General features: G+C 33.0%; 1 protein-coding gene and 1 long non-coding RNA gene across 5 annotated transcripts; one reads left to right on the forward strand and one right to left on the reverse strand.

Annotated features, from left to right (window-relative positions):
- Positions 1-2,382: 2,382 nt before the first annotated feature.
- Positions 2,383-37,136, reverse strand: LOC143067706 (uncharacterized). Its single transcript, XR_012976012.1, has 2 exons — positions 37,007-37,136; positions 2,383-35,891 (listed from the first exon to the last, which is right to left on the reverse strand). It is a non-coding gene; the product is annotated as an uncharacterized LOC143067706 (long non-coding RNA).
- A 21,994-nt stretch (positions 37,137-59,130) lies between these two features.
- Positions 59,131-103,101, forward strand: LOC143067707 (GTPase-activating protein skywalker-like). 4 transcript variants are annotated; one of them, XM_076241175.1, is made up of 11 exons: positions 59,131-59,213; positions 77,458-78,051; positions 82,667-82,974; positions 83,459-83,566; positions 87,770-87,860; positions 88,149-88,258; positions 90,801-91,004; positions 92,885-92,965; positions 96,442-96,600; positions 98,784-98,992; positions 99,446-103,101. In XM_076241175.1, exons 2-11 carry the CDS (start codon positions 77,583-77,585, stop codon positions 99,579-99,581), a joined length of 1,875 nt encoding a protein of 624 aa, XP_076097290.1. In that variant the 5' UTR covers positions 59,131-59,213; positions 77,458-77,582; the 3' UTR covers positions 99,582-103,101. The 4 variants fall into 4 exon arrangements, with proteins under 4 accessions (XP_076097290.1, XP_076097294.1, XP_076097292.1 ...); XM_076241177.1 differs by having other exon boundaries at positions 59,207-59,223; XM_076241176.1 differs by lacking the exon at positions 59,131-59,213 and adding an exon at positions 70,035-70,110.
- The last annotated feature ends 5,664 nt before the right edge of the window (positions 103,102-108,765 follow it).

Genomic DNA, 108,765 nt, shown 5'->3' on the forward strand with positions numbered 1-108,765 from the left:
AACATATATACATCAAACAAATAAACGACAGCTACTGAATATCAGATTTCTGACTTAGGACAGGTGCAAAAAAAAAAAAAAAAAAAATGCAACAGGTTTAAACATTTTAATACCAACCTTCATCCTTATCTGAAACAATAGTGTTACATCACAACATAGAAAGACACACTATAAAATATCAATTGAGATTGCTTACCTCAATCAAGACTTATCGTCCTTCCCTCCGCCTATATCACCCTGCTCTGTTGCTCCGTAATTCTCGTATCAAGACTTCAAAACGAGACCAGGCATTATCAGCGACGTCACAATGTGAGAGGAGAAGTTATCAGCGACGTCACAATGCGAGAGGAGACGTTATCAAGCTTGCTTTTGTCAAGCGTAAAACTGTCTTAGGGAGAAAGAAACGACCAGTAACAGAACGATAAAAAGATAATCGGGTTTTCTTCGTATAGATATCGTAAAATATCAGCCGCTCGACACAATGTGAAACTTTTTAGCTCGTTCGCTACGCTCACTCGCCAAAAAGGTTCACATTGTGGCTCGCGGCTGATATTTTACGATATCAATGTGTAGAAAACCCGATAATCTATACATATTAACACAAATGAACATGCACTGAACGAATAAATTTGATCTATGATATAATGTAAATACAAAATCAATAAAATAAGGGGTGCAAAAATAAAGTTTACAATCTTTTAAGAACAATAACTCCTACAAGAGGTTCTTTAAGTGTTGATTTTTTTTTTGTAGATTTTAATTTGCGGAACTCTTGTTTTTTTACGTTATCTCTCAAACTATTATAGTTTAGTACACTTATTCTTTCAAAGCAATAACAAATAAATGGGCAATCGACACTTCATCCATGTTGACTTATTTGTAGATCTAGAAATCGTTCTTGTTATTTTAACTGTTTAAATTTTTTTGTTTGTCTGGATCTGCTTACCCATCGGAGACCACCCCCAGTTTTTGGTTCAGTCTGTGTTGCTCAGTTTTTAGTTTTCTGTGTTGTTTTTTGTGTTTTGTCTCATTGTTTTTGCCATGGCGCTGTCAGTTTATTTTCGACTAATGAGTTGGAATATCCCTTTGGTACATTCGCCTCTCTGTGATTATTTTCAAGATAATAACCAAACGCAGCAAACTTTTATATATGTCAAGGACAGTACATCCCAAACTGGGTCGTCCGTTGTTTCTGAAAATTTACCAGAAAGTAGAACTTGACTTATTACTGGTAAATTTTATTCCACGTCAGAAAATCTAAAACTCTTTCGCGTTAAGCCATTAGTTGAACCGTTGGTTTTCTCGTTTAAACTGCTTCCCATTTTTTACGTCGGAGCCTTTTTATAGCCGGCTTTCGGTATGGTTTTTTTTTCTGATAAATAAAGGCCGCACAGTGCACTTTAATTGCTTATATCCACTTCAGTTGAAATCTGGTAGTAGTCTTAAGGATAGTAGTCTTATTGCCATTCATACCATATCTCCCACCATAGTATTCAAATTTTCAGATTGTTTTATTATTTGCTCCACCAATTCATGTACTAACGGGACGATTGAGTACACATTAGTTTTAACAATTGGCATATTGTATTCAACTTCAAAGTTCAAAACCTTCTTTAGCCCCAAGCATATTGATCGTCTCTGTTACTGAAGGTTCATCGTTATTCGTAAGATACCAATGTTGTGTGGATTTTGTGGATATATTTCAACAACAACAAACTTTCAACGAACTACACATATCATATAGGCTTATATTCAGCCTTTGGCAAATCCATGAAATCTGATATCTTCGAAAATACAATTTTCCTTCATCTACGACAATTAGTACCAATGTAAATAAATGAATCAATAATAAATCTGTTCCCAAATTGTATAAACTTAGACGATTTGAGCATGGTATATGGTGTGGGTGCTTGCCCATAACAATAACCGTATAGTGACCTCTGGATGTCTATTTTTCGTGAATTCTGTTGGTTTTTTTTGGTAGATAAAATATAAGGTGTAAGTTACTAGGCGGTTGCTCGTTCTCGATACTTTTGTGGAACTTTGAATGCCAATACAATAAGAAAGCTATCTAAATAAATAAAATGCTATATAATCAACTACCGAGTTACAGTAGGGCGAACAATATTCAACTAGGTGTAAATACATAAACTGAAGTGAAATAAGCATAGAAATTAGAAATACTTGAATTTGTTATTTATTGGAAGCCTGTAGCTGTCTTGAAACAAAATGAATTATTTTGGGCTACACTATTGAAACAAAATGATATATTTTGGGCTACAATTTCACCGCGTCTTTTACTTTGGGATTTTGATTTGTCCACATTTCATTTTCAAACAAGAATCAAATCATTAATTGGAGCCTTTATACATATATAACCAATTACATCTGTATTTTATTCAATAATATTTACATAAAATTACCACATGATTAAGCGGAAAAACCTCTAGGGCTTGTAATAACGTTTTTCAATCTGATATCCTTATGATAAGGATCTGGCAAAATGTTCACAGTCTCATCCTTATTGGCATCGTATGTCTCTACCAACGCAGGCACTCCAATCTCCAAATCTTTCAAGCTATGAATGATTTTCAGTGGTTTGTCGGCTAACTCATTATTTTCCTGCGTGAAAGCTTTCGCTATGGAATCAACTTCAATATCGATATGTTCAAAAGATCTTTGTAGATTTTCTTGATCCTTTACGGCAGATGAAATGACTTTACCAGTTTCAAAATTTCGGGCACGGTCTACAACATTCAGTTCAAAATATTCATTTGGATTCAAACCAGCTTCTTGTTTCACATTGCTCCTTTTCGTTGGCATATCTTTTTTGACCAAGTGACTTGGTTTTCTTCTTTCCGTTTCGGATAGCAGGTTTAAATCCTTATCATTTTCATTCCTTTTTGGGCTTTCCAAGTTTAGGTTTACATGTTTTGGACTTACCACCGGGTTTTTCTGTTTTGTAATTAGGTATTGTTGCCTGTGATAGTTTGAAAGGTATCCAGTATTGTCGTCCTTTTCTTTAAATCGGTCGGATAAAGATTCAACATTGACATCTAAACACTGGCAGGATTTCTTCTGTGTACTTTCCGTCTCTTTTTCAGTATACTCTGTATATTTCTTTGCCAGATTATCAACTGTTGTTTGAAGTTTATCATAAGACGGCTTGTTTAATTTCTTTGATTGAATCTGTGTACTGTCTGTCTCTTTTTCAGTATACTCTGCAAATCTCTTTGCTAGATTATCAACTGTTGTTTGAAGTTTATCATAAGATGGCTTGTTTAATTTCTTTGATTGGATCTGTGTACTGTCTGTATCTTTTTCAGTATACTCTGTATATCTCTTTGCCAGATTATCAACTGTTGTTTGAAGTTTATCATAAGATGGTTTGTTTAATTTCTTTGATTTAATCTGTGTAGCATTCAATGCTGCAAGCCTATTCACTAGAGGCAAAATGTTTTCCAAAGAAGCACGAAATTTATTAATATAGGTAGGTTCTCTTCTTCTGTCGATGAATTGAAAAGGATATTTATTATCTTCATTCAAATCACACAAAATAGTAGGTTTCTTAAATTTCATTGTTCTTTTTAATGTTTCTGTTGGAACTGGTGCCTTCGGAACTAGTCTATCGAATGAACTATCACTAATGACTGCTTTGTCGTCGACATTTTCTGCAAGTTTTTCAAACGATCGGTCACTACAAATTTCATTTGTATTAGATACCAGATTTTGAAAATCGGTAACAATGGTATCAATCAAAGCTTCATGAGAATCGCTGTCGTGAAGGACATTTTTTACTCTATTGACCGGTTCCACTGGGACCCCATATTTGTCCCAGTATGTTTCTATATTTCGAACAAGCTGTTCAAACGAGGGATCGTCCTGTAATTGACCTCTTGACTGATAGTTTGATTCTGATCTAAAACCTAACTTCATGGCAAGATTGTGAAACGAGTCGTCCTCAACCAACTCGTGTCCATTTCTTGTGTTAGACTTTAGCCCTGTCTTAGTAAGATTATTGACTGCAGATTCATCTGTTTTCTTTGCTCTCGTAAGTGATTTGAATACCTGATTAAATGGCACAGGGTCATTTGCAACCTCACCGTTAAATTTAGACATCTGGTTGGTTGCTTTAGTTTTTCCTTCGTAGGTCGAGGTCACAGAATCGTTTTCTTTCTCTAGACATGTGTTACCAATTTCAATGTCGTTTTCAAAATGACTGGTGCCAATTTTTTTAAAAGGTTTTTCATTTAATCTTTCATACGACGAATCATTATCTTTTCCTAAATTCAATTCCAAAATTTCTTTTGGGGCCACGTTATCGTTTTCTTCATTAACTTTACATTTCTCAGAATCAGTTTGAACGTTCATACCTAGAAATTTTGACGCGATCTCTTCTGAAACAATGTTATCTGTTTCTGGTTTCAGACATCGTTCATATTTATTTCCAATCTTTCCAGGCGTTTCACTTGGTACGTCCCTATTTACCACTGTGTCATATCTATGTTCACCAACGGCATTTCCGTGTACTTTGACCATACCCTTATTAACCCCAGATGTAAAACGGTTATTTAAAGATGTTATGTCCTTTTCCAACTTCATGAATGATTCTTCTTCTCGTTTCATTGCTTCCCGTGTGTTTTTATATTTTGAATTTAGTTCCGATTTACCGTCTTCTACGGTAAACTCAGAAATGTGTACACCATCACTACTAGACACTTTATCTCCCTCCGTTATTTGAAATTTTGGAACGTTAACAAAAGATACGCGTTTTTGCTCCGGTCCTTCGATTCCTACTGTGGACGTCAAGCACGTTTTAAAATTTCTTTTGTTTAGATCTCTAGGAGAGTGCGTGACATAATCTGGCATCCTTACGTGTTTTAACTTTATATTGAGGAAACTTTCATCATTTGCTATGATGTGTTCAGCAGGTTTATTGACCACTTTAGTGTTGTATTCATTGATATCATCGATTGGCTGCTTTAAGGTCATCACACGTGGAGCTCGTGTCTTCATTCCATCTATTGATAACACATCCCTTTTCGTTAATGTGCTTATATCTTCAGTGGATGTTCGAGCCTTATTTCTTTCTTCTGTGCTAGTAATTCTTTCAGTAATAGGTTGAGATTGGTCGTCGCTATCGGTAATTTGGAAATAAGACGAATGAGGTTCAGCATTTTTATTATCTTTGCTATAGTATTCCTTGCCATCTTTAGTATCACCTACAATGTCTTCTGTATTTTCAATTTTAATAATTTTATGGAATGACTTGTTACCACTTGGTGTAACGGGTTTGTCCGATATGTTGACCATTGCACTTTTGTATTCCTTGTTTACAACTTGCTTTCCTATCATCCAATTGAGAGGTTTTGCCGTCTTTTTGTCTATGAAGACCATATCTTTTTTGGTTAAAGACTTTCTGTCTACAGTGGAATTAAGAGCTTTTATTCTTTCTTTAATGCTTGTTAATTGCCCAGTACTCTTTTGAGATTGATTGTCGCTATCGGTAATTTGATTGGCATAAGTTAGCGTTTCAAGATTGACGCTTCCTTCGTTGTAGTATTTTTGGTCATCGTTAGTATCTCTTACAATAACTTTTGCATTTGCATCTTTAAAGTTTTCATAGAGTGAACTATTATCACTTGGTATCATTGGTTCATCAGATATATTGCCTATTGCAGTACTGTATTTAGTGGTGTTATCGTCTGGTTGCTCTGGAGATTTTGTCTTCTTTTCGTCTACTAATACAATACCTCTTTTCGATAATGTCTTTCTGTCTGCAGTGGATGTAAAACCTTTAATTCTTTCATTGATGCTTGTCATTTTCTCAGTGGAAATCGGGGATTGATTGTCGGTATTGGTTACATAGCCAGCAGGCGTGTGAGATTCAGGAATGATATTTGTTTCGCTGTTATATTTTTGGACACTTTTAGTATCACTTGCCACAATGACTTTGGCATTTTTAACTTTAAAATCGGGTTTATCGACATCTTCTCTGTGGGTAATCAACCAAGGAGATCTTGCATTCATTTTGTCTATTGATACTTTATTTCCTTCCGTTGATATCTGCAGGTCTACAGTGGAGGTATATGTTTTTTGTCTTTCTTTTGTATTTCCTTTTTGCTCAATTGAAGTGTGGGATTGACTTTCGCTATCAGTTATTTTGCCAGCTGAAGTATGAGATTTATAATTGACATTTACTACAGCGTGCCTTTTATTGTCAACCTCAGATTCACTTGCAATGACTTCTTCATTTTCGCCTTTGTAATCGCCATGCAACACAGATTGATCCGTATAATTGTCTTGCAACACGAGTTGATCCGACTTATTTATCACTATGAGTTTGTGTTTATTGATATTATACACAGCTTTCTTGGTTGTTATCAAGCTTGCTTCTTTTTCATCTATATCTCTTTTTGTTAATATCTTTCTGTCTGCAGTGGAGATATGTGCCGTTTGTCTTCCTTGAATACTTCTTATGTGCTTTGTAGAAGTTTGAAATTGATTGTCACTATTGGTAATTTTGTCAGCAATAGTATTAGCTGCATCATTTTCATTAACCGCACTGTACCTTTCCTGATCATCTATATAATCTTCATGAAGTGAACTGTTATCTTTTGATATGAGCTCATCTATGAAATTGCCCTTTACTGTATTGTACGCAGCGGTGGCATTGACAGCTTGTTTTGAGGTAATCAAACCTAAATCTTTAGCTTTCTTTTCATCTATTGGTACTATGTCTTGTTTCGTTGATATCTTGCTGTCTGCTGTGGAGGCAAATGCGTTTTTTCTTTCTTGTATAACTGTTCTATTTTGCATAGAAGTTTGAAATCGTTTTTCGTTATCAGTAATATTGTCAGTATCAGTCTGAAGTTCAATATTGACATTTTCATCGCTGTACCTTTTCTGGTCAACTTTATATTGTACATAAGGTAAAGTGGCACTTGATATAACGGGTTCATCCGTAATTTTGTCCATTATCGTGTTGTACTCACTAGTGTCATCAAAAGCATTCTTTGGAGTTATCAAACCTAAATCTCTCGCTTTCTTTTCATCTATTGGTACCATATCCCTTTTCGGTAATATCTTTCTGTCAATTGTGGAGGTATGCATTATTTTTCTTTTCTGAATACTTGTTATTTGATCAGAAGAAGTCTGAGATTGATTATCGTGTACGGAAATGCGGCCAGCAATAGTATGAGGTTCAATATTTACACTGTTTTCGTAGTACGTTTTCTGGTCATCTGTATAATCCTTATGCAGTGAACTGGTGTCATCTGATATAACGGATTCATTCGATGAATTGTCCATTCTTTTGTTATATTCAGTGGTGTCATCGACAGCTTGCTTAGAGATTATCAAACCTGAATCTCTTGCTGTCTTTTTATCTTTTGGTACCACATCGCCTTTCGTTAATATCTTTCTTTCTGAAGTGGAGGTTTGTTTTATTTCCCTTTGTTTATTATTTAATATTTGCTCAGGAAAACTTTGAAAATGATCTTCGGTGTCGTGAATTTTGCCAGTAATTGTATAATGTTCAATATTTACATTTTCTTTGTTATACCTTTTCTGGTCTTCTTTATACTCTTCATCAATTGAACTGGTATCACTTAATGTAACGGGTTCATCCGATATCTTGTCCATTGTAGTGTTGCTTTCAGCAATGTCAGCTTCAGCTGGCATAGAGGTTATCGAACCTAAATCTTTTGCTTTCTTTTCATATATTTGTACCATATCTCTTTTCTGTGATATGTTACTGTGTATTGTTGAGGTATGTGATATTTGTTTTTCTTTAATACTTTTCATTTGCTTAGTAGAAGTTTGAAATTGATTGTCACTATTGACAATTTTGTCAGCACTAGTACTTGATGCAATCTTTCGATTTTTTTCACTGTACCTTTTCATGTCATCTTTATTATCTTCATGCAATGAACTGGTATCACTTAATATAACATCTCTTTCTAAAATGTTGCCCAATATTATGTTGTGTTCAGCATTGTCATCGACGGCTTGATTAGAGGTTACCAGATGTGAATGTCTAGCCTTCTTTTTATCTATTGTTTCCTTATCTCGTTTCGGTAATATTTTTCTGTTTATTGTGAACGTATATGCTTTGTCTCTTTCTGCTTTACTTGTAACTTGCTCTGTAGAAATTTGAGATTGATTGTCGATATCGGAAATTTGTTCATCAACAGTATAATGTTCAATATTTACATTTTCCTCACTGCCATTTTGGTGAACATCTTTAGTATCACTTGAAATTACCTTTGCGACTTCATTTTCACATTCTTTATAATCTCCATAAATGGAACTTGACATCACGGGTTGATCGGATAGATTGTCTTTTATTGTGTTGTATTCAACTGTGTCATTGACAGCTTGTTTTCGGCTAACCAAACCTGAATCTTTTGGTTTCTTTTCATCTGTATGTGTTTTTATACCCTCTTTCATACTTGACACTTGCACAGTAGCGGATTGAGATTGAGTGTGGCTTTCAGTGATTTTGTCCGCACTAGTACGAGGTTCAATATTTACATTTACTTGCCTGTCCCTTTTATGGTCAAGTGAATAATCTTTATAATGTTCATGCAATGAACTGATCTCACTTGATATAACAGGAACATTCGAAATATTGTCCAGTTTTGTGTTGTATTCAGGAGTGTGGGCGACGGCCTGCTTGGGAGTTATTAGGCCTGGATCTCCTGTTTTAATTTCATCTATTGGCACCATATTACTTTGCATCAATATCTTACTTTCTATTTTAGAGGAATATGCGTTTATTCTTTCTCCAATACTTGTGTTATTCGCAGTAGAAGGTTGAGATTGCTTGACACTATCGGTTATTTTGCCGGCAATATAAATAGTTTCAGAGTTCACCTTTTCGCTACGAGTAATTTGTCCAGCAGAAAAAGGAGATTTTTTTGTTACATTTTCTTCGCTAAACTGTTGGTGGACATCTTGAGTATCACTTAAAATGAGTTTTGTATCTTCATCATTATACTCTTCACGAAGTGAACTGGTAACTCTTGATATAACGGGCTGATTCGACAGACTGTCCATTTTTGTGTCGTATTCAGCGGTTTCATCGACAGCAGGTTTGGAGGTTATCAAACCTGAATCACTTGCTCTTCTTTCATCTGTTGAAGTCATACTGTCCAAGGTTAAAATCTGAGGGTTTTCTTTGTCTTCGATAGCTGTTATTTGCTCAGTAGCAGTTCGGGAAAGATTTTCGCTATCCGTTATTTGTCCAGCAGATAAATGAGGTTCAATTGTTATATTTGCTTTGCTACATTGTTGTTGGACATCTTGAGTATCACTTAAAATGACTTTTGAATCTTCATCTTCATACTCTACATGAATTGAACTGGTATCACTTGATACAGTCAAATTGTCCATTTTTGTGTGAGTTTTACGGGTTTCATCGACAGCTTGCTTGGAGGTTATCAGACTTGCATATCTTCTTCCTTTTTCATCTGTTGATACCATAACTTTTTCCCTCAGTATTTGTTTGTCTTTTGTGGCGGTATGTGCCTTTTGTTTTTCTTGTATACTTGAAACATACGCAGAGGAAGTTTTAGATTGGATGTCGCTTTTTGTGATTGTGTCAAGAATACTATGAGGTTCAATATCTATATGTTCTTTGCTATATTTTTGCTGGTCAACTTCATAATGTTCATTCAATGAACTAGTATCACTTGATATAACGGGTTGGTCCGACAGATTGCCCATTTTATTGTGATATTCAGCGGTGTCGTCGACAGCATGCTTGGATGTTATAAAACCTGAATCTATCGCTCCTTTCTCATCTGTTGATACAATATCTCTTTTCCTTAATATCTTTCCTTCTTTTGTGGCGGGATGTGCTCTTTCTCTTTCTTTTCTACTTGACACATGCTCAGTGAAAGTTTCAGATTTGATGTCGCTTTCTGTGATTTCGTCAATAATATAATGAGGTTCAATACTTATATTTTCTTGGCTGTATATGTTCTGGTCAACTTGAGATGTTTCATACAGTGAACTGGTATCCCTCGCTATAGCTGATTGATCCGAAAAATTGTCCATTTTAAAGTCGTATTCAGCAATGTCGTCGACAGTAGGCTTAGAGGTTATCAAACGATCATCTCTTGTTCTTTTCTCATCCGTTGATACTATATCTCTTTTCCTTATTTTCTCTCTGTCTTTTGTGGCGGTATGTGTCCTTTCTCTTTCTTTTCTTCTTGACACAGGCTCAGTGGAAGTTTCAGATTGTTTGTCGCTTTCAGTGATTTCATTAGGCATATTAAGATGTACGCTATTTATATTGTCTTGGCTGTATATGTTTTGGTCAACTTGATAGTGTTCATAAAACGAACTGGTATCCCTTGCTATAACGGGTTGACCCGACAGATGGTCCATGTGTATGTCGTTTTCAGTGATGTCATGACCAGCTTGCTTGGAGGTTATCAAACCTGAATCTCCAGCTTTCATTACATCTTTTGGTACCATATCACTTTTCATTGATATCTTTCTGTCTTTTGTGGCGGAATGTGGTCTTTCTCTTTCTTTTCTACTTGACACATGTTCAGTTGAAGTTTCAGATTTGATGTCGCTTTCTGTGATTTCGTCAGGAATATTATGAGGTTCAATATATATATTTTCCTGGCTGTATATGTTCTGGTCAACTTGATAGTGTTCATGAAATGAACTGGTATCCCTTGCTATAGCAGTTTGATCCGATATACGGTCCCTTTTTGTGTCGTATTCAGTGGTGTCGTCGACAGTATGCTTAGGGGTTATCAAACGATCATCTCTTGATCTTTTCTCATCGGTTGATACTATATCTCTTTTTCTTAATTTCTCCCGGTCTTTTGAAGTGGTATTCGTCCTTTCTCTTTCTTTTCTTCTTGACACATGCTCAGTGGAAGTTTCAGGTTGTTTGTCGCTTTCAGTGATTTCGTCAGAAATATTAAGAAGTACGCTTTTTAAATTTTCTTGGTTGTATATGTTCTGGTCAACTTGATAGTGTTCATGAATCGAACTGGTATCCCTTGCTATAACAGGTTGATCCGACAGATGGTCCATTTGTATGTCGTATTCAGTGGTGTCGTTACCGGCATGCTTGGAGGTTATCAAACCTGGATCTATTGCCCCTTTCTCATCTGTTGATACAAGATCTCTTTTCCTTATTTTTGTTTCTTCTTTTATGGCGAGATGTGCTCTTTCTCTTTCTTTTCTACTTGACATATGCGCAGTGAAAGTTTCAGATTTGATGTCGCTTTCTGTGATTTCGTAAGGAATAATCTGAGGTTCAATATATATATTTTCTTGGCTGCATATGTTCTGGTCAACTTGATAGTGTTCATGCAATGAACTGGTATCCCTTGCTATAACGGGCTGATCCGACAAATGGTCCACTTTTGTGTCGGTTTCAGTGGTGTCATGACCAGCTTGCCTGGAGGTTATCAAACCTGAATCTGTAGCTTTCTTTCCATTTTTTGGTACCATATCACTTTTCATTGACATCTTTCTGTCTGTTTTGGAAGAATGTGCTTGATATTTTTCTCCTGTACTTGGTCTTTTCGCAGTAAAAGTTTGAGATTGCTTGCCACTTTGGGTAATTTTATCGGCAATGGTATGAGGTTTAAGGGTTATATTTTTATCCCTATCCATTTTCAAGTCATCTTTAGAATCACTAAGAACGACCTTTTGAATACCAGCATTTAAATCGAAATCAAATAAACTGGAATAACTTGATTTAACGGGTTCATCCGACACACTGACTGTTGTAGTTTTGTATTCTTTGGTAGTATCTACTGAATGCTTAGGGGACATCAAACGTTCAGTCCTTGCCCGGATCTCGTCAATCGATCGCACATATCTTTTCATTGACGTCATACTGTCTGAGGTTGAAATATCAGTTTCTTCTTTGTCTTTGATACTTGTTATTTGCTCAGTAGAAGTCCGGGAAAGATTTTCTCTATCGGTTATTTGTCCAGCAGAAAAACGAGGTTCAATTGTGTCATTTTTTTTGTTAAATTGTTGGAGGACATCTTGAGTATCGCTTAAAATGATTCTTGCATCTTTGTCTACATACTCTTTATGACGGGATTTGTTATCACGTGATACAACAGGTTGATCCGTCTGATATTCCAGTTTTAGGTCATATTGAGCGGTGTCCTCGAAGGCTTGCTTTGAGGTAATCAAACCTGAATCTCTTGCTCTTTTTACATTTGTTGAAACCATATCACTTTTTCTAAATATTCTTTTGTCTTTTGTAGCAATGTGTTCTTTTTCTCTTTCTTTATTACTTGACACATGCTCAGTGGACGTTTCAGACTGGGTGTCCTTTTTGGTGATTTGGGCAGGAATAATATTTTCTTGGCTGTATATGTTCTGGTCAACTTGATAGGTTTCATGCAATGAACTGGTATCCCTTGCTATAGCAGTTTTATCCGACAGATTGTCCGTGTTAGAGTCATATTCAGTGGTGTCGTCGACAGTATTCTTAGAGGTTATCCAGTGATCTTCTCTTGTTCTCTTTTCATCGGTTGATACTATATCTGTTTGTCTTAATATCTCTCTGTCTTTTGTGGCGGTATGTGTTCTTTCTCTCTTTTTTTTCCTTGACACATGCTCCGTGGAAGTTTTAGATTGTTTGTCGCCGTCAGTGATTTCGTCAGAAGCATTAAGAGGTACACTATTTATATGTTCTTGGCTGCATATGTTCTGGTTAACTTGATAGTGTTCATGCAATGAACTGGTATCACTTGCTATAACGGGTTGATCCGACAGATGGTCCACTTTTGTGTCGGTTTCAGCAGTGTCATGGACAGCTTGACTGGAGGTTATCAAACCTGAATCTCTAGCTTTCTTTTCCTCTCTTGGTATCATATCACTTTTCATTAATATCTTTCTGTCTGTTTTGGAAAAATGTGCTTGATCTTTTTTTCCTGTAATTTTTCTTTTTGCAGTAGAAGTTTGAGATTGCTCGCCGCTTGCGGTAATTTTATCGGGAATGGTATGAAGTTTAATCATTACATTTTTATCCCTGTCCATTTTCAGGACATCTTTAGAATCACTTAGAATGACCTTTTGAATACCAGCATTTAAATCGAAATAAAATAAACTGGAATAACTTGATTTAACGGGTTCATCCGACACATTGACTGTTGCAGTTTTGTATTCCTTGGTAGTATCTACTGAATGCGTAGGGATCATCAAACGTTCAGTCCTTGCCCGGATCTCGTCAATCGATCGCACATATCTTTTCATAGAAGTCATACTATCTGAGGTTAAAATATCAGTTTCTTCATTGTCTTTGATACTTGTTATTTGCTCAGTAGAAGTTCGTGAAAGATTTTCGCTATCGGTTATTTGTCCAGCAGAAGAATGCGGCTCAATAGTTTCATTTTCTTTGTTGAATTGTTGGTGGACATCTCGAGTATCACTTAAAATGATTTTTGCATCTTTATCTTTATACTCTTCATGACGTGAACTGATACCATGTGATACAACAGGTTGCTCCGTCTGATATTCCATTTTCGGGTCATATTGAGCGGTGTCCTCGAAGGCTTGCTTTGAGGAAATCAATCCTGAATCTCTTGCTCTTTTTACATCTGTTGAAACCATACCACTTTTCCTAAATATTCTTTTGTCTTTTGTAGCTGTGTGTTCCTTTTCTCTTTCTGTAATACTTGACACATGCTCAGTGGAAGTTTCAGACTGGGTGTCCTTTTGGATGATTTGGTCAGGAATAATATTGTCTTGGCTGTATATGTTCTGGTCAACTTGATAGGTTTCATGCAATGAACTGGTATCCCTTGCTAGAGCAGTTTCGTCCGACAGATTGTCCGTTTTAGAGTCGTATTCAGCAGTGTCGTCGACAGTATGTTTAGAGGTTATTAAACGATCATCTCTTGTTCTTTTCTCTTCGGTTGAGACTATATCTTTTTTCCTTAAAACCTCTCTGTCTTTTGAGGTGGTATGTTTCCTTTCTCTTTCTTTTCTCCTTGACACATGCTCAGTGGAGGTTTCAGATTGTTTGCCGATTTCAGTGATTTCGTCAGAAATATTAAGAGATATAATATTGATATTCTCTTGGCTGTATATGTTCTGGTCAACTTGATAGTCTTCATGCAATGAACTGGTATCACTTGCTATAACTGGTTGGACCGACAGATGTTCCACTTTTGTGTCGGTTTCAGCAGTGTCATGGACAGCTTGCCTGGAGGTTATCAAACCTGAATCTCTAGCTTTCTTTTCATCTCTTGGTACCATATCACTTTTCATTAATATCTTTCTGTCTGTTTTGGAAGAATGTGCTTGATCTTTTTCTCCTGTAATTTTTCTTTTTGCAGTAGAAGTTTGAGATTGCTCGCCGCTTGCGGTAATTTTATCGGGAATGGTATGAAGTTTAATCGTCACATTTTTATCCCTGTCCATTTTCAAGACATCTTTAGAATCACTTAGAATGACCTTTTGAATACCAGCATTTAAATCGAAATAAAATAAACTGGAATAACTTGATTTAACGGGTTCATCCGACACACTGACTGTTGCAGTTTTGTATTCCTTAGTAGTATCTACTGAATGCGTAGGGATCATCAAACGTTCAGTCCTTGCCCGGATCTCGTCAATCAATCGCACATATCTTTTCATAGAAGTCATACTATCGGAGGTTAAAATATCAGTTTCTTCTTTGTCTTTGATACTTGTTATTTGCTCAGTAGAAGTTCGTGAAAGATGTTCGCTATCGGTTATTTGTCCAGCAGAAGAATGCGGCTCAATAGTTTCATTTTCTTTGTTGAATTGTTGGTGGACATCTTGAGTATCACTTAAAATGATTTTTGCATCTTTATCTTCATACTCTTCATGACGTGAAATGATACCATGTGACACAACAGGTTGCTCCGTCTGATATTCCATTTTCGGGTCATATTGAGCGGTGTCCTCGAAGGCTTGCTTTGAGGAAATCAACCCTGAATCTCTTTCTCTTTTTACATCTTTTGAAACCATATCACTTTTCCTAAATATTCTTTTGTCTTTTGTAGCTGTGTGTTCCTTTTCTCTTTCTGTAATACTTGACACATGCTCAGAGGACGTTTCAGACTGGGTGTCCTTTTGGATGATTTGGTCAGGAATAATATTGTCTTGGCTGTATATGTTCTGGTCAACTTGATAGGTTTCATGCAATGAACTGGTATCCCTTGCTAGAGCAGTTTCGTCCGACAGATTGTCCGTTTTAGAGTCATATTCAGCGGTGTCGTCGACAGTATGTTTAGAGGTTATTAAACGATCATCTCTTGTTCTTTTCTCTTCGGTTGAGACTATATCTCTTTTCCTTAAAACCTCTCTGTCTTTTGTGGTGGTATGTGTCCTTTCTCTTTCTTTTCTCCTTGACACATGCTCAGTGGAGGTTTCAGATTGTTTGCCGCTTTCAGTGATTTCATCAGAAATATTAAGAGATATAATATTTATATTCTCTTGGCTGTATATGTTCTGGTCAACTTGATAGTTTTCATGCAATGAACTGGTATCACTTGCTAAAACTGGTTGGACCGACAGATGGTCCAATTTTGTGTCGTATTCAGCAGTCTCATGAACAGCTTTCCTTGAGGTTATCAAACCTGAATCTCTAGTTTTCTTTTCATCTCTTGGTAGATTATCACTTTTCATTAATATCTTTCTGTCAGTTTTGGAAGAATGTACTTGATCTTTTTCGTCTGAACTTGTTTTTTTCGCAGTAGAAGTTTGATATTGTTCGCCGCTTCCAGTAATTTTATCGGCAATGGTAGGAGGTTTAATGGTTATATTTTTATCCCTGTCGATTTTCAGGTCATCTTTAGAATCACTTAAAATGACGTTTTGAATACCAGCATTTAAATCGAAATCAAATAAACTGGAATATCTTGATTTAACAGGTTCATCCGACACACTGACTGTTGTAGTTTTGTATTCCTTGGTAGTATCTACTGAATGCGTAGGGATCATCAAACGTTCAGTCCTTGCCCGGATCTCGTCAATCGATCGCATATATCTTTTCATTGAAGTCATACTGTCTGAGGTTAAAATATCAGTTTCTTCTTTGTCTTTGATACTTGTTATTTGCTCAGTAGAAGTTCGTGAAAGATATTTGCTATCGGTGATTTGTCCAGCAGAAGAATGCGGCTCAATAGTTTCATTTTCTTTGTTGAATTGTTGGTGGACATCTTGAGTATCACTTAAAATGATTTTTGCATCTTTATCTTCATACTCATCATGACGTGAACTGACATCACGTGATACAACAGGTTGATCCGTCTTATATTTCATTTTCGGGTCATATTGAGCGGTGTCCTCGAAGGCTTGCTTTGAGGTAATCAAACCTGAATCTCTTGCTCTTTTTACATCTTTTGAAACCATATCACTTTTCCTAACGATCCTTTTCTCTTTTGTAGCGGTGTGTTCCTTTTCTCTTTCTGTAATACTTGACACATGTTCAGTGGACGTTTCAGACTGGGTGTCGTTTTCGGTGATTTGGTCAGAAATAATATTGTCTTGGCTGTATATGTTCTGGTCAACTTGATAGGTTTCATGCAATGAACTGGTATCCCTTGCTAGAGCAGTTTCATCCGACAGATGGCTCGTTTTAGAGTCGTATTCAGCGGTGTCGTCGACAGTATGCTTAGATGTTATTAAACGATCATCTCTTGTTCTTTTCTCTTCGGTTGATACTATTTCTCTTTTCCTTAAAACCTCTTTATCTTTTGAGGCGGTATGTGTCCTTTCTCTTTCTTTTCTCGTTGACACATGCTCAGTGGAGGTTTCAGAATGGGTGTCCTTTTCGGTGATTTCGTATGGAATAATATTGTCTTGGCTGTATATGTTCTGGTCAACTTGATAGATTTCATGCAATAAACTGGTATCCCTTGCTAGAGCAGTTTCATCCGACAGATTGTTCGTTTTAGAGTCGTATTCAGCGGTGTCGTCGACAGTATGCTTAAAGGTTATTAAACGATCATCTCTTGTTCTTTTCTCCTCCGTTGATACCATATCACTTTTCATTAATATCTTTCTGTCTGTTTTGGAAGAATGTACTTGATATTTTTCATCTGAACCTGTTCTTTTCGCAGTAGAAGTTTGAGATTGCTCGCTTCTTCTGGTAATTTGATCGGCAATGGTAGGAGGTTTAATGGTTATATTTTTATCCCTGTCCATTTTCAGGTCTTCTTTAGAATCACTTAAAATGACCTTTTGAATACCAGCATTTAACTCGAAATCAATTAAACTGGAATATTTTGATTTAACGGGTTCATCCAACACACTGACTGTTGTAGTTTTGTATTCCTTGGTAGTATCTACTGAATGCGTAGGGATCATCATACGTTCAGTCCTTGCCCGGATCTCGTCAATCGATCGCACATATCTTTTCATTGAAGTCATACTGTCTGAGGTTAAAATATCAGTTTCTTCTTTGTCTTTGATACTTGTTATTTGCTCAGTAGAAGTTCGTGAAAGATGTTCGCTATCGGTTATTTGTCCAGCAGAAGAATGCGGCTCAATAGTTTCATTTTCTTTGTTGAATTGTTGGTGGACATCTTGAGTATCACTTAAAATGATTTTTGCATCTTTATCTTCATACTCTTCATGACATGAACTGACATCACGTGATACAACAGGTTGATCCGTCTGATATTCCATTTTCGGGTCATATTGAGCGGTGTCCTCGAAGGCCTGCTTTGAGAAAATCAATCCTGAATCTCTTTCTCTTTTTACATCTTTTGAAACCATATCACTTTTCCTAAATATTCTTTTGTCTTTTGTAGCTGTGTGTTCCTTTTCTCTTTCTGGAATACTTGACAAATGCTCAGTGGACGTTTCAGACTGGGTGTCCTTTTGGATGATTTGGTCAGGAATAATATTGTCTTGGCTGTATATGTTCTGGTCAACTTGATAGGTTTCATGCAATGAACTGGTATCCCTTGCTAGAGCAGTTTCGTCCGACAGATTGTCCGTTTTAGAGTCGTATTCAGCGGTGTCGTCGACAGTATGCTTAGAGGTTATTAAACGATCATCTCTTGTTCTTTTCTCTTCGGTTGAGACTATATCTCTTTTCCTTAAAACCTCTCTATCTTTTGTGGCGGTTTGTGTCCTTTCTCTTTCTTTTTTCCTTGACACATGGTAAGTGGAGGTTTCAGTTTGTTTGCGGCTTTCAGTGATTTCGTCAGAAATATTAAGAGATATAATATTGATATTCTCTTGACTGTATATGTTCTGGTCAACTTGATAGTCTTCATGCAATGAACTGGTATCACTTGCTATAACTGGTTGGACCGACAGATGGTCCACTTTTGTGTCGTATTCAACAGTCTCATGAACAGCTTTCCTGGAGGTTATCAAACCTGAATCTCTAGTTTTCTTTTCATCTCTTGGTACCATATCACTTTTCATCAATATCTTTCTGTCTGTTTTGGAAGAATGTACTTGATCGTTTTCGTCTGAACTTGTTCTTTTCGCAGTAGAAGTTTGAGATTGCTCGCCGCTTCTGGTAATTTTATCGGCAATGGTAGGAGGTTTAATGGTTATATTTTTATCCCTGTCGATTTTCAGGTCATCTTTAGAATCAATTAAATTGACGTTTTGAATACCAGCATTTAAATCGAAATCAAATAAACTGGAATATCTTGATTTAACGGGTTCATCCGACACACTGACTGTTGTAGTTTTGTATTCCTTAGTAGTATCTACTGAATGCGTAGGGATCATCAAACGTTCAGTCCTTGCCCGGATCTTGTCAATCGATCGCACATATCTTTTCATTGAAGTCATACTGTCTGAGGTTAAAATATCAGTTTCTTCTTTGTCTTTGATACTTGTTATTTGCTCAGTAGAAGTTCGTGAATGATGTTCGCTATCGGTGATTTGTCCAGCAGAAGAATGCGGCTCAATAGTTTCATTTTCTTTGTTGAATTGTTGGTGGACATCTTGAGTACCCCTCAAAATGATTTTTGCATCTTTATCTTCATACTCTTCATGACGTGAGCTGACATCCCGTGATACAACAGGTTGATCCGTCTTATATTTTATTTTCGGGTCATATTGAGCGGTGTCCTCGAAGGCTTGCTTTGAGGTAATCAAACCCGAATCTCTTGCTCTTTTTACATCTTTTGAAACCATATCACTTTTCCTAAAGATCCTTTTGTCTTTTGTAGCGGTGTGTTCCTTTTCTCTTTCTGTAATACTTGACACATGCTCAGTGGACGTTTCAGACTGGCTGTCCTTTTCGATGATTTGGTCAGGAATAATATGTTCTTGGCTGTATATGTTCTGGTCAACTTGATAGGTTTCATGCAATGAACTAGTATCCCTTGCTAGAGCAGTTTCATCCGACAGATTGTTCGTTTGAGAGTCGTATTCAGCGGTGTCGTCGACAGTATGCTTAGATGTTATTAAACGATCATCTCTTGTTCTTTTCTCTTCGGTTGATACTATATCTCTTTTCCTTAAAACCTCTCTGTCTTTTGAGGCGGTATGTGTCCTTTCTCTTTCTTTTCTCGTTGACACATGCTCAGTGGAGGTTTCAGATTGTTTGTCGCTTTCAGTAATTTCGTCAGAAAAATTAAGAGGTATAATATTTATATTCTCTTGGCTGTATATGTTCTGGTCAACTTGGTAGTCTTCATGCAATGAACTGGTATCACTTGCTATAACTTGTTCAACCGACAGATGGTCCACTTTTGTGTCGTATTCCGCTGTGTCATGGACAGCTGGCCTGGAAGTTATCAAACCTAAATATCTAGTTTTCTTTTCATCTCTTGGTACCATATCACTTTTCATTAATATCTTTCTGTCTGTTTTGGAAGAATGCATTTGATCTTTTTCACCTGAACTTGTTCTTTTCGCAGTAGAAGTTTGAGATTGCTCGCCGCTACCGGTAATTTTATCGGCAATGGTATGAGGTTTAATGGTTATATTTTTATCCCTGTCCATTTTCAGGTCATCTTTAGAATCACTTAGAATGACCTTTTCAATACCAGCATTTAAATAGAAATCAAATAAACTGGAATAACTTGATTTGACGGGTTCATCCGACACACTGACTGTTGTAGTTTTGTATTCCTTGGTAGTATCTACTGAATGCGTAGGGATCATCAAACGTTCAGTCCTTGCCCGGATCTCATCAATCGATCGCACATATCTTTTCATTGAAGTCATACTGTCTGAGGTTAAAATATCAGTTTCTTCTTTGTCTTTGATATTTGTTATTTGCTCAGTAGAAGTTCGTGAAAGATTTTCGCTATCGGCTATTTGTTCAGCAGAAGAATGCGGCTCAATAGTTTCATTTTCTTTGTTGAATTGTTGGTGGACATCTTGAGTATCACTTAAAATGATTTTTGCATCTTTATCTTCATACTCTTCATGACGTGAACTGCCATCACGTGATACAACAGGTTTATCCGTCTGATATTCCATTTTCGGGTCATATTGAGCGGTTTCCACGAAGGCTTGCTTTGAGGAAATCAAACCTGAATCTCTTGCTCTTTTTACATCTTTTGAAACCATATCACTTTTCTTAAATATTCTTTTCTCTTTTGTAGCGGTGTGTTCCTTTTCTCTTTCTGTAAAACTTGATACATGCTCAGTGATCATTTCAGACTGGGTGTCCTTTTCGGTGATTTGGTCAGGAATAATATTGTCTTGGCTGTATATGTTCTGGTCAACTTGATAGGTTTCATGCAATGAACTGGTATCCCTTGCTAGAGCAGTTTCATCCGACAGATTGTCCGTTTTAGAGTCGTATTCAGCGGTGTCGTCGACAGTATGCTTAAAGGTTATTAAACGATCATCTCTTGTTCTTTTCTCTTCGGTTGATACTATATCTCTTTTCCTTAAAACCTCTCTGTCTTTTGTGGTGGTATGTGTCCTTTCTTTTCTCCTTGACACATGCTCAGTGGAGGTTTCAGATTGTTTGTCGCTTTCAGTGATTTCGTCAGAAATATTAAGAGGTATAATATTTATATTCTCTTGGCTGTATATGTTCTGGTCAACTTGATAGTCTTCGTGCAATGAACTGGTATCACTTGATATAACGGGTTGATCTGTCAGATGGTCAACTTTTGTGTCGTATTCAGCGGTGTCTTCGACAGCTTGCCTGGAGGTTATCAAACCTAAATCTCTTGGTACCATATCACTTTTCATTAATATCTTTCTGTCTGTTTTGGATAAATGTACTTGATCTTTTTCACATAAACTTGTTCTTTTCGCAGTAGAAAGTTGAGATTGCTCGCCGCTACCGGTAATTATATCGGCAATGGTATGAGGTTTAATGGTTATATTCTTATCCCTGTCCATTTTCAGGTCATCTTTAGAATCACTTAGAATGACCTTTTGAATTCCGTCTTTTATATCGAAATCAAATAAACTGGAATAACTTGATTTGACGGGTTCATCCGACACACTGACTGTTGTAGTTTTGTATTCCTTGGTAGTATCTACTGAATGCGTAGGGATCATCAAACGTTCAGTCCTTGCCCGGATCTCATCAATCGATCGCACATATCTTTTCATTGAAGTCATACTGTCTGAGGTTAAAATATCAGTTTCTTCTTTGTCTTTGATACTTGTTATTTGCTCAGAAGAAGTTCGTGAAAGATTTTCGCTATCGGCTATTTGTTCAGCAGAAGAATGCGGCTCAATAGTTTCATTTTCTTTGTTGAATTGTTGGTGGACATCTTGAGTATCACTTAAAATGATTTTTGCATCTTTATCTTCATACTCTTCATGACGTGAACTGACATCACGTGATACAACAGGTTTATCCGTCTGATATTCCATTTTCGGGTCATATTGAGCGGTTTCCACGAAGGCTTGCTTTGAGGAAATCAAACCTGAATCTCTTTCTCTTTTTACATCTTTTGAAACCATATCACTTTTCCTAAATATTCTTTTCTCTTTTGTAGCGGTGTGTTCCTTTTCTCTTTCTGTAAAACTTGATACATGCTCAGTGGACATTTCAGACTGGGTGTCCTTTTCGGTGATTTGGTCAGGAATAATATTGTCCTGGCTGTATATGTTCTGGTCAACTTGATAGGTTTCATGCAATGAACTGGTATCCCTTGCTAGAGCAGTTTCATCCGACAGATTGTCCGTTTTAGAGTCGTATTCAGCGGTGTCGTCGACAGTATGCTTAAAGGTTATTAAACGATCATCTCTTGTTCTTTTCTCTTCGGTTGATACTATATCTCTTTTCCTTAAAACCTCTCTGTCTTTTGTGGTGGTATGTGTCCTTTCTTTTCTCCTTGACACATGCTCAGTGGAGGTTTCAGATTGTTTGTCGCTTTCAGTGATTTCGTCAGAAATATTAAGAGGTATAATATTTATATTCTCTTGGCTGTATATGTTCTGGTCAACTTGATAGTCTTCGTGCAATGAACTGGTATCACTTGATATAACGGGTTGATCTGTCAGATGGTCAACTTTTGTGTCGTATTCAGCGGTGTCTTCGACAGCTTGCCTGGAGGTTATCAAACCTAAATCTCTTGGTACCATATCACTTTTCATTAAAATCTTTCTGTCTGTTTTGGATACATGTACTTGATCTTTTTCACCTAAACTTGTTCTTTTCGCAGTAGAAGTTTGAGATTGCTCGCCGCTACCGGTAATTTTATCGGCAATGGTATGAGGTTTAATTGTTATATTTTTATCCCTGTCCATTTTCAGGTCATCTTTAGAATCACTTAGAATGACCTTTTGAATTCCGTCTTTTATATCGAAATCAAATAAACTGGAATAACTTGATTTGACGGGTTCATCCGACACACTGACTGTTGTAGTTTTGTATTCCTTGGTAGTATCTACTGAATGCGTAGGAATCATCAAACGTTCAGTCCTTGCCCGGATATCGTCAAGCGATTGCACATATCTCTTCATTGAAGTCATACTGTCTAAAGTTGAATTATGAGTTTGTTCTTTGTCTTTAATGCCAGTTATCTGCTGAGTCAAAATTTGAAATTGGTTGTCGCTATCAGTTTTTTGGCCAGAAGAAGTACGGGGTTCAATATTTACATTTTCAGTGCTGATTTGCTGGTTGGTATCATCAGTATCACTTAGCATGACTTTTGCATCTCCATCTATATAATTCTCATGACGGGAAATGATATCACTTGATATAGCATGTTCATCCAATATATTGTCCATTTTTGTGTCGTATTCAGCGGTGTCATCGACAGCTTGCTCGGAGGTTATCAAACCTGAATCTCTTGCTTTATTTTCTTTTACATGTACTATATCTCTTTTCGATAATATCTTTCCGTCTGAAGTTAAGGTATGTGTTATTTCTTTTTGTTGAGTACCAGGTTTTTGCTTAGTGGAAATTTGAGATTGAATTTCGCCTTCAGTAATTTTGTCAATATCTGCATTTTCTACGCATAATTGTTTGTTGGCATCTTCAGTTTCGCTCAGAATGACTTTTGTATCTTCATCTTTATAATCGTCATTTAGTAAACTGTTATCACTTGATATAACAGGTGTATCTGATATATTGTCTATAAATGTGTCGAATTCTTCGTTGTCAATGACAACTTGCTTGGAGGTTGATAAACTTGGATCTCTTGATTTCTGTTCATCTATTGGTATGATATCTCTTTTAGATAGCGTTTTTCTGTCTTGTGTTGATGAATGTGCTATTTTATGTTCTTCAATACTAGATTTTTGCTCAGTAGTATATTTGGATTGAATTTTGCATTCAATGACTTTTTCAGCAAAAGTTAGAGGTTTAATATCTACATTTTCTTTTTTGAATCGTTTGTTAGCAAGTTCAGTATCACTCAGAATGAGTGTTGTATATTCCTGTTTATACTCTTCATGAAAGGAACTGGTATCACTTGATATAACGGGTTGATCTGACAGATTATCAACTTTTGTGTCGTATTCAGCGGTGTCTTCGACAGCTTGCTTGGAGGTTATCAAACCTGAATCTCTTGCTTTATTTTCTTCTACATGTACTATATCTCTTTTCGATGATATGTCTCTGTCTGAAGTTGAGGTGTGTGTTATTTCTTTTTGATGAGTTCCAGTTGTTTGCTCAGTGGAAATTTGAGATTGAATTTCGCCTTCTTTAATTTTGTCAGCAAAAGTATGAGGTTCAATATATACGTTTTCTTTTTTAAATTGTTTGTTGGCTACTACAGTTTCACTCAGAATGACTTTTTCATCTTCATCTTTATAATCTTTATGAAGTGAACTGGCATATCTTGATATAACAGGTATATCAGATATATTGTCTATAAATGTGTCGTATTCGTCAGTTTCAACAACAGCTTGCTTGGAGGTTAATGAAGCTAGATATCTTGATTTCTGTTCATCTTTTTGTATGCTATCTCTTTTTCTTAACGGCTTAATGTCTTCTGTTGAAGAATGTGTTATTTCTTTTTGTTCAATACCAGTTGTTTGCTCAGCAGCAGTTTGAGATTGAATTTCGCTTTCAATGATTTTGTCAGCAAAAATATGAGGTTTTATAATTACGTTTTTTTTGCTGAATTGTTGGTAAGCACCTTCAGTATCACTCAGAATGACTTTTGCATCTTCATCTTTATAAACTTTGTGAAGTAAAATGTTATCTTTTGACATAACGGGTATGTCAAATGTATTGTCCATTATTGTGCCATAATCAGCGGTGTCATCGACAGTTTGCTTGAAGGTAATCAAACCTGAATCTCTTGCTTTCTTTTCATCGATTGGAACTTTATCTCTTTTGGAAAATATCTCTCCGTCCGAAGTTGAGGTTAGTGTTATTTTCCCTTCTCGAGTGCTAGATATTTGTTCAGAATAAGTTTGAGATTGGTTGTCGCTATCGGTAATTTTGTCAGCAATAGTATGAGGCATAATATCTACATTTTCTTTGCTGAATTGTAGGTTGGCACCTTCAGTTTCACTCAGAATGACTGTTGCATCCTCATCATTATTATTTTCATGAAGTGAACTGGTAGCACTTGATTTAATAGGTTTATCCGATATATTGTCCGTTATTGGGTCGTATTCATCAGTGATATTGACAGTTTGTTTGGAGGTTATCAAACCTAGAATTCTTGATTTCTGTACATCTGTTGGTATGATATCTCTTTTCGTTAGTATCTTTCTGTCTTGTATGGAGGAATGTGCTCTTTCTTTTTCTTCAGTACCAGTTTTTTGCTCAGTAGAAGTTTGAGATTGAATTTCGCTTTCAATGATTTTGTCAGCAAAAGTATGAGGTTCAATATCTACATTTTCTTCGCTAAATTGTTTGTTTGCAACTTCAGTATCACTAAGATAGACTTTTGAATCTTCTTCTTTATAAACTTCATTAAGTGAACTGGTATCTCTTGATATACCAGGTGTATCTGATATATTGTCTATTAATGTGTCGTATTCGTCAGTGACAATGATAACTTGCTGTGTGATTATCAAACCTGGATCTCTCGATTTCTGTTCATCTATTAGTATACTATCACTTTTTGTTGGCGTTTTTCTGTCTTTTGTGAAGGAATGTGCTCTTTTTCTTTCTTTAAGACCAGTTTTTTGCGCAGAAGAAGTTTGAGATTGAATTTCGCTTTCAGTGATTTTGCCAGCAAAAGTATGAGATGTAATATCTACATGTTCCTCGACGAATTGGTCGTTGGCACTTTCAGTATCACTTAGAATGACTTTTGTATCTTCATCTTTATAAACTTCGTGAATGAAAATGTTATCTCTTGATATAACAGGTTTGTTTAATGTATTGTCCATTATTGTGTCGTTATCAGCAGTGTCATCGACAGTTTGCTTGAAGGTAACCAAACCTGAATCTGTTGCTTTCTTTTCATCGATTAGAACTTTATCTCTTTTGGATAAGATCTTTCTGTCCGAAGTTGAGGTCTGATTTATTTCTCTTTCTCGAGTACTAGATATTTGCTCAGAATAAGTTTGAGATTGGTTGTCGCTATCGATATTTCTTTCAGCAAAGGTACGAGGTTTAATATCTACATTATCTTCGCAGACTTGTTGGTTGGCACCTACGGTTTCACTAAGAATGACTTTCGCATCTTCACCTTTATAATCTTCATATAGTGAACTGGTATCACTTGGTATAACGGATTGATGCGTCAGATGGTCTATTTTTGTATTATTTTCAGCGGTGTCATCGACAGATTGCTTGGAGGTTATCAAATCTGAATCTCTTGCTTTCTTATCATCGATTGGAATTTTATCTCTTTTTGATATTAATTCTCTGTCCGAAGTTGAGATATGGAGTATTTCTCTTTGCAGAGAACCTGTTATTAGCCCAGCAGAAGTTTTAGGTTTGATGCTGCTTTCGATATTTTTTTTAGCAAAAGTATGAGGTTTAGTATCTACATTTCCGTCGCTTAATTGTTTGTTGGCATTTTTAGTCTCAATCAGAATGACTTTTGCATCCTTATCTTTATACTCTTCATGTAGTGAACTGGTGTCACTTGATATAACGGAATAATCCGTCAGATTGTCTTTTTTTGTGTCGTATTCAGCGGTGTCATCAGCATTCTGCTTAGAGGTTGTCAAAACTATTTCCTCCGTTGTTACTTCATCTCTTTTCGTTAGTATCTCTCTGTCGTGTATGGAGAAATGGGCTGTTTCACGTTCTTTCGTACCAGTTGTTTGCTCAGTAGAAATTTGTGATTGTATTTGGCGTTCGGTGATTTTGTCAGTAAAAGTATGAGGTTTACACTCTACATTTTCTTCACTCCATTGATGGTTGACACCTTCAATATCATTCAAAATGACTGTTGCATGTTCAGTTGTATAAAGTTCCTGATGTGAACTGATATCACTTGATATAACTGGTGTATCCAATGTTTTGTCTATTGTGTCGTATTGATCAGTGTCATCAACAGCTTGATTTGAGGTTAATAAACAAGAATCTTTCGATTTCTTATCTTCTAATGGCACCATATCTCTTTCTGTTTGTTTATGTCTGTCTTGTGTGGAGGAATGTGCCCTTTCTCTTTCTTTGTTACCAAATGTTTGCTCAGTAGACATTTGAAATTGAATTTCGCTTTCAGTGATTTTGTCAGCAGAAGAATAAGGTTCAATATCTACATTTTCTTCGCTGACTTGTTGGTTGATTCCGTGATTATCACTCAGAATAACTTTTGCATCTTCAGTATTATAATCTTCATTATGTGAACTGGTATCACTTGATATAACGGGTTCATCTGTCAGATTGTTTATTTTTGTGTCGAACTCAGCGGTGTCATCGACAGCTTGTTTTGAGGTAATAGAACCTGAAAATCTTGCTTTCTTTTCATTGTTTGGAACTTTATCTCTTCTCGATAATATATCTCTGTCTGGTGTTGAGGTTTGTGTTATTTCTCTCTTTTGAGTACCAATAACTTGCTCAGTAGAAGATTGAGATTGGTTGTCGCTATCGGTAATTTGTTCAGAATGAGGTTTGAAATCTACATTGCCTTTGCTGACTTGTTGGTTTGCACCTTCGGTATCACTCAGAATGACTTTTGTATCTTCATCTTCATAATATTCATGAGGGGAACTGGTATCTCGTGATAAAACAGGTTGATCCGTCAGATTGTTTATTTTTGTGTCGTATTCGTCAGTATCAATGACAGTTTGCTTTGTGGTTATCAAACCTGGTATAATATCACTTTTCGTTGGCGTTTTTCTGTTCTGTGTGGAGGAATGGGCTCTTTCTTTTTCTTCAGTACCAGTTGTTTGCTCAGTAGAAAATTGTGATTGAATTTCGCTTTCAATGATTTTGTCAGCAAAAGTATGAGGTTTAATATCTTCGTTTTCTTCGGTGACTTGTTGGTTGGAAACTTCAGTATCACTCAGAAAGACTTTTGAATCTTCATCTTTATAAACTTCATGAAGTGAACTTGTATCACTTGATATAACAGGTATATCTGGTATACTGTTCATTATTGTGTCGTATTTATCAGTTTCATCGACAGCTTGCTTGGAGGTTATCAAACCTGAGTCTATTGCTTTCTTTTCATCGTTTGGAACTTCATCTCTTTTGGATAATATCTCTCTGTCTGATTTTGAGGTTTTTGTTATTTTTCTTTCTCGAGTACTAGATATTTGCTCAGAAGAAGTTAGACATTGGGTGTCGCTATCGGTAAGTTTCTCAGCAAAAGTATGAGGTTTGATATCTACATTATCTTCGCTGAATTGTTGGTTGGCACCTTCAGTATCCCTCAGAATGACTGTTGCATCCTCATCTTTAAAATGTTCATGAAGTGAACTGGTAGCACTTGATTTAACGGGTTCATCCGAAATATTGTCTTTTATTGGATCGCATTCAGCGGTGTTATCGACAGCTTGCATTGAGGTTATCGAACCTGGATCTCTTAATTTCTGTTCATCTGGTATGACATATCTTTTTGTTAGAATCTTTCTGTCTTGTATGGAGGAATGTGCTCTTTGTTTTAGACCAGGTTTTTGCTCAGTAGAAGTTTGAAATTGAATGTCGCTTTCAATGATATGATCCGAATAAGGAATAGGTTTAATACCTATGTTTTCTTCGCTGACTTGTTGGTTTGCACCTTCAGTATCACTCAGAATGTCTGTTGAATCTTCATCTGTATTATCTTCCTGTGGTGAACTGATGTCACTTGATATAACGGGTTGATCTGTCAGATTGTCTCGTATTGTGTCGTGTTCAGAGGTGTCCTCGACAACTTGCTTGGTGGTTTTATAAAGTTCCTGATGTGAACTTTTATCACTTGATATAACGGGTTCATCTGTCAGCTTGTTTATTTTTGTGTCGAAATCAGCGGTGTATTCGACCACTTGTTTGGAGGTTATAAAACCTGAATCTCTTGCTTTCTTTTCATCGATTGGAATGTTATCTCTGTTTGATAATATCTCTCTGGCTGATAATGATTGTGCTATTTTTCTCTCTTGAGTACCAGTTATTTGCTCAGTAGAAGTTTGAGGTTGGTTGTCGCTATCGGTAATTTTTTCAGCAATAGTATGCGGTCTGAAATCTACATTTTCTTCGCTGACTTGTTGGTTGGCATCCTCAGCATCACTCAGTATGATCTTGACATCTTCATCTTTATAATCTGCATAGAGTGAACTGGTATCACTTTGTATAACAGGCGTATCCGATATATTGTCCACGATTCTATTGTATTCTGATGCTTTTCTTTCTTTCTTTGCATCTTTATGTACAATATCTGGTTTTGTAATAATATCTCTGTCTGATGTAGAGGTATGTGGCATTTCTCTTTCTTTAATACCATTCATTTGCTCAGTTGAAGTTTGGAATTGGTTGTCACTATCGTTTATTTGACCAGATGAAGAACGAGGTTCAATACTTACTTTTGATGTGCTGAATTGTTGGTTTGCACCTTCAGTATCACTCAGATTGATGTTTGCATCTTTATCGTTATTATCTTCTTGAAGTGAACTGGTATCACTTGTTAAAACGGGTTTATCCGATATATTTTCTATTATTGTGTCGTATTCATCAGTGTCATAGACAGCTTGCTTGGGGGTTATCAAACCTGAATCTCTTGCATTCTTTTCATCTGTTTGTACCATATCTCTTTCCGTTAGTATCATTCTGTCTTGTGTGGAAGCATATGCCATTTCCCTTTCTTTAATACCAGTTTCCCTTTCTCCTGCACCAGTTATTTGCTCAGAAGAAGTTAGCGATTGGTTGTCGCTATCAGTTATTTTGTCAACAATCGGATGAGAAACAATTTCAACAACTTTGTTGCTGTACCTTTTCTGGTCATTTTTATATTCTACACAAACTGAACTTGTATCACCTGATAAAATGGGTTTCTCCGATTCCTTCACCATCATTGTGTTGTATTCTGAGATGACATTGAGAGATTCCGTAGAAGTAATTGAACTTGGATATTTTGCTTTCTGTCTTGCTATTGGTACCAATTCTCTTTTTGTTATATTCTTTTCATCTAATGTGGCGGTATATGACTTTTCTGTTTCTTCAATACTTGATTTTTTTTCAGTATAAGTGTGTGATTTAATGTCTCTATCGGTTAATTTGCCAGCAGACGTATGAGATTCAATATCTACATTTTCTCCGCAGACTCTTTGGTGGATTTCTTTTGTATCACTAAGACAAACTTTATCATCTTCATATTCAGAATCTGCATGAAATGAACGTGTATCACTTGATATACCGTGTTCAGTCGATATGTTCTTCGTTATTGTGTTGTATTCAGTAGTGTCATCGGCTTGCTTGAATGTTAACAACCGTCGAGCTCTTGTGTTCGTTTCGTCTACTTGTACCATATCGCCTTTCGTTGATATCTTTGTTTGCTTTGTGGACGTAGTTGCTTTTTCTGTTACTTTGTTAACTAGTTTTTGCTGAGTGGAAGTTTGAGATTGGTGGTTGCTATCTGTTATTTGTCGAGTAAAAATATGATTTTCTTCTCGGTAATATTCGAGGCCATCTTTAGAATCACTTTCAATTTCATTTTCATCTTTAATATCCTTATATCTACCTGGTAACGAACGAATATCTTTAGCTGTTACATATCGTGAACTGAATGATGGATAATCAGGTTCTACTTCATAGTTTTGTGTGTTTATTGGTTTGGTAATCTGACCATTAGTTGGTTGCTGAAAAATATGTTTTTCTGCATTTTGCTTTGCTGAGTGTTTTATTACATCAACATGCGAATCAATGCCATCTTTATCTGTTTGTGTCGCATAAGGAGTCAAAAGAACAGACTCATATTCAAAATATGGTCTTGAGTCGATTGATTGATTCTCTTTAGTATGTGTTTTTGATGTTTGCGGGTGGTCATATTCAAACGTTTCATGTTGTTGGTATTCCTGATTGATTCCTTCTAATTCGTTCGACTTGAACAATCCCATGTTTTGTGAATACAAGTCTTGAGAATGATACGATGATATGTTTGTTAATGATGAGCTTTCCAATAAATCCATGTTGTCCAAGGCTTCAGATCGGTTCGTTCTTTCTAAAAAAGTACCATCTCCGAAATGATCGCTTTCTTCGTCGTCACCATGGTAATTGTCATCGACTGACCTCATAAACTTTGAACTTTTTAATGTTTGTTTTTCTAGTTTAGCAAAAGCTGTCTCTTTTGATTCGTCTTTGTTCATTTTAAGAAGAAGTGCTTCTTGGTGCCCTAATTTGCTTTTTTCGTTCTCAATGCTTGCCGTTCGCTGTTGCTCATCAGCATATGAATGATCTTCGATACTGGGCAAGATGTTTGCAATACAATCATGTATTGTATTATACAAGTATCGTTCATCGTCCGTTGAAATATTGCCATCATCTGACTGGTGCAATTCGTCCTCGCTGTTTTTCGTAAGCCACTTTTTCATCTTGTCAATTTTTGTTGAGAGATTGTCGTATGCATCCCCATTATCTGACATTTCCTTATCAGTGGAGGCTCCCTCGTTGGTTGATGATGTATTTGATGAAAATGAATTTTCATCGTGTGATTTGTCTCCGTCCAATTTATACACGTCTTTAAAGTCTTCGCCTGATGGATAACTTGTATTTGTTGTTTTTTCCTTATTCGATGAAGAACGGGAGCTGCACGATGTGTCTTCAGAAAGGAAATCCTCTGTTGATGATTGTCCCCGTGGTCTCCAGTTCGGAAATAATGTGTAGTTACCGTTTTCTTTGAAATTATAATTCGAATATGGAGTATGAAAATCCATTTCAGGGGGATGATTTGCAGATTTTGTTTTAGTATCGTCCTTGAATGTAGATTGTCCTAAAGCATTTGAAGAATCCTTTTCTATATTTTCACTTGTATTCGACAATGTTTGTGACATGTTTTCTGTCGCTTCATTCGTTTCTGCTAAACGGTTATTAGTATGGTCTAGTATACCGTAAATGTAAGTTTGAACAACATCGTTTTGTGATTCTCGTTGGTAAACAGAAAGCCATGGTTCATGTACTGTCACATTTGTATTTGCTTTGAGTATTTTGACACTATCAGAGTATGAATTATCGACGGCAGTATAGGGATCTTCGAAATATTCGTCTTCTTCTAACAAGAACTCGCCGTCCTCGACAATATATTTGTGAGAATTTGGACCATAAAGGATAAAATGAGCATCCTTAACGCCTATATCACTATCATCACTTTCGTATACAGTAACCAAAGGATAGTTTGTGTTATCTGCATTTTGAAAGGGTGAACTGTTATCGATTGACATTACCGGTCCATCTGATAAATTGGCCATTGTAGTATGATATTCATTGGTATTACTGACAGCATGCTCCGGTGTCATTAAACTCGGAACTTTTTCTTTCATTTCGTCTATTGAAATCATATTTCTTTTCTTTGGTATATCTCTGACTTCAATGACGGTAAGAAATTCATTTAGTTCTTCAAAGTTCTCTATTTGCTCAATAGAAGTTAGTGATTGAATGTAGCTATCATTTCTTTTGCCGGTAGAAGTGTGAGTATCAAGATTTACATTTACTACTTCGTAGTGTTTCTGGTCATTAGTAGTATCAATGATAAAATCTTCATGTTGTAAATAGCTATCACTCGATATAGGTTCATCCGATATATTGACCATTATAGTGGTGTTTTCGTTGGTATAATCGGCAACTTCATTTGGGTCCGTCAAACATGGAGTAATTGCTTCCATTACGTCAATAGATACCAGATCTGTGTCCGTCAATGTATTTTTGTCTATGGTGGCAGCATAAGGATGTTCTTTCTCTTCATTGTTTGTTATTTGCTCAGTGGAAGTTTGACATTGATAGTCGTTGCAAGTTATTTGGTCTGTAAGTGATTGGAGATTGTCATTTCCTACGTAATAGTTTTTCACTTCATCTTTAGTGTCGCCAACAAAGATTTTTAAATCTTTATTACTGTCTCGTAGGGAACTCAATTCACTTTCTTGATAACTTAAACTGGACGACGAAGTTTCGTGTTCAATTTCATTGTGTTGTCTGCTGAATGATTTGATAATCTGTCTATTTCTTGGCTGAAAAATCTGTTTTTCGATATACTGTTTTGCCGAGGCTATTGCGTTATGAACATATGAATCAATGGCAGTGTCTAAACTTTGTATTGCATGGGGAGACAAGTGAACAGAATCAGGTTCAGAATCTTGTCTTGAGTCTGTCGAGTCATCATCTTCGCTATGAGTTTCCGATGTATGAGAGTTTTCATCATAAAATGTTTTATGCTGCCGAAATTCCTGATTATTTTCTTCTAACTCGCTTGCCTTCAATCCCATGTTGTGTGACTGCAAGTGTCGAACATATGGCTGTTCTTCGACACCGGGCAAGAGTTTGGCTATATAATCATGTATTGTATTATACAAGTATTTCTCATCATCCGTTAAAATATTGCCATCATCTGACTGATGCAACTCGTCCTCGCTGTTTTTCGTAATCCATATTTTCATCTTGTCAATTTTTGCTGAGAGTTTGTCATATGCATTCACGTTTTCTAGAATCTCTTTATCAGTGGAGGCTTCCTCGTTATTTGGTGATGTACTTGATGGAAATGAATTTTCATCGTGTAATATGTCTACATTTATGGTTTGTCTGTTTAAGGATTTGATGATCTGTCTATTTCTATCTGCCTGACAAATCTTTTTTTCGATATATTGCTTTGCCGAGGCTATTGTGTTATCAACATATGAATCAATGGCATTGTCAAATATTTGTATTGCATGGGGAGACAAGTGAACAGAATCATGTTTAGAATCTTGTATTGAGTCTGTCGAGTCATCATCTTCGATATGAGTTTCCGATGTATGATTGTTGTCATAATAGAATGTTTTATGTTGCCGAAATTCCTGATTATTTTCTTCTAACTCGCTTGCCTTCAAATCCATGTTTTGTGACTGTAAATCTTGCAAACGATCCGTTGATATAGACGATATGCCTCCACGGAATGAGCTTTTTATTGAATCAATGTTGCCATCGCCGTCCGTTAGAGGTCTCGTTCCTGAGATTTGAACATCTTTAAAATCGTCACTTTCTTCGTCGTCACCATGATAATTTTCATCCACTGGATTAAGAACCTGTTCACATTCTATTTGTTTGTCTTCTATTAAAACGTAATTTGTTTCACTTGACTCATCATTGCACATATTCAAGTGTTTCATTTTAAAATCTTTGGAAAAGGTAGTGGCATCTGTTGCACCAATGTCTATGTTGACTATTTTAGGAATTCCCGCTTCTTTGATTTGTGTTGACATGCTTTCACTTTCTATATTATCACGTATTGCAATAGAAAAGTATTTTTGATCGTCTGTTGAAATATTGCCATTATCTGAATGATGAGATTCGACTTTGCTACTTTGATCATCTGTCAACAACATTTGCATGCCTTCAATCTTTTTTAAGAAATCGTCATATACACGAAAATTCTCTGGATTATCTTTTTCAGTGGAAACTTCCTCATCTGTTGACGAATCATTTGTTGGAAAAGAATTTTCATCGTCTGATTTGTATCCATCCAATCCATACACATTGTTTTCGTCTTCGTCTGAAGGATAACTTGTGTTTGTTGTTTTTTCATTATTCGACGACGAAAGTGAGCTGCACGATGTGTCGTCATGAAGTAAATCCTCTGTTGATGATTTTTCCCGTTGTTTATGTTTCGGTAACGATGCATAGTCACCGTTTTCTTTCAAATTATAATCCCAATACGAAGTATCAAAATCGCTACCACAGGGAATCTTTCCATGTGTGTGTATGTTATGTTCCTGGAATTGTGATATTCCTAAAGCACTTGATGTTACCTTTTCTGTATTTTCACTCTGATTCGATAAAGTGCTTGACATGATTTCTATTGCATCGTTCTTGTCTGACAAACGTTCATTGGAATGGTCTAGTATACTGTAAATATAAGTTTGAACAATATCTCTTGGTGATGCTCGTTGGTAAACAGAAAGCCATGGTTCGCTAACGGGTAGGTTTGAATTTTCTTTTTGTATTTGGTCGTTAACACAGTATGAATCATCGACAGAATAATATGGATCTTCGAAATACTCGTCCTCTAACAAGAACTCGCCATTCTCAACAAAATATTCCTGAGATTGTGGACCATAAACGATAAAATGAGGATTGTCAACGCCTATATCACTATCGTCACTTTCGGATATAGTTACTAAGTGATAGTTCGTATAAACATTAGCTGCATTTTCGATGGGATCTGTAAGTGTTTTTAAAACGTGGTTGTCACACAGGGACGACGAAACAGATAATGCGGATGATGAGGACGAAATTGTCTGTTCTGTGTGCTTGTTTGCGATTTCATTCAGCTTTCTTAAACATTCATTAAACAAGCCAAATTGTATATCAACTTCGTCGCATCCTGAACTTTCGGTATCGTTGTCGTCTTCTGTGTTTTGTGCATCTTTGTCGTTTCCTGTTCTTTCAATATCTTTTAACAGACTGTAACATTTTTTCTTCTTGGTAGACGACTTTGTATGACTTAATGGATATTTTTCTCTAGCTTTGTTTTTGTTAAGAACCATCGTTTTCTTAGTTTTATTACCAGCTTTGTTTTCGTTTAAAGCAATGGACAGATCCAGATTAACAGTTATGTTGCTAAAGTCTAACTTTATGCGATGGGTTTCAGAAATAGTTTTTTGGTAGTCGACATCCTGCTCCTCGATTTGATCTGAGTCACAACTATAGTAGTCGTCTGAAGACACGCATGACTTGTATTCCTCTATGTCATCATCAAAACTTGTTTGATAAAATGTGTACGGATAGCTTGACTTCCATAACTGACTTGTATGCTCTATCCATGTACAAGAAAATGGACGTCCACAGCTTTCTTGAGCTGGAGAGACTTGGTGGATGTTTGGAAATTCTGTCCATGCGAATTGATCCGCACTTCTTTCTAAATGACAAAGTTGATCATAACCGCCATCTCCTAATGCGTCCCATTCCAATGAAGCGTCTGATATACTGGCATGGGAATGTGTATCTGAAAAAAAAATGTATGCCGGTGATGAAAAGATATTATGTTGCTTACAAGTGCAATAATGAAGACGTCTTTGACATTATAATATATTTCGTTTACATTTTGAGTTCAACAATTTTTTTGAGTAAAGTACTGTTGAGTGACAATAAAGGAACTTAAGAATCTATAGCATCATGTTATTATTTCCGTCTGAAAGCATGGTAAATTGACGGATGGTCGATCAATTTCTTTATAAACGTAATGATCAGTATGTGTACGTTGTTTTGTTTAGAGAGAAAACAATATACAAACAAACTGAGATATGCGAATATCTCAAGGAGACTGCAATGTCATGAGACAACATACAAGAATGGCAACGGGCGGGATAAAACGATAGTAAAATTGTTAGTTTTGAATGTTATATGATAGAGCCGTATGTTATATTAGTGCATTAAGATTTAATCATATGCTTATCACCACCATGACTTATATACTTGCACTGTCATATATGCGCATTATTTTTCCAGCTAGCACGTGTTAAATGGTGACATTCGTTTGTTTGTCGAAACTGAGTAGCAAACAAGTATAGAAAATACATTAAGTGTGTATAGACTTGTCGAAAGGCATCATCATTGTTGAAACATATGACCCCTGTAAAAAAAGATAGAAAAAAAAGTTTCTCAGCGATGAAGTAACATGACCTTTTAACTGATTTTTATACTCTATTCTTATGGTGTACAATAAAACAACTTTCCCAAGATAGTGGAGACGCCAACATTTTTTTTAACCACGCCAGATTCTGTATGTGTTTGTCCAAAGTTAGGAGTATACATTTAAAGTAATTCAGTGTTTTTCCTTTATTGTTTTGTACATAAACCGAGCTGTTAGTTTTATCGTGTGAACATTTGTCATTTGAGGGCCCATGATCATATAAATGCGGTATGGGTTTTGCTCTTTTTTGAGGCCGTTCAATGACCTATAGTTGTTAATGTTTATGACAGTTGGTTTCTGGTAGACGGTTGTCTCATTGGCAATCATACCTAATCTTTTCATTTCTAAATGCAAGTTAATGTAATCGATCCGTTTACGCAGGCTGTATCATGTTTTTTTTATAATACATATCTGTTTACGACACATACCTCCAGATCCTTCGTGATCAAGTGGTTCTGTAACTGGTGTAGCTCCGAGGTCCAACTCAAGTGGGACTGTAACTGATGTATCTCCCAGGTCCATCTCAAATAATATTGATCTTTTAACTGGACGAAGGCCTGGAACAGGAAGTTACTGCAATAGTGTACATGCAAGGCAGTTCTGTTTTAAACAATGTAGTTGAATCCATCATTGTTTTCCCTTAATACAAATGAGCCTCAGAGGTGCTACAGAAAATTTTCTTGGTATCAACTTATACAAGAATGTGCTGTCAAATTGACAGTAAAATGGGTTTTCTGTAATTTGGTAGACGCTTTCGTGCTTTTTTAATCCGCACCATTTTATGCCTATTTGTCAATCTTTCAAAGACCAATACTCCCGTACGCATGGCAAAATTGAGTAAAAAAAAAAAAAAATAGCCAGCCACCATTTTGTCATCAATAAAAGCATATTGAAATGTTAAGAGCATTTCGGTTCAAACGTAATTGCATGCAAAACATACAAAGTACAAAGGAATAGGACCGGTAAGATCCCTTTTTGGCCCCAAAATATAATATTTTGAAAATGTAAAAAATGCAAACTATTTATTGGAAAAAATAACAATTTTGCAACATAAATATTGACTTGTTTTGACATTACACTTTACGTGCATCAGAGACTATAGTAACAGTATTTCATGTTAAAATACTCAGTGGCGGATCCAGAAATGGAAGCCCACTGACTGCCTAAGAGGAAGTCCGCTCCAGTCACGTTTCAGTGATTTCCTATATAAGCAACCAAATTTTTTGTAACGGTTTGTTTCTTCCTATGTGTTATTTCATCCTTGGGATAATTTGTCACAGTTAATTTTTTCCAGACATGGTATTTCACAGGTAGATTTTTTCCAGAGGAGTGAAAATCCATCTGTGTTATGCGGATAGAATGTACCGATATATATTTGCCGTACCATATTTCACAGAACCTTGTGAAAAGTAAAATCACAAAAATACTGAACTCAGAGGAAAATCAATTCGGAAAGTCCATAATCACATGGCAAAATCAAATAACAAAACGCATCAAAAACGAATGGACAAGAACTGTCATATTCCTGACTTGGTACAGGCATTTTCAAATGTAGAAAATGGTGGATTGAACCTGGTTTTATAGCTAGCTAAACCTCTCACTTGTATGACAATCGTATCACATTCCATTATATTGTCACCGATGTGAAATAGAGTCCCATTAACTACCATGTAGGTTATTCGCAATCAATATATACCTGTCTATAATTATAAAATGTTTCACAAAGGTAGAACAAATTTACATGATTCATCAAAGGGAGGTAATTATGAGCAATTTATCTTTTAGAGATATTAATATAATATATGCCTGAATCTAATTCATAGTGAAATTTTTCCTTGAATCTTATTTTTCATATATTCATTTATATCAAAAAAATGACTTACAACATGATTTGATGAGACTGATAACATTTCACAGATAATACTGTCCAGCTGTTAAAATTGCTTTTGTTCGAATATATTGTTATGCTATGATTTATCTTATTTCCTTATAACCAACAAATACATCTTTGTCCCCAGACAACACTATTTATATAGTTAAAAATATCATCATAATCATATTCTTCCTTTACTGAATATTTTTCATTTAAATGCAATATTTTATATTTATTTGGTATATTTTTTCATTTAAATGCAATATTTTTTCATTTGAATGGTATATTTTTTCATTTGAATGGTATATTTTTTCATTTAGATGCAATATTTTTTTATAAATGGTATAATTTTTCATTTAAATGGTTTATTTTTTCATTTAAATGCAATATTTTTTATTGAAATTGTATAATTTTTCATTCAAATTGTATAATTTTTCATTCAAATGGTATAATTTTTCATTCAAAAGGTATAATTTTCATTCAAATGCAATATTTTTTATTCAATTGGTATAAAATGTCATTTGAATGCAATATTTTTTATTCAATTGGTATAATGATGGGGTAGGAGGGGTCCTGATCCCGAAATCCCGAGTTCAAAAACACGAAATCCCGAAATCCCGAGGTCCCGAAAGGGTCATTCCCGAAATCCCGAGTTAGAGGTGCGATATTGAATGAAAATTATACGATCTTTGATATTACTTCTGGTTTGCTTTCTTATATATGTTTCAGGATAATTTTCTTTTTAAAAGAATGATATTTACTTGCATTTTGAATATTTCAGGAAATTTTTCAACTTGTTCGATATATTGCTGATATTAACCTATAGTCAAGTTTTATATATATCTAGTAGAATAGTATACTTAACAAGAACGGACGGGAGATAGACGGACGGACACGCTAGAAGGACAAACGGACGGATGGCAGATGGACGGACACATAACCTCAAAATGAGAAAGGGCTAATAAATCCCTAAATCAATCTGTAAAACGGCCTCGGCACGAGAAATAGTGAACAATTCAAACAAGAAAACTAGTATAGTTTACTCGTAATTTCGATGAAGTGGGTCTCTTCTCTTATTAAAATCTACATGTTCTCATTGAAACGATGTCGACCAAAATAATACAGCCAGTAAATTGTTATGAAACCTTATGTCACGTAGGCCTACCTTTTTCTTCATGTCTGTACTTTTTTTAGAGACTGAATGCGTTGTTACCACTACTATCGTCAGGGTCGTCGCAGACGTCATAGTAGGACGTCGGTGGCTATATAAACGTTATGAGGATATTTTTTTTCTTTCTTTTATTTTCGTGTTTTCTTTTAGAAGGGGGCCTCGAGGTTTAGTTCATTGAAAGATGTTTAACTAAAGTAAGATCTCAAAAGTGTCTTTTAAAGGTTTTACAAAACGTTCAACAGGGTTTTCTTTAAAATGGATCTGTTATTCTTCTACCACAGGATATACGGCCAATTTCGAAAGATATTATTTCATTCTAGTTCTATACTCTTTTTCACATGGTAGGCTTTATGTTTGTTAATAACTTTATACTGAGCGTTAGCGAGATGTAAAGTTTTTACTATTCATGTATAAATGATAGAATATGAATATTAAGATCTTTGGTTCTTCTAAGCGGATCTTTGTGACATTTTTCATAGGTAGACATTTTTATTTGATGCAGCCAGAACAATAAAGAAAAACAATCGTTTTTGTTACATGATAAAAAATGAACAGTTACAAATCCCCGAATCATAGATAATATCTGTTCCTTTCCTTGCTACGTAACACTGTACTAAAATAAGTATTTCGAGTCGAGAATATGTCAAACAAAATTTGAAATGCCAAAAAGATTTTGATAGCTTATTGTCAAATTTGAGTAATTATAACTCAAAATATTAATAAGAAGGCAATCACGGGGCTCAGCCAATACCAAATTCCTATTGAAGGTACAAATATATATGCTTTTTTGTCAATGATTTTTATTCAGTTTGTTCTTATCATGTACTGTACTCCCGGTGTTCCCAGTTTGGGGTTGGTAGGTCGGCACCAGGAAAATTGTATAACACCGCCACTTTCTGTGAATGCCTGTCTAAAGTCAGGAGCCTGTAATTCATTGTGTGTCGTTTGTTGTTATATATCATATTTGGTTTTCGTTTGAACGGTTTTATATTTGTAATTTCTGGTTCTTTCGTTGTATATAATGCGTTATGGGTTTTGCTCACTGTTGAAATTAAGCAAGTATTTGTGCTTTCATAGTTAGTTACGGCATATTTCTGCGGTGCAATACAATGTCAGATAATCGAATTCAAATCAAAATTTGATCATGGATGATGACTGATAATAAAAATGATACTTGCCATGCACTATATTATTAACACAAAAAGGGTCAGTCGTCTTTAGATCGCTCACATATACGATATTTTGTTGAAGATCTCACAGAAACTTCAAAATGAGGAACAACAGAAACAGAATGTGTGTAATTTCTTATAATTTTATTAGACTTTTATCCTGTTAGAATAAAATGTACTAATCTCAATGGTGTAGAAGTTAGCATGCGTGAGAAACATAAGTGGGGCCCCATAAGTTAAAGCATCCATTATACAAAATATGTTCTTATTACGGCAAATAACACGTATAACGTTCCGCAGAAAGTGACGTTTGTGGGAATTCGAACGCTTAACGTCGCGCCAAGAGTTAACTCCCTTGAAACTGTATCGGGTATGATGTGCTAGGGTGTTAGATTTCTTTTTATGCACAAAAGTATGTTTTTTCATGAACAATCTAAGCAAATTTTGGCAATTTTGAAAAGCTTGTACCTTGAAAAATAGCGCAGTGACCTAAGAGCTCTGTAATAATGAAATCATTTATAGACAGGATTTCCTAAAAAAAAAAAAGAGGATAACGAAAATCATATGTGTTGCAGGTCAAGACAGTATAAGGATAAATACAAGAAAATTTTGAGTTTACGCCAATGAGACGGTACCTAACAGTATACAAATAACAATAAAATTTATGGGTCAACATACGATCTTTTATAAAATGCGGCAAGTTCTTGATCGCCTTGATTCTAAAAAAAGCTTTCCGTTGCTGAATCTACATCCAGCTATTGAACTTAAAAAAATGTAAGGGTTCCGAAGAAACCAGTGTCTCGCCTAATCTATGAAGCTAATAAATGTTTTAGGAACTTTAAGTGCAGGATGTGTGTAATGTTTACGAGAAGAAAATTACGTACATAATAAAGTAAAATACGGATAAACAGAATTTTGTTTTACAATTTTTTTTCTTCTGGATACTATCTTCTAAAAATAAGCAAGCTTCTGTTCAAGTTTGGTAAAAATAAAGGATAGTTTAAGAAAGTTATGAAAATAACAAAAACTTTAACCACAGAGTGAATAATTGTGGACGCCGCCGACGACGACGACGACGGAATATGTGTAGGATCGATATGTCTCGCTTTTTCGACAAAAGTCGAAGGGTCGACAAAAAATAGCTGAGAAAATCTAACAACTTTTCCTAGGGAAACAAACTATTTGTATTTTTTTATCATTTGACATTATACACGTCTTTCAAATAGGTAAATGTATTTTAATATATACAAAACATGCACAGTATGTACCATTATGCAGATAAAGTATTTACTAGAAAAATTAAAATCTATAACCTTCACATTGCGACGTCCACAAAAAGTCATCTTTTAAAATTTACCTATAGAAATATGGTACGAGCTTTCATTTCTTAAACAATGCATATTTTGCATGGACTAATGAAGAAATAACAAAACATCTGTTATCTGATTTTTAAGGATGTGAATTTAAGCATGGGTGCAATTTTGATTCAACTCATTACAGAATCATGGATCGTTTGGAGGTTGGTTTATATGTAGATGTAGATGAATTTTTTATCATTCAATATGGATTTAAAATTAAATTGGTGGACCAATATGGTAAATAAGGATACATCTATACAAAATGAATCCTGAGAATGGAATCTTTTGTTTGAAATATAACTAAACGTAAAAAAAAACTGTCATGTTATATCATCACCTAACATTTATCTAAACAACAACCTTCTTTTCGATTCTTTGGGTTACGGTGATGTGGATCATTTCTATTATAAAGGTGTGCATATTCTAATGAAAAATAAGTAGAGATGAATAATGCAGCTTGTAAATTGTTATGAAATCAAATGTCATACGTACCAGTCCAAAATTCTTGGGTTTTCTTGAATGAATGTGTTGTTACCACTTCTAACGTCAAGGTAGTCGCCGACGTCATAGTAGGACGTCGATAGCTAATTAAACGTAATGCAGATCTGGTTTTTTTTCTTTTTATGACATATCCAGCAATAGAGTAGGTTGGTCCCCTCCGTAAAACATTCAGTATGCCTTCGGAATATACAAATATTATATTGTCAAGAATTTCAATAACGGCCGGGAAACAGACTAGCAATAGAGGGTCCCATTGAAAAATGTAAAACAATTCAAGAAAACTAACAGCCTGTTTTTGTACGAGACAATAAAGACTGAAACACAAATTTAATAATTAGCAACAAATGACAACCACTGAATTACATGCTCCTGACTTGGGACAGGCACATACAGAATGTGTGTGTGTGTGTGTGTGTGGGGGGGGGGGGTAAATTAGTAAGTTTGAAGGCGCGCCACCAACCCCCCTAAACCTCTTGGACAACAGTCATGGTAACAGATCAAAATACCAGCAAAAAGGAAGAAGCTATAAACATCAGTTGGATGTTGATTTTGATATAAGTCTACTGGTCTGATTTCGTTGAATGTAAACTTACTGAATTTCTATCAATTTGTTTTTTCTACTGGGATGTCTCTTATTTGTGAATAATCGCATAATTGTTTGAAAATTGAAAACAATCCGAAATTCTTCTCTTTTCTATTCCTTTCTTAAAGTGCATAACCACTCTACTACTTCGTGTTTTGTTCTATACTTCTGTGTTTAACTTTAAGATTTTATTTTTATGGTCGGTCTGTCTTAAGAGTACGAAGCGTGACTTTTAATATTTTTTTTTCCTTTTTTCCCATCCAATCTTCAAAACTTATACATATATAAATGAAATCAAATCAAATAATTTTATTGGTGTAAATTCCTATACAGAAATGATACCAGCCGACATTTACAAAATACAAAAATAAACAAACAAACAAACAAACCAAGAAAAACAACATATTTTCTCAATGATAAGAGATACATATTTTATATTTCTTCTTTAGTTACGGAATACCATCCACTTTTTGAGGATTACTTTCCGGCGCATGCCTATATGAGGTAGTTTTAAGTTAATTTCATGTTTTTACTTTTATTTATTTACGAAATTTACAATTTTTTAAGTTTCAATTTTTCATTTTTTATATATTTTTTTTTATAACTATAAGATAAAAACAATAAGCACATTTAGTTCAGATGAGAGTATGTTTTAAGGAGCACCTCATGAGTGAGTGCATCCTTTAAGTTGTCTGTAGAGGTTAGGTTTGAGATATCGGGTGGTAATTTGTTCCACTCTTCGATTGTTTTGCTGAAAAAAGAAAATTTAAAGGTGTTTTTATTACATTGAAGTTGTCTGTGTCTGTTGATGGGTAGTTCTTGGTCTACACTGGCCTTTTATGAGTATATCTTGCGATGGTATTGCAATTTCATTGTTGATGACTTTGTGCAACATTTGGAGTCTGCGTTCTTATAAGGATTGCCATTTAGACTCTCTATCATTTCAGATACACTGCTGGTATTGTCATATCTGTTGCAAGTATATCGTGCAGCTCTTCTTTGTACTTAATTGTTCCAATTTATATATATATTTTCTGAGGTGTGTGGATCACAAACTGTACAGTAGTATTCTAGTTTTGGTCAAACTATTGTTTGGTAGGCTCTTTCCTTAACTTATTTTGAATTTTCTTTTAGATTACGTCTGATGAATGCTAATGATTGGCTTGCTTTTGCTTCTGATTGTTGAATGTGTTTGTTCCATTTGAGGTCTGAAGAAAGTGTAATGTCTAAATATTTTGCAGATTGATAAATAAAATTGAGAATGGAAATGGGGAATGTGCCAAAGAGATAACAACCCGACCATAGAGCAGACAACAGCAGAAGGTCACCAGCAGGTCTTCAATGCAACGAGAAATTCTCGCACCCGGAGGCGTCCTTCAGCTGGCCCCTAAACAAATATATACTGGTTCAGTGATAATGAACACCATACTAAACTCCAAAATTGTACACAAGAATCTTAAAGTTAAAATAATACAAGACTAACAAAGGCCAGAGGCTCCTGACTTGGGACAGGCGCAAAAATGCGGCGGAGTTAAACATGTTTGTGAGATCTCAACCCTCCCCCTATACCTCTAGCCAATGCAGAAAAGTAAACGCATAACAATACGCACATTAAAATTCAGTTCAAGAGAAGTCCGAGTCTGATGTCAGAAGATGTAACCAAAGAAAATAAACAAAATGACTAACATCAGACTACTAGCAGTTAATTGACATGTCAGCCCCGGACTTCAATTAAACTGATTGAAAAATTATGTCTTCATCATATGAATATCAGGCACAATCCTCCCCGTGAGGGGTTTAGTATCATACCATCATAACATATGAGAACATAACCGGTGTCATGCTAACAACTGGTTTATTAATAATTCATTATTATATATTAATAATTGATGCAAAGACCCTATAAGTGAATCAATATCAACGCCAAAATATGCAATCTTTAATGACCTGACAACAGTATCGTAACTATATCCCTTCTTAATAAGTCTATTTAAAGGTTTTTTTAGCTTCTGAGGTGAATACTGACATTTTTTGTGCTTTATAAAGAATATTTCCTTAAAATATTGGATGTGAAATACCTGAACGTATAAGAAGTCTGCATATTGAGCTATATTTACGAATGATGTCCTTATACCGATGATACAATTTAGTAAATGTTTTGACTGACTAGTTTGTGATATCGAAAACCCTGGTGTAATAATTTTTCAGTAATACATAAATTTCTCTCGTTTAAATCTAAAACATTGTTACATACACGAGCGAATCGTACAAGTTTAGATATATAAACACCGTAAGATAGTGACAAGGGAACTTCACCATCTAAAAATGGATAATTAACGATAGGAAATGAGAAATCATCTCTTTTATCATAAATTTTAGTATTAAGCTTTCCGTTAATGATATATATATCAAGATCTAGGAAATGGCAGTGGTAATTGTAAGTATTAGCTTTATTTAAAGTAAGTTCAACAGGATAAATTTCTTTAGTATACATACTGAACTTGTTCTAGGATATGACCATGGATGTTTTAATAGAAATGTATTTGTTTTTTCTTTGTTGATACTCTAAGGATGTTACATTTGTCCGGGTGGAAAGACATGAGCCAGTTTTTCTCCCATTTTATAGCTGCTTCTATATCTTCTTGAAGCTTTATGCAATCATTTTGGCAGGTTATAGGCCGATAGATTATGCTGTCGTCTGCAAAGAGTCTTATTTGGCTGTGTTTTAGATAGTCTGGTAGGTCGTTAATATATATGAGAAAGAGTATTGGTCCTACCTAGTACAGTGCCATGAGGAACACCTGATGTTACTGGAATTATGTTAGAAGTTGTGTTTTCAAGAAGTTCTGTTTGGGTTCTATTGGAGAGGAATGAATCGATCCAATGAATTGCTTAATCAGAGATGCCATAGTGTTTTAATTTGTAAAGTATGCGTTTGTGTGGCACTTTATCAAACGCTTTCGCAAAATCCATAATTACTAGGTCAGTTTGAATGTTTTTGTCGTTGTTTTGAGAAAGTTGGTGTACAAGAGAAAATATTTGTGATTTACATGATCTCTTAAATCTGAATTCATGTTGTAGTTCATACAATATTTTGTTTGTTTCTAGGTGTTTCATCATGTTACTTGCTAATATATGTTCTAATAATTTACATGAGATTCAGGTAAGTGATATTGGTCTGCAATTTCCAGGATGATGTTTGTCTCCTTTTTTAAATACTGGAGTAACGTTAACATGGTTCCAGTCTGAAGGTACTTTGCCTGTCTCAAGAGATTTGTTGAAGATGATAGTAAGAATGTATGAAGTTATTTCAATGTTTTCTTTAAGTATTTTGCCAGCGTTAGTATCTGGTTCTGTAGCTTTGTTGGTGTTTATAATTTTTATTAGTTTATATACGCCTTCTCTACTGATGTTTATTTTTTTCATTATAGGGTGTGTACTAGGTTCTTTCGTTGGTATTTCTATATTTGTTGCATGAACCCCCTGAGGGGTTCATGCTTATATATTGGCGAGTTTTGGATGTGTCTATGGGCCACTCGATATCTCTCGGCCGGAAGTCAGAATAAAATTCTCGGAACGTCTCGAAAGTTTTCGGTCATTTATACAGGTCTTAACAGGTTATCTACGTCTTTGATATGGTCCCTTGATGGCCCTTGACGACGCAATTATAATTGTTTTAAAACGACCACTGAACACTGTGTGTATCTGGGTCAATTATAACGTGGTATTGTATGTTGGCTCGATAACATGTGAACTAATTATGTTTGAAGAATTAACCACGGGATACTGAGTGTGTATTTCATCATAGACTTATGGGAGAGAAGATTCTGGTTAACATATTAATATTAGATCGAAAAAAAGAAAGATAATATTCTATCAAAAGTATTTAATCGGAATCAAAGAAATATATACAAAATATATACTGTATTTATGTTTCTAAAGAAACTAACAATGATTGAAATCAGAATATTTTCAGAGTTGCAATTAAGAAATAAGTATTTTATATTACAAGATACTCTGCTTTGGTATTTTTAAATATTCATTTGTAAAGAAAACATAAAAATTAAATCTAAACAAAATTAATTCTTGCATCCTACAAAAAAAAATGTTTATAAACAATAATCATTATATTTCTACGTTAATTATTTCATACCATTTTAGTATTTAGGTTTTATGAGTAATTATTATTTATTTTTTGTATTGTAATATATCCATAAAACGGAAAGTACGATAAATTTAGTAAATATTTAAATTTTAAACGGTCGTGAATAAAAATACTTGTGTGTTTTCAATTCATAAAGCATGATTTTAAATCCTTACAACTCACAACAACCGTAAAAATAATTTACAATAATCACAACAAAATTTAATTACAATTATAATGTTGATTATTTCATACCGTTTTAGTATGGATTTAGAAGTCTTTGCTTATATTTTGTATAGTAATATATTCACATAGTGGAATGTTAGAATTTAAAAGTAGATTCATTCGATAAATAAACTGTCCATGCATCCGTAAATACTTGACGTTCGTGTTTATTGATATTATATACAATGTATATTCAAAAGAATTTGAAAATAAAATAATAACAGGAACGTTAGTTTTTTATAAAATTTTAATTCAATTTTTGTTTGTTTGTTTTAATAGTTTAACCGTATAGCATCTACATATTTGTACTATATGGTACGGTTTTGAAAATTGTATTCAATGTGTTGACCAACTATCCTACACCTCTTGATGCATTCACATTATAGATCACATTTCAAAAGCACACTATCGGTTTGCGTTCTCAAAAATCCCGGATAAAATGTCAATGAATCCGGAGTCAAAAATTTAATGTAGGCCGTTTGACATTCGAATTCAACTATTAGATTAAGATATGTGATGATGCAAATGCATATTCTTTTCCTTAGTATCAGTGAGATGCTTTCTATTTACTATTTCGTGCGCTAAGATACTACTTGCATGCAATACTATTAAATTCACTCGTGAAAGCTTATTTTCGTTTTTGTTATCTAAATTCAGGACACGGAAGAAAGAGCTTCACATATGACTTTCAAGCACGGTCATCATTTCTAACGATATTCTGACCTCGAGTTGTTTCTCTTTTGTTTCTTTTTTGAGTCACTGTCCTATTATAAACTTTGACCTTTTCGAAAAGCTAAGGATTGTCTACACAAGGAATAGATTCCTTAACTTTGTAATGTATTTAGCCTTTTAACTTTTTTCATTCGAGCGTCACTGGCATGGTGCTTTTTTTTTGTGTCTACTGAACTCGTGTCTGGCGTATATCATTTTATTACTGGTATCTTTTTATATCTACATACCTTTTTATATAAATTGGTTATTTTGAAAGTGTGTACAGGTATTCATAAACTTCTGAATTAAGAAATTCTTCGGCAAAACTAAGTTTCACTGCAGAATGTTTGAATTGATTTAGTATGTAAAATCAGGAAATCCTTTTAAAAAATTTGAGATGTTTTATGAGACCAAAATCAGTCTCTTCATAAGAGGTCCCAATCAATTGTATGCCACAGGTTTCACCGCATACAACATCTACCATGAGTAAAGACAGCTTCAAATACGAGTTGAGAATATAAAGGCATTCATGTAGGAAACAAAATATAAAGATATGATAGATAAAATAAATGCATCCAGAATTCCACATTATAATACAAACTGAGTAGGTTTGTGCATTTGCATAAGTCATCCGTTTGTAGAAATTAGGATTTGCCATAGGGTTATAATCGGAAAAATTATGTACATTCCCAAGTAATAAATAAAATAGTCGAGCTTTAAAATAACTATTCAAATACAAGCTGTAAATATATACTTTCAACTGGCTTCTTCTATTCACAGTCAATTATTTCAATTCAAAAGCAAACACAAATTCAGCAACAATCTTTTGGTGACCTCTTAGGTTCATGTATTGCTTTTCTTATTTTAAAGAAAGCAACTTGTTTCAGATGTGAAAGCTGGTTGGAATTGCTTATTAAGGATGTTTGCGTTTTCAGAGGTGTTTGTATGAAGGGTACCTTCACTTCGTAATGGTGCAATGCCGGTGTTCTCATTTCTTTGGCTTTTAATATAAGAGTATAGTTTTTTGGGTTGCTTGTTGAACCATTGTTGGTCTGGTTCTTTTAAAGTTCAAAGTTCAAAGTTCTTTATTTTCCAATTAAGGGCCCCTGACGGGACATAATGACAACAATACACAATACATTCCGATTCTTAACACATAAACATATTAAAATTTCAATTCACATGAAGAGAATATAATATCATAGAATATATATATCAAATAAAATGTCACATCATAAAACAATTGTTATTGTTATTATTTATAAGTTATTTTAGTTCTCTCAAAGTTTCATATCTTTGATTTTTTTTCTTCTTTTTTTCTGCCATGCCAGAGTGCCAGCAAAAATAGTTTTAAAACTTATTAATTCACCATATTAAATTGAGAATGGAAATAGTTTACTAACAGAAGTCCACCTCGTCTCTTATCCATAAAAATAAGTTGAAGGAATAAATAATACAAGTCACTAAAATGGAAAAGAGACCAAGGGCAAATGCACTTGGACATGTTAGTAAGTGGAATTTTAGATACCCTCTTAACCTCCTCGTGACTAGTGCACAAAAGTAAAAAATTATTCACTTTAATGCAGAATTCACCAAGGGATGATACTAAAAGGTTTTGGTATCCAAAATCGTATGTAATTATATTTACAAATGCATATATATACATATTCAACAATCTAGCATAGCAGTAGCAGGTGCAAGTGAAGTGACAAGGTTCAAATAATTTTCAATTCTACTACTCTTCAATTTTACTACTCTTTAATTAGTATGTTCATGTTTGGCTATAAGACAACAAATTTGACATAAAATTTCATGATCTTCATTACTCATCATCCAAATAAGTTTTTCAGGATTTTGTAACTGGGTAAAATTAGGACATTTCAAACAAATAGCATTAATAAGATCATAACGTTCACCTTTATACTTTGTACATGTTAGTAAAAAATGGTTCTCATCTTCTACCTCACCAGATGAGCAATGAATACACAATCTATTTTGCCTGATAATACCTTGATATCTTCCTAACTCTATCTGAAGTCTATGAGCTGATATTCTGAATCTGGTGAAAATTCTCCTCTGCCCAAAATCTTTTATAATATTTAAATAATTTTCAAATCCAAAGTTTTGTTTAAACTTAAAGTACGTACGTAGTTTGCCATCTGATAATGATGTTTTTTGTTTTTGCCAAAGATTAATATAATGAATTTTCATATATTTTTTACATGTCTTCTTAAAACTATTTGTTTTCATTGACTTTAAGCATGTTAAGTCAGTATGGTTATCAAAAATTTGTTTTTTCTGTATATAAACAGAGCCATACCAAGAAGGATTTTTTTTCCGTACAACTCTATGGAAGTTAAATATGCATCTTTTAGAATTGGAAATTGATTATTTAAATTTTCTAAACGATGCCAATATTTAAGCATTGAACTGACGATATTAAAATGTGTGGGTAATCTTCTTTTTTCCACAACCTAAAAAAAATTTACATAATTTAACATGCAAATCTTCACATTTAAGTCTTTTATAAATTTGATCAAAGGACAAATCAGGTTTTTTTTTCAATCTTGTTGTAAAGGGATTAAAATAACCCCAAATTTCACAACCATATAATAATATTGGCATGATAGTGTGATCGAAACCATGTAATGAGATTTTAGGTGAAGGACAGTGGGAAATAAATTCCTACCACCCTTTAACCCCTTCTGATAGAGTTCATTTTGAGCATAGGAGAAAGATCCAGATGAACAAAAAGTAATGCCAAGATATTTACATTTGGTTACACATTCAACAATTTTTCCATTGTATTTAAAATTATATTTGAGATGTCTGCCTGCCTTATTGAATATAAGCACTTTGGTTTTAGATAAATTTACAGTAAGACACCACTGTTTGCAAAACTTATCTAAAATATCTAGTTTTTGTTGAGGACCATGCGATGAGGAAGAGAGCAGAACAATATCATCTGCATACATCAAACAATGTATAGGCCGAGAGTTTAGTATAATTGGATCTGATGTTTGTTTGAGTAATGAAGGAAGGTCATTAATAAAAATTTTGAACAAGTTAGGACTTAGGTTGTCGCCTTGCTTAACTCCCAATTTACTATCAAACATTTCAGTGCGAGCAGTGTTACTTGTTTTTATACAAGATTTACTTACAGAATACATATTCTTAATAACATTATAAAATTTAGTACCAACCCCTATTTCTAAGAGTTTAAGTCTTAATCCTGTGTGAATTACAGTGTCAGAAGCCTTTCTTAAATCAACAAAGCAGGCAAACACTCTACCATCCTTATGTGAACAATATTTATCAATAATGCATTTTAATATAAACATATGGTCAGATGTTCTAGCCTTTTTTGTAAAACCAATCTGAGAGTCATCTATTAGATTATGCTTTATCAAAAAATTATCCAATCTAGAGTTTAATATGCAATTGAATAATTTACCAACACAGCTGGTGATTGTCAGGCCTCTATAGTTACTTGGTTCATCTTTATCGCCACCTTTATGCAGCGTCTTTATATATCCTTCCGCCCATGATTTAGGATATAAACCATATAATAAACTGGTATTAAACAATTTAATTAAACATTTTGTTAAGAAAATTTGGCCACTTTTCAACATGTTGTTGCTAATATGATCTAATCCAGGAGCTTTATCCCTTTTTAATCTACCAATAGCAGAATATATTTCTGAGTCCTTTATTGGAAAATCTAGACCATTGAAACATTTATTTTTTTCAGCATCTTCTAGCTTTTTATCAAGTTCTTTTAAACGATCTGTAAATTCTAAACTGAAAAAGTTCAAGTCCTGAAAATGCTTTATCCATTGAGTCGGAGTTATGTTATTCTCTATATTACATGAACTTTTATTCTGAAGATCGTTTATTAGCTTCCAATACAATTTTGGGTTATTGTCATGTAACCCTTCTAACTCTAAAAGTATAGATTTTTTAAATTCTTTCTTTTTAACTTTTCTTGCTCTTGTATATTCACGGTTTAATTTATAAAAGTGATTTCGTACATATGGATCTGTTGGAAATTTAGAATACACTTTACTATAATTAAAAAGATTAATTCTCAATTTCTTAAGATCATTATCAAACCAGTTACTTTGTGGCAGTCGTTTTTTGTTATCTTTTTTAGGTCTAGGTTTTCGAAGAGATTTATCTGCAGCATTAATGAAGATGTTAGATAATTTAATTGCAGCAGCATTTACAGAGTCTGGTGAATTTTGAATAGTACTTTTTTCAAAGTCAAAAATCATCTTTTATGTCAATGTCGAAGATCATATTTTCAATATATGCCCAGTATGCTTTTCTCATCTCTTTTTGGAGTTTAGTCTTTATCTCTTTGTATTTGCTGTTGTAGTATGAGTCATGTTTTTTCTTTTTGTAAAGTTTGTTTTTCTTTTTCTGATGAGCCTTTTTAGGTCTTTGTTTACCCATGGTAGTTTTGATTGTTTACCAATTCCTTTGGTTGGTATGTTTTTGTTGATGGTTTCTGTCGTTTTGGTTTTGAGGGTGTTCCACAGATCATTGACAGTCATATTTTTCTTGTTCACTTTTAAGTAATCATGAATTATTTCAAGATCTTTTTTTATGTTCTCCCAGTTTGCTTTTTTGTAAATAAGTACTTTATTTGGGTGTAAAGCAAAATTAATCTCACAGAAGACAATGTCATGGTCACTTCCTCCTATAGGTGGGAGGGTCTCAATTCTGTTGACAAAGGATGGGTTTGTCATGCACGTTAAGTCTAATGTTCTATCATTTCTGTTTGTTTTTTTTTTTTGTTTACTACTTGTGCTAAATTATTATTGTCCAAAATATTAAACAGTTGTTGGTGTAATGCTGAGTCTGGTTTATTAGGTTCTATCAAGTTTTTCTCCCAGTTTAAATTTACATTGGGTGGAGGTGTTATTCATACAATATATTATTAATTCAAGCTATTACAATAAGCTTTAATACTATAAAAGCTCTTAACAACATTATGTTTGCTTTAAATGAATGTTCAAATCATACATATAGCTTATTCCAGCTACACATACAGTACTAATGTCCGTATCATTACTTCTTTAAAAATGAAACTAAACTTATCTTGTTCATACATATTGACAAAAGATGGAACTATATCACTTAAATTACTAAAGAGTACATTTCTATTAAGTTCTAAAGCTTTACATTGAATAACGAAATGGAACTCATCTTCAATTCCATCCTTGCAAATTGGACAAATTCTCTGTTCTAAAGGTGCTCTAGTATATCTACCAACTTCTATTAGTAATTTGCTATTACTAATTCAAATTTTTACCATTTTAGAAATAACACTTTTGTGAAGGTCCAGTAGAAGATATTTTTCTAATTCAAAATTATTTTTAACTTTGCGATATATGTTCTTAGTTTATTACCATGACTATCTTTATTACAGTTACAAAAAAGAGCTTGTTTCCAGTATTTTATGAATTCCTCTTCTAATTTCTTTTGAAATGAAAAAAGTAATTTTTTCTTTGACATAGTATTTTGATTTTCTCAAACATGCTGAAAACAAAGTTTACCTAATAACACTTTTAATTTACTACAAAAACCATAAGGAAAGTTTAAGTTTTCATTGTATGCTTTCTTTACCATACTCTCACTGTCCATATTAATGATATGAAGCCAGAATTTATTTTTTTTTAAGGGCTGACAATGAAAGTGGCAATAAACCCAATTCATAAAGTACAGCATTATTGACAGCACCTTCATTTACCGGTCCTACTAAAAAGCGCCCGGGAGCGCCCGGGAAAAGAAAAGGCGCCCGGGGAAAAGAAAAAGCGCCCGGAGAAGGAAAATTAGCGCCCGGAGAAGAAAATTAGCGCCCGGGAGAAGAAAATAATAATATTTTATAACAATATTTTTTTCCTTAAAATATAACTAATCATTGCTTGTTTTGTCCTTAATATAAATGAGGGGGGGGGACAGGAGGTACCCTTCTCCCTTCTCCCACCCCTCTTCTCCTTTCTCCTACCCCCGTTCTCCTTTCTCCCATTAGAATAAAACATCTCCTTTTGAGATAAATTAAAAAAAATTCTCCTTTCTCCAACTTTTTCTCCTTTCTCCCAGCCTTCCTCTCCTTTCTCCTACCCCCTTTCTCCCTGTCTCCCTTACCCCTGTCCTCCCCCTCATAAATGGGGAAATGTACGATGCTACATCTAAAGTGTTGTTGTACTTTTACATTTTAGATTTCAAAATTGTATATAAGTATGTAAATAAATATAAATAATAGTATATAGAAGAATCTTGAAAGACATTGTCCTCGATCAAAATGTATATTTTGTTACTAAAAATAATCGGTGCCTGAGGTCTAATATTTTCGCAACTGCATGGTGAACACTTTTTTATACAGATGCTGAGATAGATTTATTATATCTTTTTATAAAACTAAAACTGTTTCAATGGCTATGGTTATCAGAGTTTTAATGCTAAGACTTAAATTTAAACATAACATCTGCTTTTTATCACCTTGTTTTAACTACGGTATATGTATAGTACTGCTTTTTTTGCTGATTTATTATGTGTACCTCTTTTAATTTTGATTAAGTTAATATTTATCTGTGAAATTTGAGTTTTCTTATACATTTTCATTTTGATATCGTTTTTCAAAAACATGTCTTTTGATGTCTTACATGTTATAAATCTTCCGCATAAACTGTGATCCATTATTATTAGTCTTTCGAAATAGAATTCATATATTATTGTTAAAATTGAAATATTCATACTTGTTTTTATGTTTTATTACAAATGTCTATTATCTGAATTTGCAAATTACTTGTCTAAAATAAAAAAAAATCAATGTCCGTAACTTAACAAAGTTGTCTCATGCCAATAAAATATCTATATATTTTTCCCGGGCGCTTTTTCTGTTCCCCGGGCGCTTTTTATTTTCTCCGGGCGCTTTTTCTTCACCAGGGCGCTCCCGGGCGCATTTTAGTAGGACCCTCATTTACACCCAATAAAAATTTAGCAAATTTTATTTGAATTTTATTTGCATAGTTTGACTCGATGGTAGTATTTTGTTTCACTAAACTTATAGTAGCCCAAACTTCACTGCTATATAACAGAATAGGTTTAACGCATGAATCAAAACGCTTTAAATATGGTAGTAAATTCATCTATTCAAAAAATAATAATTTTCTAATACAAAATATAGCTTTGCTAGCCTTTTTACATAACCACGGCCGACACTCGGCTAACCGAGAGATTGGTCGGTTAATCTATATTGAGTATGCGGCTATATGGCGATTGGTCTGTTAATCGGGTTGGTTATACGTCTGTTAAGAGTAAAACGCTTAATTTAATGTTAAACTCTATTAAATATACAGATTTTTGGCATGTTATAAGAACCAAATAAAAAAAAAGAAAAGTGTCTGACAAAACGATATCTATCATAGAACATTTTGCACTTGTAAAAACATTTCTTAGTCTGCGCAGTTTTCAGTAAAACTAAAAGGCGTCGCGCAAGTATGTAGTATTTATGCTTATACGCATAGCAATTTTTTTAATAAAAGGCGAAACAAACAAATTTAGATATCATTTAAAGGACAAAAAATAGTACTGTGGTTCTAAAAAATAAATTGACATTAGTAAATATTTCATAATTGTAGAATAACGTGAATAATACTACGTTTTAGTGAAAATTATGGGAATAAAGTCTGTTAATGGGTTGGACAATTGAAATTGTGTCAGTTAAGAGTTATTTAGCCACGACAATAATTTTGCTACCGGTTTATATTTTCCCCTTGAAAAATTTAAGAATGAGATGTTCCAGAGTAAACAAAAATGACAATACGGTGACACAGTATCCTAGAAAGAGCATTTTTATTTTGACTTTCTTTGCATTTTATTGAAGGGTGTGTCACTTAAATATAGCGTGATATGGATTGGCCTCTGGAATATGCATGAATTTTTTATTGACGTTTTCAATCAGCCTTAATTTTTGTGTCTGTTCGAAGTAGCACGTTCTCAATTCCGACTGAAAGTGTCTTTCTAATACAACACAGGGTACACATAACGTGTTCTCGTTCACATATGAACATGATATTTGTCACTGGACGTTAAACCCTAATTCGTCAGCATCATCCAATTGGTTCTTTTCTTCTATTACTTAATCATATGTTGTTTATAAATCACTCTAAAGAAGTAAACGGAAAGGAGCGAATGCAGCTACATTTGGTTATTTTAAGTTTCAATTCATTTTATGCCGTTTAGTTTCTTTCTACATAAGTGCAGAGGAGAACTACAGTTGCAGAGGAGAACTACAGTTGTCTATGGTGGCCGGTGAAGTCCAGTTCGCGTTTTCGCGATTTCGCCTTTCGTATTCTATAGGGCGAATACGCGAAATCGCGAAAAGGCGAAATCGCGAAAAGGCGAAATCGCGAAGTCGAAAACGAGAAATCGCGAAGTAGAAAACGCGAAAACGCGAAGTCGAAAACGAGAAATCAGTTTCGCGTTTTCGACTTCGAAATTTCGCGTTTTCGCCATATATAATATGTAAGGCGAAAACGCTAAAGCGCTAAAACGCAAAATGGCATTAACTTGCCACCATAGTTGTCCGCATGTAAACTTCTAGAATTTGTCACCAATATAAGTACATCGCAATCCGTTACTGTTTCAAGAGCCATCGGTGTTTCATGTGTGTATTCTTAAACAAGTATTATTTTTCTCTCGTTTTTAGCAATGCATCACTCTCTACTGTCCTTATATATTATTCTATATTCTGCGTTTCCATCCAGATTCTTGTGTATACCATGAGGGTCCGGATTGCGGGTATTGTTTATTTCTGTATTCTTTAAATTGTTATGTCATTTTTTTCTACATTTTATTTATCTTACTCATTATTCTTTCTTTATTTTTCATATTTTGTCATCCCAATATATTTTACTTACTGATGTTCAGTTACATTACGACGTTTATCTCTGATTTATATACTGGTTACCAATATAGATGACAAATTTGTGTCATTCATGACAATTCAACAGAATCAACATGATATATGCGATCATTCTTGGATGAAATTAATATTACTTTAATATTACACTTTTTGAAACCATTTTATCAATTTTCAATTTCATGTGTTGTTTCCGTATAATTTATGTTATGTTTCATTGCTCATGTGTTGTTTTCGTTTATTTTAGCCGCTCGTCTTGAGCCTACTCATTTGATCCGATAACACCCCATATAGCAATAAAATTATACTTTTATTGCCATTCATAACTCTTAACAGACCAATTAACAGACCGGGTTTTATACATCCGACCCATTAACAGACCAGGTTTTAAATAAAGATTGATTTATGTCACCAAAATACAGATTTTCGTGTAGATTTTTCACACGATGATATCAATATGGTTAACAAACATAATGCCTTTCTTTTTTCGATGTTCAAAATATTGAATGCAAGTAAATTTAACCAATGTGTCATTTTGTGTACATTTTATGTGTGTAAAATGTGTATAAATTTATTGATGAGTAACCCGCCTTAATTTTCATTTTATAGATCGTACATCGAAGCTAGAAAAATAATAATTACACCACTGAATTCAGTACATTGAATTGTTTTGTTAGACATGAATACTTTTTATGATGAAAATATATTTAGAAAGTTATACAATGAAACATGCTGAACTTTCAATGATTTTCTCGATAACACCTGATTAACAGACTTTAGTCAACCCGATTAACAGACCAACCGCCGATATAGCCGCATACTCAATATAGATTAACCGACCAATCTCTCGGTTAGCCGAGTGTCGGCCGTGATAACTGATCAATTGCTGTAGTAAAAGATCCAGATGGTTTAAAAATTATACCTAGAAACTTGTATTCATCAGTTAACTAGTATTTTCCATTATAGTAGAATTTGTGCTTTTTAATAATTTTGCCTGCTTTATTGAATATTATAATCTTGGTTTTATTAAGATTATTAACAGATAGATTCCATTTTTCACAAAATATATTTAATTTATCTAAGAAATAACGCATTTTGTAGGCCAGATGCAGATTCTGATATTACTACTAAAACGTCTGCATAAAGAAGACAAGACACTTGTTTATCATCTAGGCATTCCGGATCACATTTGTGGTAAAACATTTCAACCAGTTCATTTATATACAATGAAAATAATGTAGGGCTTAATATACAGCCCTGTTTTAATCCTACACATGAGGGAAACGTTTGTGCTAGTCCCTCTTTTAATTTTACAGAGAAAGATACATCTTTGTACATATCTTTTAAAATATTGAAAAAAAAAACTTTTATAAATCTTTTGTTTTCATTTTACATTATCAAAATGAATAAATTTACTCAATTTCTCAAAATTAGATACTTGATAAATAGATCATCTAGAAAAACTGTTCTTGATGTTGCATATAGAAGACAATCAATATAAACTGAAGCTCGTCCTCAATCACATCCAAAGTGCAATAATTACAAATTCGTTCACACCTTGCAGTAAATTCCAATTTACCTGAAGAGTTGAACCTGCGTTCATAACAGCCAATTTCAGTTCTTAATTTATGATTACTGTGAGAATTTTCCAATCAGTATGTGAAAGGAGAATAATTTGAATCTGAAATAATCATGAGAATGATAGAGTTATCTTTCTTTGTCCAAATATGGATGTCACTTATATTGTGATTCAGCTCATCCCTTGATTTGTAAATACAACAATAATTCTGTTTCTATATCTGCATAAGATTATTTTCTTTTCCTTATACATAGTAGCTGTATAACTGTAAATATAAAATGTGTCCATCATTCAAAGTCCTTCAAAAATAAGTGTTCGAAATCTTTTCCTTATTCAAATTTGATATTTCCGGTTTGGGAAACTGAAAACATAAACAGTGAACTTTGCAGGTTAGTAAATGTAGGTTGGAGATAGAAAGAGAACATACAAATATTTTTTTTTAAAACAACGACAAAGAAAGTAAACGTTGAAGGGCATTTAACCGAATGCAAACGCAACAATATAAATTATGAGACCGGTGCTACCTTCATGTCCTTCATGTTTATAAATGATAAATTATGATCCCCCGATGTATTTATCATTTCTTGGTAACAAGTGGATGATTGTTTACATGTTTTATAAACTTGAATTGAATTGACAGCTGTAGGGTTAAATGACTAGTCATGTTATCACATCTCCCTCTAATACAATGTCTAAGGATTTTCTTATCCCAGGTACCTTTGATAACTATTTACACCACTGGGTCGATGCCACTGCTAGTGGACGTTTCGTCTCCGAGGGTATCACCAGCCCAGTTGTCAGCACTTCGGTGTTGACATGAATATCAATGATATGGTCATTTTTCTAAATTTCCTGTTGACCAAACTTTGATTTATTTCGAAAAACTAAGGATTATCTTATCCCAGTAATACTAATAGATTACATTAGCTACATGTATTTGGCACAACTTTTTGGAATTTTGGTCCTCATTGCTCTTCAACTTTGTACTTGTTTGGCTTCACAACAATTTTGACCTGAGCATTGTAGACAAAATGCACGTCTGGCGTATTCTGTTATTTTCCCTAGGGAAATCCATAATATAATTTTATTTTGAATTATTATAAGTTTTGGATCAAGTGTCGTTAATTTGAAAATATCAATAGTGTGGCAACAATGCAAAAATGTAAGCTGTATGACATTGGTACATTTAGCATGTTTAGTTGAAGTTTTTCAAATTTTGGTCAGGTGACGCAGAATGCACCTTATTGTTTTTTGGACATCTGTCCTGGTTGACCCAAGAATCTGCCCTGCTTGAACTATTGATATCATACAACAATCACTTTTCCATTGTTGTGTCAGATATTTTGTATTACAATGTATGATATTAAAATTTTACGGTGATGTCCAGCAATGACAGCCAAATAGTGATAAGGTGTTTTAAAAAAAAAGATATATAAATCATACAATATGTAATAAAATTGTGTTTTTTACAGGTGGTTTTACAGGCTACATGTATGATGCCCTTCTCTTTTTTCTTGTGCTATGCCAACTACTTGGTTTATATAGAGTTATTGCTCCTACATGTATATCTTTTTTTTTTAATTTTTAGCACTTGTTGACTGCTATGCTGAAAAATATAGTAGCTAGGTTTAAAATGATAATGCTAAAATGTCCAGCACAAGAAAATCTATAGACCCTGAAATTCAGAAAAAAAAAATCATATAACACTGTACATGTATATGTGTAATTGCCTATGATATATATACGTGTACATGTAAACATTTTTAGCTCACCTGACCTGAAAGGTCAAGTGAGCTTTTCTCATCACTTGGCGTCCGTCGTCCGGCGTCCTGTGTCCGTCGTCTCGTCGTCCGTCGTCCGTAAACTTTTACAAAAATCTTCTCCTCTGAAACTACTGGGCCAAATTTAACCAAACTTGGCCACAATCATCCTTGGGTATCTAGTTCAAAAAATGTGTCCGGTGACCCGGCCATCCAACCAAGATGGCTGCCACAGCTAAAAATAGAACATAGGGGTAAAATACAGTTTTTGGCTTATAACTCAAAAACCAAAGCATTTAGAGCAAATCTGACAGGATTTAATTGTTTATCAGGTCAAGATCTATCTGCCCTGAAATTTTCAGATGGATCAGACAACTGGTTGTTGGGTTGCTGCCCCTGAATTAGTAATTTTAAGGAAATTTTGCAGTTTTTGGTTATTATCTTGAATACTATTATAGATAGAGATAAACTGTAAACAGCAATAATGTTCAGCAAAGTAAGATCTACAAATAAGTCAACATGACCAAAATTGTCAGAGAACTCCTTAAGGAGTTATTGTCTTTTATAGTCAATATTGAACAACTTTTCATCATTTTTGTAACTTGTACAAAAATCTTCTTTTCTAAAACTATGGGCCAAATTTAACCAAACTTGGCCACAATCATTACTAGGGTATCTATTTTAAAAAAGTGTCGAATGACTCTGTCTGCCAACCAAGATGGCCAACATCAGTAAATACAGTAACAGGTGAGCGACACAGGCTCTCGAGAGCCTCTAGTTTTGATTTATGCTTATTATTTTTGTGTCTGTTAATTATGAATTTTTTGCATCTAATTTCTGTTCATTATGAAGAATATTCATGGTAAAATTTGTTAAGGGGCCAGCTGAAGGACGCCCTGGGTGCGGGAATTTCTTGCTGCATTGAAGACCTGTTGGTGACCTTCTGCTGTTGTCTGTTCTATGGTCGGGTTGTTGTCTCTTTGACACATTTCCAATTTCCATTTTCAATTGTATTTACATTTAGAGCTACATTGTAAATGATCAGTATAATAAAATCTCTCTACCGGTACTCTGATATTTTTGAAAGCCCTTACTGAGTTTTCTGATTTTTAGAGTTTAACTGTTGGAAAATATTAGAGTAGGCCTTTGTTGAACATGTAAATTACGTAAATGATCAGCAATTCAAAGAGTAATTATATACCTGTATATAGACTATAGTATGTACATAAATAAATCCTGATTAGCTAACCAGTGATTTTCTTCAATAAGGGAGCGATACAGGTTCAGGAGTACCTCTTGTTACATTTAATACAATGTACACGTTTGTTATAATAATGACATATTTTGACTTAATATTTTTTATAGTGCTTTTATAAATGTTCATTGTATCTCTGTTAAGGTGTTATTGTCTTAATAGTTTATACATGTAATATACAAGTAGAATCACCCAGTCCATTAAATATTGAGTTTCCCAGAGAACATGCCTGTTTGAGCTTGGAAATTTTTGGCCATGTCTTAGTGTCTAGGACCTATCTTGTCAAAACAACTACTCAAAGATTGTTTCACCATTTCTATATGAAACTAATGAAAATTGTTATATATGGTTATATAGATAATTAGATCCTGATACATGTATACCTATGTAAGTTGGATGTACATGCATTTGATACAACATCAAATAAAACGATTGAAAAAAGTTTCCATTCTCAGTTTTATTATTAATTCTGGTCTTTCAATTAGTCACTATTACAATGTATTATACTCCAAAGGAAATCCAGGATGTAAGAGTACAAGTTCAGCTTAGTCATGTTAGTAGACAGTTATGCAAGGTTAGCTATTCTGACTCCCTGGAACCTCTTCTTTTTATGATGCAGAGCTCTGTTTACATGCATATATGTATATGTGATGTATGTAATTGATTTTAATACAAATGCCTAAATCGATAAAAAAATAAAAAATAATGCAGGTCTGAAGTAAAATTACATGCACTTATAGTAACATGTGCAGTTTTGTATATATCATTGTGAATATATGCAAATACATTGATCTTTTTTGGTATTCAATTTATTCTGCAGTATCATACATTACAGTTGGTTTTCTCATGTATTGATTTGTTGAATCAGCTGAGGGGATCAATCTTAGAGAAAACAAGAATTTCTATTGATTTTATATAGGCTCCAATCAAGGTAATGATCATCATTATAATTGGATTTCATCTTGGTGACAGGTAGTGTTGGAATTTGATTTTTATAGCTTTTTTATTTAATTTGTTGGCTATTTTGAATTGTGTTAAATTTCCACAGACATGACAGATGCTGTAGTAAATGATCCCATATATGTAATTGATCTGGAAATTTCTATTCATCTACCAGTAAATACCATGTATCAATACTGTAAAACTGAAATAAATACCAGAAAGTAATTCATTGAATCAGATCTAGTAAAGTGGGTATCATTAGGGTCTAAGCGTGACACGGGATTGCCGATTTTTTGTAAGCGTGACACGTGAAAGTCAAATTATTGTGTCGGGAAAACGGGAAATGAAGTCTATCAGGACCCGGGAAATGACAAAAAAATGAGAATTGCTTACGTACATAGTGTAAGCGAGATACGGGAATCGGACAAAACAGTAAGCGGGATCCGGGATCGGAACCCCCCAATGAGACCCCCAGTAAATTCATCTGTTTCCCTTCAATAAAGAGAAAATGAGAATGCTCATTCCCGTACTGTCATATTGTATGATATTCAAATCTAACGTATAAACCATAGAATAGTTAATTATATTTGAATATATATATACATCTACTTCAATGATTATGACTGCATATCAAGTAACTTAGTTCTACTGTACTGGTCTGTATATACATGGCTTTAAGATGACCCTTAACTACATACATGTATATGTATTAGAGATATATATAGTTATATAAAATTGAGAATGGAAATGGGGAATGTGTCAAGGAATCAGCAACTGGACCAAAGAGCGGAAAATGATCATTTATCTGTTCATAAGTACATGTATACTAATTAAGAAATAATTCCTTCATGTCATGCTCTATGCTCATTTTAACATGGGTAGGCATTATATTTGTCGACATTTTGCACTGAGCGTTAGCGAGGTGTAAAATGTGGTCAAATATAATGCCCACCATGTTAAGATGAGCATAGAGCATGACATGAAGGTATTATTTCAATTCTAATAGGACAAATACAGTATTTTTATAGGTCGAAGCGTACGAAAATACTGAAAAAATGTTTGGCTGTTCCCGTTTCCTCCTTGAGTAATCTGTGCATTGCATTTCATATTTGATAAGTTTAAAAACTATGAGCAGGGTAATTATGTAATTATATGTTGTTTCTTAAACATGCATTTTTACATCCTATCCTTCGTTTTGTAACTTGGTAAACCTGTCTGACAATGGATATTTCAGCCTTGTATTTATGGAACACTTATAAGTTGTTTCAAAATATTAAGCAGATCTATTTGGTGAAATATCTATGAATGAAAACACCTAAAATCTTATTTAAGGCCATTACAACACACAAATCCCATCATGAATAAGATACTTGTCATGGTCAGCAGTGGCTTCTGTAGGATCAAAGTGATAATTCTGTTAGACACGAGATGAAGACTTTAGAAATTGTTATGTCAGTCTGCACTGATATCCAGTAGTTCAATGCCCCAGACAAGGAAATATTGATTTGGACTAGTGAAAAATTTCAATATTTGACATGGTCATATATCATGTATATGGACAAGATATAATATTAAGTTTCCAGACTAGTAGATGAAAAAATAAAATGCATTGAAGGTCTTTTTTAAGGATTTGAGGAATACCTCAATTTATTCAGTTAATGAAATCAGATCTCAAGGAAATTTAGTTGTCTGGAAATATCTTCAAAATTATTGTACATGTAATAAACTTTCATAGAGCTGTATGCCCATTGAGATTTATAAAAAAGGAAGCAATTGGTCATGAATGAAAGAACATGTTAAAAGCTTTTAACACTAACTAAATATTGTTGGGCATACTACATGTACAGTGACATGAATTGGACATGTTTAGAGAACACTTTTGATGGGGAGGACACATTTGTGAGTGTAATATTTATATAAGTAGGATGATATATGATGGGTCTGAGGACACATTTGTGAGTGTAATATTTATATAAGTAGGATGATATATGATGGATCTGAGGACAAATTTGTGAGCGTACTATATATAGCTATTTATATAAGTAGGATGATATATACTTGAGAGTTGACACAGTTATAAGTGGTGCACACGTATTGATAGTGATGTCATAATAAACATGTCAAACTAACTTATTATCTATAACAGCAAAAATTATCAGCAGTTCAAGACCTACGTAAGTCCAATGTGAAGGAATATATAGCATAAAATTGGCCTTATAGGAGTTATTGCTGCATTGATAAACAGTTCAAACTTATGAACCTTGACATTCAACAAATTGTTTTGTATCTAAGAAATCAATAAAAAATTACATAATAATAAAACAATTAATGGCCGTTGACAGATAAATGACATTCAATTCATAATGAGTTTAGTGTCATTTCATACTATATTTTTTTCGTCATTTTATTAAAAATAAAAATTCGCGATCAGAAAGATATTTTAGAGCATTAAAAAAATTTTAAGGTCACTAATAATCATATCAGACTTTTATCATCTTTGAATATATGACTTAAAGGGATAAGAAAGTATGTATAAGGTCAGATTAAGTTCAAACCTTTTAAGATATTTTAATCAGAGAGGATATGTACAGGTAAAGGATACATGTTTTCCATGTTTTTCCAATTTTATTATTCTTATCTTTTGCTCATAACTAAATATTTATTATGAAATATATTTTTAATACATTATGTAGCAGAAATCAAAAAGATAATGAAACAAATACACATATACATGTAATGATCCATTTCTTGGTATGGTCTGTTGTATTGTCCAATGTTTTGATTATTTCATCTGTTATTCTTTTTTTTTTCATATATTTATGAATTATTGGAAATTAACAAATGTGTTATACATTCTGATTTGAATTGTATTTTCACCTACAAATATATATTTATTAATTTTTATGCAGTTAAGCTGCATTATGCGAGCACCCTAGATTTGTGTTCTACCCAATAAATGCTGAAATACTTGCCATTGTTATTATCTAGCTCGCTACTATGTTATATATAACTAATTGAACACTTTTTTAATACTTTTTATTCTGGATAACAAAAAATATGACCAGAAAAACCTAAAATGATCGTCGATTTATCCAAAAGTTTTAAAGTTACACATAGGAAGTAGTGCTTATTCAGAATCTTTGTGTAGTTCATTATGACTTGTGCTTTTAGCTAAGATGTCAAAGAACAACTGTATGAAATATTTAATCGCCGAAAATCTCTTAAGACAAGTAGTTTAGATTTCCCAAATGACAAAAGTCGTAGGAATATTGTTTGTCATCAATACGTAGTACAAGTACGTCAGTAGTCTATTATATAATAAGTTCAACTGTTCATGCTGTTGGCGGCAATTTCAAATTAGAAAAAGAAATTTTCGTAGCTTTTCAATTTGGAGGCAGGTGTGCAAATTAGCGGTGGTCCGAGGTCCGCGACCTTCCACTTTTGCAAGCGGAATTTCGACTAGGATAGTGGTTTTTTTAGCTACGTCCGACGTAGTCACCTTCCACTTGAAAGAGAATAAGAAATTACTTTGCAAACCTTTTCACCATGTTCACCAAAGTCTCCAATTAAACGAGCTAAAAACTTATTTTTATCATTATTATTCATGACAGCGATGTTCATTTTGTTCAACCGCTAGCTTTATACAGAAAATCGCCGACAAATATTGTATAAATTCGAGTAAAGTCGTATCTGATAGACAAGAACAACATTGTAAAACATAACAATGGCGGCCGTGAAGACAATATCGGACCCGATTCCGGAAGCGGATAAGGGTAATTCCGGGTTTGGCGATCATTTACAAAATAAATCCATGCAGGTGAAAAAATACATCTATGCATGGTAAAAAAGAAAGAAAAAGCAGAAAAATATTTTATTCAGAAACTCAAAATTACTTTTTGACAAATTTTAATTTAAAAATCCAATACAACGTGACAGCTGGGAACAGTATATCTAACAATATACATGTTCATGGTCACAGTCTAAATTTTCTTTATAAATGATAAATGATGATAATGCATGTGAGATGCTTTTAAAGTGTAAACATATTACTGCAATTTCGAAGGGTTATTTGTTTTTCTCAATTTTGAAGGGTCAATTAAAGTAGCTGAAAGTTTCTTTCTTTATTTTCACAAATAATGCAACTATATTATATATACCTTAATGTAAGTAAATCATATGATATATAGGTGTCATTCTTTGGGCCACTCTACCCCCTCCTGTTTGATAACTTGGAAACGGTCGAGCTCCCCACCCCTAAACCATATGAGGGGCAGATCCAGGATTTTAGGTTAACAGGGGCGCAAACTTAAATTTTCGCCGAGCAGAGTGAAGCTAAAATAAATTTGAGGTAAAATTATCGGAATATTCTTTATTAAGCTGAGAATAACCCATGCTTTGCAAATTTAAGGGGGGTGCAAGCCCGCAACCCTCCCCCGTCTGAATCCGCCCCTGCATATATTCAAGTATAGGACAATATAATAAAAAAAAATGAAATATAGGGGGAGTCCCTGGAGTTACCCCACCCCCTCCTGTTTGAGAACTTGGAAGCGGTCGAGATCCACACCCCTTAACCATATATATTCATGTTTGTGACAATATGAAAAATCAAATGAAATATAGGAAGAGTCGCTGGGGTCACCCCACCCCTCCTGTTTTAGAATTTAAAAATGGTTGAGATCCCCACCATTAAACCATATATATTCATGTATGGGACAATAATATTATAACAAATCAAATGAAATATAGGGGAAGTCCCTGTGGTCACCCCAACCCTCCTGTTTGAGAACTTGGAAATGGTCGTGATCCCCACACCAAAACAATATATATATTCATGTATGGGCCAATATAACTAATTAAATGAAATATAGGGGGAGTCCCTGGGGTCACCCTACCCCTCCTTTTTGAGAACTTGGAAACCAATGAGATCCCCACCCCTAAACCATATATATTCATGTATGGGACAATATAACAAATAAAATGAAATGAAGGGGAAGTCCCTAGGGTCACCCTACCCCCAGTGGCGGATCCAGAAATTTTCATAAGTGGGGCCCACTGACTGACCTAAAAGGGGCCTGCTCCAGTCACGCTTCAGTGATTCCCTATATAAGCAACCAATTTTTTTCCCAAAAAGGGGGCCCCCTGCCCCCTAAATCCTCTGCTTACCCCTACCTGTTTGAGAACTTGAAAACCGTTGAGATCCCCACCCTTAAATTCATATGTATGGGACAAAACAACAAATCATTTACATTTACTATGGGCAGGTCAGTCAGACCTCACCTTTGATCCCTGTTGTGGTGAACATTTGTCTGATTCGTGTCTCATAACTTTTGTACTATAGAAAACAAACTCAGTTTTCTTTCCAGGGAAACGGGTTGCCTTGGTTTTTGGTTAACTGCCTTCAGCGCTTACAGCGCTTTGATTATCTTAAATGATTTCTTCCCTTTTGGTTATAATTAGTGTTGTTTTTGAGAAATTAAAATCAATATTATAATTATCAAAACTGGAAATAAAACTTTCACAATAAAAATAACAATCAGAGGCAGAATTATATTAAAATGCATTATCAAACATATGTTGTAACTCTTACATGAAGCTTTTTATGGAGACAGTTGAATGAGCATACAACAAATAAATGCAGGATTGTCAATTTAGAACAATAACAGTTAACTCCCTTTGCATATAATTTGTTGTTGTTACAATATATATAAAGGGTTACAGTTATTTTGTTACAATTACATCATTTTAAGTATTATCCTATTTTATATATTAAAACCTAGATGACTGCTTAATATTATCAGGTCATTATCTTCAAAATACCTGTGTAGTCGATCCATTAACAGAATAGGCCAATTTTCATTCATATTTCAAAAATTAATGTTAGTACCAGTAATTATAAAACAGTGTATATAATATTATTTCCAAATATTTGCTATTGACTGTATTGTACTGTCATTTTGATCTAAAAAATAATAATTTTACAGTACCCAGTCTTTGTCTATTTTTTTTTTATTATCATGCATATCAAAGGGAGCCTTTAGCTTTACTCTTAATTGTATCTACATCTATCTGTATGTCAGTCTGTATGTCCGTACATTCCAGAATTAGTTTCTGTTATTTAACTTTAGTTTTCTCAAACCAAATATGATGAAACTTTTACACAATGCTTATAACCTCAAAACACAAGTTTTAATTAGGGTGGTGTCACTTTCACCTTTCTAGAGCATGTTGAGTGTTGCTCCTTTACAAATGAAAAAATTGATGAATTTTTTGTTTCCATTCTGTAACTTTAATTTGTCTCAACCAAATGTTTTGAATCTTTATACAAAACGCTTATTACCGAAAAAAAAACACAGATCAAGTTTGAATTTTGTTGGGGTTTACCAATGGAAAAATTGCTGAATTTTTCGTTTCCGTTCTCTCATTTGAGTTTGCCTGAACAAAAGGTTATGAAACTTATAAACAATGCTTATTAGCACAAATTTCAGTAAAAATCTAAATTTTCGTGGAGTCACCTTTTAATGTTCTAGAGTAATGTCCTTTACAAATGGACAAATTGCTGTAACTCAGTTCTCTAACTTTAGACAAATTAGTTTGCCTAAAACAAATGTTATAAAACTTATACACAATGCTTGTAACCACATTAAAACAGATAAGTTCGAATTTGGTAACTAGCGTCACTTTTACTGTTCTAGAGTTATGTCCCTTTGTATCGTTATATGCAAGTGGGGGCATCATCATGTTTTAGTTTTGAAAAAGTGTCACCTTGTGGACACAAATCCTCTGAAAATGTGGAAAGGATCCACCTTTTTGTGATGAAAATTATTAAAAAAACTGTATGACTAAGTCATCTTTTCATTTAGAATTAATAAAACAATTTATTCTAATTTTCATCTTGTGATATCATAGTATGTGACGTAAAGTAGTGTACATGTATTTTAAAGCATAAAACGGGAAATGTGCCAGACAAGTTTATATGATTGTAAAAATCACAAATTAAGAAGATCTATATTTGTCTTACATTTGTACATGTAAAAAAACAAAAAAAAAAACACCTTGAAACTTGAAGCCAATACTGTATGAAAATATTAAATGTCACTAGGAAAATTGGGTTAAGGTTCTGAAGGAATACAAATGAACTATGAAGGTGATATTAATTTGATAGTTTATGTTAAATACCAATCCTTTTATAGGTGATGTGATGATTTGCATATATATTGTCTGACAAATATAAATGAATTTAATTAGGTGTAAACATTTGTACTTGTAATGTAACACAGTACATGATTTTATACATTTCCTGAAATCAGTGGATGGTGGAAGCCTTCAAGGGTAAATTGTTATGTTTTAATTTTTTTTAATTATGTCAGCTGTTGCTATAAGAATAAATGCATACATGTGTACATGTTGCAACATTTTTTTTTTAATTTGATAAACCTATTTTATGATGAATATATTGACCAACATTCATGACATCCAGTCGCAAGAGAGGTTAAACTTATCGATTCTTTCGTTTAGTATATAATAAACTTATTCTTAAAGGTTACCAGTTCAACACTGTTATGATTTGAATTTTGAATATTGTTTTTATAGGTACAAATATTGATTTTTATATCAATAAATTAAAACAAAAAAATATTCTTGTTTAACATCATACATTCACTGTTCTATAAACTATCAATATCTTTATATTTTGGCATTGAACAAGGTCATGTTTAGCTCTGACTGTTTATGACGTCTAAATCCATTGTTAGTTGGATGTGAACTGACTGAACTGACTGATATATTAGTATTTCATACTGTACATGAATTTGTTAATAGTCCTTTTGGCTTTGAACTATAGCTAGCTATTAGTACTGCAAGCACTCAAAGATCTATACTTTGTGTCTTTTGTGTTTTTGTTAGTTTAATTTTTTGCTTTGTATCAATCTGATGATTAAAGCACTGTTCAACTGATTTTAATAGTTTGTTCTTTTTTTATGCCCCACCTAGGGCATTATGTTTTTCTGTCTGGGTCCATTCCTTGGTTTGTTGGTTAGTTTGTCTGTTTTTCCGTAGGTCTGTCCCAATTCAGGTTAAAGTTTTTGGTCAGTCAGTTTTTGCTGAATTTGATTCAAATCAACTTAAAACATGTTCTCTCATATGATCTCTCTTATTTCAATGCCTCTTTTTGTCCAGCCTGCGACTTTTGTTGCAGAAAGCTCGACATTAGGATAGTGATCCGGCGGCAGTGGGGTTAGCTAACTTCTTAAAAGCTTGATATTTTAGAAGGTGGAACTTGGAAGCAAGGTTGGGCGGTAAATACCACCCCCGGTATTTACCAGTGGTATTTACCGGTATTTACCGCCCCGGACAATACTCCCCAAGTGGTCAATACTGGCAAATACTGGTCAATTGAAATTTTCATGGTTGTTTCTACTATTAATTGAAGTAAAATCTTGATAAAAGTCAAATATAATGTGTCAGCTTATAAAATTAATGAATTTGATATGTTTTATTAATTTATAACACTTATTCTTACCGATTTAAAATTTAGTTTTTATGATATTGCATACTTATATACAAATTTATATCTTATTTCAACATGTTTAAATCAATATATTTTTATTCAAAATGTATGATTTTAAAGGTAATTAAAATTAAAGGTAAATAAAACTACAGGTAAATGAAGTTACATGGGTCTTTTTACCTATCACCTGGCATTGCTAGGTGTGAAAATTTAATTACTATAAAAAAAATAAAACAACAGCCTCCAATAAAAGTTGACAGTACATGGGTTGAAAGTAATAAAATTGATATATGAAGACTCCCTTAAACAATAAATTATTTCCTGTCCATAGCTATTTAACTGCGAGATTAAAACCTTCTTTATGCTGGAAATAGAAATTTGAAGCAGGGATAAAAAGTTTTTATCTTTTACTATAATATTATGCACACATTAATCAATGTTGATCCCTCTTTGAATTTACAATAGAATTAGAAATGAAAGCATTAAAAATGATTTAAACACTTTCTATATAAGTTAATTATTAATTGTAATTATAATTGACCAAGTAGATAGTGGTTTTTATAGTTATGACCACTCAAAATTTCAATCGACCAGTATTTGCAGGTATTTCCCAGTATTTGCCAGTATTTCCCGGTAAATACCGGTATTTACCACTGGCACGGTCAATACTAGTATTTTTTGCCAACCTTGGGTGGAAGACCTGAATGCTTCATACTTTGTATATATACAGTTGTAGATACCTCATGTTACGAAGTTTCCGTCTGTCATATGTCCAGTGTCCTTGACTCCTTGACCTCATTTTCATGGTTCAGTGATGTGACTACTTGAAAAAAAGTTGTAATTTTTTGTTATGTTAATTTCTCTCTTATTATGAGTAATATGATAACTATATTTGGTATGTACATACATTTGTACCTTGGAAGGCCTCATGCCCGTCAGATGGTTTTCACTTGACCTCAACCTCATTTCATGGATCAGTGAATAAGGTTAAGTTTTGGTGGTCAAATCCATATCTCAGATACTATAATCAATAGGTCTAGTATATTCAGTGTATGGAATGATTGTAAGGTGTACAAGTCCAACTGACAGGTGAAATCTGACCTTGACCTCATTTTCATGGTTCAGTGGTTATAGTTAAGTTTTTGTTTTTTGGTCTGTTTTTCTTATACAGTATGCAATAGGTTTACTATATTTAGTGTATGGAATGATTGTAAGGTGTACATTTCAGCTGGCAGGTGTCATCTGACCTTGACCTCATTTTCATGGTTCAGTGGTCAAAGTTAAGTTAATGAAATTTGGTCTTTTTTTCTAACACTATATGCAATAGGTGAACTAAATTTGGTGTATGGAAATATTTTATGATGTGAATGTCAGTCTCACTGGTTTAATTTGACCTTGACCTCATTTGCACAGGTCAATGCTCAGAGTTAAGCGTTTGTGTTTTTCTTAAACTATAAGCAATAGGTCAACTGTATTTGTCGTATGGAAGAATTGTAAGCTGTACATGTATGTCTTGCATTTGTTTGTTCATTCGTCCATCCATCTGTCCTGCTTTAGGTTAAAGTATTTGGTCAACTCAAGGTAAACTTTTACAAAGTTGGAAGTCCAATCAACTTGAAACTTAGTGCACATGTTCCATATGACTTGATCTTTCTTATTTAAAGCCACATTAGAGGAGTTTTTATCCTTATTTCACGGTCCACTATACATACTAGAAAATGATAGTGCAAGTTGGGCATCCATGTACTATGGAGACATTCTTAGTTTGTGCTGTAACAACTTTGTCCCAGGTTAGTGGGAAGGAAATGGGGCTAGAAAAGGAATACATCTTTATCCCTGCCACATTCTATATGTGTCTGTCTAAAGTCTAGAGCCTGTAATTTAGTGGTGGTTGTTAAAATTCACAATATATATGTTAAACTGTCTTTAACAGGCTATTATTTAAACTTGGAATTATTATTAATTATGGAATTTTATTAATTTCTTGTGCTTGAAATTTCTAATAAATTCCATGTTTATTCTGTACTTCAATGGTCTGTGCTGCACACAACACTTTCTTTTACAAAGAAGATAGTACATTTTCAATGGAATGTACTGTGCCGCGCACAACACTATCTATACAAAAAACATTATATGGAAAGTGTTATGAACCGCTCAAAACATTATTTTATCATATATTTAGTAGTAAATACAGTAGTTTTGCATATTTGATAAATAGCCAGCTGGTTAATCCAAATCGCGCAACTTTGATGCGCACCCTTATCACACCCCTACCTTTTTTTTTTTTTTTTTTTTTTTTTTTACATGACGACAGTTTTGGTTTTTTTTTTTTGCTTAAGAAAAATTTTCCTCAAAATAGGTCCTATAGAACGGTCATTCAGGCGTGACGCAATTTATTGAATGACATCATTGTTTGGTATGTGACGACAGAAACGTCAAGTTTTCATATTTTTTGGCACACTAAATGGAACTATAAAAAATACAAAACACAAAAAAAAAATACAATAATAAACAAAATATTTTTAAAACAACAGCATGCAAATTGTAAGGTAACCTAGGTGCTTTGGATAAGTAATTGAGCAGTTCTTTTAATGCCTTTGAAACAAGACAAAAGTAGAACTAAAGGTTACCCAATGCTATGGATCAGAAAACAGTTCATATAATATAATACTCTTCTGTTGAAATATATGAGAAAGTGTATATAACATGGCAAAATCTGTATCACATGCCGTATCACCCTCGACCAATATCATCCCTCGGGCCTAAAGTCCCATGGGCTGATATTGGTGTCTCGCGATGATACGACATATGATACGGATTTTGCCATGTATTATTCTCTATATACCAAATAAACATGGAATTTATTAAAAATTTCAAGCACAGAAAATTTTGCAAATTCCATAATTAAAAATAATTCCAAGTTTAAATAATAGCCTGTTCTTTGCTTTATGTTTATAATTTGATTTGATAATGAAAGCTCTGGGTATTAAGTTAGTGTACAGTTGCATATCTATTACAAATTGAAGTGTGGAAATGGTAGAAATATATTGTTTGGTTACTTCCCCTTAAACATACCAGAAGTCTAAGATAAGTAAGAAAAAATGTTTTAAAGAGAAATTATTTACTCTCTGTAAGTAGAACAAACTAAGTAAAATTACAGGTTTATTTATATAGAAAAATCACCAAAAACATATATTTTGTAGATTTTGAGAAATTTCCCTAAAATTATCATGGGGATTGATGGTTTTTGATATTAATTTTCACCAATAAGTTCGTATCAAACATTTCTTAGCTTCAGCAAGGTTATTTTAATGTTTGGATTAAGTTATTCCATCAAATGTGTACATGTCTGAGCTATTAAAATGTTTTGGGACCCTTTTTTGCAGAAAATGAATCTTTTTTCGATCTAAGACGGCTAATTTTGAAGTGAAGTATGCACAGTTGAGTGTTTTGCTATAAATCAAATCAAAGACCTAAAACTGACAAAAAAAATCTAAAAACTTTGCAATGCTCCCCAATTTAAATTATCATGCTTCAGAGAAAGAAAGGGCTAGAGAACTGGATCATCTCATGACATATATAAGTTTACATATGAAAAAAAAGCAATTCAAACAATCTATTTTTTATTTGAATGTCAAATCATTCAAGTAAAAAATAGATTGTTTGAATTGCTTTGTTTAACCCCGCCACATTATTTATGTATGTGCCTGTCCCAAGTCAGGAGCCTGTAATTCAGTGGTTGTCGTTTGTTTATGTGTTACATATTTGTTTTTCGTTCATTTTTTTTTACATAAATAAGGCCGTTAGTTTTCTTGTTTGAATTGTTTTACATTGTCTTATCGGGGCCTTTTATAGCTCACTATGCGGTATGAGCTTTGCTCATTGTTGAAGGCCGTACGGTGACCTATAGTTGTTAATGTCTGTGTTTTTTTGGTCTTTTGTGGATAGTTGTCTCATTGGCAATCATACCACATCTTCTTTTTTATGCCCCACCTACGATAGTAGAGGGGCATTATGTTTTCTGGTCTGTGCCTCCGTCCGTCCGTCTGTCCGTCCGTCTGTGCCTCCGTTCGTCCGTCCACTTCAGGTTAAAGTTTTTGGTCAAGGTAGTTTTTGAAGAAGTTGAAGTCCAATCAACTTGAAACTTAGTACACTTGTTCTCCATGATATGATCTTTCTGATTTTAATGCCAAATTATAGTTTTGACCCCAATTTCATGGTCCACTGAACATAGAAAATGATAGTGTGAAGTTCAGGTTAAAGTTTTTGGTCAAGGTAGTTTTTGATGAAGTTAAAGTTACATCAACTTGAAACTTAGTACACATGTTCCCTATGATATGATCTTTCTAATTTTAATTCCAAATTAAAGTTTTGACCCCAATTTCACGGTCCACTGAACATAGAAAATGATAGTGTGAGTGGGGCATTCGTGTACTATGGACACATTCTTGTTATATTATATATGTCATGAGATGATCCAGATGTGATGTTCATATGTAAGACTGAAGTTAACAACCCAGGTCATTTAGGAGAGGAATATTTCCCTTTTCCTAGCATTGTTTAACGTGTCAACAACTTCCTTAATGTCAATGTCAAAATCAGAATGAACGTGCAGCAGTACAAGTGAAGAAAGTCTTTCTTGTCCCATGGTCAATCTCAGATACGTTTTTACCCGTTTCAGAGTGCTGAATTTCAGAGCGTTCAGCAACCGTTAAGGGTGAGGTGGCATGGTGAGAAATATTTGCAGAATACAGAATGTATTTGGGTAAAGTTCTTTCAGCGTCATATCCAATGTTGCACAGAGTTGCCATGGTCTGATTTCTAAGATGGATAAATATCCCATCTTGCAACCCATCTTTTAATGTGGAGAAGAAACTGTTTATCTGATTGAAAATCGGACTCGTAGAAGCAAAACATTCAAATTTAATGGTCCTGATTCAATTTTTTAAGATTGTTTGGAAAAAGCATCTGGGCAAGAACACTTTCTTCCAAATTGACAGGACGATCTCGTAGTTCGTTTAGTAGATCATCTATGACTGTTGTGGTTTTTTAACAAATTGAATGATTTTTTTTTGCCACTTCGTTTGTGCACGCAAGTGCGTTGTTGCGTCAATGGTAGCTACGCCACTGTACTTAGATAAGCTATTGGATGTGTCTTCCATCAGGCTTTTATAAGCAATCAGATGTGTCTTCCATCATGCATGTACGTGTATGGGCTATTTGGTGTGGTCCTTTTTATGCTGTTTCTTTTGTTTCATTCTTAAATGAAAGTCACTCCTCCCATGACCAACAGCCTCACAATTATAAAGTCATTTTCAGACTACCAGTACCTATCTTGAAAAAGACTAAATACCAGCTATAATTGCATTTTGTATTTAGCATACATATATTTATTAGAGATATAAGATAAGATCATGTTGCACGCTTAACTTTTACGTTCCTAGCTATAGGCAGATATTCATATTTTTCATAAAAATTGCATTTTGCATATTAATGTTAATGAATATATTTTGGAGAGGCACATGTACATGTATACACTTCAAAGATTGAAATTGAAAATGGAGATAATTGCAGAAACAAGTATTACAATGTAGTGTAATACAAAAACCCAGAATAAATGTTTAGGTTGAAAACATATTGATATTTAATATTTGAGCATCAAAGAAAATACTGTTAACATAAATTTTAAATGTTGAGTTTTATTATGTATTTTGAAGTGCACATGTATGCAATAAATATTTTAAATTAAAAAAAAATATTATGAGGTTTATTATCTGTCTGAATTTTAGAGAATACCTGCTGTATTTCAGTTTATGATTTTAATACATTTGTAGCATAGTTAGGTTCATATATTTTATTGTTGTGTATACATGTTATACATGATATGTAATATTATGAATGGATAAATTAATATTTTTGTCCTGAGGATAAGAACAAGCTTGGTTGTGACACGTGGTACAGAACTGTCTGAAGTCATTGTTTGTCTGTGTTTACTTTTGTTCTTGCACAGATAAATCATTTCAGCGTGTACATTGTTTATTTTACGCAGGAAATAAAGAAAATAATAATTCAAAACTATAAAACATAAACAGTTGAGAAGAGGTTGACATAAAGGGTAGACAGCCATGTTATCTTAAACTGAATATTTAATTGAACTTATTTATTTTAAGGTGATAGAAAGCACACATTAAAGACAGATCAAAATATAATGAAACAGCCATAAAGTAGGAATGGAAAAAATAATTACAGTGTAAAAAGATCATGTGAAAATTGGGTTAAAAAATGGGGTAGAAATATGCATGCCGTTATTGAAAGAGACAAATTGATCAGTGAGAGCAGTCAGAAGGAAGAAGATAAAAATGAGAAAGAAGAAAAGAAAGAAGTAGTTGATACTCAGGAAGAAATAGTAACTAGTCAGGAAGAATTAGGTAATAGTCTGGATGAAATAGTTAATAATCAGTATGAGATTGTGGCTGCAGAGACTGTGGTATCAGGATTCTCAGAACTAGTTGACAAATCAGCAAGGGAGATGACTTTCTCAGAGGAATATTACACCTCAAATGCCAACGATTACGACAGCTATGGTGCTGTTATGACTGGATTGAAAAACAATGATCTGGCAGTAGTCAAACATGTATTGCGAACAAACAGTTGGTTACCCAATCATCCATGCCGGGAAACTTTGTGGATGCAGATCTGTAAATACTTACATAAAGCTAAAGGAGATGTGTACACAGAGTTAGAAGGGGATCTATTAGGTGACAGTAAGTATACTTGTTATGGTAAATACATTGAATTAAAAGACGTATAACATGTATAACAGTTATTTAAAGAAAAAGCGTTCTTCTGAATGTTAAAACTTTGGATTTTGTTTGGTAACATTTTGCCTGTGATCTTGCTGACTGGCATCTTTTGTATCATAATCATTATCCTGACACACAAATAAAAACATCATTATATCAGTTTAATTGACTACTGGTATTCATAATAGGCAATATTATGTTTGTTTTCTGATGTACATGTATAGCCAGCTAGCCCTACCTTTCATTTAGTCTTTAGAGTTTAGACTATAGTATATCTACATGTAATGAGGACCCTGCTCATATCAAAATATTTAATGAGGGGGGGCAAGGGGGGTCCCCATAACAGCAAAACAGTGAATTGATTTGGTGAAAAACAGATAACAAGGAATTGAAAAGGGATAATAGCAGATAACAGGAAATGAAATATGAAAATAAATCTGCCCAGGACCAATCCAGTAGATGACTCGTAGATCTTAGTATATAGTTATCAAAAGTACCAGGATTATAATTTTATACGCCAGACGCGCGTTTCGTCTACATAAGACTCATCAGTGACGCTCAGATCCAAATAGTTAAAAAGCCAAACAAATACAAAGTTGAAGAGCATTGAGGACCCAAAATTCCAAAAAGTTGTGCCTAATACGGCTAAGGTAATCTACTCCTGGGGTAAGAAAATCCTTAGTTTTTCGAAAAATTCAAAGTTTTGTAAACTGAAAATTTATAAAAATGACCATATAATTGATATTCATGTCAACACCGAAGTGCTGACTACTGGGCTGGTGATACCCTCGGGGACGAAACGTCCACCAGCAGTGGCATCGACCCAGTGGTGTAAATAGTTATCAAAAGTACCAGGATTATAAATTTATACGCCAGACGCGCGTTTCGTCTACATAAGACTCATCAGTGACGCTCAGATCCAAATAGTTAAAAAGTCAAACAAATACAAAGTTGAAGAGCATTGAGGACCCAAAATTCCAAAAAGTTGTGCCAAATACGGCTAAGGTAATCTACTCCTGGGGTAAGAAAATCCTTAGTTTTTCGAAAAATTCAAAGTTTTGTAAACAGAAAATTTATAAAAATGACCATATAATTGATATTGATACCGAAGTGCTGACTACTGGGCTGGTGATAACTTGTGGTATGGACCTAGAACATTGTAATTTGTGTAAACAAGACGCTTCCACCGTTGAGGCAGTTCTGCCTTTTGTTCCGTAACTTGTACAATAAGTTATAGTATGATTGTTGAATTTTTCTGAACGAAATTACTACTTTCTGTTTTTGATACAGGGATATTTTTAATCTAGGGCATTTGAGGGATCAATTGTTAATGATTTAGGTTTTTTTATTTAATTTTTGAAAATAGTGCAGCCAGTGACACTTTATTATCAATTTGATTTTTAGAATTTTTTCTTCTGAAAAGCAATTATATATACTTTACAAGTAATAAAAAAAACTATGATTCACAATATATTTTTTTTTATTTAATGACCTCATGATAAAACTTACTTATAAAATACAAAAATACCCAGATCAGTTGAGACAGGACATGTAATTGAAACATGCATGCCAGTTATGGTTCTTCTGATAATAGAAATTGACTCAAGTGACAATTCTGATAGTATAAAAGAATTTGGACCTAGTGAAAATTTGGATGACACCAAGTGAAACACCAATCATGCATCTTATGTGAAATTATAGAATATGGAAAATTTGGGTACAGCATTGGAGAAGCTGTAGGATTTTAAAAAGGGTATTTGTCGAAAAATTAAACTGAAGACACATCTTTATTTGCATCAATGGTTTCAGAGCTTCAATTTTCGCCATGTGAAGCAGTTAAAAAGCTTTAAAAATATGGTGGTCAGGGTTCTCTTTCATGTAAATGAAAAAAGAGGGAGTAGCACTTATAATATAAATGCTTTAAGAAAAAGATGTTGTATAATTTCAAAAGCCATAATTCAAACCCATACCACTTAGTAATGTAAATCAATTCAAAGGAGAAAACTAACTGCCTAATTTATCCACAAAATAGTGAATGAGAAACTTAGTAACACAGTATCAAACTACAACCACTGAATCCAGGCTCCTGACTTGGAAGTAGGCACATACAGAATGTGATTGTGTCAACGTTAGCATGCTAGTTGGTGTCTAATCCTCCCGTAACCAGACAGTGGTGTAATAGTACAACATAATGATTATTATGTGGTCATTGAATAAAAAAAATCTATAGGGTGTACCAATGCTTTTTTATAACAAAATCCATACTATAAGTTATTGTACAAGTAATAAGTGAATTATAATTTGTACAAAATGCTACATGTTCACAGACAATGGAATTTATTACAAAATATAATAATAATATATGCTGGAATGGTCCTGGGTCCAATTGATTTTAATATGTTTATGTGATGTATGTTACCGAAATTCTTCTGCAAATATAGGGCCACCTGATATTACCAGTAGAAAGACCCCAATAGATATACATTGTAAGAAGATGTGGTAAGCGTGCCAATGAGACTATTATCCATTCAAATCACAATTTTCAATTATCTTCAAATTCTACGGAAGATTGGCTGTCATAATGCTAACATTCCAATTTTCAATAACAGTTAACAGCAAATACATTCTCACAATAACAGATAACAAAATAGATAATAGTCCTATAACAGCTAACAAAGAATAAGACAATAACAGCTAACAGTAAATATAATTTCAGAATAACAGATAACAAAGAATTAAAATGCCCATAACAGCATAACAGTTAAACCCCTTGCCCCCTCTTTAATGACAATACATGTATCTTAAAATGAGACTACCTTGTTAGCTTTGGCAGCATTATGTAATTATAAACAACTAGAAGTTTGTAGCCCTAAAAGAATAATGAATGACATGTGCACCAACCAAAAATATAAAAAGTGAACTTCTGAAGGATAATACAATGTACATCATGTACTGAATATATTTATTGTGGTACTTTTTTAAATTTTAAAATTCATGATGGCAAATAAGTAGTTACATCATACCTTTTGTATAAAAGTAAGAAGATTTTTTTATGATTTCCAATGGGACAACTATCCCACCAGAGTTCAAATGAAGCAGATGTTAGCAATAATGCTATAGGCCACCATACAGTGTTCAACAGTGAAAAAAAACACCATAGGACATACTGTTTAGTCTTCATTAAAAGGTACCGACCTGAAAAATGAGAAATAATTTAAACAAGAAAACCTCATTTAAAAAAAAAAAAAGAATTACAAAAGGCGAATATAACAGACATTAACCACATCAACCCCTGAACTACTACAGACTAGAACCATTAATTTGGGGAATTTTTGTCGGTGAGGTTAACTTATGTAATGTGCGTTTCTGAATTAAGTAAGACATTTTTTTCTATATGTTTAGTCATGATCTGATATTTGTGTGAATGCATGAATAATAAATTGAAATAAAGAAGTCGTTTACATAAATGTTTGTCATTTATGTCTGTAAGGTAAATGTTCATTAAATAAATACAAAACATGTCCATCTTTTACAGTATGTAAAGATGAATACAAACGAATGTAAGAAAAAAAGCCACAGGAAAAAAGTCATGTGACTATTTTTCCTAGGTATTTTGTGACTTTTTTTCCTGTGACTTTTATTCCATTTACCGTACAAACAAAGTTAGTTTACCTTACAAATGTACTCAAATATACTTTCACAGAGCATTGATCACCCCTAATTATATTATATAATTTCTATGAGTACATTTACATTATGTATATTATACATAATGTAAATGTATTTTATGTATATTATACATAATGTAAATGTATTTTATGTATATTATACATAATGTAAATGTACTCATAGAAAATAATATACCCAAACAAAATAAGAAATCGAAATCCTGATTTTAAAGTAAGTCTCTGGATTTGGTAAAGTTAGTGTGTCAGTTGAATACTTTATGTGACCCTTGAGAGGATCAGAGAAATTAGCCATAAAAGCTGATATTTTCCTTTTTTGAAGTTTACATTTAGGCACAAACTACTATCATTTGACTACCATTACTACAGATAGAATAATTAAAACAGATGAAAGAAAATTTTTTATAACCACAATACAATCTTTACTAGTCTTCATTAAGCCTGAATTTTATACCAACTCCTTATAGAAGTTATTTCCCCTGAAATACGGGAAATATGATTTTTATATTTTTATCAATATTTTTGTCAAAAACTTATTAGTATTGGAGTTTGAGAGAAAGTCAAAGAGCAAAATTGATCAGCAAAATAAGATCTACAAGTCTGTCCACATTTCAAAATTTTCACACTAGTTATAGTTAATTTGATGGTGATTTTATATCAAAAACTTCAATAGAATAGATAGGTATAAACTGAAACAGTAAAAATAAGTTAAAATTTAATCTGAATGAGAATATTCAGCAAGCAGCACTGGTAGACCTATATGCAGGTGTTTTGTTTTTAATTTGCATTTTATATATAATATGTTCTCAGGCAATATGTGTATAATGATTAAGTTCCTCAAAATAATTTAAAGCTGATGATACTATAATACTGTTTGTATTTTTTTGCAGGAAAAATTAAAGATGTTCAGCTACCTTCATTTGTGGATTTTGACAATTTAATGACCTACCATTTATCTGTGGATGGAGTTCAACAATTACATAAAATACTGGCAATCTTACATCATACTAATCCAGATATTACATACAGCCCATTATTATATCCCTTACTTGGCATATTTTTACATTACATGACTCCATCAGATGCTTATAACTGTATTTATGGACTCCTGACATCCAAAGAGACTTTTATCATACAGACCAAAGTGGCTTATGAAGCATCAAAACGGGTTATGAGAGATCTCACCAAAAAGTTTGCAGTGAGTTGATAATGAAAATAAAAGATTATATAAATAAGAAACTTCTATTGAAACGTTGTTTCAAGAAAAATAGTATTCCTGTATGCATTAAAAAAAAAGTGTTACTTCAATGAGACAGCAAACCAACAACAAGAAACACAAGACCGACAGGACATTATTTATATGGATGCCTGTAGTTATCTGTAGGAAAATTGAATCAAATTCACTTTATTTAGCTTAATGGTTCCTTTCAAAAACCTGATTTCTATAGTCCACATTATTAAGGTATTCATTTATGCAGTCAACATCATATTTGGTGCAGGGAAATTTTGGAAACAGATATACAGTGTACATGTATTTTACAAAAAGAAAAAATGTATTGATCCATGACACAAAATCTCTGCCTCAAAGCAAAAATAAAATATATTTATTTCTGTTCATCTGAAATTGACAATGACATACATGTATTTACATAATGAAACAGTGGTACATGATATATTTTCAGAAATCAGCTTATGTCCATTTAGTACGGAACTGTAACACCAAAGATATAGATACAGTATTTGATTCTTGGTTATGGTGGTTATTTTCTGGATTACCATTCCATTACATGGTAAGAAGTGATATTGTATAAACTGACACAGTCATATGTTAGTAAGGTCGAGCATTAAAACATTCCCCAATGTACAGAGTAGTATGATCAGTGATGAACATTACAAGTTTTGCTTCAAACTGAGTACAGAGATGCCTAACATACCTGATAAGGAAAAAAATTGAACATAAACAAATCCACAAATTATTAACTTCAGCAATTACTGGGTTTGAGACTCAATCACTCTTCTTGAATTAAAATGCTAAGGAAAAATCAAAAGTGTACCATATCAATGACTTGTAATAAAATTAAAAAAAAATTGGGGAACAAGCCCTCATATACTACAACTGTTAGCCCAGTGTTGTTGCATCATGAATACATGTACTATTTCTAAAATGGACATTATTTAAAAAAAAAATCGTAAGGTGTTAATTAGGGACGACATCAAAAGATCGACGTAGGATAAAAAACTTAAATCAAATAGTTTGGGGGTGGGGGTTAACATTGCTGCAAGTTTTGTTAATTTAAAATCGATTTTATATATATCCATATAGGTAAATCAATTTTTTCCAAATTAAGTTAAGAAGGGGGTGGGGGGGTCAGTGAAAAAACTATGTAAATTAAGTTTTTTATCCTTCATTGAACTTTTGATGTCGTCCCTTACCATAGAAAACAACTTGTGTATAAATTTGAAATATTTAGTTTTAGACAAGATAAATAAAAGTAATTTCTGAAAACATTTTCTTTGTTTTATTTCAAACATTGGAAAGGGTTTCTACACAATTTATTTTTTTTTTAGAAAAAACACCAGTTAAACACCCAACTTAAAAGTTCTATATCAGCATTTCACTTACATAAATTGACAATTTTCTGATTTTTACATTGGATAGAATTTGAAAATTAATATGTGATTACAATGTTTTACCTGTCTTCTGATGTCTGCAGGTATTGGTCCATCAAAGGATATTTTTAATAACAACAAACTTACCTTTCATTGCATTGGTAGAGTAAATCTTCTTGTGACATTTCTTGTAAACAATAGAGAATGTTTTACATTTCTGTAAAACTTCAAAAATCTAAATTTATTAGCTTGTTTATTTGAATTGCGTCTTTGGACTATGTATGTTTGTGGTTACATGCTATGAACTAAATGTACTAAGTATTGTTCAATGACAAAGGAAATAAGATTTATTTCTTCCGTTGTTTATAATTTAAGTGGAAGTCTTTATTCAGTTGAAACATACGACTTAATATGGTCTGGTTTTTGTCTGTTTTACAAACAACTTATTACATGTTTTATTTGATCTTAGATAAAAAATATGCATTTTTATTTTTATTTATGTTTTTATTTATTTGCATAGGTTCACTTCAATTGAATTTGTGAAATTATTGCAAAAAAATGTGATTTGAAATGAGTCTTTAGTTCTATGGTCCTCTACAGATTACTGTAAACATTGATAAAGGAACAGTTTAAATATGAAACACATTCATTTAAACTGAAATACTAAGAAGGAACAAGGTATAGATGTAAAACATTATTCTCAGATTTCAAGGTAAATTGTTCTTTTCTGTGCTATAATTATGAGATAAGCCACCAATATAACAAAGATAGTATACCCCTTCATTACAAGGAATTTAGCAGGTTTTCAATAATCCAAAATAAGCAATTTAAAAAAAAGATAACGAAGAGCATTTACATTTTTTCTTTATATTTTTGTTAAAAATATGTCAGTATTCTGAATAACTTTTTGCTGTTTTGGTTTTAGGTTTTGTGAGTTGGGTACCCCGTTTAGAAATTAATTTTCAATTTTCCTGTAAATAAGTAATATTACTAGGCTTTAATTAATATAGGATTTCGCTATATTTTTCCATAAATGAACTTAATCTTAAACTTCCTTGAAAAATAAAATAAAAAATGTGGTAAACGTTCATTTAAGCTCACAATTTGTTTTGGAAAGCAGCATACATTTTTGTAAAGATACTTTTTTTTCTGTTGAACTAATAGGAGAAATAGAGGTAATATCAAAATAAAAAAGAACTAAATTACAGAAATCGCTCAAATTTTACAATAGGTCCGAGACCACCATTGTCGTCCCTTGATTTTCGTTGTTCACAAATACAGTCCCTAGTGTTGACAGTGGGTTACTTGCCATTAATTTTTATACCCCTTCCAAATTTATTTCTCCATGTTTGATGCCTCAAATTGCAAGTAAGGGGGTGAAATTACACTGTAAAAAAATTTGGGTCCAGAATTTTAAAGGAAAGTAGTGATTTGGTCCAGCTGAAAACGGTTTAAAATTAGCACTTCGGAAGCTGTCGAAAGATTTCAAGACGCCCTAAACATAGAATTGTCCATATTTTGAGTTAGAGACAATGAAGTTTTCTATAGTTTTGATATAATTTGTCCCAAAAGTAGTACAACACACTGTAAAAGTCTCTTTGAGAAAGCGCAGGTGGGATTTTTTTTATTTTCATTTCTGTTCTAAAAGAAATGCATTACGATATAATTGTGGTCTCGGACCAATAGTTTAGTTTAAGTACAGCTTTAAATAATAATAAAGATTATCGGTCACTGATGAGTTATAAAAGATATTTCAATTTTAATGCCAAAATTTTTTGTACCAAAGGGAGATAATTTGGAGCTTTTTCAATGATTTATACATTTAAAAAGTCATCTGGGCCAAAACAAATTGATTTTTGTCTCGACTTGACGGAGTCAAAAAGCAAGACATAGGTCTGCTGTTTACAGCGTCGGCGACGGCCTCAACAATGTATTAGTTTGTGATTAGGTCTTGTTGTGAATGGCAAGTGGTAGGTCAATCATATTTAGTATGCAGTTGTAGAAGCATTGGCACAACTCATTTCCATGGAGATTATTTGGCCCTGCCGCCTCAGTCATGGTCTATTGACTTTGAAACTTTTGCTTATTTTGCATGTATTAGTTTGTGATTAGGTCAGTTTATGGGGAACCACAAGTGGAAGGTCAATGATATTTGGTATGCAGTTGTATAAGCATTGGCATATCTCGTTTCCATGGAGATAATTTGACTCTGCTCCCTTAGTCATGGTCTATTGACTTTGAAAAATTTTCTAAGTTATCATGTATTAGTTTGTGATTAGGTCAGTTCAAGGGGAACCATTAGTGGTAGGCCAATGTTAATTGGTATTCAGTTGTATAAGCTTTGGGCACATCTCATTTCCATGGAGATAATTTGGCCTTGCCAATCAGTCACAGTCTAATGACTTTGAAACCTATCTTAGTTTACATGTATTAGTTTGTGATTAGATCAGTTTAAGATGAACTGCTTATGTTAAGTCAATGATATTTGGTATGCAAATTTATTGGAATTTGCAAGTAATGTTTCCATGGAGATTATATAGCCCCACTCCCTCTTCATGATTCATTGACTTTGAAACTTTTACATAGTTTACAAGTTAATGTTTGTATTTAGATTTGGCGAAGACTTATAATAAGTCAATGGTATTTGGTATGCAGTTGTATTAGCATTGGCACATTTCATTTACATGTAGATTGTCTAGCCACATATCTTAGTCATGGTTCATTGACTTTGAATATTTGCATAACTTGTGTAAGATGTTAGAGTATTGCTATTTGGATTTCAACATATCTCTGTGACAACAGTTTATTTTGAATGATTTTTGTACCATAACATAAAGTAACAACTAATAAAGAAATAAATAATATTTGTCATAAAAAAAATGTTTAAATTTTTCCCTTAAATTTTTATACCCTTGAGCCTCCTTTAAAAATATAAAAAAAGAAGATGTAGCATGATTGACAATTAGACAGCTCACCACCAGAGACAGAAGGACGTACATGTTAGAAAAGTTTAAATGACATGATACCAGCATAATTTCTAAATTTAATGTACAAAGAATTTTTATTTCTATATTTCCAGATTCGTGTTGTTGATTGTTTTTTGTTGGAGGGTGTCAAAGTATTCTACAGTATAATTTGTATTCCTATATTTCCAGATTCGTGTTGTTGATTGTTTTTTGTTGGAGGGTGTCAAAGTATTCTACTGTATAATTTGTATTCCTATATTTCCAGATTCGTGTTGTTGATTGTTTTTTGTTGGAGAGTGTCAAAGTATTCTACTGTATAATTTGTATTCCTATATTTCCAGATTCGTGTTGTTGATTGTTTTTTGTTGGAGAGTGTCAAAGTATTCTACTGTATAATTTGTATTCCTATATTTCCAGATTCGTGTTGTTGATTGTTTTTTGTTGGAGGGTGTCAAAGTATTCTACAGAACAGCTTTATCAATACTCATACTATTTACAAAATACTCTGGTAAGTTTTAGTTTTACCTGTCTTTTTAACTTTGAATTTAAATTTGAAATAATTATCAAACCTGCAGTTGACAATAAATGTGGTAAATTTAGATTTTACTTTACAATTCTAGTATGTTTTATTTTAAGTGAAGACTCTTTTGTTAGAGACAGAGGGGTACCTGTTTTGTAAGTGGGGAATAATTGAATGGATATCTAAAATTTCCAAACATTTATTAAGATGATCCATTACCAATTTGAATTCATGTATGTTATGTAAAATATTGACAACTAAACTTCTATTGAACAGGGAAAAGAACAAGTGGCGCTCCAAGAGATTTTAATGCTTTATCTAGTGTTCCACAGAATCTTCTACAATTTTGTCAGGAGATGCCTTTTAAAGTAGAAAAACTGCTTAAGGTAGGTTAACAAATGTTGGTGTAAAAACAAATATAATTTGTCAGGATTATAAAACATGTTTGATTATAATAGGTGTTCAACTTACACCACAGAGTTCCTGAAATCTTTTTTTCCCCTGGTGGTCCTTGAAAAAATCTGCTGGTCCTCAATATTATTTCTATTGCAAAATTCCAAAATTACTGGATCCTTTGGAAATTTTGGTGGTCAAAACCTTCTGACCATTATTTCGAGAACTCAGACTTCAAAACAAAACTTTTGGGTTAACAATAGGGTTGATCCCATAGATTTCCTTATTTTAAGAAATAGATGTCTTTCACACAAAAATTGGCATCGAATGTTTTTTTTTTTCTTTAATAAAGGCTGATTTTGACTTATACTTCCAGTCTTATGTGATCTTTAAATAGGAGATGTATGATGTTATATTCTACTGGTGGTTTTTTTTTGGATAGATTACAACTTGTTCTAAATCTTTACTAAGGCACTGGTCTCCCTAACAACATGACAGGTTAGCTACTGTTAGTAAATGTATTCACACTGAAATATAGTTCCCTATTGTTCTCATGTATGTGTACATAATACACATCTAAACTGAAAAAAATGGGTATATTATTGGAGCAGTTCATTCAAGAATGTATGTCATTAATGTGTGTTGATGTGCAGGCTTTTTTTAAAAACATTTTCATTAGGTAATTAGGTATTGATACAATACTAGTAGGATTGACAACTGTCATTATCACTAAACAATCAGAGACAATGTAGGCCTTTTATTACAATGCCCCACCTCCTAAACTGTCAATCAAATTGACCGCATAACTTATCAACCTCAGTCTTACATGATTATACATACCCTACAATATACAACTAGATCTTAATACACAAATATTTGACCTCATAATTGAATACACAAATGTATATATTAGATGTTTGATATATATAAGGATGATAGATTTATTTATTGCCTATTACTTTTGATCTACATTACATAAAGTGATTCTGTAAATTTTATCTGGAAGATAAATGATTAATGGATTAACAAGATCTTTAAAAAAAAATGAAATATGAATATATAAAAGGTATTCAAGTAAGGCCTATAATTTACTTGATAAATTTCCAATAACCCTCTGTAATTAATCAACTATTTAGATTAGTTCACTTTTTTTTTATCAGGAATTGGCTTGAAACAGTTTTAGAATTTTAAAACTTTTAATTATAACAAACCATTGTTTATTAGCTTATTCCCCATCAATCATTATGTCTATTTTAGTCAATTGAATTTTTATTAGAAGTGAATATATATTTTTTCAAGAAAGAATCCACATTTCAATAAAATAAGTTTTTTAATTTGTTTACATTGAAAAAGTACATTTTCAATGCCCTGTGTTGAAAAATACTTTAAAAAATTCATCAAAAGGCACTCTACAACTTTTAATCTTCAATGTCATATAACCTTTTTTTCAACTTACAAAATGCCCCAAAACAACATTTTTAGATTATTTTTGTTGACACTTTAAAGTTCTTAGCTGTTGGTCTAGATTTTATGTCTTACAAGGATAGTTGGTAACATTTACTAAAAGAATTTTTGATATGCAATTTTTTGTTTTTATGCCCCATTTATGGACATTATTTTTTCTGGTCTGTGTGTCCGTTCTTTCGTCCATCACTCCCGCTTCAGGTTTAAGTTTTTGGTTGAGGTAGTTTTTGATGAAGTTGAAGTCCAATCAACTTGAAACTGTTTCCTATGATATAATGTTTCTAATTTTAATGCTAAAATAGAGTTTTTACCCTATTTTCATGGTCCACTGATCATAGAAAATGATAGTACGGATGGGGCATCCGTGTACTGGGGACACATTCTTGTTTTGAAACATGTTCAGAACAGGCAACATTATATGGATAAGATATTAACTGCAATTTAAATAAAAATGTGCAAATTAAGAGACCCATATTATTTAATTTGAGCTCATTTTATCCTCATACTGGAAAAGCACATTTTCCTTCTAAAGACCTGCTGTTATTGCAATTTTCAACAAATGTACTTTATTAATGTTCATTTTCCCCCACCATTCTATAATATGAAATTATTCCAACTACTCTTCTAATCTTTCCATTAGTGATTTCCATCACTTTGATTTTTATAGACAATTGAAAGTAATAAATAATTGAACTAGTTTTAGAAAAATGTCCAAATCTTTATTTTACAGTATGCAGAAGCATAAGTAGTTTATCATAAGTTATTTTCAGAAAAAGTATGATTTCTCAACCAAATTATTATTGTGAATTACTGTAAATTCAGAAATTATAGCATTCATTTATTATTGCGATTTTGTCATTTTAGACTAAAATGTGGTTTAAAGTTTTGGTGATATTAAGAAAAAATCCTGTTTAATTCATATAACAAAAGTTGAAATGCGAGTTTAAATTATTGCAATTATAACTCTGTCAAGTTAATTTTTCACAATAATAAAAACATTGCAATAATTTCTGAATCTACAGTAGAATAGTGTTTATCTGCTGATAGTTGATGGTAATCATTTCTTTACAGGTAGGATTTGGTATCCGTGGCTTAACAAGAAAGGAAATCAAGAAGCTGCAACTGAAACATGAAATGTACTTGAACAGTCGCAATTTCCTAAATCATGAAATGCATCGAGTGGCGTCCCATCATTCCATAACTCGTTCAACAAGTGGACCATTAGCTTTACATAACATTTCGACTATCAATTCCAGTGTTATAACAGCTGATATGGTATGTATTGGTATCTTAAACATTTTGACATTACTGGCAAGACATTGGCCTGTAGCAATCAACATACATAAGCTTCTTTACATAACTTTCAAATACTAAGGCACTGCACTTTCAAAATGTATTGCCATGTTAGGATTGAATGTTGATATTTTATTTCTAAACTTGCTAAAATTAAAGTAAATGTTGAAGAACAGTCAAAGTAATCTGGAAAATCAAAGTTGATGTGCTGGAAGAACATTTTTCAATGCATGCATTTCAATTGAAGTTGTTTTATCTTAACTTTAAAAAATGTGTTTGAATCCACTCCCCCACTTTTAATTTATACTGTTGTGTCCCAATTGTTTTGATTGTAAGGAAGTAGGCAACTAGAAATATGATTATATAAAAGTATTGCTATAAGTAAGCATACAGTAGTTTGTGTAACATGCTGGTGCATCAATAATACTTTAGTATGAACCTGTAATGTGTGGTTTAGTGTTTATATATTGATCACTTTGAAGGAGCATTTTGCTTACTTCCTTGTTCTAATAGAAAATAAGATATTCATCAGATTTTTCATCGATATCTCTTTAGTATTCAACTTTTTTGTTTGTGGTTAGTTTAATTGGTGTTTCTCAGTCTATAGTCTAGGTTATGTTTTGTGGATCTATGTTAGTATTTTTATCTTTTTATGTCCTTCTTTGACTCTTAGGAGTTTCAATTGCCTCCTTGGTTACTATTCATTTTTGTCTTGCTTGACAGTGTCGGCAATGGTGGCAATGTGACGTCATCAATGTATTAGTTTGTGATTAGGTCTAGTTTATGGTGAACCACAATGATATTTGGTATGCAGTTGTATTAATATTTGCACATCTCATTATCATGGAGACTATTTTGCCCAGCCCCCTAAGTTATGGTCTATTGACTTTGAAAATTTTGCTTAGTTTTCATGTATAAGTTTGTGATTAGGTCAGTTTATAGGGAACCACTAGTATTTAGTTAATTGTAAATTGTATGCAGTTGTATAAGCATTGGCATATCTCATTTCTATGGAGATTATTTGGCCCCATCTCCTCAGTCATGGTCTATTTACTTTGAAATTTTTGCTTAGTTTTCATGTACTTGTTTGTGATTAGGTCAGTTTATGGGGAACTGCTAGTGGTAGGTCAATGATATTTGGTATGCAGTTGTATAAGCATTGGCACATATTATTACCATGGAGGTTATTTGACACCACCCCCTCAGTTATAGTTAATTGACTTTGAAATTTTGCTTAGTTTACATGTATTAGTTTGTGTTTAGGTTTGTTTAAAGGGAACTACTTATGATAAGTCAATGGTATTTGGTATGCATTTGTATTAGCATTGGCACATCTCATTTCCATGGAGATTGTTTAGCCTTGTACCTTCAGTCATGGTTCAATGACTTTGAATATTTGCAAAACTTACATGTTAAAAGTGTTGCTATTTTAATTTCAACATTTGCATTATTGAAATTACAAAAAAGCGAGACATATATCTGTGATAACAGTTTATTTTATACAGGAATAAATTTTTATTGATATCAAAGTTAATTATAATTGTTTTGATATTTGAACCCTCCTATCCTTGTTAAGTTTTTAGAAGTCTGTATCAAAGAATCAGAAAATTGATTATACAAATTCAAATTTTGAATTTTCTGATCAGGTGTTTTTTTTGTGTTATTGATTGATCGATGGTTTTTTATTGTCATAAGATTAAGGACTATGTCCTTGTAATGACTTCTCCCTGTTTTGCTGCAAGTGCTGTTAAGACAAATTGCAATGTTTTCACTTTATATATCAATTATTTTTTAAATTGTCAGTACATTTTAAAAAAATCTAAGTGAATGATTTATAAAATAAATATTTATTTTATATTAAGCCATGCAGTAAAATGAGATCACATTCTGTTGGAATTTTGGCTCTCCCTCAAATTGATTCAAGAGCCATGATGATGGAAGATGTGAGTTACTTCCCTTGTTGTGTTTTTTGTATTCTGAGTTATCTCCCATTGGATGTTCTTTATTATTTACTTTCATTTTAGTTCAATGTGCACTTCCTTTATTATATTAAAATGCATGCATCACTCTTAAACTTACACAAAAGTTGCTTTTGTATCTTTATTTTTAAGGATAAATCAGTTTTTAATGCATTGGCTATATATAGAATGCTTCTTCTATTCTTTTGATTGCAAAATAAATTTACTGACAATTTATTGATATTAGAAGGTACATCATAAATTGTATTCTTCATTGTAACTATGAAAGCTATATGATATAAACATGATTTATCTTCTATAAGATGAGTTTAATTACAGCTGTCATTAAATATGAAAGAACTGTTTTCATCAAAATTAAGAATGGTATGTTTTGAATGCAGTTGATTCTATATGATCAGCATGGCTAAATCACAATAGAGAGAATCACACATTAAAAATTATTTTCAAGTATTTTCAAGCTGTTGAGCAAAAACAATACAATAATAACAAATTGATTCCTAAGTGTCTCAAAATATCTATGTAATTCTTCCATTGTCTGACCAAATTAACAAAGGGGGTAATAATTAACTTTTGTTAATATCATGATAACTGTTATTATAAATAAGGGACTTTTTTTAACCTGTAAAGCATTCATGTTATGTTATGTTATATTATATTTTTTTTCATAATTGATTTATGTCTGTGTTTACCTTGATATTTTAAGTCATGTGGTTTGGACAAATTGAATATAATACATGACTCACCAACATGAAACCTGATTCTGTACATGTACCTTTATAGGCAACAATACATGCTAAGTCTAATGATGTATACAGTTATATTTATTTGGAAATAATATCATTATTCCATTTTTAACCGGATTTTTGTGACAAAAATGTCACTTATTGATTTAGGGATGTACGGCGGGCGGTCAGGCGGGTGGCAACCAAATGTTGTCCGTGCAATTAATCATGAACCGTTCAACCAAAGCTTTTAAAATTTTTATATGTTGTTACTGACAACAAAATGAAGGTCAAGTTCAATAATGACGATTTTGACTTTTACCGTTAAGGAGTTATGGTTTTTGAAAGATTGAAAAATGGTGTTTCCAGTCCTGTCCATGCATTTACGCATGAACTGTTCATCCAAAGCTTCCCAAATTTTAATATGTTGTTACTGATGACAAAATGGAGGTCAAGTTCAATAATGTCGATTTCGGCTTTTACCGTTCAGGAGTTATGTTTCTTGAAAGATAAAAAAAAAATGGTGTTTCCATTCATGTTGTTGCATTTACTCATGAACCATTCAACCTAAGCTTTTCAAATTTTAATATGTTGATACTGATGACAAAATGGAGGTCAAATTTGATATTGACAATTTTCACTTTCACCGTTCATCAGTTATGGCTCTTGTGATATTGCCAGGACACAAATAAATGTTATTAAATCCGGTTTGCTGTCGTTGTGACAGTCTCTTGTTCTTCCTTGAACACTTAAGTTGCAGAGCAAAAAAAGATGATATTTTTTTGTTTACTAATAATTGTCTTATGTCTTTCATATTTTCCTTTTTAGACTTTTAAGAATTTTTTAATATATTCATCTAGATCCACATAAAAATTGTATAAACATAAATCTTAGATGTTATATGAAAAATAAAAAGAAATATATATAAATTTATTAATTTTGATAATTTTCTTATAACTGAGTTTGCACTTAGTCACTTATCTGTTGACTCAGGAGACTAATTAGTACCAGAAGTTAAATGATATAAGTATGAAACACATTATTTTCAATAAGTTTTATAAAAGCTACCTTACAATCATAGAAACAATATAATGACAACATACAGTTGAACAAATATATCATCTCACCAAACACTTTTTAACTTTATATTAGATGAAATGTTCACATTTAAATATGTTATTCTGTTGTTTATGTTTAACTTGTTGAAATTTCATTTTATTGTTTAAGATTTTTGAAATGTTGCCAGAAGAGACATGAATTTTTGATAAAATAACAAAAAAGATATGTGGAAAGTACAAAAAATTAGCACCAATGTTTACATCTTAAATAGTAAATACAGTTGTTATATTAAGAGATTCATGTTTCTATGCACAAAGAATTTCAAATTAACATTTTACTATTTATTATTTGTTATCCAGAAAAACATCAAAATTGTTTTGATACAAATCAAAATACATAAAAATAAATATTTCCTTTTGTACAGCTGTTGTTATGTGAAAGTAGTGCTCTTGTTGTAATATATTAAATATAAGCTTGTAACCAAAAGGTATGTATATGATGTAACAGTACCTGTATATTCTGGTAACCATAAGTGATTGAGTGTAAGACTTGGTCTTTTTAAGGACATACTTGTCAAAATGTGATTGATCTGTCCTGTATTTCTCATCAAGTGAAAACTAGAAAATAAGTCAGCTGTTAAAACAAAGGAAAACACATGCTGGAATTTAAACATGCTTAGCCATATTTAGTTCTGTAGAGTATCAGTGGAGGCTGTTAATGTTGAAATTGAACATTCATTGTTATACATATAGAGGAATTTGTCAAAAATGCGTCTGATTGAATTTGAGGACACTAAGAAATAAAGTGCATCATCAAACTTCTGGAGTGTTTAAAATTGTTTATTCTGTGTAATGGAGAAACTGTGTGATCTTCAGCATTTCTTGAAAGGACTTCATAAGAAACATAAAAAGAAAGGACTGCCGTCTAAAATAAAACTTCAAGTTAATAATATTCCGTTATGTCCTAACCCTAAAGGATGTAATATTCCTGACTGTGCTGAGGTTTGTCAGAAACTTTATCAAAAATTATTCAGTTTGATATATACAAACTTTCATAATTTTATTTCATTTGTAATGAAAAAGAATGTGTGTAAAAAAACAAAAAAATGTCCTTAAGTTCAGCCTCTCTAGTTTAAAAAAAAAAACATTGCTGCTATTTGAAAGTTGGGATTAATGAAGAGCAAAATCAGTTGAATGGTGATTCCACAATTCAATTTTCTTTTCTTTCTTCTTAAAAATGTCTAAGTTGGAAAAATTTTGAAACTTCGACTTAAATCTGTAAATATTTTTCTTACAACTGAATGCTATTGAATTTTAAAAGAAATCAGTCAGTCATTTCATCAGCAATTAGATTTACAACTTAACAAGTCAGTCATTTTTTGTTTGGTAACATCAAAAAATCAATCGTTTCCCACAAAATAATATCAAAGTTCAATTAAGATTTTTGTTCTAACATGCTGATTAGTTAGATAATGGATCAAAACCATTGTATATTAAAGGCAATTTACAGATTAAAAAAATACTTACTAAACTTTAACAATTAGATATGTATACCATTTTTCTGTTACCACAAATAAACGTTGTTGTGCAAGTGTTCAGATGTATTGTAGCTTACCAATATTACAATCATTTTTATAGTGATATTTATTTCCATTTTCAGCTTTATACAATATGGACCTGGTTACCTGCCCGATTTGCTGTCTGTCAACCAGAGTTGTTGTATACGTCAGAAGAACATGGCACAAGTCTAATGACATTGTATTCCAGGGTAGAATCATACCAACCAACACTCATATTTATAAAAACAACTACAGATGAGGTAAATTTTAGAAATAGATGATTTAGATTTCACTTTGGGCTGTGGCATAAATTCCTTGGCTCTAAGGTTGAGGTATACAGTGATATGCATGTTCTTCCACCCATCCCCATTAATTGTTTCTTGATAATAATTAAAGTACCAATTGAAATTATTGTTTGAAATTTAAATCCAAAGTGTAATGTTCAGCTGTTTTTTCTTTACAGTTCAAGAGTGATGGCCCTTAATTATAAAAAAAAAATGGATTTATTGTTTGTTTCCGATTGAATGATAAGAGGAATGCTCAACAAAATCTAGTTACACAGTCAGTGATATTGTTTGCCTTAAATTAATGGAGAATAAAGGTGTTTTCCCCTGGAGAAGAATCCCAATTTGAAAACAAAATAAAATGGCTTAAAATTATTCCCAAATAGACAACTTTTTTGCCAAACAGTGCAGTCTCAGTAGTAATTGTGCATGAATTCAAACTGAAAAACACTCATTTAATGATTTATACATTTTCATGCCTAAAATTACTATATGTGCAGATTTGAGGGTCTATTTATGTATCATCACTGACAAAAAGGGCTCTTATTTCAAAGTAGGATTTGACTCTTGAAAGGGGGTCTGTAAATTGAAGTTTCAGTCAAATTCATGGTTTATTCTAAATTTCCCAATTTGATGAAAATTACGCATATTTTCCCAATAAAAAAGGGTAGAGGTTGTTTTGAAAAAAGCCAACAATATCACTGACACATATTTGATATGTGAAATTTTCTTGATTAAATGCCAAATTATGGTTTATAGTCGTTTGTGTTTTCTCTTATTTTTGAGAAATTGAGATAAGACGTGGCACGGTACTTGTCTATCCCAAATTCATGTATTTGGTTTTCATGTTATATTTGTTATTCTCGTGGTGTTTTGTCTGATGCTTGGTCTGTTTCTGTGTGTGTTACGTTTCGGTGTTATGTCGTTGTTCTCCTCTTATATTTAATGCGTTTCCCTCAGTTTTAGTTTGTTACCCCGATTTTGTTTTTTGTCCATGGATTTATGAGTTTTGAACAGCGGTATACTACTGTTGCCTTTATTTATCTCAATTTCAGAATTAACTGAAGATAGAAATGTGATAGTATAGAATCAGTACAATCTCAGGTTCAAGTTTTAGGTTAAGGTAGTCAAAATGAAACACATGCTCATTATTATTTAAACTTTTGAAAATATATGACAAATAAAGGTTTTTACCCAGATTTCACAGTTCAGTGATCAGGTTAGATAAAGTAGGTTAAATAAAGTAGGTTAAAGCTATGGTTTAAGGCAGTTTACCATGAAGTAGTCGTCATATTTATATATAAAACTTAGAACGCTTGTTCTACACATGTTCATTATGATGTTAACTTTCCAAGTTATATGCCAAATTAGGACTTTGACCCAGACTTCCTAGTTCTCTCAACATTGAAATGTGATATGCAAGTGTTGCATAATGCCCTAGGTAAACATATTCTTGTTGAAGCATTACATACAGTTATTATTGTCAAAGACTATTTAATATCTGGAAGTATTTTAAGCGTTATTATTTTGTTGGGTTCTTGTCTCCTTGTTGATTATCAGAATATTCTTTTATTCGTATATTTCCTCTTCATATGAAAAAGCTGCTTCTGGGTAAATACCATTTAGTTGCATTGTGTACATTTTTTTTAATTCAAAGTATATTTTGACAATATACCAATGATACTTTGCACAATTGCTTTGTACTATTTATCTGCACTCAGCAAAGCATTTTATTGGTAATTATAATTTAGATTAAGATAAACTGTTAACAGCAAAAACGTTCAGCAAAGTAAGCTCTACAAATAAGTCAACATGATCAAAACTATGTATTGATCCCTTCTGAAGTTATTGCCCTTTAAAGTAAAAATTTTCACAATTTTTCTTAAATTTTTGTAATCTTTTACAAAAATCTTTTTCCTTTGCAACTACCAGGCCAAGTTCATTATAGACAAAGATAACTGTAAACAGCAAGAAATTTCAGTAAAATAAGATTACAAACAAGTCACCATTGTCATGATTCTATTCTTGTCTTGAATGTTATACAGTGTCCTTTGTCAAACATGTACTGCAGCACATAGACCAAGGTGAGCAACACAGGCTCTTTAGATCGTCTAGTTATTTAAGCTGTATTTATTGTATATATTTTTATTTATTTCCAGGTGTTTGGTGCCTTTTGTTCTAATTACTGGAGAGACAGAAGACAAAGCTCAAGAAAACTCTGCTATTTTGGGACAGGAGAAACATTTATTTTTACCTTGAGCCCAAAGAAAAAAAAGTATGAGTGGGTTGGACTTCATGAGGAAGAGATACCCAACACTGCACACATGTTCTTAGCTGGAGACAATAGCGTCTTAACAATAGGAGGAGGGTAGGTGTAGTTATTGTAACAGGTTGATATGTGTAACATGTTTATTATGTACCCTGTCACATTTTAGTTAGGATGGGAAATGAACTTTAGAAGGTTTATAATTGTTTGTATTATAATACTGAAGAATAAACACAATAAATAATTGGATCACATCTTTCTTATGGTGTAAATTGTATAACATTGTATCCCAATAACAGATTAAGTGAACATTCTATAACATGATACCCCAATATCAGATTTTGACTAGAAATTAGTTTTACTGCCTTTGACTAAGTTGATAAGACTTGGTATTTGTATTTTTTGTCTCAGCATGACAAAAGGATAATAGAATGACTCCTCGCAAACACTTTTTATCTAATTAATAATATATAGCTGTTTTTGAATTAAAGGTAATTCAAGTAAAATTTAATGATTTGATTCAGCATATCTTTCATGAAAGCTTTATATTTATAGACACGGTGAAGCAATCCAGTTAGATGCCAATTTAGAACATTGTCGTTCTCAACATTGTGATACATTTGACAATGAACCCCTGTGTTCTAATCAAGACTTTACTTGTAAAGTGGTTGAAGTTTACGGATTTCATTAAACAGAAGAAACGAGAAGAATTTGTAGAAGTCATGATTTTTTTTAATGTTCATATTGTAAAGATTGAGAAAGTTGCAAGCGACTGTACAGAAATATATTGGAATTCAATGAAGGTCAATCCTATATAGTATTTTAAACAGAGTTTTTACTATGTGGCATACAAACAGGAGTAACACATTTATTTTTCACACTGTTTAATGCAGGATATATCAATGGGAACCTTATTGTCTTTACTGAACATGAGTGACTTCAGTTAAAAGGGTAACCAGAAATGGGCTGATATAGAACAATGTTATGTAGAAACAATTTACTTCACTATATTTATTATGTTATTTTGTTGATTTATTTTGTTATAAAACGATTATCATTCCATTTTCATTGCTATTATATTTGAATTTATCTTATAATTTTATTAAATAGAGAAGAAATTTAATACATGTATGGAAACAGTCATTTTAAAAATGGCCGAGGTTTTATGTTTCATTCAAATCAGTTTTCAGATTTTTTTTTATGAAATACAAGAACTACTTGGTATGTTAACAGAAATTAAGCAATACTGTTTTATAATTTTAATTGAAAATGAATGTCTGACACTACTTTTATCTATGAAAAAGTTAATTTATTCACAGACCAATAGAGTTTTTGTTTTTTATTCAGTCATGATAGGAAATATATATTGTATTTGATAAGAATGGAATTTTTATTTTTTTTTAAAGTAATTGTATTTGGATTTGAAAAATGACAATTATCATAATTTAAAAGTAGGATGTTGTTTGAAAAGATGATATCAAGACGTTTTATAAGTCAGCAAAACTTTTAATTACCTCGTTATATGGTAGTAACTTTATTATATCAGGTTGTCATGAGATTCTAAGGGGTATATGTGAAGAAATCAGCATTATTTCGATTACAATATGGAAGTCCTCATAACAAACAGATTTATAAACGTTTTCCAAATGGTATACTTAGGCTTTAACATTTTATGGAAACATTGTTGAATTTTGATTATTTGTGTTTTTCATAATAATTGTATTAAATATGCATACTGCTTTTGTGTACTTCCAATGCAAACTATTGAAAAATTCATATTTTTTTTTAGACATACTTTGTTTTAGATTTATAATGACTAAAAACTCACAAGTACGTTATTTGTAATCATAAACCTGATTATTGTTTTTTGTCAGGTTTACTGTTTTCGGTTATAAATGTAGACAAGCTTAGAGTTTAGCTAACAGTATTGTATGTCAAAAAAACATTTCATGCTTTATCATGTCAAATAGATTGATGACAATTTCTACAGGATATGTAAAAGGAAAAACATGTATTTTAGGTCTTATTTGCCCCATAAGTTCACTAAAAGCATAAAATCGTATGATTATCAATCACAAATTTAAAAACTTCAGATCAAAAGTTTTAAGAATATGTTAGTAATGACATTATAATAATGATACATTCTGATAGTGACATCATCAAAGAGATATGTCAGTCTTTTAGCAAAAGTAGTCAGATTACAGGAATAATCAGCTAAAATAACAGACCGTGTAAACGCAATGTTTTTGGATTGTTTAGTGCTCTATATTATTTCTATGTGCAAGTTGAAACAAGTTTTGTGTAAATGTGACGTTTTACTTAATTAAGACTGGCATTTCATGGCTGTGTTAAACACATGAAAATGAATAATTTACAACCAAAGCTGCAAGGTTTCATATCATGTCAAAATAATCTATTCCCTTTGTACAAAAGCCAACATGTAAAGCAAGCTTTGTTAAGGGCATACGATACAGTTACAGGGAATGTAATGACGTTGCTAACGTAAAATGTTATTTTCGCGACGTCAAACTCTGACATATCGGGAAAAGATGCATTTTTCGACTGATTTTTATCATTCAAACTGATTTAATTTGAAAACGAGTGCATGGACCCCTATTTTTTAAAACAGCAATTTGTTTCATTTTGCAAGGAGATTATGTTACCCAAATTTTATAAAACTGTAAATAGCGCAATTTTTTTAATTTTGATAAACATGCAGCAAAAAATTACGTTTTTTCCTCTATTCATGAACATTTGATAAATATAGAGTTATTTCGAAATAAAAATTGCATAATTTTTAATGATACTTATAAAATACAGAAATTACCGATTATTTAACAAAAACCATTTTGTGTTTATCTTTTAAAACAAAAAAGTTATGTCTTTCTTTCGAAAAAGAAAATACGGACACAAATCTGAATTTTGAGCAAATATACAAAATTTCGAACTCATTTTACTCAAAAAGTAGCACATGAAGGTATATTTTTTATTACATATTTGATTTAATGAAGTAAAAAATAGCCTATATGCAAATTTTCATCAACTTGTAAATACAGGTTCAATACTGTATCGTATGCCCTTAAGGCTAGTTCTGACGGTAACCAGACAATGTGTCACTTAATTTAACTTACTTTATTGACTAAAAGCTGCCAAGTTTTTTCTTTATCTCCTAAATACTGAGTGCTTAGCAGAGAAGATGACAAATTTATATTTAATCATGTGTAAAGAGATTTTTTTTTAAAAGTGAACAGATTAATTAAGATGCAGACTGAAAGTTATTATGTACCCATCATATCAGTAGTTTTTTGCTAGTTTTATAAGCCTAATATATATAAAAAAATGTATTTGTACGTTTGTAATATAGTGATCGTCATTGTATCCTTGTATTAATTTTGGAAACAAATAAACTAAAAAAAGACTGGTTTATGTTAAGGGACTGTTTCCTTTATGAAACATTTTTTAGAAACATATATAATATATATACTCAGTAGTCATGCATCTTTATTAACATGATTATGGTTACACACTGTGTGAATACTGATAGAGCAGAAGGATTGCCATTAGTCTGTAGTGATTTAAACATGATATGCATTATGTTAAATTTAGTCAAAAAACAAAATTAAATATAAGAACATGCCAAATTTATAGTATTTTCACAAAATTTTAGGATAGAGAACACAAAACATTAACTCATATTGAAACAGGTCATCATTTTCATATTTATTTTTTCTGGTTTACTTTTGTATTAAAGACTTTCTATTTATTTTAACGGATTTTTGTTTTAGAAAATTAAATTCAAAATTCGTTCTTGTAAAATAAGTATCACAAACACATTTTTCTCAATTTCCAATTCAATGTGTTGTGGCACTGACATTTTAGATTTGGGTTAGCACTATTTTGACATCTGAATTTTTCACAGAACATAACATGATGATTTTGTATGCCATGAATAGAGACTAATATATTACAACTCATAAACAAAGGCTTATCTGTCTGTAACTGGAGTAAAAATGATAGTAGTTCAAATGTGTAATTAGATCATAGTTGTTTAAATATAATTAGAAATTACTCAGATGTTATATTTCTTTTTGTAATCACAGGATTCCACCCATAGTAGATGATCATTATATGTGCAATAAGATATTGTTTTGCATCATGTATATTTATAGAAAACACTTGTGGTGTATTCAAAGAATAAATTCTCAAAAGAATTAATGTTATTTTTTCTTGTCTCTAATTTATGATACCAGTTGAAACCTAACCAGTTCTAGGAGAACGTTGTGTGTTAGTACTTTCTAAAATCCCAATATATAAAAGAGTGTGTCTTTTGTTTCTACATGTCTTTTGATATAATTGATCAGTCATTTTTTCCTTCAAATAAGTACTTAAGTTCATCTTCAACTATATAAAAAAAAGATGTGGTATGATTGCCAATGAGACAACTCTCAAAGTACTTAACTTTACCCAAAAGTTCCATTGGGAATCTACTTTGAAAATTATATCAGAGGATCTAATTCATCAACAAACATGGCCATTGTCACACAAAAAAACAGCTTATGAGAGAAACTAGATTTTTGCCTACAATTAAAACCTAAAGCAGTAAGAGCTAAACTGAGAAGAATAAAATTATCAGCAGGTCAAGGGCTGAAAATCAGACAGCAGATTTGGGAGTTTTTAATCCTCAAATGTCCATGTCCAACAATTTGGCAGATTTTGCCTTTTATTGAGCTTTTTGTCCCCTGAGCAACACTTTGTGGGGGTCATGATAACACTGGACAACTGCTCCATCTGGTCTTCTTAGCACTCTCACCTGTACATACTTGCCAGATATTTATAATACTTTTATCATATGTTTATATCAGCTGTATTGGCTGAGTTTGAAATTCAGTGCTGATTATTTTTGTAAAGAGTAACTTGCCATGGAAACATTAAATGTATTGAAAATTGCATTGAAAGCTTTCTAACGTGTACAATTCTTGCCAGATTTTTATGAAATTTATATTATAGGTTTATATCATCAATGTTTTTTCGAAACAATATGTCAGAAACCGTTTTGAACTTGTTCACTTTGCTCACTCTACAACAAGCTTCATACTGGGACTCACAGCTGATACTACAAATTGATATGCAGACAACTTTATAATCAGCACATAAATATAACAAGAATGCACCTGCTAAAATCAGAAACGTCTTGACTGACTAACTGATCATTGAATTCAGGATGAAAGTCTCTATTAATATCAAGGTTAAACTACAAGTATCACATATCAATGTTCTATGAAAATGAGGTCACTGTCAGATGAACTATTCCAGACAGAAATGTACCCCTTACAATTATTAGATACATCAAATACTCATGTTTAGTGGTCTTATTTAATAGTACCTGCGAAACAGATCAAACCACAAAAAACATTGACCAATAAACCATGAAAATGAGATCAAGATCAAATGAATTTTGCCAGGCAGACAGGTACACTGGATATAGTTGAGCTATCTCTAGTAGTATCTGATAAAATGACAAAATTATAAAAACTAATTAACCAATGGACCTAGAAAATGAGGTCAAGGTAAAATAAACCATACCAAAAAGACATGCAAAACACCCCACAATTGTTCTATATACTTAATAAAATTGTCCTTTTGCTTATAATTTTTTAGTAAACATTTCCAATGAACCATGAAAATGAGGTTGAGGTCAGATGAAACCAGCCAGATGGACATATACACCTGACAATCATACCATACACCAAATATAGTGGCACTATCGTTTTTAGTATTTCAGAAATAGACAAAACCACAAAAACTACAATGCCATAGACAAATAAACACAAAATTGAAGTCAAGGTCAGATGTTACGTGGCTGTCGGACATGTTCACCTTACAATCATTCCATACACCAAATATTGTTAACCCATTACTTATAGTATCTAAGATAGGGACTTAAACACACAACTTCAACCCAGATCACTGATTCATGATATAAGGTGGAGATCAGGTGAGCCCTACCTGACAGACATGTACACTTTGCAAGGAACTCATATATCAAATATAGTTATCCTATTACTAATGATTGAGGTTTTCACTAAACCAAAAAATACAATTTTTGAACCATGAAAATGAGGTTAAGGACAACGAACAATAACGGACAAAAACTTCATACCAGAAGGTATCTGCACTCAAGGTATGAAGCATCCAAGTCTTCATACTACTGAAATATAAATATTTGAACAAACAGTTTATGCTGTCTGATTGTTATACCTATGTCTTGCATACTGAAACTTTCGTCACAGGTGAAACACAAGAGTGCACACACTGAAATGTCTCACCTTCTTTACTAATCATTGATATTATGTTGATAGTCCTAAACATAAAGCTTTATTACAACTGTCACATGAACTAAACATAAACAAAGAAAACTAAACATTGACCTTTGAGCCAAGAAAATGAGGTCAAGGTCAGATGAACCATGCTAGGCAGGCATGTACAGCTACCAATTCTTCCATACAACAAATATAGTTGATATATTGCTTATAGTTTAAGGAAAACAGACCAAAACACAAAAACTTAACACTGAGCAATGGATTGTGAAAATGAGGTCAAGGTCAGATGAACCATGCTAGGTAGGCATGTACAGCTACCAATTTTTCCATACAACAAATACAGTTGATCTATTGCTTATAGTTTAAGGAAAACAGACCAAAACACAAAAACTTAACACTGAGCAATGAACCGTGAAAATGAGGTCAAGGTCAAATAAAACCTGCACTACTCACATATAGATCATAAAATATTTCCATACACCAAATATAGTTGACCTATTGCATATAGTATTAGAAAAAAAGACCAAAACTCAAAAACTTAACTTTGACCACTGAACCATGAAAATGAGGTCAAGGTCAGATGACACCTGCCAGCTAGACATGTATACCTTACAATCATTCCATACACCAAATATAGTTGACCTATTGCGTACAGTATAAAAAAACAGACCAAAACACAAAAACTCAACTATAACCACTGAACCATGAAAATGAGGTCAAGGTCAGATGACACCTGTCAGTTGGACATGTACACCTTACAGTGCTTCCATACACTGAATATACTAGACCTATTGCTTATAGAATCTCAGATATGGACTTGACCACCAAAACTTAACCTTGTTCACTGACCATGAAATGAGGTAATAGGTCAAGTGAAAACTGTCTGACGGGCATGAGGACCTTGCAAGGTACGCACATACCAAATATAGTTATCCTTTTACTTATAATAAGAGAGAGTTTAACATTACAAACCAGATGCTCAGCAGGGCGCAGCTTTATACAACCGCAGAGTTCGAACCCTGAACATTGGGGCAAGTATGGACACAACATTCAAGCTTGATACAGCTCTGAATTTAGATTGTGATTAAATAGTTGACAAAACACAGGTTTCTGACACATAATGAATGTGGTCTAAGAACCTAAACTTAAAAACTTTAAATTTTAAATTGGACATTACCGATTATGGTCCAATATCCAAAATCTAAATATATGGTTAGATTCAGCATATCAAAGAACCCCAAGAATTCAATTTTTGATGAAATCAAATAAGGTTCAACTTTGGACCCTTTAGACCTCAATGTGGACCAATCTGATAACTGGGCCCAAACATCAAAAATCTAAATACATGGTTAGATTACGCATATATCAAAGAGCCCCATATATACAATTTTTGTTGAAAAATTTGGACCAACTTGAAAACTGGGCCTATAATAAAAATTATAAGTACATGTTTAGATTTCATAGATTTCTATTTACTTATACTTAAGTTATGGTGCGAAAACCAAGAAAAATGCTTATTTGGGCCCTTTTTGGCCCCTAATTCCTAAACTGTTGGGACCTCAACTCCCAAAATCAATCCCAACCTTTCTTTTGTGTTCATAAACCTTGTGTCAAAATTTCATAGATTTCTATTTACTTAAACTAGAGTTATAGTGCGAAAACCAAGAAAATACTTATTTGGGCCCTTTTTGGCCCCTAATTCCCAAACTGTTGGGACCAAAACTTCCAAAATCAATCCCAACCTTCCTTTTATGGTCATAAACCTTGTGTACAAATTTCATAGATTTCTATTCACTTATACTAAAGTTATAGTGTGAAAACCAAAAGACTTCAGACGCCGACGACGGTGATGGCCACGACGCCAACGTGATACCAATATACGACCAAAATCTTTCAATTTTTGCGGTCGTATAAAAATTTTATCTTTTTTTTTCAAGTGGTCTGAACCATGAAAATGAGGTCAAGGACATTGGACATGTGACTGACAGAAACTTCGTAACATGATGCATCCATAAACAAAGTATGAAGCATCCAGGTCTTTCACCTTCTAAAATATAAAGCTTTTAAGAAGTGAACTAACACTGCCGCTGTCGCCTTAGCCGCCGGATCAAAAGTTGCAGGCTCGACAAAAAACTGGCTTTGTACCAAACCAACAAGCTGAGTGTGATTTTTAACATGCAAGTTCAGAAAGTATTAAAGTCCACATGTACAGGAAAACATGTCAGTGCATGTACACCACTACATTATTCTGACTCCGAGGCTACTAGTCTTTACCCAACACTTGAGGCAAACATCCTACCATGAGACTACCCAGGTAGTACTTCAATAAAAGACATTCTTGCCCATCTGATTTTCTAAATTCAAGACAGTTTTCAACATAAGACATAACATGCATATTACACCTACGTTTAATTTTTGGCCATGACAGCAATGTTGGTAAGTAGGTCTGGCCATTCAACAATTTATTTTTATAAATATATACCCCAATGATGATAGTGATCTACTTTGGGTAATTATTGCCCAGAAAAGAGCCTGTGTCGCTTGGTCTATGTGCATATCAAACAAACACAGATGGATTCACAGATGGATTCATGACAAAATTGTGTTTTGGTAATGTGTTTCTAGATCTTACTTTACTGAAAAATCTTGCTGCTTAAAATTATCTCTATCTATATAAATGAACTTGGCCCAGAAGTGACTGGAAAATATTTTGTAAAAAAATTACAAACATTTACAAAATTTATGAAAATTGTTAAAAATTGACTATAAAGGACAATAACTCCTTAAGGGGTCAATTGACCACTTTGGTCATGTTGACTTATTTGTAGCTCTTACTTTGATGTACATTATTGCTGTTTACAGTTTATCTCTATCTATAATAATATTCAAGATAATAACCAAAAGCTGCAAACTTTTCTTAAAATTACCAATTCAGGGGCAGCAACCCAACAAGTTGAATGATTGGTCTGAAAATTTCAGGGCAGGTAGATCTTGACTTAATGAACAATTTTGTCCAAGCAGATTTACTTTAAATGCTGTGGTTTCAGAGATATGAGCCAAAAACTGCATTTTACCCTATATACTATTTTTAGCCAAGTCCGCCATCTTGTTTCGCAGGCAGGGTCACCAGACACATTTTTTAAACTAGATACTATAATGATGACTGAGGACAAGTTTGGTTAAATTCATTTTAGAAGTTTAGAGGAGAAAATTTTTGTAAGATTATGAGTGATGAGAAAAGCTCACTTGGCCCTTTGATCATAGATACAAGATCAACAATGGATTTCAATTTGTAATTTTATAATATTCATAATCTTTTTTTTCTGTCAATTGATAAAGTTTATCTAATTCAGAACTCTTCTTTTTATATAAATATATATATGATTACATTGTAGTGATATTTTTGACTGTATTTAATCAATCAGTGAAAAAAATATACAAAGAAAAATTAACTCTTATTAGTAAGAAGAAAAAAAAACAATATACAGCAAGAGTCTGAGAGATATTACTTTTTGGTGTTTAAGGTAGCTCGTGGGTACAAAAATTTCAGCAAAA

The sequence above is a fragment of the Mytilus galloprovincialis genome, chromosome 3 (assembly GCF_965363235.1).
Source record: "Mytilus galloprovincialis chromosome 3, xbMytGall1.hap1.1, whole genome shotgun sequence".
In the NCBI taxonomy this organism is placed as follows: domain Eukaryota; kingdom Metazoa; phylum Mollusca; class Bivalvia; order Mytilida; family Mytilidae; genus Mytilus; species Mytilus galloprovincialis.

Coding starts and splice junctions, on each gene's coding strand:
- LOC143067707 (XM_076241175.1), top strand. CDS start 77,583: ATGCATGCCGTTATTGAAAGAGACAAATTGATCAGTGAGAGCAGTCAG. Junction 92,966..96,441: donor GAGCCATGATGATGGAAGAT/GTGAGTTACTTC, acceptor TTCCATTTTCAG/CTTTATACAATATGGACCTG. Junction 98,993..99,445: donor GTCTTAACAATAGGAGGAGG/GTAGGTGTAGTT, acceptor TTATATTTATAG/ACACGGTGAAGCAATCCAGT.